General features: G+C 35.2%; 6 protein-coding genes and 1 non-coding gene across 7 annotated transcripts in view; 3 read left to right on the forward strand and 4 right to left on the reverse strand.

Moving 5' to 3' along the window:
* LOC144445089 (MFS-type transporter SLC18B1-like) overlaps positions 1–547 on the reverse strand; it is an 11,338-nt gene extending 10,791 nt beyond the window's left edge. The window contains exon 1 of the mRNA XM_078134640.1: positions 290–547. Coding sequence (XP_077990766.1) covers positions 290–547 — 258 coding nt within the window. The remainder of the gene's footprint in view (positions 1–289) is intronic.
* Positions 548–11,764: 11,217 nt separating this feature from the next.
* LOC144444335 (MFS-type transporter SLC18B1-like) lies at positions 11,765–20,374 on the reverse strand. The gene is made up of 10 exons (XM_078133747.1): positions 20,357–20,374; positions 19,659–19,835; positions 18,297–18,365; positions 17,193–17,283; positions 15,691–15,827; positions 14,625–14,723; positions 14,282–14,373; positions 13,639–13,734; positions 12,578–12,652; positions 11,765–11,912 (listed from the first exon to the last, which is right to left on the reverse strand). The coding sequence occupies exons 1-10, from the start codon at positions 20,372–20,374 to the stop codon at positions 11,765–11,767; spliced, it is 1,002 nt and encodes a 333-aa protein (XP_077989873.1).
* A 3,085-nt stretch (positions 20,375–23,459) lies between these two features.
* On the forward strand, positions 23,460–35,341 carry LOC144444336 (MFS-type transporter SLC18B1-like). Its single transcript, XM_078133748.1, has 13 exons — positions 23,460–23,669; positions 24,902–24,997; positions 25,802–25,875; positions 26,965–27,112; positions 29,414–29,482; positions 29,925–30,015; positions 30,528–30,664; positions 31,148–31,246; positions 31,657–31,751; positions 33,295–33,390; positions 33,687–33,761; positions 34,239–34,382; positions 35,251–35,341. The coding sequence occupies exons 1-13, from the start codon at positions 23,460–23,462 to the stop codon at positions 35,339–35,341; spliced, it is 1,425 nt and encodes a 474-aa protein (XP_077989874.1).
* A 13,338-nt stretch (positions 35,342–48,679) lies between these two features.
* Positions 48,680–58,723, forward strand: LOC144444337 (MFS-type transporter SLC18B1-like; the record flags this gene model as incomplete). Its single annotated transcript, XM_078133750.1, has 13 exons — positions 48,680–48,889; positions 49,968–50,063; positions 51,991–52,064; positions 52,645–52,792; positions 53,390–53,458; positions 54,771–54,861; positions 55,082–55,218; positions 55,800–55,898; positions 56,239–56,333; positions 57,054–57,149; positions 57,440–57,514; positions 57,879–58,022; positions 58,687–58,723. Coding segments are annotated over exons 1-13 (1,371 nt in total), but the record flags the coding sequence as incomplete, so codon positions are not given.
* A 6,212-nt stretch (positions 58,724–64,935) lies between these two features.
* LOC144444338 (MFS-type transporter SLC18B1-like) lies at positions 64,936–73,434 on the forward strand. Its single transcript, XM_078133751.1, has 13 exons — positions 64,936–65,328; positions 66,260–66,355; positions 67,152–67,225; positions 67,782–67,929; positions 68,491–68,559; positions 68,944–69,034; positions 69,558–69,694; positions 70,283–70,381; positions 70,736–70,830; positions 71,861–71,956; positions 72,259–72,333; positions 72,823–72,966; positions 73,356–73,434. The coding sequence occupies exons 1-13, from the start codon at positions 65,119–65,121 to the stop codon at positions 73,432–73,434; spliced, it is 1,413 nt and encodes a 470-aa protein (XP_077989877.1). The 5' UTR covers positions 64,936–65,118.
* Positions 73,435–76,788: 3,354 nt separating this feature from the next.
* On the reverse strand, positions 76,789–89,939 carry LOC144444339 (MFS-type transporter SLC18B1-like). Its single transcript, XM_078133752.1, has 13 exons — positions 89,744–89,939; positions 89,276–89,371; positions 86,712–86,785; positions 85,324–85,471; positions 84,288–84,356; positions 83,564–83,654; positions 82,394–82,530; positions 81,787–81,885; positions 80,965–81,059; positions 79,226–79,321; positions 78,378–78,452; positions 77,985–78,128; positions 76,789–76,882 (listed from the first exon to the last, which is right to left on the reverse strand). The coding sequence occupies exons 1-13, from the start codon at positions 89,918–89,920 to the stop codon at positions 76,789–76,791; spliced, it is 1,395 nt and encodes a 464-aa protein (XP_077989878.1). The 5' UTR covers positions 89,921–89,939.
* Positions 89,940–94,238: 4,299 nt separating this feature from the next.
* Trnan-guu (transfer RNA asparagine (anticodon GUU)) lies at positions 94,239–94,312 on the reverse strand. Its single transcript has one exon. It is a non-coding gene; the product is annotated as a tRNA-Asn (tRNA).
* Positions 94,313–144,179: the final 49,867 nt, after the last annotated feature.

Consider the following 144,179-nt stretch of genomic DNA (forward strand, 5'->3'; position numbering starts at 1 on the left):
GAAGAAGAAGAAGAAGAAGAAGAAGAAGAAGAAGAAGAAGAAGAAGAAGAAGAAGGAGGAGGAGGAGGAGGAGGAGGAGGAGGAGGAGAAGACGAAGGAGAAGACGACGACGACGAAGAAGAAGAAGAAGATGACGATGACGATGAAGATGAAGATGAAGATGATGACGATGATGATGATGATGATGATGATGATGATGATGGTGATGATGATGGTGATGATGATGATGATGATGATGATGATGATGATGATATCAATGACTGATAATAAAGCAATATGTTGAACGCACCTCGGTAGGAAAAAATGGCGCCAGTACACTGTACATTAGAAAGTCCGATAAGTTGGCTAAACACATACTGAGAAGTATTAGATATTCCCTCTTAGTATAGGTGTGTTTTTTAGTACTCTCTTCATCCGGGATACTTTTGGTGATTACACTGGCCGACGATTCTAAACTTCCCCCCTGTGGAGAAAGTCCTGGGTTCTCTATAACATCATAGCTACTGAATGATATCCGGGTGGATGAACGTCGAACTCTGCCTTCCATTTTTAATTACCTAAGTTTGATAAAATCAAAGACAAAACAGCATTTTTAATATGATGTTATAAACTAGATTACTTTCCTGTGTTTTTTTTGAACCATTGTCGTTTTTTTCTGTTCATATTTGCATACTGTATAACCGAAAGCAACGCAGTATTTACAACCACGTAAGGGCCGGGCCACTCATAGACTCTAAGCTACTATTACTTCACCAAAACAAGTTGTGAAATCTCTCCTAGACCTGTAATACAGTAAAACAATGGTGGTGGTGGTGGTGGTGGTGGTGGTAAAATAAAATGTCCATGGACCAAAGATAGTAACAATTTATCTCAGCAGACTAGCAAAATTTCTCACACTGTAACATATTATTTAGACACGATTAGACGTATATTAAAGGTATATTATTCACTTGATACAGTACTTGGAAGTTATGTAGCAGTCACTTTTAAAACAATTTTTATCACAATATATCTTAGATTAAAATGTTACTAGTAATATAGACTTGGTGGGGAAAATGTCAATATTTATTTGTTTATTATACTTATCTATTATCCGTTCTAATTTATTTATTTATTTATTTATTTATTTATTTATTTATTTATTTATTTATTTATCTATTTATTTTGTATTTATTTATTTATTTATTTATTTATTTACGAATATATATACGTAAACAGTTTACACTTGTTTTACAGATTCTCTTTGTCGATCAGTCGTGTGGTTCTAATCATGACTTCGCGGAAAGGGTTGTATTTATGCAGAATTACCGGGTGGTCTATTACGTCATCATATTCCGTCCCTATACAAATGTATATCAAACCACTCGCATGCTGAATTCGTAATTTGTAGTTTGTAATTAATAGTTTGTACAATAATTTATTCGTAATATCGTACACCTTGATTATGATGGAATCTCCATGGGTGAACATAATTTGTTGGGGCTGTATACATGATGAATCAATTCAAATTGATGTTTGGGGGGGGGGGGGGGGGCTGTACCAAAAATAGCGCCCTCAACGGCGTTGTGCAAAGTGCAATGTATAATGTCTTATTAATGGTATTTCAACAGTTAATATGTCATGTCATGTCATGTCATGTTCAGTGACAAGATTGTGGTTGTCTGATCGAAAAGTGATACCACACTGTCTACATTTCCAAACTAGTGCAGATTTAACATGACGACAGATTCAAAACCAAGCTTTCAGTCAAGATTTAAACTAGACTGTAAGATACGTCGTGACGTTTCGCCCTCACCGGCCTCCTCTCACACGATGTTTGAGGGCGCACCGTCACGGCGTACCTTACAGACTAGATTTAAACTTGCCACTACACTATCTACGGATGATCAATATTCACCACTAATTGACAGCTACGGCGTCTTTTTTACGAGTAATCAACTGACCAATTAATAGTGAATATATATATTTGATATATTTGATTATGTGATAAAAAGAAATCCCTAGTTGCAGCTAATGCAGCTGTGAGTTGGACTACGCTTAAATGTTTACACACACCACATATAGTTATTTGCCCTAAGCAAATATGAACGTAGCCTTCAAGGCCATCCTAAAATACCATTGTGTACGAAACTGCACACGGGGCTGTACAGACTATATAGTATGCCTGTACTAATTTGATTTGACATGAGGCAATATATATACAATGGTAGACTTATATAAAGTCAATACACATACAAAGACAATAAAACCCCAGACTTGTGTTAACAGTTGTCTGAGATAAAACACCCGCATACATAAAGACGTCATTACTAGTTGACTCTGTTGTAAACTACTGTATTACATACAATACAAATGGGACAACTACATGCGGGTGACAAAATCTCGACTTTTGAAACACTTACGCCAACTTTATTACGGAGTACACGTGCTTGCCAATTTCAACTTTAGAAGAGGAAAATTCCATAACCTTTCGACAAGTTTATTTTGTTACTTTTGAAAGAGGCTATATAATACGAATACTTGATTGACAGCCAAGTTGTAATATATCATTGTGAAAAGTCAATATGATATCTCGTAGAATTCGAAGGTCACAGAAATTTGAATTTTTGCAAGGTTGTGTAAGCCTATGTCGCAGTAATTGGTCGTCGGTGCTGTGTTCTGTAAGCCTATGTCACAGTGATTGGTCGTCGGTGGTGTGTTCTGTAATCCTATGTCACAGTGATTGGTCGTCGGTGCTGTGTTCTGTAAGCCTATGTCACAGTGATTGGTCGTCGGTGGTGTGTTCTGTAAGCCTATGCCACAGTGATTGGTCGTCGGTGCTGTGTTCTGTAAGCGGCCTATGTCACAGTAATTGGTCGTCGGTGGTGTGTTCTGTAAGCGTATGTCACAGTGATTGGTCGTCGCTGCTGTGTTCTGTAAGTCTATGTCACAGTGATTGGTCGTCGGTGTTGTGTTCTGTAAGCGTATGTCACAGTGATTGGTCGTCGCTGCTGTGTTCTGTAAGCCTATGTCACAGTGATTGGTCGTCGGTGGTGTGTTCTGTAAACCTATGTCACAGTGATTGGTCGTCGGTGTTGTGTTCTGTAAGCCTATGTCACAGTGATTGGTCGTCGGTGCTGTGTTCTGTAAGCCTATGTCACAGTGATTGGTCGTCGGTGGTGTGTTCTGTAAGCCTATGTCACAGCCTTGTTGTCGGTGCTGTGTTCTGTAAGCCTATGTCACAGTGATTGGTCGTCGGTGCTGTGTTCTCTAAGCCTATGTCACAGTGATTGGTCGTCGGTGGTGTGTTCTGTAAGCCTATGTCACAGTGATTGGTCGTCGGTGCTGTGTTCTGTAAGCCTATGTCACAGTGATTGGTCGTCGGTGATGTGTTCTGTAAGCCTATGTCGTAGTAATTGGTCGTCGGTGATGTGTTCTGTAAGCCTATGTCACAGTGATTGGTCGTCGGTGCTGTGTTCTGTAAGCATATGTCGTAGTGTTTGGTCGTCGGTGATATTATTTGTTGTGTAATTATGAAGCATACTTTTAGTGTGAAAGCTGACCGGGCGTTTATCGTCATTTTTGTACTCATCACTGCAGAAAGATTGTTAAAAAACCATGGAGTATTTGGTGTCGAATGGTCTGTTTGAATATATACTATAGTTTGAAGTTAGATTACATAAGACAAGACACTTGCGCCTGTTATTTCTTTTTTAAAGATTACGAATCACAAAATGAGATAAGGTCTACCAGTCACACCGCATTACATTGTATTCAGACTGTCTTGTATGTTCTTTTATGTAATATGTACAAGAACAGGTGGTTGATAGCAAGGCGTGACAGTTATGAAATTAAACCCCTCCTTCCATACTCGAGAAATTAGCAAACCTTTTCTAAACATTTTGACCTATTATTATTGAAGCAGCAAAGTTGTCTGGTTTTTGTAATACATGACTCATCTTGAGATAAAATGATTGAGAAATGTATCATTGGTATTGTCATCAACCCACCAATTAATTAATGCGTTAATAAGGCCCTTGAGTCAAATCGCTATCGCAAGATTCCCAACATGTAAGTGCAGATATTGATAGGGATTAGTAGAAACATCCACGATGTCAATGGAATAGTTAGATAAGTAAGTACTATCAGTACGCCATCTATTAGTTCTTATATAAGTCACATATTTGTGCGTAAAGTTCAAGATGATCTACTTTATTCATTAATCGTTAAATACGGTTTTAATTGACAGATTACGTTAGTCCTAAAACAAAAATTGTGGTTCCGATTACGCTCAATGTTAGAATAGGTGGGGTAGGTAAATTTGAATTTTTGTAAAAAAATCATGTGTGAGTGTCTAGTTCAGGTTTTCCGTTGTTTTCCATATGGTCTCTGTGTTATCGGTTTCTTTTCATCAGATGTACAACCGTTACAAATTTGGAAGAAAAGTTTTATATTGTCTTTTTAAGTTGATCTCAGTTTCTGCATCCACTATTTCTCGCGAGACTTTGCAATTTTCGCGTTTTTCTTGAAAAGTTTAGGGTCAGCTGTTAAAAACTAGGTGAGGTCTGTCGGGTAACCAGAACCAAACAATTGTTTTAGACCTTATGACCCGGCCCGACCTGCAGTACTGATAACACGACTTTAAGTCATACCAAATGCCTGACATTTGAAATATGATCATATAGCACAGTTGACCAGTCAATGCTGCAGGAAAATATAATTGTATTTGCCACGTAATTGACAAAACACCCCGACGGGTACAATCAACAACAAAAAAACATTACATGGCCACTGTTGTGTTCCAGAATTATAAATAACAGCACAGTCAACACGATACTTTAAACTTAATATATACAAACTAGCAGAACATTATTTTTTGGAGGAACGAAAGACCGAGCTTTGAAAAGTGCATCGAAGCATTTAACTTCTGGTGTATGAGGTTATGATTCACAGCGTTGGTTATTCCTAGCTAGATTGTCAGTTGTAGAAAGGATGCCGAGGAAACCTTGTAATCTCGTTTAATACTTCAATCGCATTACTAGCTTGCTGTAGAATGCAGCCATTTGCAAAGAATTACAAACAATATGATAATACTCTCAAGCACAGACATACTTGTGTGTGTCTGGAACGTATTTTTTCCTACTATATATCCAACACGCACTCCCTTCTTCCTGGACTGACATGTAATACTGTTTACTCCCACCCCACCACACACACCACTCCACGTTTGGGATATCACGTCATGATACATGATTACGATATACTGAAGACGTATAACACTCGACACTTGCCTTCTTAATTAGCCCGTATAACCGTAGACTTCTAGAACTATTCAATTCCGTCTCAAGCAAAACAGGAGCCCATATGATGAATGCAATGTACTTTTCGGGATTTGCTTTTGTATGTTCTCTCTTGGTCTGGTTTACTACATTGCATCGTACAGTATGAGGGTTGTCAGTTTAAAACATACACGTACTTGATGGATATATATACATACATACAATGCCCAGATATAGATAACCCCAGCAATCGGGTTCATGGTACAGTTTACAATGCCCTTTGAAGTATGCTAAGCTGGGCAAATGGTTAATTAAAGGCTATGGTCATTAATTCATGCTATCATGAAACTAGCGGGCAAATTGATGGAACAGAAAACGTGATCACATACTTACAGTTGTAGGCAGCACTCACTTATTGGACAGTACGTATAGTATGGTGCATAGTGGAATATGACGGCTTAGGAACGTCACGCAGCGAGGTCGAGGACTGGGGTCGAGTTGTCTAACAAAACCTACCCACATGCTATCTTTGCCAATCAATGTGAATAAGTCATCGACCTTTGAAGAAGCTGGTAGTTTTCCCACCACCCCGTCAGATTTCTATCACGCTAAACACACGCCGGTGTATAGTCGACTTGGTCAATATTTAACCTTCTGTTATTAAAGATGACCTTGTGAACGATTTGGCGTTCTCGAGGCCGAGATGTTATTGGCATTAATTTTTTTTTTTTTTTTTAAGTTTTATTGGCTCCGATATGTAGTCTAGAAAAATTTCTCGAGTAGAAAATCGGTCAGATACAAATGTACACTCCTTTCTTTTTTAAATTTCTTTGCAAGGGAAAAAAACGGTACAAAGGTTACACGCCAGACCACAGATAAATAACACGCTACTTATCTGTGGTCAGACAAAACATTTACAAACCGAAGAGTGAAAAAGATTTACATAAACGGAAACGGAAACAAAAAAGTAGGAGTTCCCAAGGTAATTTGAATTTATATAACAATGGATACTACAGAACCCTATTTTGCACTGAATACTTTGTCGTTAGAAATTGTCCTCTCTAGGTCTGGTTTTACTACAATTGAACGTACAGTACGAGGATTATCAGTTTAAAACATTACGTACTTGATGACTACATATATAGAGTTTCATTCTCAAGTTCTTTCGCCAAGTAGAGTGCTCGATCACCCTGGAGAGCTATCATAGTAATAATGAAAGAAGACGAGTCTGATATTACAGTGTGGATTTACACTACGGACCGTTTCACCAGAAGGTTCGTCGGGTGTAATAGTAGGGTGTAATAGTAGTCGTTGAATTGGCTTTACATTCTGCTTTATGTACATAACTTATAACTACTTGATGACTATATATACATACAATACCCAGATAGATAACCCCCAACAGTCGGGTTCATGATAAAGTTCACACCTTTTTAGGTCACTTGTTTGACTTTCTGTAGAAAATACTTTATCGTCAACTTTGCATTAGTGAAACGAATGACATAAAGTTGATACTTCCAAATTAGAATTAAATGGTCTAGCATAGCAGACTGTGTTCCTGACCCAGAAATCACTGAAGCACAAGATATATTTATCTGTCTATTGTTCACTTCTATATTTAAAAAAAATCATAACATCTTTCCAAATTAACAGCTGTGTGTTTTTACAATGCCGGAAAAGGTGTTCAAGTCCTCTTGGACGCAATGACCGCATTTTACTGTCACCTTTTATATTATTTTATTTTGAAATAAAAAGAGATTTGTTGGTAAAATTCCGATGTAGAATATTATCTTTATGTATCCTCTTGAATATTGTTCCTGTTTTTTTTTGCTTTTCGATAATGTTTTCAATATGATGTTTTAAAAATGTTATTTTATATTTCCAACTTATCAGTACACCATATTACTTTTACCAGACTTTCTTCCGGAGCTTACCTTCAACACGCCCTACTCACGGCATCATACAGCTCCCTCCTCCGCCATAATACAGCGCCACCCTTTATTTAGAGGTACAGGTAATCTTTCAAGCTAGAAAGAAATTGCCAGAAATTTATGTTCTCTGTAGACGTTGGGGGCGCTCTTGTATGGCGTGGATCTGTAACTCGTGTAACTTCCATAGGGACAGGACACGCATTTTCCGTATTGCTTAGATTGTTAATTTCTTAGGGAAATAATCGCCCAAATCCTTGTACTACAAATTTATCAATACACTATATGCTATTAGACAATTAAGGAAATTGTTTTTTTGCAGATATAGGTTTCAGATACAGGTAGGGGAAATATATGAAAAGTTATTATATTTTGAACCTGTACATGTGGGCAAAGAAAACAACAATCTACGAAATACTACGCGTTCCTATGCTTTAGTCTATGCGCTGCCACCCTTGTACATCTGCAGTGTGTGGGGGGGGGGGTGCCATGCAATTGTAAGTCTCTGTGTAGTGGTTTGGTGGGGGGGGAGTGGCTTCAAAATCTGTTTTCGAAACTTGAATATTAAACATTTTTGAGGGCACTTAATGGGGTAGGGGGCAGTGTAAAACTGTGGTTTCTTTAGAGTCATTTCATTACTTCACATCACATAATATATTTTGCACAATTGCAAACACTAAATTAAAACTAATTATTTCACCTTCATTGTTCTTACACTGGCACACCGTTGCCTCATGGGACGTAGCAAATATGCAAAAATTCAATACACACTGAATATTCATGACTCCTAAGTGCTTATTACCTTGTTACACAGTCAGCTAGATCTTGGGATTTTTTTTATCACAATTATCACAAACAGGTGTTACATAGATTATCTTTTTATTAGTTGAAAACATAACATTATGAATATTACATTCTGTATTTATTTTGAATATGTTAATTAGGTCTGCTGTATCCATACTTATCGCTCATATAAGCATACAGAGTTGTCTATCAATAGGGCACTTGCAATCCAGACTGAGCATGCTCAGATGCAAAGGACTGTGGGATTATCAGTGCTTATCGTAATACGTAATCTGGAGCTGCCAATAAAATAAACCTCCCATAAAGGTCAGGGTGACTATGAATTGATCATTTGTGGTTACAAACCATGCAACAATATTGTTTACAATACTAATTTATTAGCATTCATTATCCCATTTCCCATGATGCAATATTCAACATGGCGGGTTTGCAAGTTCCCTATTAGGCCAAAAAAAAATATGTCTGGTTCTGGTCAGCGCGCGCGTGCCCTGAATACCCCCGCGTCGATCCTTTTTTTCCCGATAATTTTTGCTTTCCCGTTCCTTATTTACAATTCCCCGTCGATCAACACTGTATGCAAGGCTAGCGGAAACATTTTACTCGTGTGATGGCGCACTTCTATTTGGTAACGGGTACCCTTTTCTTCTAGTACTGTTGCATACCCATAACCCCCCGTACGATATGTGTACGTAATATGTACGATGAGCGTGGTTGATGGGAATCACGGGAAATAGTGTGTTCATTGTGCTAGGTAGTAAACCGCTCACATGTTTCGAAAATGTCTAAAGTTTGAGTACGTCGCGTGAGTAATCGAAATGTTGATATCAATTCAGCTGACTTTCGAGGTGTTCTTAGTTCTGGTGATCGTTTCGTTCTGCCTTCTGAATACAAAGATTTTCCTGTAGCGTAAGCAGTTAGCTCTGGATGTATGCGCTACGATGTTCGACACGTCTTTCCATCTGCGATGAGATGGAAAGACGTGTCGAACATCGTAGCGTATACAGACTGCGTATCAGACTGATGATGGACGGTGCTCAAAAGAAAACACTGCCTCCTCTACGTCCGTTGGACCATGGATGTATTAGTATCACTAATACATCCATGGTTGGACAGACCTATTTCTCGTTATTTAACGTTACAAGTTGCACAATGACATTATACAGTGGTTGCAAGGCAAGACTCATTATTATCGTGGATGGGATTATAACTGCAAATCACTGGGCGATAAGATAAATTTGTAAATGTGACTAGTGATGCCCTGATGGATGATTGATCCGCATCGTACAAAACTTGCCATACAACAGTGCCAACTTCCAGAGTTGTATGACATCTTCCGAGATCATGTAAAGTGTCAAAAATGTGTATTTACTAATTTGCAAAAAAAAAAAAAAAAAAAAATTATGAAAAAAAAAAACGCGCGTCGTCGCACCACTTTAGAAAGTTTACCCTGACCAGAACCAGATTTTTTTTTGGCCTCTAATAGGTAAATAACCTTCAAGAAATATAAACGACTGCACGACATGTAAATGAAACGTCACTTTACACTGAATCTAAATTTGAGTACATATTTCAAAATGATTACCAATTCTTAGAATATCTAAAGTTATTATTTTGATCTTGGAATTTACTACAAATTATACTTTTATTTTCCAGAATAAAAAAGAATGAGCACAAAAAGCAGTTGCTAGCTAAATAAAAATAAATGTCCACCAGTTTCAAATCTGGGAAGGCCTTCTCTAAAAATGGAAACACGAGAAATGTATTGTATTATTATTATTATTATTATTATTATTATTATTATTATTATTATTATTATTATTATTATTATTATTAGAATACAAGATAAATGCAGAAATGTTAGTCTGGCTGGTCTTTTCATTTAACTTTACTTAGCTTGTGATTTCACCTCACTAATCACTTGTACTGCTTTATACAACAACTAATTAATATGGTTTTAGAAATCATACACTGAAACTGGTTTGAAATGTCACACTCAAATTGATTGGTCGCAATGGGGAGTGATAACACACGTCAGCCTAACTGACTATATTCAAATGAAGTCAATATGTAAATGTACCCTCATTGAGATGAAAACAAATGTGACATAATTTTACATATATGTAAATGATATGTAAATATCAACAAACGGGTATGCTGATAACTGTGCCATTGGGGTATGGATAAATTAATTGATGGCCAGTATTACAAGTGAAACAAAATCACAGAATGTAAACAGGCTACTATAAATCGGGGTTTCCCACTGGAGCTGGCTTTGTTGCTAAGGTTACAACAAGAGGGCGACCCAAAGTGTTGCCTAGCGAGTGTGTAGCAGGGGCGACCCTATGGGTCGCCCTCTAGTGGTGAACATAGCAAACCTGCCAGTTCCTGTGGGGTTTCCCTATCCTTCACCAATTCTCACGTCGTCACATTGATATTTGTTTTTGTTCTGTTCATTATTCTCCCTTGAGATTAACACACTGTGTAGTGTTTATTATACCATGCACAAACCAAGTTATTGTCTTTGAACAGAAAATATGGAACGTATACCCTGGTTGGTTTACGTTACGACAACTCGCATGTACACCATTGGCCACAGGGGACCCAGGAACCGTGTGACAAACAAAACAAAACAAACAAATAAATAAACTATCAAATAAATGACAAATGAACAAGCAAACGAACGACAAGTATAGGGACAAATAAAATAATTAAATAAACCAGCAAATAAACAGATACTCATGGGGGTATACTAGATATGTTTTTTTTCCTATACCCATCACTATATATAAAATGATGAAAGGGGACGAGTGTGGATATGCAAAATATCTTTGTGTATTCGTAAAATATCTGATTTCACAGCAATGCCATAGTTTTCCGTCATTCTACGATATCCTACATGTGGGATTCATTCATTTATTCACTTATTCATCATTACCTAGGCATGGTTTAAGATTGGGACTGTCTCTTCATCATCTTCATATGTATTCCCATTGTTTATATCACTTTTCAATGTCACTATCTTTGTGGACGGTTTCCTTCTCCTGTAAAATAAATGAACCAAATTACGTTTAGGACAGACAACACAAAATGATTTATACATTTGTAAGGTTAGGATCAGTTGTTGGGTAGAAGAAATACAATTGTGGCACACAAACTGGGATTAATAAGCTTCTTTTTTTTTCACTCAGTGATTAATAGTGATGAACTATTTTGGCTTTCCAGTCTCTGTCATAGTGAGTATCAACTGAAGGTATACATTATATATAAATTGTTGACTAGAATCTCAGACCACTAACAAAGCTAGAATGTATCTGGTTTGTGCCTGGTTTCCGACAAGTTTGGGCGTGGATTGTGCCCGCATCAGTTTTCACTGTCTGGTAATTGCCCATTTTGCTATTGACTTACAAATGATATTCTTGTCTGAAACATGCCATGTCAATACTCAACTTCATCTGACAAACGTTCTGATATCTGATTATTGCCCATACAGTACATACTGAACTTAAACTCTGCTTGGCTAGAAATGTCCAGTTTTTGCCTGACATTAATTAACCTATTATCTACAAATATTTCATGTCCAGAAATTGCCTAGTCTGAAGTGACGTTTAATAACCAAACTATGTAATGGCCTGATACAACTCGGCTTCATGTTGGGAAATTGCTTGTGGTATGAAACTGGTGACAATTTAGCAAATCCAGTGATTGAGATGAGTCTAGGTAAGGTAGAAGTCATTTCAAAACCCATACTAAAAGTATGACACTAATTAACATTACTCACCCCTTTCCACATTGATATTCCCACAGACAGGCAATAATAAACATGAATGCCAAGACAAAGTAAAAAAGTGAAAATACTGATGATGCCCAGCTGAAGTTTGTCGCCTCCTCCAATGCTGATCCTACAGTGGGACCAATGAAACTTCTGCAAAGAGGAAAGTTACGTGAAAGATTGTTGAAATAATCCAATGTTTTAAGTGGAAAATGGAGAAGGTAGGTGTTTTTGCTAGCTCTCAGCTGTGATCAACGCTCCGTTATTTGTGCCTTCCCGGATCCCCTCCATATCAACCCTACAAAACAGCCTTAAAGTTGAACCCACTCAAAATGAGTACAATTAACTTACCAAAATGAGCACATACTACATATGACACAACACCATACACTGACATTCCAATCCTCTGAGGAAACAAATTGAATTGATGACGGAGGGGGGGGGGTGAGGTTATGAGTACACTTGCAAACTTTCTTTGTTGTAATAAGTTCTGAGGTGGGTGAACGACATGAGTTTGTATTTGTGTATATCTTAATCCCCCCTCTCTATCAAATATATATATATATATATATGTATATATATAAATGTATGTATATATATATATATATATATATATATATATATATATATATATATATATATATATATATATATATATATATGGGGGTTGGGGCTAGGAAAAGTTTTAGAGAGAACGGGACAGGGTGGGAAGGGACTTTAAAAATATTTTTGACTAATATATTTTCTACTCAACCTCCTCCCACCATATATTCTGCCCGTACCCTAAATATGTGTCCATGTCCAGCACAGTCACTTACCCCAACGAATACACACTACTGTATACCCCAGACACAACACCATATGTTGCAAGATTATCTGGCATTCCATACCACCTGAAACCATAAATGTAACGTGTAATTAGGACGTATTCCATTACAGGTAATACCTTATGGAGAGTGCTTTTGCTGGCATATCAGTTCACATGATATAAGCTATTTGTTTATGTTATATGCTGTATCTAAATATGAAATATGCAAATCCTCATTACTATGCAATCTGCAATATGCAAATTACAGCATTACCATACAACATGCATTTTACCATGCATAAGCCAAGTTGAAAAAAAACTGTGGCATACTCTAGCTGGTCGTTATACGTCACTACAATGCGCGTCTACGTCACTGGTTCTGCTGTGTTCAAAATATGATCAAAATGTTCAAAATTACCTTTACTTTCCCCAATTTTTCTTTGATATTACCAGTGCTGGTATAATTGTTATTCTCCAATATTTTTCTTCATTCAGCCAGAAAATACTTGTGACCTAAGGGTTGTCACTACTCGTGTCGCGAGTCATAGTGACAAAGGCCCTTTTCGGCCAGTCGTATTTTCCTTGGTTGAACGAAGAAAAATATTGGGGAAACACAGTGCCAGTAATCTATTATAATCACCACGTACATTCACTTTTTATATACATGGCTTGTATATCTAGAAAACATTACGAATGACTATGCCATGAAAGAGAGTTTCAATATTGTCTGCTAAAATAATACCTGAAACTTTATATCCTGGGCGTGCACTCTATCTGAAGTACAATAATATTAAATACCTGATAATTTATTCATGCAATCTGTGGTGCAACAAAACAATCGCTATATACTATTAAAGAACGATTATAATTGGTAATCAAATGCTAGACATTATTGTCACTGCCAAGCTCCAATGAGTTTCAAGATCCAAACCAAATTTCCGATTACGTGGAAATAATAGATAACATTTAAGTCTGGTAGATTTCTCTAATGTGCGAAGATTTGAGTTGCAATAATTAATGTATAGCTTTGCAGAGTGAACAGCTAGATTTTAATGTATGTACAAAACTTACGTAGCAGTTGTGAGAAGGTCCTGGTATGTCGGTATTAATGTACATGCACAAGACAGACCAAAGAGAACCAAAGCAAATATTATGACACCAAAGTTACTGTAAAATAAATGACAATACATTAATATATTCATCTGATAATTTTCTAACTTAGGGGTTTACATGTTTTGGTTTAAACAGACTCAGAGTCAGACGCCAGAGTTTTTGCAATTTATTCCAGAGTTACTTAATACAAAGATATACTTGGTCTATATTGAGCACATAATTTTTCAAGTACAGACACATATATTGTCAAGTCGTTTATTGATTAAATGTTCTTTATATTATTGCAATTCCAGAACGGATTCTCTCACCATTATCCATTCATCGATCAATGACAATAAGCAGTTTCAAATCTGCCCTTTCCATGCTTGATATCATCGATCTCATAGATCGTGCTCCCCTAAACACGAGTGAGATCTAAAGGATGCCGCCAGTGTTATGCCTGTGTGATGATAATCCTTTTTGGAAATTTACTCAATGTAGAAATAGAAGTAGAAGTGGAAGTTGCCATCGTAACCTAACGTGGAAGCCAGGATCACTTACTAAAGGATGCTTACATTGTCTATATATAACTATAATGCATCATAATTAAGATTACACCTACTTGTCAATATTAAATAATGGACAAGGTCCTAGGTAAAGAAATGATGCACCACACCCAATGTTACCAATAATCATCAACAGCTTGGAGACATCCTATGGATATACATAAACGCATACATTTTCAACCATTAATCCTGGTGACCATGCGAAGTACTCCTTTAACATTGCTCATTCAAAGTTTTCTACAGAATCAATTTCGTTTTGATAGGTAATAAGTATACCCCTATATCCATCAGCGCCATATATCATAGAGTGAGCACGACTGACAGTTTGCAGTCAAAAGCTATCCAGTTATCAAATTATGTTGTATCTATTGGACACGAGGTATGCACATTTAAACTCACTTTTTTGTCAGACAGCCAACCAAACACAAATGCAGAAAAAGTGTAGGAAGCACATGAGACAAGAAATATGACTCCTACTAGTGCACTGCCAAGATGAAACTGAAAAGTGAGAAGAAAAGTAAAACCCGTTACTGGTTTTCATACAAAAATCCTCTGTATCCTTTTTCAACAGGCTTAAAAGTTGGAAGTACTTTTGTGGATGATGTCGTCCTTGAAGTTATAATCCTGCATCGAGGACTGGTCAGTAGTCAGATGAAATACCAGTTGTTTGTATTTGTCCAATGAGTATGATTGTGATTTCACACCACTCCTCTGATTTAAATACAAAGCAAAAACATTCGTATTTTATTCTTAGACTAATCACTGTTACTACTATATTTGGTTGTTTTTGCAAAGGAAATATCTGAAACACTGTCTTACTTTCAAATTCAATCATGGTGCATGGCGCCGCCGACCATCTACAGACTGTACGCATAATAAATGCGTCTGGAGCAAACATCTGTATGTGTTTCAGATACTTTGGGCCGAATAAAGTATCTGAAACACATACTAATGTTTGCTCCAGACGCATTTCATATTTTAATTTAAAAACACCCATATACTGTATGTCACTCAAAATGTTTTGTCTTAATTTTAACTGAGCACTGGGACAAACCTATAAGTGAGATATAATTAATAATAAAGACTTGAATGACAATGAAATTATATAAAAGCTATGTTGTATTTTTTTAAATATACTTTGCTTTGTCGAAAATACTGACACCTTCGGAAGTGCAGTGGCATCCATAACTTTGTGATAGCAGTGCTCCCCAACACAGCAAAATGAATGTTTAAATCATAGCCTTAGTATCACCTGATTTTTCATATACACATGCTTGTGAGCAAGACAATGTGACAAATATGGACTCCAAGAATATGTTGTTAGATAAGTTGATATCTGTCCAAAAAACTAAGTGGCTGAAAACTGCGGACAGCGAGTTTAGTGCAACTTTAACTTGTTATACAGATTACTGACAAAAGGAAAAGACATTTCCACATGATATTGTATCTTTGACATATGCTGTACCTTGTTTAGATGCTTGGCTAGTACAGGATCCAGAAAGCTGTATGCCATGCCCTGTGTAAGTACACATATCACTGTCAGCCAGGATGCGGGCATCATCAGATATTTTAAAAGGGAACCTGACTCTGTTATTGCATTCCCTGTGAAACACAAACAGATACTATACTAGGACTTTACAAATTGTGTGTAACCGTAATTCGGAATTTGATTTAATATTACACATAAAGGTATCTAGATGACAGAAATAGAGAATCATAGAAATACAACTATGATAGAATAAATAATTTTTATGGAAAGTTTAACATTTAGCATAAAAATATATGAATTTCTGGGTTAATTGAAACACTGACATTTTAAATATTATAATCATACTGGCGCAAACATAATGCATGAAAAAATTGGCAAAATATAAAAACAGTAATTTTGATTTTTTTTAATTGATCCATATTTTGAATACTGTAAAACTCAGAACATCAAATTCAAACAAACAAACAAACAAACAAACAAACAAACAAACAAACAAACAAACAAACAGGAAATATATCCTGTAATTTGTATTTGAACTTGTAAAACTTTGCTTACATGTCATGGTATAATATCAAAAGTGACTTTACCTAATTCTATTACCATCTGATCTTATATATTTCAAACGATCATTAGCTTTCTCCAAACATACTGCCAATGACAACGTGCAAAACTGAAATCCAATATCTGATGTACACATATAGTAAGACAAACATACTTCAAACATGAAAACACCCCTGTAGGATAATGGAACTTTGGCCAAATGATTATGTAACGTTATATAACCATACCTCGTTGATTTGAACTGTATTTTAAATTAAGGACAGACTCACTTTTTGGACGTAACTTGAAAATAACTGATATAATCAACTTTATTTGAACAATCTGGCAGTTTTTTACTTAAAGCAGTTCACATACTCACACATATACACCCCCCCACACACACACACACACATACACACAGCTGTACATACATACATTTCTCGACAGCTACATGTATAGCACTACTGACAAGTGCAGTTCAGTTATGCTAACAATCAATACCTTCTATTTTAGGATTACAAAAAAGAACCTAACATCTCTGATGCTAATATAGAAACTTCACAAATGCCTTTGTTGACAAACATCACTGTTCTTAGCAGAAAATCGAAATCGAAATCACCATAGGTTCTCTCTGATTTTTAATATTTGTTGTCATTTCTAATCTAGATGGTTAAATATACGATTATGAATAGAAAATATCACCAACATATACATATACATTTCATTTTTTATAACATTCCTTAGTCCAAACCAACCAACCGACGCACCCATACTTTTCACGGTGTTATGATGAGATTTTGTACATTTTATATATTTTACTACCTAGGTACGAGGGCACTAATTACTATTACCCCAAGACCCATCAAACAGTATTTATTTTGTGAGGCCGAAAACGGAGGAAAAGTACCTGTAGGGCCAACTTAATAGAAAGTGCTTACCTGATTGGTTTGGGAGGATAAATATATTTAATCCTGCGATTATCAATGTGAAGGTACCTAATGATGCAAATGGTACAGTATAACCACTGACCTGTGAAATAAAGATGAATGACAACAAATATAACATATACATGTACCAGTAATTACTTGCACCAGTGCATGCACACACTTTTAAATGATGTGCACTACTGAAGACATTACTGTGTACCTGTATGCAAATGATATGCAAATTAGCGCAGAACCTTTCATAAAACTTGAGTGATCACAATTGTGAATTTTACAAAATTTGTTTTTCTCAGATAAAAGACTCGTATGTAATTATAACTGAACCCCACGATGACAGTACTAGTGTCAGTGAAGTTACTTACAAATATCTCTACTTGCTTCGTGCTGCCCTTTCACTCACTATGTTTGAAAGTAAGACCACAGAGGCCACCACAGACAATCGTGCAAATACCACGAATATGCAAACACCATAAATATGTAAATACCATAAGTATGCAAATACTGTAAATATGCAAATAAGCAAATACTATAACTATGCAAATACCATAAAAAGGCAAATACCATAACATATGCAAATACCATAAATATGTTTCACTGGCACTGGCAATCATGCACTAATCATGAGGTTCTGTCATAGATTTGCTATAATAGCATTTTCTAATCAGGCATGTTTGGGTAATTATTTTAGAAAGGTTGACTGTAATTGTGATATTGAGCAAAGTGTGTAATAATACCATCATGGAAGTGCTAAGATTCATACACAAGTTCTGTTCTTCCATTTTGACATGTCTATTTCTCATTCAAAAGTGGAAGAAGAGAACTTGTGTAAGAAAGTGTATAAAATGATTTCAAAATTAGACACAAATTTATTTATAATCACTCTTTACTTGTCATATGTTTATAGATCACAACTAACAAGGTTCGGTTTTTCAAGTATTATTGGTTGATGGCATTATTAGGCGCACAAAATGGCACTTTAAAATAAGAAAAATAAGTCACTGAACAAGTTTCCCCTCAGTGTCATATATCTAATGTGAAAAGCTAAACTAATACTGAAGCCACTCAATAAAGCCAAATTGAAATAATTTCATTTCATACCTGGTATAGATATCCTCCTAATGGGGGTCCAATCATGAATCCAAGACCTGTGAATATTTCTGATATGCCCTAATAACACACAAAATATAATCTTTCATCTTTCACCTTGCCCTCCATTTTCAAGGTCATTTGTTAGTTTACACTATTTCAAGGCCACTGGTCCAAATGCAGGTGCACGGAACAAAAACATTATAAAACTACATGAAGTAAATCACTCACTTTTCATTGATGCCATCATGCAATGTCAGCAAGTTTTGAATTTTCAAATAGTAAATATAAGAAATAGACACGAGAGATTTATGAGAAATAATGAATGCTTGCATGGTGTGAAAGATAAAACTGTCTTGAGAAATAAGTGAAAAATATACAAACTCAAAATATGTAACATTTTGTGGCTTAAAAGTGATTGTAGTACTGTTCATCATTATTGTACAATGCACGAGCCATTTAGAACAAACAATATGGAATATATATACTCCATATAGAAAATATATATTCCACGTCACGACAACACGTGTCTACGTCACTCGTTCTGTTGTATTAGAAATATCAATCAAAACATTCAAAATTGTCATTAATTTCCCCGATTTTTTCTGCTATTACTAATATGTATATAATTATATTCTTCAATATTTTTCTTCATTCAGCCGGAAAATACACGTGACTTAAGGGTTGTCACTACTAGTCTGTCAACTCGTAGAGACAAAGACCCCTTAGGTCACTCATATTTTCCTTTGCTGAACAAAGACAAAAATTGGGGAATATAAACATATAATCATACTTAAAGTTCAATTCATTCAAATTCACATCATTTTGACCAGTTTCTGCAAACATACTGATTATACTTTATATATTGCAACTTTTACTTTTTCACAAAAAACTGGACAGTGTTCTGCTATATTGCATTATGCATGTCTGCTGACACCCATGAGGCAATTCATGTCTACAGAAATAAAATACAGTGAACAATGAATGAGGAGCAAGTTTCCACTCAGTTTTTGTCAACAATCTCAGGTAATGTTTTCTTAGTAATGTTATGTAATGTTAATGTCAGTTATATGTGAAATCATGACATAACTCTCCAGAACTCAAACTTGACAAGAAAACATGTTATTTCCTGGAGTTGCTTTCCAATTTCGAGTGAGTCAGTTTGACCCTAGGCAACCCTTGACCAGACTGTAGTTTGACAGAGATTGACATTAAAATGCAGTTGTCATCTCAATAATTCACATCAATTTTATTCCAATGCCATGAACTAAAACAGCACATAATATATCACCACAATACAATATTTCAATGCCATCTAAAAGGTTGTGCTCTATAAGTGCTGTTTTTCATTCATTTATCATTTTTTATACTCACGACAACAGTTGCTAAGTTGTCTGGGAAATCCTTGGCCATGATTGCATACGATGATGTATAGGATGCTGATGCACCCAGTGCTTCAACACCTCTTACTAAGAAACAGTAAGCTACAAATTCAGTGCCTTTCTCCAGCCTATCTAGAAACCTGTAGCAAAGCACACACATAAAAATGTACTTTGAAATACAAGAGGATATGTTAAATTATAATTCATGATTTGCATGTGCTTATCGTTTGTCTGGAATGTCATTCAATTTATAGTTTAGTGTCCTTTGTTTCGCTTCCGTGACACTCATAATTATGCATGTCCTATTGTTATCTTAGGAAGCTCATTTCCTATTCATGACTTGCTGCGCTGTAAAGACAACAGCGCGCGTCGCAGATTCATGACTTGGATTTTGACCGCAGAGGTGTGAGTATATCTGCCTCTCCTCGCTATGGCTTTGGAGCGAGGCCGTGAGGCCTAACTCAGGGCTATGATAAATACAGTCTATGTTCCATTTCCTATGCCGTACATCGTCTCATATGCTGTTAATCCTTTTACTACAATAGTGACTAATCAAAAAGATTTGAACTATTCAAAACGCCTGTCAATCATACTTGTTCAAATACGGGTGGGCACCGTACGTAAATCTACAAAAGTTTGTGTCTAGTAAACAACCATTATCTTGAAGTAAAAATGAATTGCAATCCATACCTCTTCATGCCCAAGCATACCGGTACATGCTTTACTTCAGTATTTTAGATACATTTACAAAGCATCGGCATTATTTCCGATATCTATGCACAAAGTAACAGTGTTGAAAGCTTACATATCATATTCTAAAAGTTGAATCATGTGAATAGCGAACACTAAGTAGGTTTTCATGACGTTCTATGGTGTTGGGTGAAGAAGTCACAACCCATAGGAACCCCAAAAGAAATAGAAAACAATTAAGGGAGCCTTCAGACGTAGTAGCTGAATTCTTCCCTTCGGCAAAATGAACACTACTACATATTCCTTTATTCGTGTGTTTTTCGATTACAACTTCGCGTTGTCGTTTCTCATTAGCTGGAAATAACGCTTCTTCAATGTTTTCTCCTTTGGTATGCGGTAAAAGTGCACAATTTTGGTATTTTTGGAACTATTATAGCAGCGTGGAACACAGCAGTGCTTCAAAGCTGTACATTAGTGTAACATGTGTACAGACCCTATAACCTCAGGGGACGCACAGACGGAAAAACAGCGCCCTCCCGGTTGAAAGGAGAATTAGGGGAGCCTTCAGTAATTACGGGGGGGGGGGCACATTTTACAAATCAGTTCTCGGGGGAGGGCCATATGGGAGGGTCACATTTTACTTAGACTAACTGTATTGTCAAACTTAGCATTATTGTGTGATTTTGGCACACTATCATTATACATTCTATGCAAATTAAATTTAAAATACGGGCACACTCAAAAATTAATATCATTTGTTTGACACTAAACTTTCCAATGTTATTAGTTATGGATATATGATGTGCTACAATATGTCTCACTTTTACTCTATAATCCTTGTAACCCTGGTAATGAATAGCCCAAAGTTGTCTTAAATGGCTCTATGCACATACTGCAAACTCCATAGCCGGTAGATTAGTGACTCCTTGGATCTGGGACATCCATGTCTGACAGCATGTAAACCGTGTTTTTTGAAATATTTTAATAGGGAATGCCAGATTTTAAAGACTTGAAAGGACAATGACATGACAATATTTATGGTCACAGGAGAAGCTTGGGTAATAACGAATAACAGTGAAATAAAAAAATTACAAGTACATGTACTACAATCAAGCAACCAAATGGAGACAACCGAATTGATGACGGCGACAAATAGTGGTCTAATAATGCGAGAGGGTGAACTTTGTCTATCAGGGGACACTGTTGACAAATGGGATTGATGAACCCACATTTTAGACGGTCTGATCAAGGGCATGAGGCAACAATTCTGGTGTCTATAACAATATTGAATAACATGAATATAGAGAACATCAACAAGTTCCGTCATGTTCTTGTTTATAATTATGTCAGTATCTTAAATTGCTAATTAATATCTAATTATAATACACAGAGAAACACATATATTTAAATTGATCGAATCGCGCGAGAATACAAATAGAAGTTTACGGGACGCCGCGCTGTGGAATGTACCGGTTGAATAGCGCCCCCAACGGCCGTAGAATTTAGTCTTGTTGCGCGATCGCGAGATCGAATGATTCGAATCTTGGAATTTGAAAATTCAACCTCCACGAGCTCAGCATTTGCTAAATTTGCTCATTTGCTAAAAAAGAAGGGGTAAGACACTGTGGTGTTCTCTTTCGTCGTATGCGTGAAACCACATCGCCCTCGTTCACGGTCGCATTTATTTAATCAGTCAAATGATGTTGTTACGTTTTCTCCTTCATTCAAAGTATATATTTTGAAGAGATATAGATATGACGACTAATGTTTAATGACTATTTTTACGTAATTTTATGAAAATAATATAGACTGGAATCAACTGTGTGTTCGAGCCTACCGCAACTCTTGGGCACCAGATATTGATTAAAGTAAAATATTATCAATTGCGTTTTTGTTTATTTCCCCCACAAAAGACGCGACGTTTCGGAGCTTCATTTAAAATAGTATGCTGTTTCGGCAAGTACATATATATAATATCAATTTTTAATCATCCCATTTCTGGCCTTATAACCAAAATAACAAATATGTGTAGACGTGTATAATGAGTTTATTAAAAAAGAAGTTTGTATGTAAATGTGACTCATAGCTAACTTGGGCCTATATTACCTGTATCACATCATTATCATTTTCGGGTTTCACCAGAATTGTTGCCTCATGCCCCTGGTCTGAGCAACGCGTTGAGTTTTCCGGAGAGTACATATTACTCTTATCCATGGCATAATCCCAAATTGGCTCCAGTTCCATTTTGTCAAGAAATGTGGAATCCAGATTGTAGGAAGGCTGACAGCGGCAGACTCTTCATCATATCTTTGACGAAACTCTTGGTGTGGAAAATCAGTTTCTCTGGATGCATACTTCAAACAACGGTAGCTTAATAACCAATCTGTACATAACATGTATGCAAAACTTCACCAAACGAACTAGTAACGAAAGTTTCATATTGTCTGTATAGAGATGATACGTTGAAGACCAAAGTTACAATTCTGCACACAAAGCGAGAGTAGAAACAAGAATATTGACCGTTACAATCGAACGTTGACTGTGATGTTCTCGTAGATGTTTTACATATGTATGTATGTATGTATGTATGTATGTATGTATGTATGTATGTATGTATGTATGTGTCTGTCTGTCTGTCTATCTCACATTATCCTATCATCACAATCTTCTCAACGATCATTTATCAATGTTAACCATAATTCCTTCAATTGTGATTACTATGAAAGGGTTTCCCTCCTTATTGTAAAAAGCTTAACATTGTTACGTTTTTTTGTTTTGTTTTTCTATACAGTTTAGAAGTCAATATCAACATAAGAAGTACGACGTGTGCCAACAAGCGATTTTGAAAATTTCCAGAACAAATTGAACTATAGCTGTGACAAAAATTTCAGTAATTAGTAATACTCGTTTTTTATTGATAAAGTACCGTACAACTAAGAGTGAACTACTATATTATGTACTGAGAAAAGACATTCCAGCAAGACAAGAGTTTTGGTCGTTGAAATTGTTTCACAGTATTTTGATTTTATGTGAAGGAGTCTTAGAGACGGAGATATTGTATTAATCATATTTTACCAAAGTCAGTTGGCTACACACGGTAACCATGGAGATTCCGTCCAACGCTAACAAATATGGAAGTGTGCAGACTGAAGAGACTATATCTGGAATTGACGACACACTTGATAATAATTCGGCAGGTGAAAACAAAGGAGGTTTGACAAAGTTACAACGAATAACGTTATTGAGTATGGCAATGGCGAATCTGGGAAATACGGCAAGCTATAGTATCATGGCACCTTTCTTTCCCATAAAGGTAAGATCAATCCGTTAAAGCATTCATTATTTATGTCGCTTTGTGCCGCATTGAGAGAAAAGGATAGTAGCAAATAGCAATATAGCAGTACATGTATTCTGAAAATGGTGAGAGAGAGAGAGAGTGAGAGACAAACAGACAGACAGACAGACAGACAGACAGACAGACAGACAGACAGACAGAGATTTTGTAAAGCCAAAATCTCTCAGACCACCAATGTCTGAGGACGTATGTTACTGTAGTTGTCTTTAGTGCAAGGCTAGGAAGAAGAGATTAAATGACATAGAAAACTAATATATATGTATGTCGACCAGGGTTTGACGATGTAAATATTATTCATAATGAACACTATCTCACAGTTTTTAAAAGTTTAGCAACATTTACATATATTTGTAAAGAAAGGTTTTTGTTTGAATCACTTACAAAGGCAGACGTAGAGTAAATGTTCAGAGAATACAACTGTCAAGCCGAAATGTCTTTACTTTAAATTACTGGAAAATAATCTATGCGCTCATGAAGTATCGATTGCTAGTAACTTAAGTCAGAAGAGTTCCAATTTAAACGCCTACATAATATATCATCAAATCGACAACTTCTGAATCATCATTTTAATCCAACGAAATACCCAACCAAATCTTTGTATCGTGAAAAATCTGAATTATAAGGATAAGAAGGGCTCTCTGGGGAGAAATTACTAATGTAATCGGTACAGATCACTGAATTTATTGTCAAGTCCGGCTAAGATATGCATGATTCTAGGGGACCCAAATGAACAAATTATTATGATTTTTTTCTGTCTTTATTTATTCGTCAATATATCCATTTGGTAAGAACTGAATGAACAGAAACCATCTTTCAGGTCGTTTTAGTTTATTACTGTGTTAAAATTTACAATATTCAATTATTCAATGCTAGAGAGAATTATAAGGTCGATTTTTATCAAATAAATTGGCCGCCCTTGCGTCAATTTGTACACAAATTAAATGAACGTAGGGAAGATAGTTTATTTTAGAACGTCACCATCTTGGGATACAAGTCATTTATTTTTTCCAATTTCTTCCTTCCCTGTTTCTTTTTTTTCTTTGTTTTCGAATGTGTATTTCTTCGGTATTTATAAATTATATAAACCATTTTTAATGAAGAATTTTGAAGTGATGACGCACGAATATAATATTGTCGTTAACATATAACATTTCTATATTGATATTACTACATCCATAATTCTTTTTCAGGCCAGTGAAATGGGAGCTTCTGATTTGATAATTGGTATAATCTTTGGGATTTATGCATTTATTGGATTTGTATCTTCTCCAGTTTTAGGAAAACTTGTAAGTGGTCATGTTTCTTGAGATATAATGTAATTTAAAATTTAAAATAGAGAGATTTTGAAAAAAAAATCTTGAAAATGTTAAAGAAATTGAAAATGTAAGAGAATTGTTAGTGTATGCAATCAGTGTTAACCAGATCTCTTGGGATTGCCCCCCCCCCCCCCTAAATTGTGATATTTCATGAAAGTTTTACCACATGATTATTGTTTTGTCATAGTATGCTACGGTTACTAGCCTGTTTAGAGGCGAGGCCAATAGTTCAATGTAAGATAAAAACACAACCTATCTTCTTTTACTTTAGGGGCGGCGGGGTGGTGGGGGTGGGGTGAACCATGTCTTAGTTCTCATCCTACAAATCAATTCTACTTTTAATGGAATCTATTTTGTACCTTAACTTCAAATATTTCTACAAATGTCATATTGAGAAATGAAGAATTTTCGCTAAAGTAAATGCATGGCACTATAATACAGAAACTCTCAACTAAAGAACAATTTTCCTCCATTACATGTAGATACATGTACTGGCTTCGTATTCATAGCACTACATACTGATTTGAAATTGATTGTGCTGTCTGAAACAATTTTCAATTGTGGTCTATTTAGTTAGAAGGAGGTGGGGTAGGGTCTGAGGCCTTTAGTTGTTTTTTTTTTATCCAATATTGAACTATTGACCTTGCCCCTTACGATACAGAATGACGACTCCGATAACTCCCCCCTTATATACAAGAGAAAATGAAGTACAACTAGAGCGTCGCAATTTTGCTATACTGCTAACGACTAATGACAACTTACTGCATTTTTCAGGTACCAAAAATAGGAGCCAGGTTTATGCTTCTCTCCGGTTCATTCACTTGTGGATGTTGTGGAATCATATTTGGGTAAGTTACTCGTATTTCGTATATAGCAGGAGGAGTTTCCATTTCCAGATTTCAGCCAAACTAAAGATATTAATGTGTACATGGTAGCGTAGATGTCATGAGTTGCATTCCAAAAATTTAAAGTTTAACCAATTGTATGCAACACAGAGTTACACAGTGAAATTTCAACCCGTGTTTTTATATAATCCTCGATTAAAAGAAAGTGAATATGTCTTACATTTACACTAATACCAAGGCGCGGGGGAAGGGGTACTCCCGCCTATTGGGTATACACATATGTACCGCCCTTTTGGGCCCTTTTGTCTAAAAAGGGTACTGTAATTTAAAAAAAAAAAATAAGGTGTCTAATTTCCGAATTTCCCCCAGCTAATTCGCTGGTTTACATTTTCATATAGGCGATTACGTATTTTGGTCTAAAATGGAGTCTTCTAAAAACTTGAATGGTCAAAATGGGTCTAAAATAGGGTCTGGGGTTGGCAGCATTGGACGTACACCCCTTTCAGACGTGGCCAGGGGTACATCCATGGCATTAACATTACTTTGGCTACTTATTTAATTATGAAGGTTAAAGTGCACTCAGTGGTCCTATATTTTCATTGTGTTTATTACCCAAATAACATGAAGAGATGAAATGGTTCCCAGTGATGAGAAAGTAAACAGAAAACAAAGCGGAAGTTTTAACCAGTCTTGGACTTGTCCTTTTATTTGAGCAATTATTTATTATCCGTCTCAGTATAATAATCAAACTGGCACAAACTGGGTTTATAAGCTTTTTATTCATGTGTGTTGTGACATTATTAGAGCTGTTGATTGCATAGTAGGGAGTTTCTTTATACATACATACATACATACATACATACATACATACATACATACATACATACATACATACATACATCCATTCATGCATGCATGCATGCATACATACATACATACATACATACATACATACATACATACATACATACATACATACATAAACGCTTACATACATAGACAGACAGACAGACAGACAGACTATTCATGTTTAAGAATACATCAAATTATCATACACTGACGCAGCAATTGAATTTCCGTAATTTATGCTAGGTTTTCAGATAGATTATCCCCTGGAACTCAGTTTCTTGTGTTTTGTTTTGTGATGAGATCTGTTGAAGCACTCGGAGCAGCTGCTTCTGCTACTGCCATCTCCACTCTGACTGCACAGACGTTTCCTGATAATTTAGCAGTGGCATTTGTAAGTAAATGTAATACGTGTGTGTACATACACACACACTCTCACGCACACATGCACGTACACGTACACACACACACACACACACACACACACACACACACACACACACACACACACACATGTTGTCTGATGAACGCATTGAGCATGAAACTCGGAGTTACAACTTAACACCTCAAGTTCCAACCAACTTACTTTGATTATTCCCGCCCTGCTTACCCAAGCATCGAGCACTCTATTCTACGAGGTTGATACTATTTAATATATATATATATATATATATATATATATATATATATATATATATATATATATATATATATATATATATATATATATATATATATATATATATATATATATATATATATATATATATAACTCGGTGAGTATCAATCTGCTATAAGACAGTGCTCTATACCGCAGTGGCAGAGCGTAATAGTTTTGGTAGTACTGGAACTCTTTCTTGGGTGTAACCCAAGAAAGAGTTCCAGTACTACCAAAACTATATATATATATATATATATATATATATATATATATATATAACTCGGTGAGTATCAATCTACTAAGATGCCATACATGTCATATATATATATATATACATATACATATATATATATATATATATATATATATATATATATATATATATATATATATATATATATATATATATATATATATAATGGAAATAGGTTCTCACTAAATAATATTCAATTAGTCTGACTATTACACAGTGCCATGCATGATAATAGTAGAAATTTCCTGTAGAAAAGATAAAAAAAAGAAATTGGTTTGCAGTGTAATCTGGGATAAGAATTTACGACGGGGATCATGTTGGTCAAAGTAATTCGCGTTCTCATAAAATTTCATGCCCCCCCCCCCCCCCGTGAAATGAACCCAAGAATGTTCGTAGCCCCTACTCCCTTTCTGCACATATTTTAATCTTTAATTATATAGCCCCCCCCCCCGCCCCACTTCAGTGATATACAGTGTGGTACACTACATCACACCCTGTAAACTAACATTGGCAATCACCTTCAGCGTCCATACATAACATGTGAAGAGATTTCTTTGCCTAATATATGTAGGCTTTACGAAAAAGGTCTCAGATTGGGCTGTAGCCTGTCATTTGACATACTTCGCCACTAGAATTTTCTCTTCCACCTCTTGATAGAAACAGCATCCCCATGATAGCTAGTGGGGAAGGTGTGTCCCCCTCCCTCGGTAAGCACAATCTTGAAAATAAGGATATTTAAGAGGCCATTTAGTGGCATAAAATTTCACACCATACACATTATAGAATACATGAAAATTGTCATCAATACCCAAATTTACAATACATTATTATAGAACTGTTTGGCTATATTACCTACAATTTAACTTATGCAGAATCTTTTTGGCAGACACAAACATTTGCTTGGCTATTGATTGCCTCATATCTAAATGTATGGTTGGTAAGGGACACAGACAGACAGACAGACAGACAGACAGACAGACAGACAGACAGACAGACAGACAGACAGACGAAGGAATACACGTACACAAAATGCTTTGGCATGGCTCTCACCCAACTCAATACTAAATATAGGTTGTAGGAGTAATTGCGGTGAACATTTGTTTAATTCATTCGGTAATTATAAGCGACTGCTTCTGAAGTTTAGTTTGATTCAAATCACGGGCAAAATATTTGCCCCCCCCCCCCACAATTTTCAGACCATCAGAATGTTCATGCCCCTCCCCCCTTGACTCTCGAATTTTTCATGTTCCCTAATTTCTCCCCAGCGGCCCCCCACCCTCACCATCAATTCCGATCCCAGGCTAAATGAGATGAGAACACATATTTTGTAGCAGTAATGTCGAATTCATCACAGATTTCTGTACTCATACTGAATGAAAACATGATCTATAATGCCAAATATCTCTTTTAGCGTTGATAATAAGTACCACATTGAAGCAAGTTTACAGGGCCATGTGTAAGGGAGCAGCATGGTAGGAACCTTTACAACTTTCACTCCTGTAGAAGTTATTTAGGGTGACCGAAATAGCAATTGTACTCAACAAAATAGTTTTCCATGCCCGATCCCTAAGCTTCCTTTCCTCATTTTATTCCAGTGACTCCCCCTCCCGTGTCAGTGTATATGGAACTTTCCAATGAACCCCTAGATTTCTCCATCCAATTCAATACTCACTGTTCAGAACAACCAGAAATATGCCTTTAATGGAGATTGAGAATTGTAATTGAAGTCACAGTTTTATTATCTAGAAACTGATATTGTGGTGATATATAAATTTATACAGGGTATACTGGAGATTTCCATTGGTTTAGGGCTTATGATTGGACCGCCATTGGGAGGAATCTTGTACTCGGTAAGACAATATCTCGTCATTCTGCAATACTGTTTTAAACTACACATTTTAAATTATCTCTATCAAACATGCATTTTCAGTGTACAATTGCATATATTTACAATGATTGTTATGACTATGAATTTAGATAAATAAGTTGCTATCCTTTCAAATTCATTTTAAGTATTGCGCGTTTCTTTAAAATACAAATTAGTTACAGTCATTTTCAATATTATAGCGCCACACTCTCAGTATCCTTTGAATTGATTTCATCATAATGAAGTTTTTGAAGCAATTTTTTTATTGACATTTTACAACTCATGTCTGTGTAGTAATTAAAGTGATACACGTGTTGCCATATTTCAGGAAACTTGAATAATATGGCAACGATTTCATTAGCATCCTATAAATAACAAAGGCGCTCCCAGGAGTAATGACTTAAGGTATTTAATATTTTTTTCAGATTGGAGGGTATACTTTACCTTTTGTTGTCCTGGGTACTTTTGTCTTGGTTATTCTGGTTTTCAACTTTTTAGTTTTACCCAGCCAAACAGGTATGGCACAGCAAATTTTGTTCTCGTAAACTTAATTTGAGTTTGTGACTTGCTGTTTTATTTATCTTATTCGCTTTCATAAAGTCAGTAAATGCAATCAACTACATCTCAAATACAAATTAAACACATGAATGTTAACGTCAAGAGAAAACGGTGTTAATTGTTATTGAAGTTTCATGGATCATATGTTAGAATTCAGTACTTGGATATGAAGAATACATCTTTATTTGATGAAAAACGATTAGTTGCTTGATGAAAAACATGTACTATTTGCAGCCAATGCAGGTTAAACTGAGCATAAATACCTTTCCAGTGAGTCACCTCACCTACGGATCAAGGTAAGCTTCTGAGCATACAAAGTCTAGATAACTATTAAGAAGTATACTTCAGCAGCCTTTCTCTTTATGTGACATTTTGTACGTCAACACACATTTTATCCAATTCACACCTTTATATTGTAACGTTTTTGTAATTACTAATTTATCTTTTTTATTCTCTTTAATATTTTCTAGGTGATTCAATACCTGAACTTGGTTCTACGCTGCAATTACTGTCCATACCGTCAATATGGGTAACTAGTGCCTGTGTGGTTGTAGGAGCGATGACCGTAGGTTTTTTGGACGGTACATTGTCTAAACATCTACAAAAGGTAATACACATGTAATAATCTTTTCAAGAGGGACGTTTTGTCACAGGCTGACGTTGTACATACCACAAAAGAAGGTGGAGCGGTAATTGTTTTTCAGCCCTTGTTCTTGAAAGATGATATCCTAATTTCAAACCATGTTCTAATTTAGAGTGATTTAAAGATTTGAATCAAATACCATTCTAAAGATTTGTAGGTTCATGGCATTTATGATTAGATTAACAACTTTTTATCTACATTTTGTTTTTAATTTAGAATTAGTTGGGTCTTTTCACAAACCAGCTAATAAACTGTAAATACGTTTGTGCTTTTTGAATACCTGTACAACGTAGTTACAGATGTATGTTTCCAGTGTAATCATTGATTACACTGAAAGTATTTCAACTTTAACATCAACAGGTTAATCCTCACAATTATGCCATGTGTATACTTGCAAACTCAATTAATAGGAAAAAAAGAGAAAGGTTCATCTTTATTCTTTTTTAGTTTCATTTAGGTACAACAGAAGTGGGGTTAATATTCTTTGGTTTTGCTATATCGTATAGCATTTCTACTTTTTTATTTGGTTGGATTACGGATAAAAAGGTAAACATTTGCTGAAGGTAACAATCAACTGGTTTTATATGTAGTGTTTCTTTTCAATTCAGCTAAAAATTCCTCCAGGTTCAAAGCTAATAAGAATTAGGATTCAAATGTTATGACTTTATGGACTTGAAACTCAATTTCAATTATCCAGTCAGGATAGAGTTCTCAGTTATTGATGATACAGACAAACAGACAGACAGACAGACAGACATACATACATACATACATACATACATACATACATACATACATACATACATACATACATACATACATACATACATACATACATACATACAGACAGACAGGCAGTTAGCATTTCATAAACGTTCTATGGTAGCAAAACAGGACAATAGAGTGAAAGAGAATTGAAAATGATATAAACATGATTTATTTGTGTTTTTTGGCAGAACATACCGAAATTATTGATGATAATTGGTAATATCGGAATTGCGGGAGCTTTTATGTATTTAGGTCCATCACCACTGCTTATGATTGAAACAAGGTAATTTTAAATAACGTAAATGTCAGTGATTAAAAGTCCGTACTATTTCTCTGCTCGATCCCCATACAATACTTAGCTGACCACTATCTGTGGCTACTGAAAATATAACTTTGGTCCCGATTTTTACACGAGTATTATGGCTAGGTATTGAAAACCTCAATAAGGATACTACGACTTTTATAAAGATAGACACACACACACATATATATATATATTATCTATCTATGTGCGTGTGTTTGCATGTATATATACAAACTATATATATATATATATATATATATATATATATATATATATATATATATATATATATATATATATATATATATATATATATATATATATATATATATATATATATATGTTGAGGGTAGAAGAAAATCAAGTCGGGTTTTTCGTCTCTACAAGCCTGTTTCGTGAGTAAATCACTCGTCAGGAGATGTTGATGTACGGAAAAACCCGACTTGATTTTCTTCTACCCTCAACATACACTCCGCTCTGCGTGCAGACGTATCGAGCACTGTACTGCGGACATATCTTACCACTGACTTCCTATATATATATATTAGAATAAACCTTTAGAGAATAGAACTGTCAAGACGAAATCTAAAGAAACCTTTGAGAAATGTTTTAATCTCACTAGTCTGCACTGGGAAAAATTCTGTGCGATATATATATATATATATATATATATATATATATATATATATATATATATATATATATATATATATATATATATATATATATATATATATATATATATATATATATAGTTTTGGTAGTACTGGAACTCTTGGTAGTACTGGAAAGAGTTCCAGTACTACCAAAACTATTACGCTCTGCCACTGCGGTATAGAGCACTGTCTTATAGCAGATTGATACTCACCGAGTTATATATATATATATATATATATATATATACATACATATATATATATACATATATATATACATATATATATATATATATATATATATATATATATATATTCATCAACATCTCCTGACGAGTGATTTACTCACGAAACAGGCTTGTAGAGACGAAAAACCCGACTTGATTTTCTTCTACCCTCAACATATACTCCGCTCTGCGTGCATATGTATCGAGCACTGTACTACGGACAAATCTTACCACTGACTTCCTATATATATATATATATATATATATATATATATATATATATATATATATATATATATATATATATATATATATATATATATATATATATATATATATATATATATATATATATATATATATTGCATTGAAGGATGTGACAAATAAAACTACTTCATAGCTATAAACAAGTCTTTTACCCAGACTGTTACATAGGCATGCACTTTTAGGTGTATGGTAGAGTGAGAATACCTATGTTTTTCATAAATTTCTATGGATTAGAATCTTTCATGGGGCGCCATGATTTACCCATCAAGGCCACATTCACGTAATTCTGTGACCATGAGACTTTCGGTACTTTATAAATTTAACTTCCTATTTTCATAAATTGACTATTTCTGTTATTTATTACTTTTTCAGTGAATTGTGGCTTACAATTGTATCCTTGGTACTTCTAGGTGTAACTGTTGGTTGTGCATTCGTACCAACTTTCCTTGATTTGATAACTACTGCGAGGTAAATTTAATGAAAACTTACACCATTATCTGTCTTTCTTGTGGATACAGAATCTGATAAATTAGATTCGTTGCTTTACTTCTTTGACAATTGCTGTCGTAAATATCTTTACAAAGAAAAATTGATTGAAAGCTTTGTAGTCATACGATTTGGCATAACGTTCATGATGTCCACATGATACCCGCATGGTATCAACATGATGTCTTCATTATATCCGCACGATGTGCACGTGATATCCAAATGATATCCAAATGATGTCCACGTGATGTTGATATTACGATCCATATGTTTTTCAGTTGGCATGGAATGCCTGACAATCTAGGCACTCACGGTGTTATATCTGGGTTATTTAATGCATTATTTAATCTTGGGTAAGTAACACCATTTCCTGACTACTCTTGTAAAACTCAGTGTAAAAATATTAGTCAGCGTACGAGTATCCATGCAAGTTGTGCCCACACTAAGATTGTGTGTACATCAATACTGACCATGTCTGGCATTTATATTTTCATATAATCTCGATTCAAGTATCTGCTAAACATTATGAATGCCTATTAAAAACAACAGTCAACATATTTATTTGTCATTATGACTCATATTTGATAATTCTGCCTGCCATGGATAACTATGGAGAATGAGTTGTTTATGATGTCTCTCCAAGTGATTGTTTTTACCTTGATTGGTTCTATTGTTTGGACTGTGTAGTACATCTTACGTTTCATTCAAAGAATAATGTATTATTAGAACTGTTGTTTTCAGATGCTTCAAACAAAAATATTGATATAAATGAATTTAATCGTCACAATACCTGAACTATACATTTTATTTGTAATACAATTCAATTGCAGAGGTTTTGTTGGTCCAAGTGCAGGTGGCGCATTGGTAGGACACTTTGGCTTCCAGTGGGCAGCATCAATATTTGCAATGATCTACTTACTTCTTGCATTTGTAATGATAGTATTCTGTCTGTGGGAGTACCAGTGTGGAAAAGGGTGTGTGTTCAATATCAAAAATTATATAATTCTCGCAAAGGGAAAAAAACGTTTGCACCTACTTTAATTGAACAGATATCACTAATTACATTCGATCGTATGATCAATTAATGAGATTGAAATTTGGTTAATGAGGTACCACTGTAAAGACTCGGCAAATTGCTTGGATACCAATACACTCGGTAAACATATTTCAATACATAGAAGTAAAGGCAATCTAGTTATGCTGATTACTTTAAAGTAATATTCGTCAGCTCCATGAATGCTATGCACGATTTATAGATGCAAAGGAAAGTTAAATTTTTACTTACATGTTTATCAAATTAGAGAAACCTTTGCAATTGCGCTAGCAAGGTAATAAACAAAACTGAAAATAAAGTGGTACGTCTAAATATGTGAACTATTTACTATATTTCAATCTCCATGAAGATATATAATGTTTCGTTTACATAAATGTGGAATTAACAGCTTTGAAAATATTTGAAATACACTATATCATGAAATATGTAATAACCTTGTAAATGTTACAACAGTCTATAGTACTGGTACTGAAAGTTGAACAGTATTTATTTACTGTTCTGTGAGAAGCCACGTCATTTTAGACTCATTGGCCACATTTGCAGTGTGCATGGTGCGTGTAGTGTGCTGAAGCATGTTCAGTTGTTCTCACCTGGTTCACTTTGAACATAACTTGTGCATCACGTGACTTACTTTCAGATGTGTGGATATCAGGATATACACAAGAAGAGCATAGAAAAGTATGTTTGTTGTCAATTTCAAGAATTATCCATATGTTCTAAAACTACTGAAGACATTCCTAAGGGTTCCTGTTGTTTTTTATACAGTTAATTTTTCTTAATCCCACCAGGCGGAGGATTCCAAAAGCGAAAGTTGGTGAAGAGGAGATGGAACTGATGGGGATACAAGAGAATGGTCATCAAAATTATATTGATGAGTAGAGACAGACAGACAGACAGACAGACAGACAGACAGACAGACAGACAGACAGACAGACAGGCAGATCTAGTCGACATATATTGTAAACAAATTTTGTTTCATATTATGAATCGTGCGTTTATTTGCATATATGCTCTATATATAATGTGATGACAATGTAAATTCTATAAATAGTCATTGTCCAAAAACTCAACATCATAGCAACATCTCAAATATGTAGGCCTGTTGTACTGAACCAGCAATAAAGGATTGGAAATTAGCACTTAACAAGTGACTTAGACAGACAGACAGACAGACAGACAGACAGACAGACATTCAAATAGACAGACAGAGATGCAGAGAAAGAGATAGTGAGAGAGATCGAGGTCAAGAAAGCAATACATACAGAAAATCAAATTTCAACTCCTACAAATGGATATGCTCCAGAGATAACACATATAAAAGGAAAATGAAGACACAATCTGTTTTGGGTTTTGACTCATGCACATTTATTCGCATTTATACTATAATCATTCATCCATAAAGTCTATTAAACATCTCAGATATGTTCATGTAAATCAAGTAAATAGGCTTTTTTACTGAACAAGGGAAATGGATATATAATAACACAACTAAAAATAAACCTCTGTGGCGATAAGTATTATCATACCGGGCACAATCCAAGTTATCATCTTTGACCAGAAAATATGGATTATATACCTTGGTCGTTCGCAGTTACAACAACCCATATCTGTGTCACTAGTTCTATGGAGCTGAAAACATTGAAAATTGATATTATTGTTCCTAATTTTTGCATACATTATGCTTGTGGAGATATACTTATATTATTACACAATATGTTTCTTCATTCAGCTGGAAAATACTTGCGACCTGAAGGTTTTATGACAAGACCCCTTAGGTCATTCATTCTGTCCCTGGCAGTAGATGCAATTAAATCAATATGTGACAGGGTAACAAATATCATAAATATCAAATATCACAGTATACAGTTAAGTTGTGGTCCTATATTTTCACTGTGTTTATTACCCAAATAACATGAAGAGATGAAATGGTTCCCAGTGATGAGAAAGTAAACAGAAAACAAAGCGGAAGGTTTAACCAGACTTGGACTTGTCCTTTTATTTGAGCAATTATTTATTATCCGTCTCAGTATAATAATTAAACTGGCACAAGCTGGGTTTATAAGTTTTTATTGAGACATTATTAGAGCTGTTGATTGTATAGTAGGGAGTTTCTGTATATTTTTAGGTACGTACAATAAATTACGTTATCGGATCATTTATAAGTAATATCCTATACCAGGTTTGAGTCCAGTCAATTATAAGTGATGGTTAAGTATATATTAGTAAGTAGAATAATTTGAGTACTTTTCATAAAAAAAATTACACCCAAAAATTATTTCAACTCTGCTTGTGCCTTTAACAATATAGGAGTAGAAATTTTACATGCAATACAGTCACTTACGATAAGTCAAATCATGATGTCTTGAATGAAAATCTTTCAAACAGGTGGAGGAAAGATGCAAAACAAACACTTCACTAGTGAAATATGAGTACACAGTTGTGATATTTGCACTGAGTTGATTATACTATTTACTCTTATGACATTATAAGAATTGACATGACATTCCATGAGATGCCCACTGATTTGAAAACAAACACAACAGTTACAATACTGTTCTAGTACAATCACTAACTAGCACAGGATGAGTGTATAAGCGGGTTTGTTTACTCAGGTAACTTAAAACAACAATAAATGAGTGAATGTCTTCTATAACATTAAGATTGTCTTCTAGCATTGGTAGTTATATTGCATATTAGGGATTTCCTGAACAATTTATGATGCATATCATAAATTATGTCATCGGATCATTTAAGGGTTGTTTCTTAATATCCACTTTGAGTTCAAACAATTGCAAATGGTGGTCAAGTATACTTTGGTAAGTACAATACTGCGAAGACGTGTAAAAGTTATCTTGTGTCACTTTAGCGATTCAGACAAATGTCACTGATTTCAAATTAAGCAGAGCAAATATTTCAACAGGCATCATGTTTTTACTAGATCAAGTATTACAGTAGCTGTAAGTTATATCATATCTGGCTAAAGACTTTGACAATAGCATAAGGAATTTTTTACTTGGTGCCAAAGAACAATATTGTGCATTTCAAAATACTACAGGAATCCAACGGAGAGGAAGAGAGAGAGAGAAAAAGTGTAGCTATAAATTCAGTTAATGTTAAAGGTGCACAAGATATAGCTGGAGTAATATTATTTTTGATTACACAACCAACAATAATTTTACTTGAAATTGTTAAAATACCAAAGGTTAGACATTGTACATGTTCATTTGTGGTCGATTGTATCCAGAGGTAGTACAGAAGCAGGTTGAAATCATGGAGACAATGACTTTTGGATGTGACAAAAAAATCAATTTGGATTTATTGTACGATATGTATTGAGCTGAACAATTCTGTTTGCCCACAGATGATTCAACAATATGTGCAAACAGGGTGTACAATATTACAAGTAAGCCATTTTATTATAACTAACAATTTCAAACAAGTGTTCTAGTTGCAACTAGTGCAGTAAAATGAAATAGAGTTTCATTTACAGACTTATTATATCTCTCAGCTTTTACAATTTTGTGCACTGTTTAAACAATAATGTACGCCCTCCAAGCCCATAATGGACGAAAGCAAACTTTGAACGACATAATGGGCGAGGCGACAGCCGAGCCCATTATGGAGTGCAAAGTTTGCTTGAGTCCATTATGGACTGGGAGGGCGTACATTATTGTTATTATTTTATAGTTTTGCCAATTCCAGTGCATTTGTAGACCGAGAAACGCAAAACAACGTATAATATACACAGCGCTGAACATCGTCCACCATGTTCGGTCCGGAAGCTGAATACTAATCATAGCGACACACGTACGTACACGTACGCACACATATACACTTCAATGAACTGCTGTGAACACAAATTTGTTTCATGAATGCATTGTATTTTTAAACAGTGGAAATGACAATCATAAGTAACAACATACATTTCGAAAAAATACCTTACGGACGTAAGCTTGTATTGTTATGCTCGTTCCGGGGCCGCGATGCCTAATAACGAAGTACATTATCAGTAATAATGTACAGCGATGACGTCACAAAATTCACTGGAATTGGTAATGCTATAATATAATATTGTTTAGATTATGTTTATATCAGAAGGATTCTGAAGCTGGGAATAAAAGAAAATCGTGCAATGACTCGTATTGAATATTTCTCTGAGACACTCTTGATCTCATCTATATATGGATGTATTGAATTAAACATTTTACCTGAACTTCCCATTTCTTTGTTTGTTTGTTTGTTTGTTTGTTTGTTTGTTTGTGTGTCTGTCTGTCTGTCTGTCTGTCTGTAATAGTCTTGGTTACCAGACTCGTGCTGTTTCCAGACTCATGATGTTTGGCAGTTTGGCAGTGTGCAAGAGTCTGGGTAACTTAGACTAACATATACATTGCATCAAAGGTCAATGAAAGTTGGTGTAATAAATCATGTCACGTGATGGATACATTCTGTGCTTTGTAATTGGGGATTTCCATCATTGGGTGTGCATCTACCATTTATACTCACTTCGTTTGTATGCAATGTAACAGATACTAGGCTAATACACACCCGTATGACACATCTAAATGCACATGCTCCATGTTAAGAGAGATATCGTTTGAGCAGTTCTGAGTATTTATCATAGCTGTTTTCAACAGAATGTGAACAGATTCGAGTACTTACATTGTTGCTAATTTATAAAATAGGTGAAATTTGCAATTAAATCTAATATATATGGCAAATACAAACATGACAGATCTTTGGATCCGAATTTGAATGTTAATCCAAAATAATATTCAGTGTTTACCTGACCTAGCCTGGCCTGTACCTCGCCTGTACCTGTGTTTTGTACCGACCGATACATGCATACATACATACATACATACATACATACATACATACATACATACATACATACATACACATACACACACACATACATACATACACACATACATACATACATACATACATACATACATACATACATACATACATACATACATACATACATGCATGCATACATATACATACATACATACATACATACATACACACACGCACGCACACACATACACATACATACATACATACATACATACATACATACATACATACATACATACATACATACATTGTACATACATACATACATACACACATACACACATACATACATACACACATACATACATACATACATACATACATACATACATACATACATACATACATACATACATGCATAAAATACATGTATTACAAAAATTGCAAGTGATAGACGATATAATGGCAGTGAGAAATTGATGGTTTGCTGTTAGGGACTGGACAGAATTTACGGCAGGGGGGGGCCTGGGGAGAAATTGGGGGGGCCATGAAAAAAATGGGAGGCTTGAAGGGGGGGCCATGAAAATTCTCATGGTTTGAAAGGGGGGGCCACGAAATATTTTGTCATTGAAAAAAAATAATATGTTAGAAAATTTAGCATTGCATGAGATAGCACTTGATATCGCCTTTAATATTGAATGTCAACACTTTCATTTATGTATTAAAATGGAAGTGTGTACGTTTGTATGTACCTATTTAGTGAAGCATAAAAACACTACTCAAGATTAATTTGATACACCCTGAATTACTCTTATATACTCCAAGTTGTTCACACACACACACACACACACACACACACACACACACACACACACACACACACACACACACACACACACATATGTATACATACATACATACATACATACATACATACATACATACATACATACATTTTAGCACTGTGGAAACAGGTTCAGTGTGTAATTACCATCAAGGATATATATATATATATATATATATATATATATATATATATATATATATATATATATATATATATATATATATATATATATATATATATATATATATATATATATGGTAATATACTAGCATAGGACCTGTAATTTATGTGATTAAAAAGTGACCTTTTGGTGCAAAATGTAAATACAAAAACGTCTGGCCAGATTAATTTAGATAGGTGTTTTATTTCTTTCCTTGACGCTATTCTTGAGTTTCACTCTCAGACTCACTAGAGTCTGAAGATGTGAGGCAAGACTTGTCTTTCTTTCTATCTAAAACCAGTGAAATTAAACTATTTCCCTCCTCAGCATCATCAAATGCATCTATCTGTACTAAATATTGTAAAGCATTTAGATGTCTGCGTGGTGTTAAGTGTTTTTTCATCAGTGACTTTGCACTAAAGCAATGGAGAGGTATATGAATACTCTAGTCAATATACATGGTTGGGACCAGAGATGGTAAGAATTCCACAACCTGTACCAGACCCGGACAGTCCAATGCACTATCTTCCAGTTCATAAGTGTCCAACTGTTGACAGTGAAGGAAAGCAGAGAGAGGCAGATGACTGGCAACCCAGGTCAAATATCACAAGGAAATTCAGAAAGGATGAATTGACAACCAATAATAGGTGGAAGAATTTTCAAAATTATTTTATGTTGATTGCAAACATATTGAAGCATATGTTCAACACCTGCAAAACCTAAAGAATGTTCAAGAAATGAGAATGCGTACAAGGTTAAGTCAGAAAAAGGAGAAGAAAATCAAGCCGTACCAGGACTATAATTGGCTTGACTTAGTTGTGCATGGAAAGTTAAGCTCTCTTCAGCTAGGTTGCTGAATTAGACAAGTACTTGAAATATCAGCAACTAATACATACATGGTAGGAAGGATGAGTCTAGCCATCAAAAAGACCAGGATGGCTCCCTTATTGTTCAAACTAGATCAGGTAGACTGGCTGGATCATGGAAACTTGCCTTTATATAAATTCAAGATTATGAATAAAGGGATTGTATTGCAAAGGCTATTCATCATTGACACTGCACTTCAAGCTTAATGTGAATGGTTTAGAAAACTGTGAGTAATACTCATCTGATCACTGTACAGTGTATTGAATACAATTCTGAATTTGCTGTCCCCATCATGAAGACACAAATGCCTGACACTATAGGTTTAAATATGTATGGTTTTGGAACTGAAAGCATATTGATTACATCTAAGTATTCCACAACATTCTGAATTTCTTTGCACTTTCATGAAGTCACAAATGTCTTACATTTACATGTGTATTGGTAATGCATTTGGTGTAGGAAAGTGAAAGCTATATTTGTCAGACCTCAGTGTGCATAAAATCCTTAGTTTGCTAGCACTTCATGACATCACAAATGTCTGACATTAGATAGTTATTGTGTTATGAGTATAAATAGATATTTGAATACACTGTGTAGGTGATGTGATGTCCTTAGATACTCCCCACAAATGTCCCCACTACAGTTTTTCACAAATCACGCATGTGAATGTGTGTTTACTCTGTGTCTGTGTTTCTGTGTATTTAACAGTGAATGACAGTTAAAACCACCACATCAAATGCCTTGGTATTAAGTGATGACTACTTATGGTGTCTAGTTGGGAAATAAACAAGATTATACCACATGTGTATGATTACATGTATAGTCAATATGTTTTTTTGTTTTTTTTCTAAAAAACTTCCTCTACAACTACTAAGTTGTTTGGGCTGAAATAGTAACATAATAGTAGTACCAAAAGAAATATTACAGTTGTGCTACAGTAACAAAAAAAATTGTACTCTTTTTAGTTACTGTAGGGGGCAGGATATTGTGCACTTTTTTTCTCTTTTTTTTTTGGGGGGGGGGCCATGAAATTTTTATACTTTTGAAAGGGGGGGCTGTGAAATTTTGGTCACAGTGGATGGGGGGGCCAGGAAAAAAACCAAGTCAGAGATAATTTCTCCCCAGGCCCACCCCCTGCCGTAAATTCTGTCCGGTCCCTTATAACAGCTGAGGACATAGATCAGAAACTGAATGCGAGTGTACCAAAACATACATAGAAAAAAACACCAGTTGGCACTAAATGACTTATTAAGCGTTATGTCAACTTGATTTACACTCCATATATATTGCTTCGTAAAACACAACATTTGAAAAGTTTGAATGGTGTATTTTATTTGCATGTAATTAATATGCTGTTTCTTTATGTTTGTCTGAAAGTTGTATTTTCTTAAAGTCAGTACTAAATACACTTCCATTGCAATGTAATTGTCATTTTCGTCACTACGTAATGATATGTATGTGTGTGTGTGTGTGTGTGTGACATTGAATGTTGATGTAGTTGTGCATTCAGTTTGTAGACGCGTGCCGGCTTCAATTGGAGGTCACACAGGCGTCATAGACAACGAGTGTATGAATTTCTTCCTTGGGAGAATGTGACACTTTAGGTAGCCATATACACACACAAACACACACACACATACATACATACATACATACATACATACATACATACATACATACACACACACACACACACATACATACATACATACATACATACATACATACATACATACATACATGCATGCATGCATGCATGCATGCATGCATGCATGCAGACATACATACATACATACATACATACATACATACATACATACATACATACATACATACATACATACATGCATGCATGCATGCATACATATACATACATACATACATACATACACACACACGCACGCACACACATACACATACATACATACATACATACATACATACATACATACATTGTACATACATACATACATACACACATACATACATACATACATACATACATGCATACATACATGCATGCATGCATGCATGCATGCATGCATGCATACATACATACATACATACATACATACATACATACATACATACATACATACATACATAGAAATGCATAAGGAACTAATAAACCAGTCCGTATATATAGCTGTTAAATCCGACGTTTCGAATAAATATTCTTTTTCAAAGGAAAAATTGGCGAGACAGAGAAATGCCAGGTGAAAACCCGAACATTTCTAAATATAATGGAACAAAACCGCGCGTGATATAAATAAACGGTTATACGTGGGATAAGTTCTTAAATTCGCACGCACCTAATAGAACCCAATAGAATACGCCTGAAATTTAAAAAAATACCCAATAATCATGATAATTAGATTGGGAAAGACGAGAATAATCTATTAATTCCAAGGGGTTCCAGCGTTCCAAGACGGAAAATGATTTCTTCTTCCTTCAACCTCAAAGCTTTCTCATCACCAGAAACCTTACAAATTCCTGAAATGGACATATCTGATACATTATGATCGTTTGTAATAAAATGCATAGATACGGGATAGTTACGATTCCTTTGTCTGGTCAAACGGAGATGTTCCACGAAACGATCACCAAGACGACGTACAGTTGAACCTATATATAGAAAACCACATTTTTGACATGTAATGCAATACACTACATTAGTACTAATACAAGTAAATCTACTTGTAACAGGCACACTGTTCTTAGGGCCAAAAACATGATTAGTATTAATAATGAAACCACATGTACAACATCGAGTACCAGCATTAACTTCCAATTCACGTTGTTCTGTACGTACCACCATATCTCTAAGACTGGTATCACGACGCCAAACCATTAACAGCTTGGCGTCGTGATACCAGTCTTAGAGATATGGTGGTACGTACAGAACAACGTGAATTGGAAGTTAATGCTGGTACTCGATGTGGTACATGTCGTTTCATTATTAATACTAATCATGTTTTTGGCCCTAAGAACAGTGTGCCTGTTACAAGTAGATTTACTTGTATTAGTACTAATGTAGTGTATTGCATTACATGTCAAAAATGTGGTTTTCTATATATAGGTTCAACTGTACGTCGTCTTGGTGATCGTTTCGTGGAACATCTCCGTTTGACCAGACAAAGGAATCGTAACTATCCCGTATCTATGCATTTTATTACAAACGATCATAATGTATCAGATATGTCCATTTCAGGAATTTGTAAGGTTTCTGGTGATGAGAAAGCTTTGAGGTTGAAGGAAGAAGAAATCATTTTCCGTCTTGGAACGCTGGCACCCCTTGGAATTAATAGATTATTCTCGTCTTTCCCAATCTAATTATCATGATTATTGGGTATTTTTTTAAATTTCAGGCGTATTCTATTGGGTTCTATTAGGTGCGTGCGAATTTAAGAACTTTTCCCACGTATAACCGTTTATTTATATCACGCGCGGTTTTGTTCCATTATATTTAGAAATGTTCGGGTTTTCACCTGGCATTTCTCTGTCTCGCCAATTTTTCCTTTGAAAAAGAATATTTATTCGAAACGTCGGATTTAACAGCTATATATACGGACTGGTTTATTAGTTCCTTATGCATTTCTTTATACTACAGTCCTAGCAGCATTATATATATTACATACATACATACATACATACATACATACATACATACATACATACATACATACATACATACATACGCCGTTTGTTTACATGTGCATTTTTATTTATATATTTATCTAATCAGTTTTCATCTGTGGTTATATTTTTAAATGTTATTCCTTTATATGTAGGTACACCTTGGTTACAACCAGACCTGGTTGGTGAGTTTGAAGTGCACCAGCAACTGCACTGTACAGGGAACAGGTATGTAGTGTCACTATTATATCGGGAATGACCCAACACAATATGATACGCATGCGCATGATAGGTGTTTAAACTCGAAAGTGGCGCTCTTATATCCTACCTTATGCAAAACACACTATGACCTCGTACCCTTAGGCGTTTAAGGACATGTCTGGTGACAAGAGATGAATGAAAGTTGATGAGACAGTCGTTATTCCTAAATCGACAGTTTGGAACACATGCTGTTTTCTGCATTTTACGTCCAGGTACGTGCGGAATAGTCAACCTGCGAAGTTTTAGCGTTGAATTCCTTGCACAAGAGTCGTATTTGGGATATTTAGCCCAGGTTATTCAAACACTGTCAGTACTGCCGAGACCTGACCTCTACACACTTGAATAGTTTCAACAATATTCTTCTTATCTACAAGGGCATCATAATAGCGTAAGCAGTTCGGTGGTACTGTGTGATCTACGGTGTCACCAGCGTCAGGGTCAGAATAGATTTATAGAAATGTTATCGGTGTACCTGTGGTGGGTTTACTCCAAGACAATTAATTTTACTACACGGAGATGTGCAGTTCTTTTGGTATGTTTTTTTTTTCAGTTCGTCCATCTCGAATACATGTACAATATATACGAGAATATGTATTTCATGAGCATATATACTAGTATATATATGTCAGATGAAATAGTCTGAAAGGGGTTTGATAACGTGAACGACAAGTAGACGTGTGCTGCGAGAAACGTTTTTGGTATCGCAGTTCACAGACAAGACGTAGACCAGCACCGGGTTTTGTTCCGACACAGACAAGTGTGTTACTTGTCCGTGGTTCCGAGGAGTTACAGGGGGATTTCGAGCTCGGTCACTGTCTCTGGTAGGCTCCACACTGGTGTCTTTTCTTCCTTATCTGTGCACAGTCACAATGTGATCGCACCGAGCCAAACATTGAGCAGAGCAACCTTTTGATTTTGCGCTCAAAAGACACCGTGGTGACGGTCATGTAGCACCACTTCTTTGTTGCATGTAGAAGTCATTGTACAGACAGCAAAATATATCGTGGCGAGCTAAGTTGTCATTGCTGCGAGCAAAACACATCACAGCAGCCGATTGTACGTTACTAGCCCACGGTACGTTTGGTATTCTTTTCATTAAAATAGTTTACAATATCTCTTTGTGCAAAGGTAAGCATTCCAGTACGTGGCTAGACTTTCATTGACGATTTTAACACCGTGACAGGTGGAAAGGGCAATTTTCTTTAGAAATTCCTACATCTTTTTAGGGAGCCTTCACAATTACAAGGGGGAGGGCCTGGGAAATCAAGTCTGTGTGTTTAAAATATTACCCCTCCCCACCACCACCCCTTTCGCTGGGTTAAAAAGTGACCCTCCCTCAATTATCTTTCTGTGAAATATGACCTCCCGTTCAAATGTTTTGAAGAAAAGATAGTTTTATTGGCGTAGTCGTTAGAGCTCGGTTTTGGGCTGTTTTCGTTCGGGTAGTTGCAGGAAAAATGACAAAAATACCGACAAATACTATAGCTCAGCTGGGGACGTGGATTCGATTCCTACATGTGTCACTTGTCTTTCCTCATTTATAGCAAGTTCATAAAGTCTTATGGTGAGTTTCCTTCACTTATAGCAAATGACAAATACCGACATGTTTAGATATCAAAGTCACGTGTTTGGCCTGCTGGATAGAGGATGTCAACGTGCGCGGGCACATTCCATTGTCTTTCACGTTTGACGTTTTGTTCTGAACGCGTAACTAAACACAACTTTGTACGCCTCATTACGTGTACGCCTGCATGATAACGCTTGAAAGCATATGTACGCGTTCTAACATGTATCTATATATACCTCCTTAATTCTAACTGCTGTGTCAGGGAGTTTTTCTTTTACACCATCATGTTATAGTACATGCGGCACAATAACTCGGTCACCAGAATTTACGGCGGTGGGGGGGGTGGAGTTGGGAATTGTTTTTTCTTTGGGGGGGGGGAGCCCTTGGGGGTTATCATGGTCTGAAAGCCTAGGGGAACCACGAAATGATTTGAACCTTTGAACCATATTACACTTATTGTACGGTTGTTTACAAATTTGGCAATATTTCGCAATAAGTTCTTAACCCCTATTGTTCTCTCTCTCTCTCTCTCTCTCTCTCTCTCTCTCTCTCTCTCTCTCTCTCTCTCTCTCTCTCTCTCTCTCTCTCTCTCTCTCTCTCTCTCTCTCTCTCTCTCTCACTCTCTCTCTAACTCTCTCTCTCTCTCTCTCTCTCTCTCTCTCTCTCTCTCTCTCTCTCTCTCTCTCTCTCTCTCTCTCTCTCTCTCTCTCTCTCTCTCCCCGCAATCACTTTGCATTGACAACTAAATTGCACATGTTATGACCAGGCTGTCAGACTATAGTATCGCCATTTTAACCATTCATTCTCTTTTATGGTAAGTTTGGAAATCAAATAGAAGCCCAAAATTTACAACACTTCTTTAAAAATGACAGACCTTTTGAAAAACTGAAGAAAAGAATCACAGCTAGAAATAAATCAATCGATCAATCTTTATTATACTCAACACACTAGTGTTTAGTAGAAATCAGGCAAAAAACAAATATGTCTCCGACCGACCCTAAATTAACCCTCCGACCCTAAACATTCTTTAAACATTTAAAACAAAAAGATGAGAAATTATTTGTCTTCTCGACGTTCATGTGCACGTCTGTTTTCTTTCTCCAGTGATACCTGTACAAACTATTAAATAAGGGGTATTCTGACCGACATTTTGCTTGGTTTAGGTTGGAGAAATATTTCTCAAAAATAAAAACAATTCAAAAAGACAAAATAAAATAAATCCCAACCTACCTAAGATCTGAGGCCATGTCATCGAAAAAACACAATTATTTTGTTTGATTTTAACAGTAAAAATGCACGAAATTAGAAGAGAAATGCAGGTCATCGCTGCCATTTTGTATTATGCAAGGGTGAACACCATTGAGTGCGGTCGGATGGCGAGTATTTCATTTTGTGACTTTTGTATTATACTAAATTTCTCGTAAAAGGGTCACAAAACCAACTGAATTTTTACCAGACCATTTTGAATTATGTTGAGGAAGGCAAGTGCTGGCAAAATCGTATATTTTGGGATGTGAAGTAAACCTGCCTTACAATAGCTGGCGAACCATATGTTACGCTGAGGTTTGGTTGGTTGGTTGGTTGGTTGGTTGGTTGGTTGGTTGGATGGTGGGGCAATATGGTGGACATTTATGAATTTCACTGATAACATCTACAAAGAACAGCCTGCCGAGGAGAAAGTGTTGACGTTGTCCATAAGGGACTGTTGATCGACAACAATTATTCTAGAATCTTAACATTGTTCTGTTTTATCTTTCTATAGAGTATCAAAATGTATGAACACCAAGATCTAGAAGTGCAATGTGCGACAACAAGCGATTTTGAAAATGTCCAGAAAAATGTGAACTATAGCTGTGACAAATATCTCAATGATGATTAATACTCGTTCTATATTGAAAACATACGGTACAACCGATTACTACTATAACCTTATGTACTGAGAAAAGACACTCCGATAAGACTGAGTTTTGGTCGTTGAAAAGGTTTCACGGTTCGATTGTATGCGAAAAAGGCTTACAGACGGAGATACTATATTAATCCTATTTTACCAAAGTCGGTTCGTTATACACGTTAACCATGGAGATTCCTTCCAAAACAAATGAATATGGAAGTGTGCAGACTGAACGGCCTATTTCTGGAAATGACAATACACTTAATGGCAGTTCCAGAAATGAAAGTAAAAGTGGTTTTACAAAAGTACAACGAATAACGTTATTGAGCATTGCAATGGCGAATCTGGCAGACTTGGCTAGCTTTAGTATCATGGCACCTTTCTTTCCCTTAAAGGTAAGAACAACTTGTTAAAAATTTCACTATTTTTTTTGCTTCGTGCTACATCAGGAGAACAGAATAGCAGCAAATTGCAGTACAGTTATACCGAAAATGGTGTAAAAACTCAGATTAGATCTGATTACGCGTGTGTTTATGAGGGGGGGGGGGGCATTCATTCCATAATTTGATTGAAAAACATTGGCATATATTCATAGGATAAAAATACAAACCACAGAATCATGTTACGGAACAATGAGAGTGTATCATTTTGGAAAGTATTATGGCACTTTACCTCTATATCCAGATATAGAATTATTCTTACGAGGAAACTTGTAAGTATACAATATCTAAAGTACCACATCCTGATAAAAGGTAGTCATTGTGCATACACATTTATCAAATATTAAGAGAGTGTGTTGACTGTATGCTCCCCAGGGAGTTGAGAAAGTGTAAAGAGCCGTTATGCCGATATAGATCCGAGCCAGGGGTAATAGTTGTAAAGCGCTTTGAGCACATTACAGAGTAGGAAAGTGCTATAAAAAATATAATGGGTACAGATCACTAATTGTTACTTCCTTCTAAGCTTTGCATTATTCTGGGTGACTCAATTGGTGAACAAATGATTATAAATTTCACTTCTTTTTTTATTCTTAAATATATCCATGTGGTAAAAACTAAAGGAACATAGACCAGACGGTTTTAGTTTATTACTCTGTAACATTTGCTGAATTATTCAATGCCAGAACAGTATGATAAGATTGATTTTCATCAAATGAAGTGGTCACCCTAGCGTCAAACAAAATGGCTACCCTTGCGGCAAGTCGTACAAACATGACACTGATATTAGTGAAGATGTGTTATTTTAGAACGACACCATCTTGGGATACAATTCATTTATTTTTTCCCATTTCTTCCTTCTTTGTTTCCCATTTCTTTGTTTTTTAATGTGTATTTCTTCGGTATTTAAATGAAATAAAACATTTTTTGAAAAAGAGAACAATTATGAAGTGATGAGGCACAAATATAATATTAACGACAACATGTAACATGAAATGTCTATATTAATATAACTACATCCATAATTCTTTTTCAGGCCAGTGAAATGGGAGCTTCTGATTTAATAATTGGTATGATCTTTGGAATTTTTGCACTTATTGGATTTGTATCTTCTCCAGTTTTAGGAAAATTTGTAAGTGGTCTTGTTTATTGAGATATTTCAAAATTGAACATAGAGAGATGTTGAAAAAAAAATTCTGGAAAATGTTGAAGGAATTGTAAATGTAAGAGAACTGCAATCAGTGTTAACCAGAACCCTTGAGTTTGTTCCACCCCCGTATGTAAATATTTTATAAAAGTTCATCACATACATATTGTTTTGTCAAATGGAATACTACGGTTACTAGCCTGTACAGAGTCGAGATCAATAGTTCAATGTAGGATAAACTTTTACTTTGGGGCGCGGGGGTGAACTATGTTTTAGTTCTCTTCCTACAAATCAATTTTACTCTTAAAAGCATCTGTCTAGTACCCCTAACTACAATATTTCTAAAAATCCATATTGAGAAATGGACGAATTTTCGCTATAGTAAATGGGTGGTACTATAATACATTAAAGTATAAATACAAAAATATTTTGTCCCCACTACATATACATAAATGCACTAGCTTTGTATTCATAGCACTACATACTACTACACATGGCTTTGTATTCATAGCACTACCTACTACTACATACTGGCTTTATATTCATAACACTACATACTACTACATACTGGCTTTGTATTCATAGCCCTGCATACTACTACACATGCCTTTATATTCTTAGCACTACATATACTACTACATACTGGCTTTGTATTCATAACACTACATACTACTACATACTGGCTTTGTATTCATAACACTACATACTACTACATACTGGCTTTGTATTCATAGCACTACATATACTACTACATACTGGCTTTGTATTCATAGCACTACATATACTACTACATACTGGCTTTGTATTCATAGCACTACATATACTACTACATACTGGCTTTGTATTCATAGCCCTGCATATACTACTACACATGCCTTTGTATTCATAGCACTACATATACTACTACATACTGGCTTTGTATTCATAGCCCTGCATACTACTACATACTGGCTTTGTATTCATAGCACTACATACTACTACATACTGGCTTTGTATTCATAGCACTACATACTACTACATTCTGGCTTTGTATTCATAGCACTACATACCACTACATACTGGCTTTGTATTCATAGCACTACATACTACTACATACTGGCTTTGTATTCATAGCACTACATATACTACTACATACTGGCTTTGTATTTACAGCACTACATACTACTACATACTGGCTTTGTATTCATAGCCCTGCATATACTACTACATACTGGCTTTGTATTCATAGCCCTGCATACTACTACACATGCCTTTGTATTCTCAGCACTACATATACTACTACATACTGGCTTTGTATTCATAGCCCTGCATACTACTACATACTGGCTTTGTATTCATAGCACTACATACTACTACATACTGGCTTTGTATTCATAGCACTACATACTACTACATTCTGGCTTTGTATTCATAGCACTACATACCACTACATACTGGCGTTGTATTCATAGCACTACATACTACTACATACTGGCTTTGTATTCATAGCACTACATACTACTACATACTGGCTTTGTATTCATATCACTACATACTACTACATACTGGCTTTGTATTCATAGCACTACATACTACTACATACTGGCTTTGTATTCATAGCACTACATACTACTACATACTGGCTTTGTATTCATAGCACTACATACTACTACATACTGATTTGAAATGGATTGTGCTGTCTGAAACCATTTCAATTTTGGTCAATTTAGTAAGATTGGGTGGGATGGAGTCTGAGGCCTAACTAAAGAATTTAGTTATTTTTTTATCCTATATTGTACTATGAGTGATCGTGTCCCTTACAACACAGAATAACGACTCGGATAACTGTCATCCCTATACGAGAGAAAGTGGAGTACCACTTGAGTGTCGTAAATACTGGTACCGACCAATAAGAACTTACTGTATTTTTCAGTTACCAAAAATAGGAGCCAAGTTTATGTTTCTCTCTGGTTCATTCACTTGTGGATGTTGTGGAATCATATTTGGGTAAGTTATCTCGTATTCCCTATATAGCAGGAATTTCCATATCACACATTTCAGACAAACGGAAATTATGCATGTGTACGTGGTAGCATATCATTATGCCACGAATTGCATCATATATGATCATGTGAAATACAAACCAATTGCATGCAACACAGAGTGTTACACAGTGAAATTTAAAACTGGTTTTAATATAACCCTAAATTAAGTAAGTGAAAGCATCCTAAATTAACGCTAAACTTACTTTGGCTACTTGTTTGATTATGAAAGTTAAAATATACTCATTTTGACAATCTGAGTAACAAATGCATGTATGCAAGGCAAATTGTCAGCCATGTTCACTCTATGACAGATAGCTGGCGTTGACAGACAAATAAAAAGACAGACAGACAGACAGAGAGGCAGGCAGGCAAGCAAACATACACACACACACGCACGCACGCACGCACGCACGCACGCACGCACGCAGACACGTGTAACAAATAATTCCGGTTAGGTTCTTATAACAATTCTGTATTCTGTACTGATTACATCAAATTATCATAAACTAACACATCAAGTGAATTTCCGTGTTTTATGTTAGATTTTTAGATAAATTATCCCCTGGAACTGAGTTTATAGCGTTTTGTTTTGTGGTGAGATCTATTGAAGCACTCGGATCAGCTGCTGCTACTACTGCAGTGTTCACTATCATTGCACAGACGTTTCCTGATAAAATAGCAACGACATTTGTAAGTAGACGTAATGCATGTATATGTATATAATTCAAACTTTTACTGAATAATATTCAATTAGTCAGACTGCTTAACACCGTGGGCTAAGAAAATATAAGTTTCCTGTAGGAACGACAACATACTTTGTTTACATCTAGAGGCTGACTGAATTGTATATGCGATGATAACACAATTTTTATAGTAATGTCGAATTCATCACAGTTTTCTGTACTTATACTGAATGACAACATGATCTTCAATGTTAATTATCTGTTTTAGTGTTGATAATAAGTACCATATTGAAGCAACCTTACAGGGATGGGGCCATGTGTAAGGGTGGTGCGTGCTGGGAACTTTTAGAGTGACTGTTATAGCAAATGTACTCAAAATAGTTTTCCGTGCCCGACCCCTTCCTTTCCTCATTTTTTTTCCAGTGAACCCCCCCCCCCCCCGTGTATATGGAACTTTTCAATGATCCCCTTGATTTCTCCAACCAATAATCACGGTTCAGAACAACCAGAAGTATATCTTTAATAGAGAATGAGAATCATAATTAAAGTCGAAGTTTCATTTTTCTAGAAAACTTATATCGTGGTGATGTATACATTTATACAGGGTATAATGGAGATTTTCACTGGTTTAGGGCTTATGATTGGACCGCCATTGGGAGGAATCTTGTACTCGGTAAGACAACATCTCGTCATTATGCAATACTGTTTTAAACTACACATTTTAAATTATCTCTATCAAACATGCATTTTCAGTGAACAATTGCATATATTTACAATGGTTGTTATTTTTTATTTCTGAATTTGTATAGTTTCATACATAGCAATACATTATTTCAATTACATTAAAAAACCAGTACCTTATAAACTTAATTAAAAAAGACGTTTAGAGACAAAAAAATCAAAGGATTTCAAGTAAAAGTGACATATTTTGTGGATGAGCTCTTTCTAGGAGTTCGTTTCTTGCAACCATTGTTGATGAAGCTTTATTGTAAAGGTTACATGTCCAATACTTGTGAATTGACCATTTACCAACTAGAATAATCAGATTTGCTAGATTCTCAAAGGGTTTTTACATGTGATTATCCCTCCAACAATTACTTTAAATTTTAAAGATATTGTGCAATTCAAAAGTCTTCCCAAAACATTTTCAATATATCGCCAGCCATTTTGAGCAATTATGCAGTCCCAATATCTATGTTTGTAAGTGTCATACTCCCTACATGAATCACACAATGGTGAATCTCTTTTCTTCCATTGGAAAAGTTTCAAAGCATTTGGAAGCCGACAAATCAAAAATTTCCAGTGGAATGCTTGAAGCTTGGTTTCTGGTGTTATTTTCTTCGCTAACATCCAGAGCTTTCTATCATTAAAACTACAACCACACTTTGTTTCCCAAACTAAAATGGCTTTCGTTTGTATCAAAGTATCCGCGATAAGCAGTTTATATACAACTTTAGTTTTTATATCATTTATACAAACAGGTACATTTTGAAGAAGAAATATATCGATCTCTTCTTTAGGAATCGTTGAAACAAATAGTCCATAGAAAGCATTCCAATGCAATTTTTTATGCTTGATTTTCTGTTTCTCTCTTAGTTTGAACCAAACACGTAAACATTCAATGTAAAACTCTGGTAATTGACGAGCAATTTGAATTGGCATATCCTCTGGATTTACAAAACTTCTAAGAATGCCCTCTGCATTGTCGTCCTGCATATACCATGAACAAATATTTTTCCACTTTGCATAGCTATTATCAAACAGCTTTCTATACCAGGTAAATTTTTATGCCCTTGTAAGTGTACTAAAGCTCGGCAACTTTGGTTGTTATTTTACAACTCGTGTCTATGTAGTTATTAAAGTGATACACGTGTTGCCATTTTTTTAGGAAACAGGAATACCATGGCAACAATTTCATCAACGACCTAAAACAACGAAGGTGCTCCCAAGAGTAATGAATTAAGGGGTATACATTTTTTTTTCAGGTTGGAGGGTATACTTTGCCTTTTGTTGCCCTGGGTACTTCTACATTGGTTATTGTGTTTTGCAACATTCTGGTTTTGCCCAGCCAAACAGGTATAGTACATTCTGTAAACATGATTTGAGTTTTTTGACGTCGGTAGATGCCATCAAATACATCTAAAATTCAAATTAAACACTGGAAAGGAAATGTTAACTTCAAGAGAAAATGGTGATAATTGTTATACAAATCACCCGTTTTATCCAATGCTCACCTTTTTTATTATAACTTTTGTAGTTGTTAATTTCTTATGTTTTTCTTTTTAATATTTCCTAGATGATTCAATACTTGAACTTGGTTCTACGATGCAATTACTGTCCATACCGTCAACATGGGTAAGTGGTGCCTGTGTGGTTGCAGCATCCATGGCTATAGGTTTTGTGGATCCTACATTGGCAAAACATTTACAAAAGGTAATACATGTTGTAATAATCTTTTCAATTTGTTATTCAACCGTTGTTCTCGTCGAAAAGTATATTCTAATTTCAAATCATGTTCTAATGTATAGTTCATTAAAAATTTCAATCAAATTATATTCTAGAGATCTGTATTTTCATAGCATTTTTGATTATATTAATCAAGAATCTTTTTATCTACACTTGTAGTTAATTTAGAATTAGTTGTGTTTTCACAAAACAGCTGTTAAACTATATAGACGTTTGTGTTTTTTGCAAATTTTGAAGACCTGTACAACGTATAATAAGTAGTTACAGATGTATGTTTTCTGTGTAGTCATTGATTATCAGCGTAATGCTGTCACAACTAAAAAGAGACTTTTGCATATGTTTAAAATGAAGAATATATCTCCCTTCATAATCTCCCAAAGAAATAACAAAAATCAGCAAAACGTTTAACCATTCCTTCTTTATTTCAACTTCAACATAAACAGGTTAATCCTCACAATAATGTCATGTGTACCCTTGCAAACTAAATTAATAAATTGTGCATTCACTTTGGAATTTCAGACAGAGTTACATCTTTCTTTCTTTTTTAGTTTAATTTAGATACAACAGAAGTGGGGTTAATGTTCTTCGCTATTGCTATGTCATACAGCATTTCTACTTTTTTGTGTGGTTGGATTACAGATAAAAAGGTAAACATTTGCTGGAGTAGCAATCAACTGGTTTAATATCTATTGTTTCTTTTCAATTCAGCTAAAAATTGCTCTAAGTTCAAAACTAATAAGAATTGGGATTCAAATGTTGAAACAGCAGTGCAGTTGAAACTCAATATCAGTTATCCAGTCAGGATGGAGTTCTCAGTTATTGATCACACAGATAGATAGAGAGACAGACAGACAGACAGACAGACAGACAGACAGGCAGCTGGCATTTCATAAACGTTCTATGGTAGCAAAACGGGACAAAAGGACCAATAGAGTGAAATATAATAGAAAGTTAAGTAAACATGATTTATTTGTGATTTTTTGGCAGAACATACCGAAATTATTAATGATAATTGGTAATATCGCAGTTGCAGGAGCTTTTATATATATAGGTCCATCACCACTACTTATGATTGAAACGAGGTAAATTTAAATAACCTAAATGTCAGTGATTAAACTAAATATCTTATATTTATATCACTAATATTTAAGTTCACTTTGAATATTATTTTCATTATGTGAAGAACTAATAAAATAAGGACATTTCTGGTGATGATGGAAATGCCCCATTCATACCTATATTCAAGGAATGATATCGTACATGTATTTCAAAATCACTATTTATTCAAGTTAATTGTGTTGATACCATATTCGGCAATCGGGTAAGGCTATAACGTGAAAACAATACTCGAGTACAGAAAGTATAGGCTTACTCTTCTTACTGGAGGAATATTAAGTCTTGGAGAATAGAATATCTGCAATAGCCAACATGTGACTAATTATATCTAACATTTCGGGACAAAGTCCATAATATTCCTTTTAATTTTAGTCCAAATTTTTACCTGAGTGGTATGGCTAATATATATATATATATATATTAGCCATACCACTCAGGTAAATACGCAAAAGACCAATCGCATAATACCTATATCTTTTATTCGCATGAGCTTATTCCATGGCAGGATGCCACAGATGAAACTTCTTCATCGCAAGTCAGAAACAAGTCTGTTATCCAGAGAATAAGGATACCTAGGTTTTCCATGAATTCCTGTGAATTAGAACCTTTCATGGAGCTACACAGTTATATAAATTGTACTTGATTATTTATTAAATTGGCTATTTCTGTTATTTACAAATTTTCAGTGAATTATGGCTTGAAATTGTAACCATGGTACTTCTTGGCGTGGCTGTTGGTTGTGCACTCGTACCAACTTTCCATGACTTGATAACTACTGCGAGGTAAAGTTAATAAAAACTTACACCATCTTCTGTCTTTCTTGTGGATATACAGAATTTGATAAATTAGACTCGTTGCTCAAAAAAGCTCTTTCGCTATTGTTGCCTTGAATATCTTTATAAAAACTAGATCAAAAGCTATATTTAAAGCTTTTGTAGTCATAATATTGGGCATAGCATTCATGATGTCTACATGATGTCCGCATGGTATCAACATGATGTTTACATGATATCCACGTGATGTGCATGTGATATCCACATGATATTGATATTATGATCTACTTGTTTTTCAGTTGGCATGGAATGCCTGACAATCTAGGCACTTACGGCGTTGTATCTGGATTATTTACTGGATTATTATATCTTGGGTAAGTAACACCATTTCCTGACTACTCTTGTAAAGCTCAGTGTATCAATATTAGTGCATCCATGTAATATGTATCCTCACAATGATCGTGTGTACATCAATACTGATAATATATGGCATTTGTATTTTCATACAATCTCGAGTCATGTATCTGTTACCAATTATGATGTGGATAGGAGTTCGTATCTCGAAGTCATCGTTTTCACCTTTCGACTGAGTTGTACATCTTACGTTTCAATTTTAAAAGAAATCCAATTATTAGAACTATTGTTTTCAAATACTTCAAATAAGAATATTGATATAAATGAAATTAATCGACACAATATACCTCAAAGTATTCTTTTCATTTTTTTAAAAAAATTCAGGAGTTTTATTGGTCCAACTGCAGGTGGAGCATTGGTAGGACGCTTTGACTTCAACTGGGCGTCAACAATATTTGCAACGATCTACTTATTTCTTGCATTTGTAATGATAGTATTCTGTCTGTGGGAGTACCAGTGTGGAAAAGGGTGTGTTTTCATTATCATAAAATAGATAATTCTCTCTCTCAAAAAAGTTTGTGCCTACTTTAATGAACAGATACCACTAATTTCATTCGATCGTATAATCAATTAATGAGATTGAAATGTGGTTATTGAGATACCGTAGTAAATTCTTCAATACATAAAAGTAAAGGCAATCTAGTTATGCTGGTTAATTTAAAGCAATCTTCGTCAGCTTCATGAATGCGATGCACGATTCATAAATGTAAAGGAAAGTTTAGTTTTAATTCATATGTTTAACAAATTAGAGAAACCTATGCAGTTGAGCTAGCAAGGCAATGGACGAGTTTGAAACATGTAATAATCTTCTAATAATAATCTTCTTTCTTTGAACTTATAATAATGAAATAACACTTGTACTGAAAGAAGAACAGTATTCATTTCTTTTTCTGTGATAAGCACCGTCATTTTAGAGTCAATGACAACATCTGCTCTTTATTTAATTTTGCGCATGTTGTGTACATCGCGTGACTTACTTTCAGATGTGGAGGTATCAAGGTATACACAAGAAGAGCATAGACAAGTATGTTTGTTGTGAATTTCAAGAATTATCCATATGTTCTAAAACAACAGAAGACATTCCTAACAATTTGTGGTTTTTTATCGAAATTATTTGTCTTTATCCCGCCAGGCGGAGGAGTCCAAAAGTAAGAGTTAGTGAAGAGGAGATAAAACTGATGAGTGCGATACAACAGAATGATCATTCAAATTAGATTCTAAAATATTATTCATATAAATGTAAGTCAATTTCAGGAATTTAAGTCATTGCACAAACTTTAAGTCAGTCATCATACAACAGCTTTTCTGTTGGTACCATCAGCCGTTAGGAGATTGGAATTTTCACATGTAAATATGTACATTATGTTCTAATAGTGTGTTTTACTGGTTTGATTTACATTTGATTGTTCTTTTTATAGTGAGCAATCATCCTTAATGCTTAATGACTACTATACCGAAGTTGATGTGTATATTGAGGAGAGAGACAGAGAAAGACGTACAGTCAGACATTATAAAACACAGAAAGACACATACCATATATATAGATACTGAGAGAGAGAGAGAGAGAGAGAGAGAGAGAGAGAGAGAGAGAGAGAGAGAGAGAGAGAGAGAGAGAGAGAGAGAGAGAGAGAGAGAGAGAGAGAGAGAGAGAGAGAGCATTACATACTGTTAATCAAAATTCATCTCTTACCAGTGGATGTACTCCAGTGATAAATCATTTTGTAAGGAAATTGAAGACACAATTTGGTTTTATGTTATGGATCATACACATTTATTTGCATATATACTATATACATTCTATATATAAATCAAGAATCTATCATACATCTAAGATAAGTAAGCAGGCATGTTTTACTGAACCTGTGATAAAGGATATACACTAGAAAATAGTATTATTACAACATGAACCAAGATATTGTCTTTGAATCGAAAATATGGATTATAAACCCTGGTCATTCTTTTGTCACAGCAAAGCTCGTTTATATTAGATGTACCTTTGTTCCAAACACAACTTTAATAATTTTATGTGAAATTCCCGACTGTACATCCAGTCTTTGTCAACAGATTGACCCTGACTGACAAGACTCCATTTTTTAAATTCTCAACAAACCTGTCACTGAGTCAACTATTAATGGCAGTTACTGTTCTTTTTATTTAGTACTTTAGAACAAGTGTGTATGTGATCTTCACGGAAGTAGAGAGGGGTTATTTTTGTGTTCCCCTCGGATCTGCAGACTGTATGGGCTGGACAAACACGAAAAAAAGACCAACGCGAGAGTATTTAAGTGATGTGCGCGCTGACCAGAAACAACTCCTTTTTTTTGGCTTTTGTAATTGTTTTATTACACAAACTTTCTCTGTTTTCTGTTTCGATTTCTTTTCATTTATACAGTCAATTGTTCACATCTTTTTTTGATATTTGTACGTTGTTACTGTATGTATCATTTCATTATTAGTGGACTAGATTAGTACCTAGTGGACTCTATCCATGGTCTTCACCAGAAACATACTATCATTTATTGTAAACATTTATTATGGGCACTGTATTATTAGCTATTGCATATCTTTAATTATTTTATGTTATGTGCTCATTTTCCTGTTGAAATAAAGTTCAATTCAATTTTATTCAATTCAATATTAAGGGATAGAAAGGTTCCTAATATATTAACCCACAGATGATTCAATACTGTTAAGGGTGTACAGTATTACAAGTAAGTCATTATAGCTATAAAAATACTATTTCGAAAAACAAATGTTCTAATTGCACCTAGTGCAGCTCTCAGCTATACAGCAAAATAAATTGAGTTTCATTTACAGATCTAGCCATACTGTATATCTCACCTTTTACAACTTTTATATTGCAGATAGATACTTAGATACTTAATTCCATGAAAATATTCTTCAGGTCGACAAAATGTATTAATAACAATATTCTAATGACACAGCGAAAAAGGTATATTACTAACAAGACATGCTTCATGAAGCAAAATGCAATATAAAGGTATATGGACACATTCATTGGATTTCATTTGATATGTTTGATGACAAACAACAAAGACACTATACGCATACATACAATACATACATACAATACATACATACATACATACATACATACATACATACATACATACATACATACATACATACAGGCCTGGTTTGTGAGTTTGGTGTCCATCATCAACTATACTGTACAGATGACAGGTTTTGTCACTGGAGGAATGACCCAGCACAATATGATACGCACGAGAGGTATTTAACAAAGAACTACAAAGTGATGCTCCTACCCTATGCAGAACACTGTCTGACCTCCTACCTGGGCGATCAGACACGTCAGGTAATGGATAAAGGTTGACACGGTCGTTCTTGTGAATTGGTAAAATAGCTATTCCTAAACCGAAGGTTTGGAAGACATGATGTTTTCTGCATGTTATGTCCAGGTATGTGTAGTATAGCAAGCCTGTGAAGTTTTAGCGTTGAATTCCTTGCATGAGAGTCGTATATGGGATATTTAGCATATTGTCATATTGCCAGTACCTCCTCGACCTGACTTGACTAGTTTGAAAAATATACTTCCTATTTACATGGACATCATCATAGTATGAGTTCGTTCGGTGGTACTGCACTGATCTGCGTCACCAGCGTCAGGGACCGAATAGATTTATAGAAATGTTATCAGGGTGGTGGGTTTACTCCAAGACAATTAATTCTTCTACATGTGCAGATGAGCAGTTCTTTTTGTTTTTGATTTTTTTTTCAATTCGCCCATCTAGAGTTATATATACTAATCTGCGAAGTTTTAGCATTGAATTCCTTGCATGAGAGTCGTATATGGGATATTTAGCGTGGGTCATTCATTGTCAGTACCTCCTAGACCTGACCTGTTCACACTTGAATAGTTTCAACAATATACTAGTACTTCTTATCCACATGAACATCGTAATGGTGTAAGTCGGTCAGTGGTTAAGCAATAACCACCGAGTGGTGGCTGTCATTCCACTCGTTTTACATATAGTGCAGAGGGTGTCCTTCAACTAACTGAATGTAGAAAAGGGTGTCATTCCACTGTTTACATACTGGAAATGCTGTCATTCCAGTTTCAAAGCATTGAAAATGCTGTCATTCCACTTAATTTATAGAGTAGCGGCTGTCATTCCACTGGGTTTACAGTGCAGAGGGTGTCATTCAACTAACTGAATGTAGGAAGGGGTGTCATTCCACTGTTTACATACTGGAAATGTTGTCATTCCAGTTCCAAAGCATTGAAAATGCTGTCATTCCACTTACTTTATAGAGTGGCGGCTGTCATTCCACTCGTTTTACAGTGTAGAGGGTGTCCTTCAACTAACTGAATGTAGAAAAGGGTGTCATTCTACTGTGTACATACTGGAAATGCTGTCATTCCAGTTTCAAAGCATTGAAAATGCTGTCATTCCACTTAATTTATAGAGTGGCGACTGTCATTCCACTGGATTTACAGTGCAGAGCGTGTCATTCAACTAACTGAATGTAGAAAGGGGTGTCATTCCACTGTTTACATACTGGAAATGCTGTCATTCCAGTTCCAAAGCATTGAAAATGCTGTCATTCCACTCGTTTTACAGTGCAGAGGGTGTCATTCAACTAACTGAATGTAGAAACGGGTGTCATTTCACTGTTACATCATGGAATTGCTGTCATTCCAGTTTCAAAGCATTGAAAATGCTGTCATTCCACTTAATTTATAGAGTAGCGGCTGTCATTCCACTGGGCTTACAGTGCAGAGGGTGTCATTCAACTAACTGAATGTAGAAAGGGGTGTCATTCCACTGTTTACATACTGGAAATGCTGTCATTCCAGTTCCAAAGCATTGAAAATGCTGTCATTCCACTTATTTTATAGAGTGGCGGCTGTCATTCCACTCGTTTTACAGTGCAGAGGGTATCCTTCAACTAACTGAATGTAGAAAAGGGTGTCATCCCACTGTTTACATACTGGAAATGCTGTCATTCCAGTTTCAAAGCATTGAAAATGCTGTCATTCCACGTAATGTATAGAGTGGCGGATGTCATTGAATTCCACTGGATTTACAGTGCAGAGGGTGTCATTCAACTAATAACTGAATGTAGAAAAGAGTGTCATTCCACTGTTTACATATTGGATCTGCTGTCATTCGTTTTCCGTCATTCCGGTTGCCATTCGTTTTAGGGTTACCCCGTGGCGTATTACGTTGTAATTGTTGCAAACAAAACAGATCGCGATAAGCAAAAATTGTAATCGCGACAAGCAAAATACATCACGCAGCACATTGCACGTTAATAACCCACAGTATATTTGGTATTCTTTCAACATCATTTAAATAGTTTACAATATCTCTCTTTGTAAAGGTGAGCATTCGAATCCGAGGCTAAACTTTCATTGATGATTTTAACACTGTGACAGATGGAAAGGGCAATTTTAAGAGCTTCCTTCACCTTGATAGGGAGCCTTCAGGAATTACAGGGGGGGGGGGAATCAAGACCAGTCTAAAAATGTTACCTCCCCCAGGCCTAGTCCGTTGGGTTAAGAAGAGACCCTCCCTCAATTTACTTTCTCTAAAATATGACCCATTTAATTGTTTCGATGAAAAAAATACGTTTATTGGCATAGTTGTTAGAGCGCAAGATTAGTACATGTAGTCAGGATGTCCTAGGTTAGAATCCCATTAAAAATTGAATTATTCTGTAGTAAGATCTCACCGCATTCATGGTTTTTACGGGCATTTTTTGTTTCCCGTATGATCAGCACATTAAGTTTGTGTTTGTATTAAATCAATGCCTGTGTTTGGATGTAAGTTATCTGAGTTGAAGGCCAGCACTCCCAAAGACTAGATGAGCGCACAACCAGCAATCTAAAGACCGAGGTCAAAGTATCTCCACTCCACCACGTTATCTCTAATATCTTGCCTCGCTGTTTTGCCTTAATATTAGACCCACCTCTCTCCTCACACCAAAATTCACTGCATGTCACTGATACGTTATGATATTACTTTACAAAGGTGGCAGTGATGGCATGTGGTAGCAGTAGGATTTGGAAAAGCTGGCAAAATCACAAAATAATGGAAAGTAAAATGTGACCCTCCCCTAATTTCCAAATATAGCCCTCCCCAGGACTGATTTTTAAAAAAACGACCCTCCCCCTAATACCCCGGCTCCCCCTGTAATTACTGAAGACTCCCTAAAGTAGAGGATTACAGCGTCGCATAGCATGCACGTATTACTAACTGCTGTGTCAGGGAGTTTTCCATAATTTTATACCATCATGTTATATGCGGCACAATAACTCAGTCACGTTGACGATGGTAATCTCCTCCCCTAGAGGACAAGCAGAATTTATGGGGGGCTGAGGAGAAAGTAAGGGGGGATTCGAAGTTTTGATGGTCGGAAAGCCTAGGGGGACCATAAAATGATATGAACTACACTTCTGGATCGGTGGATTACCAAGTACAGTTGGGAAAATTTCTTACAGCTTCACCGCAATAAGTCCTTAACCGCTACAATTAATTATGAGGTGGGTGGTGCGAATCTGTGTGTATGCCTTAATATATATACACACACCGGCATGGGCGTTAAATTTCGACTGACAGTTAGAAATGAGGGTATTGACAATCGGCGAAAAGCATGAAGACTGGTGTATCAGCAGAGCAGCAAATTTATCTAATGACGGTGGCGGGAGTTTATTTTCTGTGTATGAGATGCAATTAACGCCATCCTGGGAAGAGTGTTTAGACATGTACACAAACAATCATAACGAAAAAGTGACCCCTGACTATGACCTGGACAGATAGATAAATAGATAGATAGATAGATAGATAGATAGATAGATAGATAGATAGATAGATAGATAGATAGATAGATAGATAGATAGATAGATAGATAGATAGATAGATAGATAGATAGATAGATAGATAGATAGATAGATAGATAGATAGATAGATAGATAGATAGATAGATGGATGGATGGATGGATGTATATATGTATTTATTTATGGGTGTATGTGTGTGTGTGGATGGATGGATGGATTGTTGTCGTCAGCTTCGTAATCATATTTATCTTTTCATAATGTCTCTCTCTAAATTCTGGTATATTACACAACCACACATTTTTTTCATTGGTCATTTATCAATGTGAAGCGTTTGTTATATCTTAAATTTTGATTATTCTAAAACGTTTTCCTTCTTATTCTAAGAAGCTTAACATTGTTACGTTTTTATTTTTCTATACAGTAAAAAAATCAATATCAACATTTGTGAACACCAAGAAGTACCATACATGTCAACAAACCTTTTTGGAAAATTTCCCCAGTAAGATGTGAACTATAGCTGTGACAAATATCTCAGTGATGAGCAATGCTCGTTTTATCTTGAAAACGTACTGTGCAACTGAGAGTGAAGTATTACTACATTATATACTGAGAAAAGACGCTCCACCAAGACTGAGTTTTGGTCTTTGAACGGAATTCTAAGTACGAGGAGAAGTATCAAAGGAGGGGACACTAGATTTAGCATACTTTATTAAAGTCAGTTGGCTACATACGGGTTAACTATGGTGATTCCTATCAACACAAGTGAATATGGCAGTGTGCAGACTGAACGGACTATCTCTGGAAATGACAATAAACTTAATACTAATTCCGGAGATGAAAGTAAAGGTGGTGTTACAAAAATACAACGAATAACGTTATTGAGCATTGCAATGGCGAATCTGGTAAACATGGCAAGCTATAGTATCATGGCACCTTTCTTTCCCATTAAGGTAAGAACAATCACTTTCATTATTTCTATTGCTTCGTGCTACATTAGGAGACCAGAATAGCAGCAAATTGCAATATAGCAGTATAGTTATACTGAAAATGATGTACAAACTCAGATTAGATCTGATTAAGTGTGTGGGGGAGACATTCAATCCATAATTTGATTGAAAAACATTAGCAGCTATTCATAGGATGAGAGAGAGAGAGAGAGAGAGAGAGAGAGAGAGAGAGAGAGAGAGAGAGAGAGAGAGAGAGAGAGAGAGAGAGAGAGAGAGAGAGAGAGAGAGAGAGAGAGAGAGAGAGAGAGAGAGAGAGACCACCAATGTCCGAGGACGTCTGTTACTCTTATGTTAACAGTAGTTATTTTTAGTGCGAGACGTTACTGTTAACAGTAGTTATTTAATTATTTTGAGAGCAAAACGAGATAAGACGACAGAAAAAGCTAATAAATGCCAGCCAGGGTTTGATGTAAAGAATTGTAATACTCTGTCCCACACTTTTTAAAAACGACATTTACATAATTATTTGTAATGTGAGGTTTTTATGTTTGAGTCACATACAAAGGCAGCCTTAGAATAAACCTTTAGAGAATAGAACTGTCAAGACGAAATCTAAAGAAACCTTTGAGAAATGTTTTAATCTCACTAGTCTGCACTGGGAAAAATTCTGTGCGATATATATATATATATATATATATATATATATATATATATATATATATATATATATATATATATATATATATATATATATATATATATATATTGGTAGTAGGTCAGGGGAGCTCCAATTGAAACTCCTACACATAAATCATGCACAAATGAACAACTTCATTATTTTAATCCAAACAAAACTTTGTATCTCATATTGTCGTTAACATATTAAATTTCTATATCGATATAACTACATTGTACATCCATAATTCTTTTTCAGGCCAGTGAAATGGGAGCGTCTGATTTCATAATTGGTATGATATTTGGGGTTTATGCACTGATTGCATTTGTATTTTGTCCAGTTTTAGGAAAATTTGTAAGTGGTCTTGTTTATAGAGATGTAATGTTTTTTTCAAAATTGAAAATTGAGAGATATTGAGAAAGAAAATGCTGGAAAATGTGGAAGAAATTGTAAATGTAAGAGAATTGTTATTACCTGGATAAGTGTTAACCAGATCTCTTGGGATTGTTCCGCCCTTAAATTTTAATATTTCATAACAATTCTATCACATAAATATTGTTTTGCCAAATAGTATGTTACGGTTACTAGACGGTTTAGAGGCGAGGTCAATAGTTCAATGTAGGATAACAAATAATGTCTTTTACTTTGGGGGTGGGGAATGGGTGAACCATGCCTTACTTGTTATCGTAAAAATCAATTTTACGTTTAATGGAATCTTTTTTGTACCCCTAAATACAACACAAATAGATCTAAAAATGTCAAATTGAGAAAGTGAAGAATTTTCGCTATATGTAAATGTGTGGCACTATAACTATGATACAGTAAAGCGTCAATAAAAGAACAGGTTTTCCCTCACTACATGTGCATACATACACAATGGCTTTGTATCCATGTAGCATTATTACATACTACCACATACTGATTTGAAATTGATTGTGCTGTCTGAAACCATTTTATGGGGGTGGGGTCTGAGATATAAATAAAGAATTTAGTTTTTTTATCCTACACTGAACTACTGATCTTGCCCCTTACGACAAAATAACTGACTCTGATAACTCTCGTCTACACAAGATAGATAACGGAGTACCATTAGAGCATCGTAAACAGGCTATACTGCTACCGACCAATAACAACTTACTGTATTTTTCAGTTACCAAAAATAGGAGCCAAGTTTATGTTTCTCTCTGGTTCATTCACTTCTGGATGTTGTCAAATCATGTTTGGGTATGTTATCTCATAGTTCGTTATAGCAGGAATCTCCATATCACTCATTTCAGACAAACTGAAATTAAGCATGTGTACATTGTAGCATATATGTCATGAATTGCATCATACATGGACATGTTAAATATAAACCAATTGCATGCAACACAGAGTGTTACACAGTGAAATTTAAACCTGGTTTTTATATAACCTTAGATGACAAGTAAATGTCAAAGCATCCTAAATTTACACTAAAATTACTTTGGCTACTTCTTTGATTAGGAATGTTAAAATGCACGCATTTTCAGATTCTGAATCAATATTGTTTATGAAAGGCAAATTGTCAGCCATGTTCACTTTGAGAGATAGATGGCATTGTCAGTCAGTCAGTCAGGCAGGCAGACAGGCAGGCAGACAGACAGACAGACAGACAGACAGACAGACAGACAGACAAACGCGCGCATGCACACGTGTTTATTACGAATCATATTAGATACTTATGACAATGTATTATGCAGTGGTTACATAAAGTTATCATAAACTAACACAGCAAGTGAATTCTCGTAATTTATGCTAGGTTTCTAGATAAATTATCCCTTGGAATTGAGTTTATAGCGTTTTGTTTTGTGGTGAGATCTGTTGAAGCACTCGGGGCAGCTGCTGCTGCTACTGCCGTCAACGCTATCATTGCAGAGACGTTTCCTGATAAAATAGGAACAACATTTGTAAGTAGACGTAAAGAATGTATATGTATATAATTAAAACATTTAGTCATTAAATAATAGTCAATTAGTCAGTTTACATCTAGAGGCTGACTGGATTGTTATATGAGATGATAACATAGTTTTTGTAGTAATGTAGTATTCATCACAGATTTCTGTACTTACACTGAATGACAACATCATCTTTAATCTGTTTTAGTGTTGATAGTAAGTACCATAATTATTGAAGCATCTTCACAGGGACGGGGCCATGGGGGTGCAACGTAGTAGGAACTGTTGCAAATTGCACTACTGTACAAAGTTATTTAGAGTGCCTGAAATGGCAAATGTACTCCAAATAGTTTCACATGCCCAACCCCTTCCTTTCCTCATTTTTTTCCTGTGACCACGCCCCCCCCCCCCCCTTGTGAACTTTCCAGCGATCCCCTAGATTTCTCCAACCAAAGATCACGGTTCAGAACAACTAAAATGTCTTTAATGGAGATTAAGAATCGTAATTGAAGTCACAGTTTCATTTTCCGGAAAACTGATATTGTGGTGATATATATGCATTTTTGTTTACAGGGTATACTTGAGATTTTTAATGGATTAGGGATTATGATAGGACCGCCATTGGGTGGATACTTGTACTCGGTAAGACAATATCTCGTCATTCCGCAATAATGTTTTAAAACTACACATTTTACATTAGTTCAATCAAACATCTATTTTCAATGAACAATTTTAGCACAAATGTATATATTTACAATGGTTGTTATGACTACGAAGTTGACAAAATTCACATAAGTTTCAGTCATTTTCAATATTACAGGGCCACAATCTCAGTATCCTTCGCATTGATTCCATCATAATGACGTTTTTGAAGTAAATGTTTTTAATGTCTGTCTGATATTTAAAGTGATACACATGTTGCCATTTTGGGGGAAACAAAAATACCATGGCAACGATTTTATCTGCATGCTAAAATAACAAAGGTGCTCCCAGGAGTAATGAATTAAGGGATGTAATTTTTTTCAGATTGGAGGGTATGCTTTGCCTTTTGTTGCCCTGGGTATTTTTACATTGGTTATTGTGTTTTGCAACATTCTGGTTTTACCCAGCCAAATAGGTATAGTACATCAAATTTCTTTCTCGTAAGCTGCATTTGAGTTTTTGACATACTGTTTTATTTATCTTATTCACTTTTTTTTAAAAAATCAGTAGATGCCATCAAATACATTTAAATACAAAGTAAACACTGGAAAGGAAATGTTAACTTCTAGAGAAAATGGTGTTCTTTGTTATTGAAAAATCATAATATGTTATAATTAATTAATTGGATGTAAGCATGAATATGAATACATTTTTATTTGATGAAAAACGAGTTGGTTGCTTGATGAAAAACATGCCCTAGTTGCAGCCAATGCTTATTTAACTGAGCGTAAATACCTTTCCAGTGAGTCACCTCACCTACGGATCAAGGTAAACTTCTAAGCATACAAAGTCTAGATAACTATCAAGATATGTTACTTCAGCAGCCTTTCCCTCTATCTTAGAACATTTTGTAGGTCAACATACCTTTTATCTAATTCTCACCTTTTTATTATAACTGTTGTAGTTATTATTTTTCATACTAATTTCTTTCTTCCTAGATGATTCAATACCAGAACTTGGTTCTACACTGCAGTTACTGTCCATACCGTCAATATGGGTAACTGGTGCTTGCGTTATAGCAGCAGCCATGGCCGTAGGATTCGTGGATCCTACATTAGCAAAACATTTACAACAGGTAACACATGTTGTAATAATCCTTTCAATTATTTGTCAACCCTTGTTCTTGTTAAAAAGTATATTCTAATTTGAAATCATGTTTTAATGTATAGTGAATTCAAACATTGAACCAAATTTTATTCTAGAGATCTGTATTTTCATTGCATTTTTTATTATATTAATTAAGAATCTTTTTATCTACATTTTGTAGTTAATTTAGAATTAGTTGTGTGTTTTCACAAAACCAGCTGGTAAGCTATATAGACGTTTGTGTTTTTTGCAAATTTCGAAGACCTATACAGCGTAGTTATAAACGTGTGTTTCCTTTGCAATTATTCATCATCAGCGCAGTGCTGTCAAAACTAAATAGATACGAAGAGACTGTTGCATATGTTTAAAAGGAAGAAATATCTTCCTTCACATTCTCCCAAAGAAATAAGAAAGATCACCACAAAGTTACGCCAATAGTTTTGTATTTAAACGCTAACATAAACAGGTTAATCCTCACAATAATGCTATGTGTAAATTGCAAACTAAATTAATTAATTATGCATTTACTTTGAAATTTCAGACAGAGCTAGATCTTTGGTGTTTTCGTTTTTTTTAGTTTAATTTTGGTACAGCAGAAGTGGGGTTAATGTACTTAGCTATGACTATGTCGTATAGCATTTCTTCACTTTCCTGTGGTTGGATCACAGATAAAAAGGTAAACACTTGCTCAAGCAACAATCAATTGGCTTTATATTTATTGTTTCATTTCAATTCAGATAACAAGTGCTCTTAATTCAAAACTAATATGAATTAAGATTCAAATGTTATGACTTTACGGGCAGCCGTGTAGTTGAAACACACTATCAGTTATTATATCACGTCAGGAGTTCTCAGTTATTGATGAGACAGACATACAGACAGACAGACAGACAGACAGACAGACAGACAGATAGCTGGCATATTAAAAACGTTTTATGGGGCAAAATTTAACAAGAAAGACAAATGGAGAATGAAAGAGAATGGAAAATGATATGATTTATGAAATATAATTATTTGTGTTTATTGGCAGAACATACCGAAATTATTAATGATAATTGGTAATATCGGAATTGCAGGAGCTTTTATGTATATAGGTCCATCTCCTCTACTTATGATTGAAACAAGGTAATTGTAAATAAGTTCAACGTTAAATGTCAGTGATGAAACTAAATATGTTATATTTATATGATTAAGATGTGACATATGTTCAAGATTAGTGAGTATGTTCATAACACGATATTTGATCTTTAATTTCATTGTGTGAATAAATAATAAAATAAAGCCATTTCTGGTGTTGATGGAAAAAGCCCTATTCGTGCCTTTATTTGAGGAATGATATCTCGCATGTATTTCGAAATCATTTATTCAAGTTAATTATTTCGGTACCATATTCAGCAATTTAAAGGCTTTAACGTAAAAAAAATACTCGAGTACAAGAAAGTATAGGCTTGCACATCACACTTGACAAATATTAAGTCTCGGAGAATAGAATATCTGCAGTAGCCAACATGTGACTAATCATGCCTAACATTTCGGGACAAACAAAGTCCATAATATTCCTCTGCTAGTTCCCCATACTAGTCGATCAGTAAGTCTTTGTTTACTGAAAATGTAATTTTGGGATAGATTTTAACCTGAGTGGTATGGCTAATGTTTGGAAACTCCAGGGATACTACATCATTTATTATTATTATTATTATTATTATTATTATTATTATTATTATTATTATTATATATATATATATATATATATATATATATATATATATATATATATATATATATATATATATATATATATATATATATATATAAAATCATTTTTAGCTTAATTGGAGAAATAAATTGTACCTTATTTTAAGCTTAATTGTATTAGAAAATTATACCTATAACTGTTGTTTGTATAAACAAATTCGATGGCAGTATGTGACAGATGAAACTACTCCATAGCTACAAACAAGCCTTTTATCCATGGAGTAAGGATGCCTATGTTGTCCATGAATTTCTGTGAATTAGAACCTTTCAATGAGCTGCACGTTTTCCCCACCAAGGCAAAATTCCATGGAATTTTTTTGTCTTCAGACTTTTCGTATTTTACGAATTGCAATTGATGATTTAATAAATTGACTTTTTCTGTTATTTATAACTTTTTCAGTGAATTATGGCTTGAAATTTTATCCATGGTACTTCTAGGTGTAGCTGTTGGTTGTGCACTCGTACCAACTTTCCATGACTTGATAACTACTGCAAGGTAAAGTTAATGAAAACTTACACAATATCTTCTATCTCTCTTATGAATACAGAATCTGATCAATCAGACTCGTTTCTCTAGCTTTTAGTTCTTTCACGATTGTTGCCGTGAATATCTTTATAAAAACTAGATTTAAAGTTTTCGTAGTCATAAGATTGGGCATTCCATTCATGATGGTGCCCGCATGGTATCAACATGTGTACATGGTATCCGCATGATGTGCATGTGATATCCATATGATATTCACGTGTTATCATAATGATGTCCACGTGATATTAATATTATGATCGACCTTTTTTCAGTTGGCATGGAATACCTGACAATCTAGGCACTTACGGTGTTGTATCTGGGTTATTTAACGGATTATTTTATCTTGGGTAAGTATCACCGTTTCCTGACTACTCATGTAAAACTGAATGTAAAAATATTAGTCAGTCTATCCATGCAAGTTGTGTCCATGCAATGATCGTGTGTACATCAATATTGATCATATCTGGCATTCATATTCTCATACAATCTCGATTCATGTATCTGTCACTAATTATAAATTTCTATTAATAACAAGTCAACATATTTATTTGACATTATGAGTCGGTCTTTTGAACATATTTGTTATTCTGCCTGTCATGGATACTTGTGGAGAACGAGTTGTTTATTATGTAGATAGTAGATATCTCAAAATCACCTTGATTGGTTCTATTGTTTCGACTGAGTTGTGCAACTTACGTTTCAATCAAGAAGATATCCAATTATTAATAGAACTGTTGTTTCAAGATATCCCAAATAAGAATGTTTACATAATAAATGATTTCAACCGATGCAATACCTCAAAGTATTCTTTTAATTTTTATTTAAACAAATTTCAGGAGTTTTGTTGGGCCAACTGCAGGTGGAGCATTGGTAGGACAATTTGGCTTCAAGTGGGCAGCATCAATATTTGCAGCGATCTACTTATTTCTTGCATTTTTAATCATGCTATTCTGTCTGTGGGAGTACCAGTGTGGAAAAGGGTGTGTTTTCAATATCATAAAATAGATAATTCTCGCTCAAAAAAAACGTTTGCATCTACTTTAATTGAACAGGTACCACTTATTCCATTCGATCGTATAATCAATTAATGAGATTGAAATTTTGTTAATGAGGTACCTCATTTGCTGTTACATTGTGCATAGTGTTTTCTCACCTGGTTCAGTTTGAGTATGTCTTTTATATCACATGACTTACACGTGACTTACTTTCAGATGTGGATATATCTGGATATACACAAGAAAGCATAGAAAAGTTTGTTTGTTGTGAATTTAGTGAATTATCCAAATCCATATGTTTTAAAACTACTTTAGACATTCCTAACAATTTGTGTCTTTTTATCATAATTATTTTTTTTTATTTATCCCACCAGGAGGAGGAGTCCAAAAGCGAAAGTTAGTGATGAGATTGAACTGATGAGTGTGATACAAGGGAATAGTCATCGAAATTAAATTTGACAATATTATTCACAGACATGTATATCAATTTGAGGAATATAAGTCATTGCACAAACTTTAAGTCAGTCATCAATGAACAGTTTTTCTATTGGTACCATCAGCCGTTAGGTTTGACATGTAATGTAGAATCGTGTAAACATGTGCATTATGCTCTAAGAATGTGTTTATTGGTTTGATTTACTATTGTTTGTCCTCTTTATAGTGAGCAATAATCATTATTGCTTAATGACCACTATATTAAAGTTGATGAGTATAGTAAGGAGAGATACAGAGACAGAGTCAGAGAGAGACAGAGAAAGATGTACTGACAGACATAAAAAGACACAGAGATATATAGATACTCAGAGAGAGAGAGAGAGAGAGAGAGAGAGAGAGAGAGAGAGAGAGAGAGAGAGAGAGAGAGAGAGAGAGAGAGAGAGAGAGAGAGAGAGAGAGAGGAAGTGAGAGAGATAGAGAGAGGGGGAGAGTGAGTGAGTGAGTGAGAGCGAGAGAGAGCAAGTGAGAGAGCGAGCGAGCGAGAGAGTGAGAGAGAGCGAGAGATAGAGAGAGGAAGTGAGAGAGAGAGTGAGAGGGAGTGAGAAAGCAAGTGAGAGAGAGCGAGAGAGAGAGGGAGAGAGAGAGAGAGAGAGAGAGAGAGAGAGAGAGAGAGAGAGAGAGAGAGAGAGATGCATACAGTGTGAGAGCGATAGATGTCAAGAAAGTATTACCGATGGGCTTGGAGGTATTCTATTACCTAGCGCCAGTATAATAAACTAATCTAATGTACTACTACTATTACATACTGCAAATTAAATTTAAACTCTTACAAATGGATATACTCCGGTGATAACACATATAAAAGGAAATAAAATGACAAGATTTGGTTTCATGTTATAAATCATACAAATATACACATTTATTTGCATTTATACTATAAATTCTATCAAACATCTCAGATATGTAAATCAAGTAAGTAGGCATATTTTACTAAACCAGTGATATAAGATATATAATAGCACAAGTAAAAATAAACACCTGTGGTGGTGCAATAAGTATGATTATACCCTGCCTAAGCCAAGTTATTGTCTTTGAACAGAAAATATGGATTCTATACCCTGGTCATTCTATGTCACAACAACTCTTGTTTGTATTGAATTTATTTATCTTTTGTTCCAAACACAACTTCAAAAATTTTATGTGAAATTTTCGACTGCACACTCGGTCTTTGTCAGCACATTGACCCTTGCCACTGGTTCTGCGGTTTTGAAAACATTTAAAATAACTATTATTTTTCCCATTTTTTTCATAAATTATGATTAGGTCATTCACATTTTCCCTTGGCTGTACAAAGAAAATATTCAGGAGTACTAACTAACTGAAACATATATTATTACATTGTAGTTTGGTAAAGTGTACATTGAATACAATACTGTCTTATCTTTGTGAGAGCAGAGTCGGTAGATGAAAATAACATCAACATATGACAATATAACAAATATTGCAGTATTCACTTGACATAAACATGGAATATTTGCACTCATGATTGCAGTGTTTTCTGCTGCCGGTTCAAATTTATTATTTCCAGTCAAGAAAATGGCACAGAGAACAACACAAGCAATTGTACAAATACGTCAGGTACACCACACTGGGATGCCCTTAGAGCTAGTAACAGTTAAGGCATCTCCTAAAACTAGAAGAACAATTCTTGGTCTACAAATATAAAATGGGATGTAGAGATTCAGTCAACAATTATATATGTATACAATAGAACATTTCCAAAATGTAGATTCCGGTGAACATATACAAAGTGTACATGACTACTGCAGACATCTTAAAGTGAAACTATAATTGCTGTTACAGTAGATTTGTAAATTCTAAGAAACTTCTTAAATGTTTGGAAAAACAGAGTAAAAAATACATTGAAAACCTTGCATTCTTAAAATGACATCAGCTTATCTCATTCATTGTTGATGTATTAGGAATGACAAGAAGGAAAATAAGAGTGGCTGTTTGTGTAATTTGACAAATGCCCAAATAAAGTGAAAGGGGAATCTCATTACAATTTCTCAATGATATAATCAATCCCTGAGGTGCATCATTACTCCTACAGGCAAAGATACTTGAGGCAATTTGGTGAGCAATGCACTAGGCAATTCATCAAATACAACTAATTGCTGTTGTGCATACGCACATATTAAATGGACCTTGCAGCATCACAAGGAAACGGAAATGGTGAAAATTCTTCTTGCGTTGCCTGTTGAGGCCAAAAATAAATTGTTTGGTTTCATTTACCTAACCCCACCTACTGCCAAACCTACACCTTTTTTGACATTCAAGGAAAAATAAAATAAAAATGCAAAAATTATGAAGTCTTGGGAGAGTGGATGCAGAAAATGATATCAACTCAAAATGACAATTTAAACTGTTCTTAAAATCTGGAATGGCTGTACATCTGATGGGAAGAAATCAATAAAACAAAAATCATAAGGAAAAGAATGGAAAACATAACTACCGGAACTAGATGCTCACACATGGGGAAAAAATCAACCTACTCTACCTATTCTAAAATTGAGTGTAATCGGAACCACATCATTTTTCTTAGGCCTGAATTGCCCCAAGTTACCATCTGATTGCATCACAAGTGTGCATGATTGCGTAAAATCACATGCAATGTTTAATTGCTGCATTTTTTATTTTAAACATTCTATTTCAGCAAGTGTTTCTCTGGTGTAAATTTGACTTTACCACAATGGTTACCACTTATCACTAGTATTAAACGATGTTTATGAATGTTTGTTCATTGAATATCATTTTGTCCCAAACATGAAAACACTAAACGCCAGGAAAATTAATATCGGTGTCAACGAATCTCAATTGAATGTAGTTTTATTACTGTTCCTAAGTTGTCCTTAAATTTTCAGTCATTTTATTGACAGCAAGTTTATAACTTTCTTTTAACTTGCTGCGGTAAGACTTGACCTTTACAACCGACCTTTTAAGCTCTATATGTTTACGCATGTGCTAAAATTTAGCATGGCAGCTCAAACAGCAATTAATTGCTCCTTCTACGCACTCACTCATAGATGCTAGCCTCATCACATGCAATGAATTTCTCAACAAATTGCTCTATCTATGTATTGGCCCTTACATATAAACTTCATATTTCTAGTTCACCTGCTGTGATAGGATTCTTTCTACATAATTGGTTTTAAATGTTTCATTTAGTTTAGTTACCAACAGCAACCAGCTCTGACCTCTAGCAATCTGCATAGTATGAAAATCACTTCGTCAGGTGACTCTGAGCGTGCATCATTTACTGGAGTACCTTTTTCTTCAGACTCTGCAGTGTTTTACTTATTGTTAAAAATTTTATACATTTAGTAGAGGTGATCTTTCATCATTTACTTCATCAACATCTGCAGTACTTGTTACAACAATGGCTTTCTCTGTTGGCACCCTCCTCCTACATAGAAACAAAATGAACAAAGTTATTTACAGCACAAACCTGTTAACTTTTTTTATTTCAAATTCGGACAGTTTATGTAAGTTAGTTAGTAAGTAAGTAATTATATTATAGTGACATGAGGTAACACGATACCTCCCAGCCCATCGGGCTTTTAAGTCAACTAAAAAAAGGTGCATTGACAATATAGAGGTTACAGTGAAAAAAAGTAATTGTACATACAGTGTGAGCAAAAATAAAATTAACTCTGACACAAAGTTTCATTCTGTCTTAAAAGCAGCTTCAATGAATTTTGCTATAACAAAGTTATTTACAACGCAAACCTGGCAACTAATTTTTTTCAAATTTGAACAGTTTGTGAAAGCAAGGAAGCGATGGCCACAAGAGTCATGTTCTGCAGGCTTAGAAAACTGCTGTACATAGTATGGTGATCTTTCAAGGCTATTAAGGTCAAAGATATTCTAGTTTCAATAGTTCAGCTTATTTGTTGAAAATGATGTCATTTTTATGAACTCAAAAATTTAGCGTGTTCTTATGCCATGTGATTGGCATCTATGACCATATGTTTCTCTTAGCCATTATTTTCACTGATATGGTGTCCCCTCTTGTGACATTAGTGAGGTCCAGATGGACATATTTACATGTACATGTGTTCTATATGTGTAGCATCATAGTCACATGATTCGAAGCAACCCAGCCATTCTGTATCAAAGGATGCTACGTCAAAATGGTGGTCTACACATAACTGTAAATAAGTTCTAGGTTTTTTTTCATTTTTCTTCTAATAAATGTTGTATTTTTTATATCAAAGTTCGGAAGCATAACTTTAAACTAATTGTTTGGTTTTTGGTTTTGGAAGGTGTAGGTGTAGGAAAAATGGCAAAAATACGGACAAATTTTAAAAACAAGTGTTTGGCATTCTTGACAGAAGATGTGTTCAGAACACATTAAATAAACATAATTTTGTTTGCGTCATTACGTGTACACCTGCACGATAATGCTCCTATAGGCGTACATGTTCTAACGTGTATCTAAACCTCTCTAGTATCTTGTAAATTAGCACCAAAGAAGGTAACCAGAATATGACATATTGAAAACACACCCTTTTCCACACTGGTACTCCCACAGACAGAATAACATAAGACCAAATGCAGCAAATAAGTAGAGTGCAGCAAACACTGTTGATGCCCAATTGAAACCTAAAGCTCCAACCAATGCTCCACCTGCCGTTGGACCAACAAAACTCCTGAAATTTGAAAAAAAGAAAGGCATGTGAGTTCAGTGTAAATGCGAGAGAAACAAGATTACTTGGGGGAAACGTGTGTTGTTTGGTAAAGACAAACTGAACGACACTCTTCTTACTTACAGTTTGGGAAATTAATCAAACTTCGACCAGAACACGATCCCCTTGACCACACTGGTAAAAGTCAAGCAGTGATTTAACTACTTGGCCACCATCAACTCACAGCATAGTCAAGAAAGCATACATACTTACCCAAGAGAAAATAATCCACTAAATACACCGGCAACAACACCGTAAGTTCCTAGATTGTCGGGCATTCCATACCACCTGAAAATAAAGAAATTTGTTAGTCTAAAAAAAATGAACAATGTGAAAGAAATATATATTGATTTCACTGTCAAAACCGAGTAGTATACCATTCCCAGGGGTGGTTTATTGCTATTATATTATACGAGTATATTGTAAATGTCAGAAACAAGATAAGACGCAATATTTTCTGGTTTGATTTGCATCCCCATCCCTGCATGGACTACAATGTTCGTAGACGAAGTCAACATCAAAATTTGGACATGTGCCAACTGTGCATTATCGCTCATTTTAGATGTGCTAGTTTGATGTCTAGACCAATCAGATCTCTCGATTTGCGCCATCAATATACTGGTATAATATAATTATGAATTTGCCATTTAAATTTAATGTTTGATCATAAATAATATCCTTTGGGTATGGATATTTTCATCAAAATTTCTCTGTCTTGGAAGATGTCTCAGTTTGGTAAAGTTATGCGAAGATAAGTTCAACGTTGAAGATCAGCTTTATTTCCTTATCCAATCAGAAAGGTGTTTTCTGTTTACACTTCATTGGAATATCATGACATTTAACATCCCACATCGGAAGCGATATTTCATGTCAAGCATCATGAGTGATTGATCGGGGGCATGAGTGTGAGATATTGTTTAATATGTCAAATCACATCTAAGCATAACAGTGCTGTACTTGAATTGTGCAATTGCCAAAAAATCAAGAAAGTAACATTTAAAATGTCTGATCTACATATAACTATAAAACAAAAGTTGGTCTGGTTTTTTTTGTTACATTACCTTGCAGTAGTTATCAAATCATGAAATGTTGGTACAAGTGAACAACCAATAGATAAACCTAGAAGTACCATGGCTAAAATTATAATCCATAAACCGCTGTAAGAATAATGTAATACACAAATAAATATGATTATTATGAGTTATTTAAAATTAGTTACTGTACACAACAAATAGCATAATTTGTAGCCTGGAATTAATGTGAATGGGTGTTTTGAATTCGTTATTTCCCCATTGGAAATCAAAAATCAAAATTCCCCTTCGCCTAGATTCTACCGAGGCTACATAATTTGAGATGCTGAGAACTTTCCATTGAAAACTGTCAGACTGTTCCCGCTATAGGTTGGGATAGGTCTTGTAGGGTTGGGATAGGTTGGGATAGGTCTTGTAGGGTAAGGATAGGTTGGGAGAATCTTGTAGGGTAGGGATAGGTTGGGAGAATCTTGTAGGGTTGGGACATGTCTTGTAGGGTTGGGATAGGTTGGGATAGGTCTTGTAGGGTAAGGATAGGTTGGGAGAATCTTGTAGGGTAGGGATAGGTTGGGAGAATCGTGTAGGGTTGGGACATGTCTTGTAGGGTTGGGATAGGTTGGGAGAATCATGTAGGCTTGGGACATGTCTTGTACGGTTGGGATAGGTTGGGAGAATCGTGTAGGGTTGGGACATGTCTTATAGGGTTGGGATAGGTATTGTAGGGTAGGGATAGGTTGGATTTGATTGGGTTGGGTTGGGTAGGTTAATGGATAGGTTGGTTGGATTAGATAGGATGAGGTAAGGTGCAATCTGGATGAGAATATGTTGGATAGGGTTTGGTAGGGTGGGCTGGAGTAGGGTTGTGTTGCAGTGCAGTTAGGGGGTCTAGAAGGATTTGGTTGGTTGGATAGTCTGTTTGGTAATGTATTTGTTTGTAATTATTACCATGAAGTTTGTAAATTGCATGTGTGTTTCTTTGTTCATCACGTCTCATGTTACTTCTCTATTTGCTTCATAGAATATAATGTACTGTAGATTGTTGTATTAAACTTGGATGTTGTGTTTTCACAGACAGTAGAATCCATAATGTACTCACCAACATCCTAAATGAGATCCTAACACTGAATTTAGTTGCATAAGAATTATTTGATATTACATTCCAATTAATAATACATTAAAGTGGCAATATGGATTAGAATTGGGTATTTATTTTGGATTTTTACTTAATAAAACAAGTTTACTATGTTTCTCTACTCGAAAAAAAAAAATCTTAAATAAGATATACCAAGACCTTGTTTGTAACTCAATAAACTGCAAACAGATGCAAAAAGTTTTTAAAAGTTTGTTCTTGTATACACAATAACAAATATTTTAAAGTTTTTTTAATGTTTTCCAAATTATTGAATTGCAAATAAGGACTTGGTATTTCATTTCACACTGTTTTTGTTTTCAAGTAGACAAACAGAGTAAAGTTGTTTGATTACTTAAAAATCCAAAATAAATACCCAATGTAGCTGAAATATTATATTTTGTGCCATATATAATATATTTACATACATTTCCTACTAAACATTTTAACGTCACCAACACCTTTGTTTCTCATTCCTCTATATGGCCACTTCATAGACCCTGGAGGGTCTATGCTTTAATTAATGTATCTTCATCACTTCTAGTGAAAGGGAACTTGATCAAAACAGGGCATGTTACCATATCAGATTTTGACTTTTTAATTATCTATTTTCGATTATTCAATGAAATATTTCATTTACCTTGTTTCACTCATAAGCAGAGGTGATGGACCCATATACAGAAATGCTGCAGCTGCTCCAATATTACCAATGATCATTAGTAATTTTGGTACATTCTGAAGAAAAACAAAATTTAATCATAAAACTGATATATAAAATTCTCAAACAACATTACACCCTGATCACTATTCTCTGGTTGAAAGAAAAATATTTATTATGGCAATAGAGCACATAATCTCAAAAAATGGTCAAAATTGTGATTTTTTGTGCATCTCCACCTTAAAGATGCAGCACATTAATTTATCTTCAAATTGAAATTCATCTGTGTTGGTAAACCATAGTATTAAATTTGAACTTTTGTTCCAAACACAACTTTGAAAATTTTACCTGAAATTTTTGACTGCACACTTCAGTCTTTGTCAACAGATTGACCCACTATTCCGTACATGTGACCTTGTGAACCTATGACCCCTTATTAGACCATGTGTCCATAAGGTCACGTGTACTGAATAGTAGGTCTATCTATTGACAAAGACTGAATGTGCAGTCAAAAATTTCAGGTAAATTTTCAAGTTGTGTTTGGAACAAAAGTTCAAATTGAATACATTACTTTATATTATGTGAATCATGGTCTTTTATCCCTTCATATACACTTGCTTTAAGTGTTATATTATCTGTTATTTTAAAAGGTATATAATTGAAATATTATCTTCTGTAGCATATATGGTATGTTTACATACATTTCCTACTAAACATTTTAACATCACCAAAACCTTTGATTCTGATTCGGCTGTGTAGTCACCTACAGCAGTAAAGATACTCATTACTGGAGAAGAGACTTACCTTTTTATCTGTAATATAACCCCAGAAAAAGGCTGAAATGGTATACGTTGCAGAAATAATGAGAAACATTAACCCCACTGATGTTGTATCTAGATTATACTGAAAAGACAATCAAAAAGAATTACAAAAAGATATCAATTGTAGTATTGTACTGATAATTTGTTTTGGCTATATATATATAATAATGATAAATTTGTTTTTGTCAAAGTTCATCTGAATTTGAAATTCAAAAGCACTGATCAGATTGCTTTCATTTGAACAATTTCTCGTCGAGACATGCAAACTCACCAAAGTAATTTCTCCACCAAATCTCAAGGCAATTGGTCAGGTGGCTTTTGATGACTTTAAGTCATTTACACACACACACACACACACACACACACAAACACACACAGAGCACTGCACACACAACACACACACACACACACACACACACACACACACACACACACACACACACACACACACACATTTTATGATGCCTATAGCCCTACTGAACTAATTTAGGGTTCAGTTGTGCTAAAACCTAGGGTTCCTCCAAGATGTGTTTTTGCCATACAATCTTGACATGTAGACTAAAATCTTTGACATGTAATTACAAAATTACCTTTTGTAGATGCTTTGCCAAGGTAGGGTCTAAAAAACTCAATGCCATTGACCCAGCTAGTACACAGGCACCAGTCACTAATGTTGATGGTATAGATAGTAATTGCATCATAGAACCAGATTCTGGTTTGGTGCCATCTACAAAATGGGAGGTAAAATTTGGAGATACAAATATGACAAGTAACAATTGAGCAACAAAACATGTAATAACTGAAAATCAAAAAGGCTATAATCAATCATTTTAAGAGATACTGTTACAACAATAGTAACATCATATACTCAGTATCAGCTTAGCAGTATCAATTCCAATGTAATTCAATGGAGCGCATGCGCATTAATTTTCCATTATCACACCTCGGCACACTTTGCCCAAAAATGGCAAACGGCGCACTCATCATTATCTGTTCACTCAGTGATTTGGCTTTGTTAATTTCTTCACTATATTTATCTCTTTTTGCTAATAAAAGATATTTCAGTGCCAAGTTATCTGATTATTCTATTCAAATGATGTTTCAATACCACTACATAGGGTATATGATTAAAAAAACTTCATGGCCAGAACATGGGTTATGGGCCCTCCTAAAGTCAGGGCTTTCTGCCGTACAACCTCAGTCCACAGAACCCCTATCCAGGCCATAAAGATTAGTACAATAGAAGAACATCAGGCTCTCGTACAAAATGATTATTGATGGATTAGGCCAAGAATATAAATTCAAACGACTAGTGCCTAATTTAATGATTAGATCAGGTAAATGACACATTTGATGCTTAGTAGCAGTAATAAATATTAGATTTGGCAGGCAATTATTTTTGGCACCACTTGTCAAAAAACTTGAATGTTCTTTGAGTTGAATCTAATTCAAAACAACCAAATTGCATTGCGTATATCATGCAGGGATCTGCACAATTATGTTGATCTTCAAAAGTTTAGTGGCAGTGTCAAGATTGAGCATCATTCTCGTCCTGAAGTTAACTTTATATTCTTTTTTAGTACTAAAAAAAACACTATACAGTGACATTTTTTGGTCTTTTTTATTGATTTCAACTGAGAATAGGTTGGCAGCAAAAGTTTAAAAGAGTTTATTTCTGAGGCACATTTCACATTAACATACAAAAGGGGGCAATAGAAGTGCCAAATAACATGCGAAGAAAATAAATCTGGTGTAAATACCTGTTTGGCTGGGTAAAATAAGCATGTTGAAAAATACAATTAGCAATGTAAAACCTCCAAGGACAGCAAATGGCAAGGTGTATCCTCCAAGCTGTGACAGAATATAAGTAATATCAAATCACAATTTGCAATAAGGATTGCCTTACTGAAATCTAGGATTCTCATGACCTGACTTACCCTTATATTTTCTCTAATCTGGTGGGTTTAAAAAAAAATAATAAAACTGATGACCTCTACAGTAGGATTAGATAAAATCGCAACATCTTTGATTGTCAAATGGTAGACCCTGAAAGTGTGTATCTAAGGAAAACTTGTTTATTGCTGAAATTCATGAATTTAATAAAACAAATCAAAGTTTATTCTGACTTAAAATTCTCATTTCTGAGTCCATTCAGACTGTTTAAAAATGATTATGTATGACAGTATATCACCAGCATGTACTCATATACATCTTATATTTTTTTATACATTAAAAAAAATATATTTTTAATCGACTGACCCATCATTCTTAAAGTGTTATGATAACAAAGAGAGTTAAGTATGAGTGTAAGTAAGGTTACTGCTTTCTTATGCTGTAAAAATTTATAAAAATAATGGCACGTCTGCTTTTCTGTTTCTCAGATATTCAAAATTCATGGTTTGCTATTTGACAAACACAAAGTGGTTGTATTTAACAATGAGAACCTTGGATTTCTAGAAGAAAGTATTAAAAAATGTATCTTACCGAGTACAAATATCCACCCAATGGTGGTCCTATCATAAAACCCAGACCACTGAAGATCTCAAGTACACCCTGTAAAAGGACGACAATACAAAGATATACATCAGCACTGACAGTTGTTTCCACTTCTGTAGCCTGAACTCCAAACTAGGGTTGGAATTTGGGTTACATATGCAGAAACAAGACAGGATCTTTTTGTCTACGATATTACGAAAACCTATTACAATATGCTCTAAATACAGCAGTAAGGATCGTCTCTCATACCAAGAAGTTATTTCTCCAGTTCTTAGTGTTGTTGCATTCTTTTTGCCCAAAATAAAGTCTAATAATAAAAATGGTCATTAAAAGATTAACATGGCAAATTACACAAGTGCTCGTTCACAAAACTAAGTGCATACAAGTAAACAAGTGCTGATGGAATTTAGCATTCATGGGAAAAACGAAAGGAGGAAGAGAAACCTCAGAGTAACTCCGAGGGCGCTAATTCATATCAATGCCTGGTGCTATTGAAGCATGATTGAAAATTGATGTTTGAATGCTATAGACAAAGGTCCGACTACAATTTTGATGGTACATCTATAGCTTCAACTCTAGTGTCTTTAACCAAGAATACTTAGATATTATTCCACATATTTTTCTTTGTTCAGCCAAGGAAAATACAAGTAACCTAAGGGGCCCTTGTCACTATGATTCGCTAGACCAGTAGTGACAACTCTTAGGTCACAAGTATTTTCCGGCTGAATGAAGAAAACTATTGTAACATAATATAATTATACCATCGCCAGTAATATCAAAAAAATATCCAGGAAAGTAATGGCATTTTGACTCATATTTCGAAACACAGCAGAAACAGTGATGTAGACGCGTGTTGTCGTGACATAGAACGACCAGAGTATGAATTACATATATTTTGTTGAACCCAGTTCATGCACGGTATAAATGCTAATAATGTCAGCTTGTGCCACTTTTGGTAAAGAAAGATATCAAAATGTTTCAATTTTTTAAAATTAAATCATGTAGCAAGTTTACAGCTACTTACAAATGTCGTTGCTAGATTATCAGGAAATGTCCTTGCTATGATAGCGAAGGCTGCAGTACCCGACGCAGCGGCTCCTAGTGCTTCAACAGATCTTACCACAAAACAGAACACTACAAACTCGGTTCCAGGAGATAATTTGTCAAGAAACCTGGTAAAAATTGACAAAAAGAATAATTCGTGATTTTTGGATCACTTGGGTGTTTAATTTTATGAACCCATGTACAATGTAAAACCTGCTAAAAACCTATAAATATTAATATTTTCCATCGCTTACTTTACAAACGGGTGCCTAAAATATACCATATTAGAGCGGTTTAGATGCACATATCAGGGTCACGTGATTCGAAACAGCCCACGCGTTGTGTATCAGACGATGCTATGTCAAACTGGCAGTCTACACGTAACTGTAAATACACGTTAAGTTTTTGTCATTTTTCTTCTATTAAATGTCATATTTATATTGAAGTTCAGAAGCATAACTGTAAACTAATCATTCAGTTTTTCGTTTAGGTATGTTGTTGTGGGGAAAAATGACAAAAATACCGACATGTACACATTCCATTGTCTTTCGTGTTTGTGTTCTGAATGCGTAACTACACACAACTTGTGTACGTGGCATTGTGTGTATGCCTGCATGATAATGCTCCCCTAGGCGTACACATTCTAGCCTGTATCGAAACCTCTGTATACTTCTACCAACTTGAAAACTATTTCCATAGCATAAGGCAAGGAGATACCAGATTAGGGGTTAAAAATGAGGATTACAATTGTCAACATACATGCCACTTGATCCATTCACCAAATAGTCAATTTTCTGGATCCAAGATGCATTGCATGAGACAATGTTGTATATGTTGTTACATTTACGTGCTCACGTTACATTTGAAATAACATTTTCATTGTGAAAAGGTGGAAAAACATGTTCCCCTCTTTAACTATGATTGATTTTATTGAACAAAGACTAAACACCATCAATGACAGAAAACAATTTTACTTCTAAACCCAGAGTATAGTCAGGTGACAATCATCTCCCCAAGTAGTGTCTCCCCAAGTAGTGTGTGCAAACCCCAAGCGCAATAGAACTACATGGTGTTCTATGGTAAGACATACGATGCATCCTGGAACTGGCAACAGGTCCACATTCCAGATAAAAGAACTACATGAATACCTAAATGTTACATCATCCAAAAAAAATGACAAAATAATTTGGAGTAATAGAGATTGACAGTAACTTTTGTTATAGTACTTAGGATTCAACTACTGTACAGAATGACTCTGTTTAGCACTCCAAGTGGCCAACATATACAATCTTTTGTCTTTATGATACACCAGAATATGCTATCTTGTAGAGATCAATATGAAAGCTATATCATAATGTGAGAACTTACCCAAATATTATTGCACAACATCCACAAGTGAATGAACCAGAGAGAAACATAAACTTGGCTCCTATTTGTGGTAGCTGAAAATATCAAAATTTAGAATTGTTGATTAGAAGCTGTCACAGAGATCACAAGGCAAGGTAAGTTTGTTATTTTTGAGTATCGCTTTTGAATTTCAATTTTGTCATGGAAATTCAAAACTCTGATACGAGAAACACAGTACCATTAAAGCCACCAATAAAATAATGCATAATGTACCATATAAGGAAGAACGTGACTGGAAAACCAACTTCATTTGAAAAATTAAAAATGTCTCAAATCACCCAAAACTTAGTGTTTCAAGTTATTTTCTAACAGGGTTACTGAGTTTATATCAACTTTTTACTCAAGTGAAACTATCTACATAAAACCTCCAATAAACTATATAATGTTAATGTTGATGAATACTTTAAGAGACATTACAATTGTCATCTGGCATTGAACAGTTATATTTCAATAGTCTTTCCACACTTCCAACATGTATCAAGTCAACATTTTCACAAATACAGTGACAGATTTCTTTCCTGTAATATATTCATAATACCTGGGTATATATAGTCCAACATTAGGAGATAAAAAATCTGTAATACTCTCTAAAATGGCAGTTTCATAGACACTCTATGAGCTCTGTGAGTGTGTTACATGATCAATTACGTCATGTAGCACAAATAAGTATCATCGTATTCAGCCCCTCTTTATATGCAGAGTAGGCTTTCAAAGGCTTTTATTTCTGAGGTGCATAGTGTGTTACCATCTACAGTGTCAATGTAGTAAGTAGGGTGGTACTATAAGCTAGACTGTTTTTTTTTGCCAGCTGAGACTGGCAAACTGAGCCTGGTCTCAGATGGCCATTTTTTTTGCCCTCTGACACTGATCTCAGATGGCTATTTTTTGGCAAACTGCGACTCTCAGTTCATGGTCTCAGTTGAATGTTTTAGGTACCCTTACATAACTCAGGTATATGCATAACTTTAGACCCTACATGAAAGGGCCTATGGCATAACTATCTTTTATTCACCTGTTTTTCACATCACAGACAGCACACATTCCTCTTCCCTATGTATACATTGACCTTTTTTCAGGTTATTTTGTGTTTTTTTAATTTTGTACATTGTACTAACATGGTAGAAGAAAGGCAACCAACCAAAGTACATAGCTACAGATAAATAAATGATAGCATACGATGGCCATTGTCAGCACACATAGCCTACTTCTCCATTGTGTTGATCAAAGTCTCACATAGTCAGTCAACTTTTCAGAAAATAATTTAAACAGTGCGGGAAGTTGGAATCTATATGGGTTATCCTATTGCAACATTACATGCCTCCTTGCAGCAATGGTAAAACACACGCAGTTGTAACACACCAAGTCTGTTTACCATGTTCTGACTTGTCAATATACAATCACCTTTTTTCTTTTTTTCTTTAATAATATTTATTTAACTATACAAAGACAAAGCAAAAGGAGGGAGACAACTCAGCAAACATAAAGCACAAAACACGCTGACCATACAGAGCGGAAAAAAAGAAAATGTAATAAAAACTGTTGCAACCCAGTCAAAATACTTTCCTCAAGTTTGTCAGAAGTGATCATCTCTTTTGAAATTTAGTCTGTCTGTTCTTTGTAATGGCACCTTAGTTTTCAATCTTGTACAACTGCTTGATTTGCTCAGTAAAATTTTGGAATGGTGGATGCCTTGCTGATACTCTGAATTTATAAATAAACTACTTAGCTTGAATTACCGAGAATTTCTGAGAAATGTGTCGATTCATACAAAATACACAATCACTTGGTATTTATCATTTTTATTAGGCTATGCAACCTAAAATGACATCACGAGACAACAGTTTCTCAAAGTGACGTCTGTACGGACAATCATCAAAAATGACTAGTGATTCATAATTTCAACTGTCCGTGCATACATGTTTTCACAGCAGACGAATATGGTATACTGCAAAGTCTGGCATAGAAACTCCATAAGTTTTTTAAAATATTCTGAAGACAATGCCACCCTTGTGTCTAAAAAGGACAAATTCATTATTTATTTTGGATAAGATGTTGTTTGAGGGACACCCTTCACTGTTATTGGAAGGTACACCTATGGAGTGTGTTGCGCATGACATGCGATCACGGTATAACAGGAAGGCATAAAAATGAAGGAAATGATGTTGTGTGTTACAGGACACATTCTGATTGAACTTACTAATACAATATTTGCCAGTCTCTCTCAGGCAAGTGGGTCACCCCAAAACTGACACTCCCTCATGGAAACAGACATATCATGTTGCCCTCATGATCAATCACGTCAACACCTACATGTGTCTAATTTTTTACTGTCCCAGCAGAAAAGTAACGCACTGGAATTCAAGAATGTAGGTACATTGTATAGATCTAATTTTAATTCTAAACTCTTTTGTAAAATGTGGTTCTTGTGAAGACTCAAAACACTTTCTTCAATGTTCCCTTGAAACTCTCTCCAGCAACTTTTTTTTTAGTGTACATGATGTTGCGATCAAATTGAGTGTACTTACAAATTTTCCTAAAATTGGAGATGATATAAACATCACTAGTGCAAATCCGCCAAAGATAAGACCAATTATCGTATCAGAAGCACCCATCTTAGTAGCCTGAAAAAAAATAACAATGAAAATAAAGTTACATTTACAGAAATAGTATGTCTGAAATTTGCCTATACTTCAGTGTAAACAATATGTCATGAATATTCAATGTGCAATTTGAATATATAATTTCTGCAGACTCCCACAATGCAACAGCCCATGGTAAAATTACCATATAAATGCACAAGATCAACTTGATGTTTCTCTGAAATTGTACGTAATTGTAGGTGATGTAAAATCATGAAATGACTCTCCAGAACCCAAGTGTATGAAAATCACTTCAATTTCTGGAGTGGTGTTCCCCTGTTAGCAATCGTGTGAAGCATAAACAATAATGAATCCTTCAGTCTAAGAAATAACCTATAAAGTGATTATCCTTACCTCAATAGGAAAGAATGGTGCCATGATACTAAAACTTGTAAAGTCTGCTAAGTTAGCCAGAGCAACACTGACTAACGTCAACTTCTGTATTTTTGTTATCCCAGATTTTTTCTCATCGGGATCTTTATGTTCAGTCTGAATACTTCCATATTCATTTGTGTCGGAATAATTCTCCATGATTGACACGACGCCTGTAAATTATCGGTTCTTGTACTTGCTTTGTCAAATATTTTTTTTTTAAATGTTGATGTAGACTTCTATGTCTTATTAAGTACTTTATACAAATATAAAGTTGAGAAGTTTGAGCTTCGTACGGATAAAGGGGAACAATTTTACACTTTGTGTCACAATATAAGAATAAATTTAGAGTTGAAAACTGGCCACTGAGATGGCTGGTTGGTGGCAGTGTACCACTATACTCCTACAGCAGGCTTTCTAGGGAAATAAAAGAAAGAAAAAAGAACATCAAAGTTTATTAAAAATATGATGATGATCATGGTGGTGGTGGTGGTGAGGAAGGTGATAATGATGATTGTACACATATTGTGATTTCCAAATTGTAACATGTATTTTGGTGTAAATTGACAGATTTTTATTTGACACCACTCTCTCCCCCGCTGGCTGGCTGGCTGGCTGGCTGGCTGGCTGGCTCTCTCTCTCTCTCTGGCTCTCTCTCTCTCTCTCTCTCTCTCTCTGGCTCTCTCTCTCTCTCTGGCTCTCTCTGTCTGTCTCTCTGTCTCTGTCTCTGTCTGTCTGTCTCTCTCTCTCTCTCTCTCCCTCCCTCCCTCCCTCCCTCCCTCCCCCCCCCCTCCCTCCCTCCCTCCCTTCCTCCCTCCCCTGAACAATATCACATAAAATGGTCATCCTATCATTCTAATGTCTATGACCATACATCATACAGGGTCAGTGCACTTCAGACAATCTCAATGAATTGACTTAACATACAGAACTTTAGAGATCCAGGTCATTCCTTATCTGACTGTGAGTGTCATATCTGACTGATAATGATATCACATCAAATCTATCATAATGTACACATAAAACACAGGGTGTCCACCAGTTAGTGTTTGTTGCCAGGACTTCAAAAATACAATATCAATACCCAATAAATCTAATATTATCTTTATCATATATCATACGTTATACTGACCTCAAACTTGTTATACCTGGTATGGTATGAGTCATGTGACAAATTGTCTTGTTTAATTATTACCATATGACTATTCAACAGCTGATGATAATATAGGCACTGTAAAACTTTAACAGTTTAGAATGTATCTAATGTAAACAAATCTGACTGATACCTATCTATATCAATTTGCAAGTCATCCTAGTACCTGATTATACTAATAACACAAATAAAGCAGTTACACATTGCTTGCTTTGTTCCTACCCAGAATGTCGAATTTGAAATTTAATCGAAATTGTTCCTACTGTCGCAACATACACAAACATTGGTTTGAACCAATTTAGTTGAATCAGTTTGATAAACCAATAAATCAATCAACCAACCACTCCAGAAATTATGGCTTTGTCAAGTAATCTGTCCATCAATTAATTGTTCTGTCAATTAATCTGGCCCTCAATTACTAAAGTAATCTGTCAGTCAATCAATTAATTGAATTGGTTTGTCAATCATTCAATAAATAATGGGTTTGTCAATCAATCACTCAATCAATTAATTAACTGTTCTGTCAATCAGTCCCTCAATTACTAAATAAGGGATCTTTCAGTCAATCAATTAATTGGTTTGTCAATCAATTATTGATCAATTAATTAATTAATTGGTCAGTCACTCTATGACCACTAAATTATAGGTTTGTCAATCAATCAATCAATCAATCAATTAATTAATTAATTTGTCACATAAATTATGGTTCTGTCAATTAATCACTCATTCAATCACGTAATTAATTAATGGCTTAGTCAATCAATCAGTCTTTTAATATATTTTATTACACCTCAGAAATTCTTATACAAGCTGTAATTGGTCAGAATTGAATCACATGACCTTTATATAGACTATTCCCCGTGCGGTGATATTGCCTGGAACTATTGCTCGCTGGAGTTATTTAGACTGGTGTAAATTCTGCGCATCACAACAGTGATAATTTCTACTGTTGCATGCTCAACATGACAAGGTTACTACAGTAAGAAGCAGAAGTCGAATAAATATAATTACAAATGAGCTGTAGGGTCACTAAAGCTCCTACAAATAACACCATGTCCTCTGTCAATGGTTATTCATTCACAATTTGTAAATGCACCATGAAAGGGAAACTTTTCTATCGATGATGAATGATTTTGAACAATAAGTGGACATGTGAATGACTGGCTGGTGTAATATGTTATACATGTGCTTGGTAATAATTTAATGCCTGCCCTTGGGATGGCCCTCTTCACCAAAATGTTTTGATAGAGTGTCAACCCTTGAGCAGGCACTAAATTGTGATACTGTCCTTTGTCTGTCGTCAGTCAATCTATCAATCGATGTCTGCATTCAATCATTCATTCGTTCATCCATTCATTCATTCATTCATCCATTCATTCACTCATCCATCCATTCATTCATTTCATTCATTCACTGTCATCATACCATATTTCTGTAAAAAATATAACTCTTCCAACCCTTTAGTCTAAGATTAATGATTTGCTAGTATCTATGTCTGTACAAATTCATAGGGGTATTTACATATTGAAATGCCCATGTGCCCATATGGTTACAGTTGCCCCTCCCCCTAAACAAGAAGAAGTATCCTATGCACTGATTCTCTGTAATCTCTGTGAGTCAACTGATAAGATAACACAGTAGTGTGAGTCAACCTGGGATTGCACCATAGATTTTGATTTGGAAATACGGGTTTATTTTACTTTGTACTGTTCGTACAATCTAGCTGTCACACGTTTTAAATACACCCGACAAACCATGACATAAACCCCAGCATAAACCCTAAAACTCGTCAATTATGTTTTACATATGTAATATTGTCTGTTCCTTTCAGTTCCTAAATGATACACTGTGTTTGTCCTAGCAAAGCTGACGAACAGTTACTCGCCGTTTTGTATGTACCTTCATAACATTTATCGAATAGAACGGTACGGCAATACTAGTAATTACTACAGTAACATTAGGTCAAGGTGTCTTCAATTGATACGTATAAACGCCGGTATATCATTGCATGTTCTGTGACCTACGTCGAATGGAAACCTTCCTGCTTCCATCCTGACAATACACGGTCGTGATATTAATTAACACGTGTACTGATACAGTCGGCCTAAATTGCAAAAAAAAAATGTATAACACCATAACATACTGATCACCAAAGCAACACAGTAAGCCTTCAAATAGCAAAACGATCGCTACAGTGCTAAAATACACATCATGGTTTACGTCACTCACCTTTCACTGTTCAGTGATGCTGATATTTTTCTCAGTCCTTTTTGACTCAGTGTGAATGCCTCCTTGTAACAAAAGCCGTGTGAACTGAATATGTGGGGTGGATAGTTCCACAGAAAATGTGGTGTCAATCGGTTGTGCAACACTGAACTGTTGGACTCATCTTGTGTATGTGTGGGCTGAGAAGGTCATAGAGCCATGTCCTCAAAAGAGTGCAGTGCTATCTAGTGACAACCCGCGATGTGATGACGCCCTCACAGTCTACACACGATGTGGTGATCTATATCTGCATGATCTGAGATCGAGAGAACAGCCGCCGAGGGCGATGTAGCGCCTAAATGGCGCTCAGGCAGGGCTTAGTTCAAGGCTGAGTTAGTTATGTTTCAGACCACTAAGAACTTGTTTGAGGTTGTATTTACGAAAACAAACAAGCAACAGTAAACAAATATATAAACAAATATTACCAACAGCTCAGTGTAAACTTTGACATTGTTGGTACTGTTTTATAATTATTACCATATTTGTTGATGTTTGCCAGTATTTAATTGTTTGTTTGCTTAGCTTTGTTTGTTTATGTATTTGTTTGTTTGTTTGTTTGTTTTCGTAAACATAAACCTGAGCGCCCTGTGGAACGAACTGTAAAAATCCCACATTTTGTACAATTTCATCATTATATTTATTGAAAAAGAATGAATTCGTGCAAAATACCTAATATTGGGTTTTAACTGATAATTCAAATGAGACACTTCCCGAAGACAACATCTCCCAAAGAAGCTATATTATAGTTATAGAAGTTGGGTCTTCGTCAAAGTCTAGAACTGTATTAGGTTAATAATGTACAGCGCCACCTATCATTGAGCATTGACCAAGGGTCGGCTATGACGACACAAATTGACGTTTTAGTAGTCATTAATTATGTACTAGATATGATAATGAGGGTTAGTTTATTATTGCAGCATCATTTCAACCACGAAATGTAGACGATGGTATAAAAAAAATATCATGTATTGTTTTGTGGCAAAAGTGTTCAGTAGTATGTTTTCATGTCACAGTTTGATCAATGTTTTCTTAATTCGGTTGTTGTGACTAAAAATGAAACGTCCCTGGGTGGGCTTGAACCACCAACCTTTCGGTTAACAGCCGAACGCGCTAACCGATTGCGCCACAGAGACGCCCTGGTACGAAAGCTATGTTTTTCTTGTTATATTTCAATACAACCTACAAGCGTAAAAAAAATACTGACAGAGAGTTACCAGCTGTACTCCAAGGCCATGTGACACAACATGTAATACATTTATAACTAAAATCTATAACCTTTCATATTTCACAAGTTAATTAGAGAGCCTTCAATAAATTACATCGTGGAGACTCGGGGGGGGGGGGGGAATTAAGGACTGGATCAGTCCTCGGGAGATGGCCATATATTAGAAGATGGAAATTTAATTAGAGGAGGGACAATGTTTATTTTCAATGTTTATTTTCAATTTGACTCATTTTTTAAAACTAACTTCGCATTATTTATGGCCGTTGTGCTAAATGGTGACCCTTCCTCAATTTCTGATCTCCAAAACATGACACTCCCTGTTCAAATATTTCATATAAAAACACCATCCCCTTTGGCATAGTTGTTAAGAGTTCAAGATTAGTAGTAGTCACGAGGTCCTGGGTTCGAATCGTACCGTAACCATGCAGAGACTGGGAATTTGTCTGTAGTAAGATCCCACCACATTCATAGTTTTTAGACTAGATGATCTCAGTGAGCGCACAACATCCCCAATATACCACACTGTTCCCCTTTTAATACTAGTAAGTGAGACCCGCTCCTCTCCTCTCCTCACACCACAACTAACAGTTAGTTCACTGCATTTCGTATGTTGGTGGGATGTGGTAGCAGTTATACGATTTTGAAACTGGTGGCAGCGGTGGAATCATGCCAAAATCACAAAATAATAACGCGATGTTAGATTTATAGAATGGGTTAAGTAAAATGTGACCATCCCCTAATTTCCATTTTCTAAAATATCGATTTTATACTCGAAATAGCTATTTATAGGTTGAAATTGTGACCACGTTGGGCTGCTGAATTTAGGGTGCTGACACAAAAATGATTTTTTTTTTAATTTATTGTATTATTATGTGAGGTACAAACAAATTATGTCAAAACCGATAGAGTTTATTGAGCTGTGGAAACTAATTTCCGGTTTTGTAGTGTATATTTAATTTATCGTAATTACGGAGTCTATATGACTTCGATAGCTAATTAATTTCCGAAGCGATGATGTATTGCAAGTGAAAGAGACGAGTAACTGAACACAAAAACATTAACAAACTGAGATCATAATCGCAGATATTTACATAATTATGCACATATAGTACCAGTGCATAGACTATAACAACAGAGGCCTGTCAGCATCAACACAGCAGAATATTGTCTTACTCGTTACTAGAATTGCAATATGGTATCGTAGGGCTCAAAAACATTATTACTAATGACACTGCTACATGTAGATTTCATCGACCGTCTTAACAACAGTGCTACATTTTGCTTGCATGAAGTGCCTTTCGTTTATTCACGTCCTTATAATGTAGCAAAAAGTAAAGTTATCATCGAACCAGACAGATGATGTAGAATCTAACAATGTTTTTTATTAAAAGCCGGACTATAAATTTTAGCAACTTACATCATATTAACTACACTAAGTTGTACCTGACACATTTAATTTTTCACCAAATAACTAAAGATATCTTCAGAGAAAATTGATTAATTATTCATTTTATTTTTAAAAAGACATTGTATCTGTTAAATAGTGGCCAACATTATATGTAGTTACTGCAGCACCAAGCTTGAGCGAAAACTCGATTTTGAGTCCATTACCATGTTAAAACTGTAGTAATTGTGACTGGAACACCATTTTTTGATCGGACAACCAAAATTTGTACACTGGTGTGGGTGTTACTTGGCAAGCGACAGTGACTAATCGGGCGATCAGCCAATCAGGTGTCCACAAACTTCCCGCTTCAAAATCCAGGGAGCTGAGAATATGAGAAATACCATCCGGGTAATGAAAAGTCCATACCCGGAGTATACTGTATTAGACAGACATGGTAATGAAATGTCAACATCCGGAGTATATTAGACAGACATTGACTGTGTGCGCAATAGGCTCCAACAGGAAGATGTTTGTAATTAAAAGTATCGAGTTTGTTATCAACCAGAAAGAGCTGTCAAAATGAATGATTGATGATGGCGAAAGCCCAACCAAATAAACGTCAATAGTATAGCTTGGTTAGTGTGTGTGAACCTTTCAGTAGCTAAGCATGTCTTGTCGAAACCGACGTTTCACCCAGTTTACATTTAAGAACATGGAGAGTACAGAGAGTATCCAACTTCGATTGATGTATGTCTTCTAACTCCAATGTAAAAATGCACAGTACAGCAGAAACTGTATTTGAGAACTTGTAGTGTGAAGTGAGTGTCTAATTTTGTTGGTGTATGTGTATTAGCTAGAGTGTATAAATAGCCCGGAAGATATGCAGACATGCACGATGGCGCAGACACTGTTATTATCATTATTGTGGTGGTGGTGGTGGTGGTGGTGGTGGTGGTGGTGGTATGATAGCAGTGTATGAGTTATCTCCGGAGTATATTGGAATTCGAAACTCAATACACAACAAAGGGAATTAGCCGGTGTACAAAACAGATAAAGTCCGACCAATACATGATGCGCCTCGCTACCGCTCGACGCATATTGGTCGGATTGTATCTGTTACATATTCACTGAATATTATTAAAATGCTATTGATTATTAATAACAATAATAATAATAATTAGACCTTGTACCTGTTGATCTGTGGTCGGTTTTATCATTTGTATGAATTAAAATTTAAAGTCTTTACTGTGCATGGCCATGCTCCAAATTACCCAATATTTTTCTTTGCTCAGCTGAGAAAAATTCGAGTGGTTCTTGTTGCTACGAGTCGCCAACATATAGTAAAGATCTGCCATTTGTTTTAATTACCTAACAATATAACTAATTTCAAGGCCATACAGAGTAAAAACTCTACACTTTTATAATGTATGAAAGTATGTATGTATGTATGTATGTATGTATGTATGTCTGTTTGTATGTATGTATGTATGTATGTATGTGTGTGTGCGTGCGTGCGTGCGTATGTATGTATGTATGTATGTATGTATGTATGTATGTATGTATGTATGTATGTGTGTATGTATGTATGCATGTATGTGTGCGTGTGTGTATGTATGTATGTATGTATGTATGCATGCATGCATGCATGCATGCATGCATGTATGTATGTATGTATGTATGTATGTATGTATGTGTATGTACGTATGCATGAATGTATGTGTGTATGTATGTATGTATGTATGTATGTATGTATGTATGTATACATGCATGCATGCATGCATGTATGTATGTATGTATGTATGTATGTATGTATGTATGTATGTGTATGTACGTATGTATGTATGTATGTATGTATGTGTGCGTAAACAGATTGAAATCGTTACAGTTGAAGCTTTAATAAGATATTTAGAGACAGACTGTTCTGTTTCAGGTGAAATGTTTTCAATAGTACACATGTACAATGAGAGTGACTCAGATACTACAATGTATGACAGGAACATTGATACCAATACCTCTGTTATCTGCAAAAGAAAATGACTAACACGATTTTTATATTTCCTAGGGGATATGTTTTATCTAATTATGAAAATGAACTTAAACTTTGAGATTGGTAGCTATTGAAATGTTATCTCTGTTGGCAGATATATAATTGTCAACACTCTACTTAATACCATTATCTAGCATTCGAGTTGAATTGTGTGTCTTTTATGAGGCAATACATCAACTCACCAGGTCTAACTATGTCATATCTGTAGACCTTCAAGACAGACTATACCTACTACACTATTCCACTATTCTGACATTTTGAACTTTTGAATATTCGTTATCGTTCCAAAAACGGAGAGCAATTTCAAAAAATAAAAATGTCAGTTTAATAGGATAGCAGAATATATAATACTGTAAGTAGCGATAGTCTGCAGATAGATTAGTCGAATTATTTCAATTCTGTGTACATGGACATTTCCACTTTTCTCATAATATTGTTTGTATTAAATCACGTAAAAAGCCAAGATATTGTCATAAAATATGGATTATTACTTTGGTCGTTCTACGTCACGACAACCCGTGTCTACGTCACTGGTTCTGCTGTGCTCAAACGTTCTAAATCGTCATTATTGTGTCTGATTTTTTATAATTATACTTGAGTGGGTATAATTATATTCCCCAATATTTCTTTTCATTCATTTAATACTGTACAAAACTCTATCAATTTGAAATATGTCATGAAAAATACACTTGAGACAAAAAGAAGAAAAGTTACTGAATATGAAATTGATACGTTGTGTTCATTGAAGCATGTCATATCACTCATATAATTCAGGGATAATTAAGTGTTATCGCCAGTACACCCTTCTTTGCACTTGAAGGTCTTCTACAAAGGGAAATTATTACGTACGTCGTACTGACAGAATTCATAGCTGAAACACTTCATCATTGATGATACATACTTATCAATCAGATGATTGGCGCATGTGCGCATCAATCGGGGTCCCACGCAACGAAAACCAAGCCAGTAACTAAAGACTCTCACATAAAACTCGGCTCTTGGGATGGAAAAGATCGTGTAGTGATCATGATAGGATACATTATGTTTGTCTACGAACAAATTTAAAGTGCGCTTCATCTGGACATGAATATCGGAAGACTACTGTCGATAAGTACGGCAATTCGTTGGTTAGCTGTATCCATAAAATAGAGTTTAAAATAAAATCTATAAAACAAACAAATAAATAAATATATAAATATATAAATAAATAAATAAATAAATAAGTAAATAAATAAATAAATAAATAAATAAATAAATAAATAAATAAATAAATAAATAGAAACGCTTTAAGAATTACCAATTTAAAATTTTTACTGTGGCCGTGCACTTCGAATTCGCAAATGACAGATCGTTACATACGATATGAAACGATATGATATGATATGATATGATATGATATGATATGATATGATATGATGTGATGTCACTGTGACATGATAAGGATGTGATATGAACGTGATATGGATATGGTGTGATGTGATGTGATGTGATGTGATGTGATGTGGCGTGATGTGATACGATATGATAATGATTTGATATGATAAGGAACGATACGATACGGTATGTATGTATGTATGTATGTATGTATGTATGTATGTGTTTGTGTGTGTGTATGTATGTATGTATGTATGTATGTATGTATGTATGTATGTATGTATGTATGTGTATATGGCAGTTGAATTCTAAAACATTTTTTTATTCGGCATAACAAAGGCTATAGAGATCTTGATAATGTAGTCTAAACTTTTCAATTTTCAACACACACAGTTTTAATATTACTAATACCACAACACAGTTTCACTTATATAGAACTACAAACACCTTGTAGTTCAACATTCAAATTCAAAGACAGGAAAACAAATGTAAATGACAGCATTGGCAACAAATATCTCCATAAGACAAAGTCCATGATCGGATGCAAATCGGACTATACAATCGCATTTGTCATATTCCTCTCCATCTCTTCCCTATAATTGCTTTAACAAATTGCAATACTAGCAATTCCATTTAAAGGAACACTTTGCATTTCATTTAAGGGGTCACCTTTATGAAACTGCCAGCAAACTTAACCATGAATGGAAATGTCAGCAATTTTGTTAACCTTTTCAATGACATTGTCAGCAGTATTGTTGACTGTTACAATGCCACAGTGAGTCAAATTGTAAACACATGTCCTGCCACGCCTAAGACTTTTGATTTGCAAGTGAACTGTGCTTAATTGATTATAAATACCTTACCTTGTTCTCCAACACAGTACATCTAGCTCCATGCTCAGTTTTTATCTCTACACTATGTAGCCATTTGTAGCTGAAAGAGTTTACTTTATTGAATCTGTTCATTAACATGATAACCCGTAAGTTCAGGAGGTTTACGTACCAGTACTACAGGAAAAAAAATGTTTCTAGATTCTCATGTTTGATTTGAATATACCAAAGAAAAAGGTGCAAACAACTCAACAGAAATCTGTACCTCTCCTTTTAATGGTACATTCCGTTCCCTAATGTATTTACGTCAAAGAGATTACAGTTCCAGACGTCATTCCGGGTTATTACACATTTGTGACATCGGGATGCCGATTTACATATATTAGTATTCACGTTAAAAAAGTACGATTATCATTGCAATATTTGCATTACATATGGACTACAGCAAAGTACATCACTTCATAAGCGAAAATGGAAGAAGACACGGTAAAAAAGCGTACAGTGGGTGAATTAGCTCAACGTTTTGCGCTGAGGACCACCTCCCATGGCATATCCCGTATCGCTGATTCAAAGAGTCCACATAGGAAAGTGGCCTGGACGCTGGTCGTGTTATTAGCCTTCATCGGATATGGTGTACATGTTGGGATTCTTGTAGCGCAATACTTGCAGTATAACGTATCGTTGAAATTAGAAGTTACAACTGGTGACTCTGAACCATTTCCAGCAGTGACTTTGTGCAATTCCAATAAGTTACGACTGTCTGCCATCGCAAATAGTACATACCATGATCTTGCTAAAGTTAACGAACCTTTGTTTTCATTTGTTTATCTGGGTGAGTATAGTTTACAATTAAAAGGAGGTGTTGTTGTTGTTGTTGTTGTTGTTGTTGTTGTTGTTGTTGTTGTTTTAAGGAACATCGGTTTGTAATACATTATTCTACAATTGTTGAAAAGTTAATGTTTAATTACAAAATTTTAGACAACTTGAGAACAAACAAAAATATTCTGTGTTGAAGGTTAAGCACATATATATAGTCATGATTGGTGCTATGAGAGAGAGAGAGAGAGACATAGAGAGAGAGAGAGAGAGAGACAGAGAGACAGAGAGAGACAGAGAGAGAGAGACAGAGAGATAGAGACAGAGAGAGAGACAGACAGAGAGAGACAGACAGACAGCAACAGATATATATATATATATATATATATATATATATATATATATATATATATATATATATATATATATATATATATATATATATTAGTATCACTATGCACCTTTTCACTCAGGTGTATAGTGTGTAATCTAAACTGAATTACTCTTACGAACATTTTTTGAGATTTGTTTTACATTTCTCTCTTCGTTGAAATCTTTTTTATCATCTTTAAATCATTGTTATTGTTATTTATCTTTTGAAGTGTTTTACCTTTGTTGACACAATGTTTCTGCACTATATTTATTTTTACCTTAAGTTTTTCAACCATATTTTTAATTTTTTTTATCGTGTAGTACTGTTTGTTTTATTCATTGTTTTTCTTCTTCTGACAAGCGGCTATGAGCACTGTCGTGGATACATGGCGCTACATAAATGTTTTATTATTATTATTATTATTATTATTATTATTATTATTATTATTATTATTATTATTATTATTATTATTATTATTATATATTATTATTATATATTATTTTTCCTTGGCATCGGAATATCAGAGAGTCGATGGAATTTACCCTTTATGAACCCCGAAATTACCTTTCATTTATATATGTAACAGAAAAGTATCTAAAATAATATTTCAGAGCAAGGCAATACAGGTTGCTTTTCGTGGGTATATATTCTGTTGATACCATTCCATTTCTTGAAGATAAAAAAGAAAAAGACATACATGTATTGTCTTGCCCGTACACTGTCGGTATTGTCAACATGTTAAACGTTAAAAACGCACTTTGGTTTAGAGAAATCGCTACTACAGTCAATGACTGTAAAAGGTTAGTCTGTATTAAAATAATTACAACCAATGACATTATCAACCAAGGTTGATTATCACATAGGCATATCTTTATGAGGTGAGGAATTACTAATTCCGTTTCACACTAGACATCATTGTGATGAAGTGTGAAGAAGACTTAGTTACATACGAATTTGAATCGCACATTACAAAGTATTTCATAGAGAGCCAACATTCAAGTAGTTAATGTCCGGATACACAGAAAGTGAATTTAAACGTGAATTAAACCTTAGTTTGACGTAAATATGGTATGTCTTGTCAAACATACATGCTACTTATTGGATAATCGTCATGACATGCCTACTCTAAGAATTATGATTGGATTCTCATATCAAATTATGGAAATCTGCCCTAGAGTGAATATCACTCTCATTTGCCAACTCTTAAGGGAGATGTTAGAGATCGATGATTGTGTTTTCATGTTAAATGTTAGATTTTGGTTGTTGAGTTCATGTCGAATAATAAATCAAGTCTCCTTCCCAGTGAAAAGCTGTTGTGCGAGATTATTTGCAGTATGTATGATGTAAGAATTGCCGTCCCTCCCTGTGTAACTGACTGCTCAATGACGCTTGGTAGTTTAAGATCCGGAGTAGAACATCAACTACATACTCCAACCTCCGTTACAACCATGATATCAAAATTCAAGTTTAGGCTCAAAAAATGTTTCTGGTCAGCGCGCGCATCACTTAAATACCCTCGCGTCGGGTTTTTTTCGTGTTTGTTCAGCTAATGCAGCATCTACTGATCACGGGAAAACACAAAAATAACCCTCCTTACTTCAGTGAAGACAACTGCAGAGCCAATCATGAACAGGCAAATGACATCTGACCCACATACACACTTGCTCTAATAGTACTTAATAAAAACAACAGTAACTGCCATTGAGCATTTAAAAAAATATTTTTTCCAAAGTCCCGTCGTCGAATCACTTTAGACAAAATGTCCTGACCAGAAACAACTTTTTGGTCCTGCTTGTTTACAGGCGCACATCAACTGTTATTTGTTTAAAAGCTAGTTGTTCATGTCTACATCTATAAATTATTAAATGGCAGCATATTATCATAAACACCTATAACAACGACACAAAACCAATTTGATAGATTAAATGTAATAAATACTGGTTATTTATTTTAAGTACTGGTCAACATTATAGCCTTCCAGGCAAAACTAATCACCGAGAAAGCATTACTCATTTAATATTTCATTAAAATTCATATTTAATGGGAACACTACTGAAGAATTGATATATTTCCATACACTTAATTGGTTCTGGAGAGTCAATTCATGATTTCATCATATCACATAAATTTTGCTCGATTGTCAAAAAATATGACATTGAAGCTCCACTTCACCACTAAAATGTTCTGTCATTGTACCACCGTGGCATAATGAAACTTGGCAGACATAGCTATTAGATGCACACTAAATATTCATGACTATTTCTCTAAACGTAATGAGCACTTAGAAGTAATTTCCTGGAGTGGGTTGCCCTTTGTGATATCGATCATTAAGCGGCTATCGTTCATTTAACAAAAAACCTTTGCACAAAAATTAAGATAAAACAGGAACTAGTTAGTAATTTCTTTATAATAGCATTCTCTGAAAATTGTAATATTCCTCACAACGTCCATTAACTGAGTGTTTCTAAAGGCATGATAATGAAAGGTGGAAAAGCTTCAAGATAGAGGTCATTCACCCATTCATATTTGTTTTTCGTATTCCTAGCTTATAAAAGGGCTGTAATGTATTATAACACATTAATTTCTTACGGCCATCAGTGATTGGCTTAAATAGTGTCATGTGGTATGGCCTAGTGACCCATAGTGACGTCAATTTGCATACAGAGAACAATTTTCCCAAGTAATTACTGTAATTCATGAGTCCTACTGGTGATTGGTTTTGACTCTTGAAAGAATGCCTGCCCTATTCAGCACTAAGAACGTCATATTACCTTTATGTAACTATTTCCCTCGGCCTTCATCAGCCTCAGTCCTAGAGTTAATAGCCATCTAATAGCAACCCCATATCCTAGCAATAAGTGCATATATTATAATACGTCAATTTCTTACAGTCGTCAGTGATTGGCTTAGATCACGTCACGTGGTATAGACTAGTTTTCCATAGAGACCTAGATTTGCATACAGCGGGCGCTATTTGTTTTCTAATTTTCCATAGGGCACTACTACTAATGCCATGGTAGCCATGTACTTTATCCTGACAGCTTTTCTAACTCTCAAGTGTTGTCACTGTAGGACCATGTATGCCAGGTGATCATGCCTGTGACGAAGACAACAAGTTATGTATCAAACGGTATATGTGGTGTAACGGCAAAGTAGATTGCCCTAATGCTATTGATGAACTGGACTGTCTGCGAGGTAAGTAAAATAAATTACGTTTTCATTTTCTGATTAATATGATACATTACACCAACTTTATGGTAAATATTAGTCATCAAATTTAGTATATTTCTCATATACAAATATCAAAGATCTATACTTATGGTGAAAATATAGATTGCTAAAGTGTATATCTTTATAAAACATAAATATGATCATAGACCCTCCACCCACGATACAGTTCTTTGGGTGTTTTAATGTATGGGTATTATAGAGTGTTGTACAAGAAAGCTTGGAAGTAGTGGTTGTGGCGGTAGTGGTGGTGGCTATAATGATGTTGATCACGATTTTTGTTGCTGCCGTTGCTGCTGTTGTTGTTGTTGTTGTTGTTTTTTGTCGTGGACTTAAAGTGTAACATATATGTTATTGTGCAACAACAGATGAATGCCTCCCTGACCAATACAAATGCAAGAATGGAAAATGTTTACCAAAAGAGTTGCAGTGTAACTATAGAAACGACTGCGGTGACAACAGTGATGAACTAGAAGGTGGAGACTGTGTCATAAGTAAGTATATGAACCTCACCCCCCCCCGCCCCCATGAAACAGGTATATTTATCACGGTTGTGAATGTCCGACGTCCTTTTCGAAAAACTCGTGTCAGAAAACACACTGCGGCTGTCATATCCAACCAACATTTCCCATTACAATATTATTATTTTATTTTTTTATGCGGCCACTTTGAAAAAGAAACTAGGGATATTTTGGAATGTTGATCATAATTTTTTATTTTTAAAGTGTCAATAATTTTCTTTCAATTCATATTCTGTGTATATGAGCCTCAGGATAATTATGATTGCAACAAAGAATGGAACATAGTATACGCTTAATGTATTGAAAATGTTTCAAATCTGGCCTGAAATTCCAAGAAAAGTGCTATTTTGGCAAAAGTTTGAAACAATCATGACAAAATTGTCTTACTATTTTTGAGGAATTAAAAATGTCTCACCTTTTGAAATATTTAATCATTTTTTCTTCATTTTTGTTTTGTCTTGATTCTTTTGAATGTGTCTTTTAAATTAAACAATTACTACGCCTTTATATCATTGTCTAGAAATAGGTTTGGCCTCCATACTATTAGACAAACTTGTAATATGTTTCCAATATCGCCTGTATGGAAATTTTACGCGCTTGTAAATAATATTTAGGCAAAAAGTATTAACAAAGTCACTTCGAATTGATACTGTGTCCGTTTCTGAGTTATACTTTCTTCTCAAAGTGAATAATCGCCATTGTACTGTTCATGCAGTAAACTAGACAGGTATCATTTAACCATAAGCTTATATCTCTTTTCGGGCATTTCGAATTTCCATATATTTCTTCTCTCCAATGTTCATTTTAGGTATATTGTTCTGAACGTAGTGACGCGAGATTTCCATTACCTATACGCCGAAAATGGTAAACAATTAATGGTGCGTAACTGTATTTCGACAGACGGAGTGACTTATTGATTCATTGATTCATTGATTGATTTTGAAAGGTTTACTGATTTTTCAGGAGCTTGTGTAGAAGGGGAATTAGTATGCGACGAAACAAAGCAATGTATACCTATCCACAAACTGTGTGATGATAAAGTCGATTGTTCTGATGGCACTGATGAACCAGCTAATCGGTGTAACCTATATAAAGGTGAGTCTTTATTGAAACTACAGAACGTTTAGTGAAGCAGAAAGTGTGAGACAGACAGACAGACAGACAGACAGACAGACAGACAGACAGACAGACAGACAGACAGACAGACAGACAGACAGACAGACAGACAGACAGACAGATAAAAATTGTAATTATGTAATTTATTTTTGCATGTATGTGATTCATTTGATTCTATTGAATGATTATGTATTTTATTGCTTGATTAAACTATTGTATGTTTAATCTGTTTCTTTTTTTCCCTGCATAATACATTTTCTCCCTCAACGCACTATAAGCTGGCATGTGTAAATACAGCATAGCTGACAACATGGTCGGACAATGGGGGTGTGTTGGAAGTAAGTTTGAATTCTGTGAAATGTTCCCATGTACAAGCCAATTTCTTGAAAGTCTGCTTTCCATGAACCATTTTAAGAAACTCAAGTTTATTTTCAACTATTAACTAATAATTATATCAAAAGAATGCAACAAGTTCAACCACGTGATTACAGCCATTTTCATTTTCAAACAGTGTCAAATTACGTGTACGCCTAAACGTAACACTTTAAAGTAAAGTAAAGGAAAATTCCAGTCAGACTTATGTTTGCCTTTAGTACACTTGTATTAATTACATGTTTGTCTTGTCATAGGAAATATAGTATCATTAACGTTATTAACATGAATCAATCACCTGTGTAAACACACTTATCGTATTGTCGCTTACCACAGTTATCAAGTTTTGGTTACCCAGACTTTTTTTTAGGATTCCTACTCTTCTGTTGTCCACCGTAATAAATTACCAAATTTTCTCCATACTACCAATATTTTTGGCAGTCAGTTTTCATTGCACATTTATTATTGCCATAAAAATAAAGTACATTACTTGGGATGTAAAACATTCTAACCTCCTGCACATTTATCATGGTCATCTTTTAGGGCCTTTAGCAAGGACCCTATGCCCAGCGGAAAAGACATTCATGGTAACGACATGCCAAGACATAGCCAATGATGCCAGAATTTGCTTACCGGATTTGCATGTATGCGATGCGTCATTCGACTGTATAACAGGCATAGATGAATCCAACTGCCAACATCGTAAGTTTAGTTTTTAGCCCTCGAAGGTGGTGCTACTACAATGTGCTCCGTCCGTCTGTCCTTCTGTCCATCTGTCCGTAATACATCATTTCTCAGACATGTGTTATCCGATTTCTTTCAAACCAGACACAAATGAAAAAGGATCATGTTGGACATATGCACATCAATCTGTTTTAAATATATGCAAATTTGACAGAATGGCGGCCATATTTGTGTTAACATTCAATATTTATTGCATATAACTCAAAAACTGTAATACACAGACGCTCCATTTGAGTGTCTGTCCCCATATTATCAGATGCGAGCTGTCTTTTGAGATCTTGACATTTGACCTTGACCTCCTCAAGGGTCAATTATCAAATTCAAATCAATTCCTGCCTACCACAGACACATTGTAGTGTTTACATATTGCCAAATTCTTTTAAATATGTTTACAAGTAATATTTTTGGCGCTCATTTAATATTTTACTGAATGACAGCCATATTTGTAGTACGCAATCACTATATTTGATACTGCATATCTATAGACTTGGTACTTCAATGATCATATAGACTTTATTCATAGACCATCAATATTAAGTTTTTACTGGCATTTTACAGACACATTTTAGCAATTATGTGTGGGCAGTGTCTTTTAAATCATGCCTATAGATAATGCAGGCCTAGATAAACATACACATGCATTACTGTTGGTGCCCCTATTACTTTTTACTCAATGGCAGCCATATTTGTAGTGACGAATCATGATTTACCAATTAACTAAAGAACGTTAATACATGGAGACTACATTAAATGTCTATTTGAGGGGTATGTCTTCTATGAAGACTTGTTTCTTTTAGCTATGATTGCATCAATACAATTTTATTTATGCTAATATTTGTATTCTGTAAAGGAAGTTGACCAAATGAAAATAACATATAATATATGAATGTTATAATTCTTGAAATTGTTACTGGGGGAGGGGATGGAGGGGATGTTACAGCAAGGTGTCCTGAGTTTGATAATTAAAGAGCGAAATACTAGTCGTTATCCGCGTGTACGAAACAGGGGATGCAGAAATCACTTCAATGGTCATGACACGCTTGAGTTGTCTCATGTGTCAATGATTTGGACTGTATATAATGATGCCTATTATTTCCAGAAGAGTAGATATTGAACACATATTGCCTGGCCATGAGGGCTATAGCATCCGTTTATTACACCCGAGGGACTGTGAGTTACCAGAATCACATGCTATTTCCCGAGGCCAAAGGCCGAGGGAAATAGCATGTGATTCTGGTAACTCACAGTTACGAGGGGGTAATAAACGGGTGCTATAACCCGAATATAGGCCAGGCAATACGTGTTTTTATAATATACCTCATGCTGTGAACTCGCGGTGGCAGACGACATCGTCAGAAGCTGCCATTTTGACCTGCTGTGAACGCGCGGTGGTCACGTGACCATGTAAAAGTTGATGGAACTATTTCCCTAGGGAAATAGTCAATTCTATTTTCCTCTCACGTGACTGATTCTAGCGAATCATGGCACAGCATTATCACTAGGTATATTATAATGTTATTTATGCTATGCACTTGAATATATATATATATTGCCAGCTAACTGTTCGACTATGTTTTTGACAAATCGATGTACTTAGCCTTGTGTTGGCACGTCAAAATGGCTTATATTTGTTTTATTTACGAACATGTAATGCAAGGTTTGTTGAATGTTTTCTGTAGATTACTTCAAATGTCCATTCGGTAGATGGAAGTGCACAACCGGCCAATGTGTTCGGGATGACGCAATATGTGATGGCAAAATAGACTGTAAAGATGGAAGTGACGAAATATCGTGTCCTGGTAAGTGACGTGGATTGTGAGAGGCATTCTCAAAATTTACGACAACAAATGAAAACAAAACACGCGCATACACATATTGGTTTACACACACACACGTACACACACACACACACACACACACACACACACACACACACACACACACACACACATATATATATATATATATATATATATATATATATATATATATATATATATATATATATTACATTTTCCTAATATGTAAATATTATGTGCGGTTACACAAAGATAGCTAGTGAGCGAGTGAGTGGGTGAGTGAGTGAGTGAGTGAGTGAGTGAGTGAGTGAGTGAGTGAGTGAGTGAGTGAGTGAGTGAGTGAGTGAGTGAGTGAGTGAGTGAGTGAGTGAAAGTGTGTGTGAGTGAGTGAGTGAGTGAGTGAGTGAGTGAGTGAGGGAGTGAAAGTGTGTGTCTGTGTGTGTGTGCACGCACGCACGCACGCATACGCGTGATTTGTCAATATAACACAGAAACAATGCAACATTAAAATATATAGAAGAAACAATGCATGTAATTTTAAAAATGAAATATATTCGTGCAATCTAATAATATGAATAAGTGAAATACTTTGCATATTGTTTTGCAATGCTACTTTTGAATAATTTTTTTTATTTTCCCAGACAACATAAACACGATGACCTGGCAGTGCAATGATGATGAAAGCATCCCATTGACACTTCGATGTAATGGTTATGAAAACTGTTTAGATGGACTAGATGAACAAGGATGTGACTCCTGTAAGTGTTAAGGAGCACAAGAGTATTTATAACACTATTAACTTAAACTAATGGGTTTGACGAACATATTACATTAGTATGGTTATTTAAATAAGTATACATGGAAGCATGTATGTATGTATGTATGTATGTATGTATGCATGTATGTATGTATGTATGTATGTATGTATGTATGTATGTATGTATGCATGAAAGCATGCATGCACGCATGTGTGTGTGTGTGTATGTATGTATGTATGTATGTATGTATGTATGTATGTATGTATGTATGTATGTATGCATACATACATACATACATACATACATACATACATACATACATACATACATGCATGCATGCATGCATGCATGCATGTATGTATGTATGTATGCATGTATGTATGTATGTATGTATGTATGTATGTATGTGTGTGTGTGTGTGTTTCCGTCTAATATAATATTTACACACACAGACATATGTCCAGAGGGAATGCTAAAATGTGAGGTATCAAACTTGTGTATTCCTGTCTGGAAAATGTGTGACGGTTCCTACGTGTGTGTGTATGTATGTATGTATGTATGTATGTATGTATGTATGTATGTATGTATGTATGCATACATACATACATACATACATACATACATACATACATACATACATACATGCATGCATGCATGCATGCATGCATGCATGCATGTATGTATGTATGTATGTATGTATGTATGTATGTATGTATGTATGTATGTATGTATGTGTGTGTGTGTTTCCGTCTAATATAATATTTACACACACAGACATATGTCCAGAGGGAATGCTAAAATGTGAGGTATCAAACTTGTGTATTCCTGTCTGGAAAATGTGTGACGGTTCCTACGACTGTTCAATGAACGATATGAAAGACATAACGGACGAGGAAAAGTGTTCTTCTGGTAGGTACTATGCTTGTATATTATTTCTATTATTTTATAGATTCAATATTAATTTTAACTTGGAAATTACATGTGGGTATGATAGGAAAATGTTGAAAATGCTGTTAGAATTTATACTATTTCTCATCGCTGGCTATCTACATTTTGTGTTTGCTATCTTAGCGATAGTATTTACTTACATGCATAATAGAGATATAATATTTGCTCTGAGAACTCTATGTTCAGTTTTATATTGATAGCAATCATTAAGACAAGTGGCATTCTATTGAAAGAAACACATTATGTTCAAACAACTTTTTAAACTCGTTAGAGAATCACAATTGTACACTAGTTAGCGAGGCCAGAGGCCTTATTTCGTAGTGAAATTTTGGATTTTTTAAAACCTCTTGTAATCATAAAACCTCTTGCGTATCATAATTGTGTTGTTGTTTTTTACTATGAAAGCATATCCATTATATTTAAAATATGAATGCCATGGGAATGTTTTCAATCGTTCATTTTTTTTCGGATTAGGTGTGTGTTCCCCTGACAAGTATCGTTGTGATAATGGACAGTGTATTGACCTAGAGAAAAGATGTGACTTTTTCGCTCACTGTCTGGACAGAAGTGACGAACAAAATTGTACGCAGGGTGAGTAATGCAAATGTCGTATCATTGAAGCTCTGAGATAATAGAGAATAGAAACAGGCGGACGGACCTACAGACAGTTTTTACTCGTAAAAAGTGTGTTATTGTACTTACAGGAAGGAATTTGTATATAAACTAGATACACAAATAATCACATGTAATTACAGTAAACACAGGTAATCAATTTATGTATGTATATTGTGACGTTTCAAAACCACTTCGACCCTGTATTACAATTACAAACATTTTACACATCTTTTCGCGATTCACTGAATTACAAACACACCCTTGGTATAGTTCATGAATATCCATTTCTCATCCACCTGGCAACTTTATACTTTCTATTTCGAAACAAAATTGCAAACTAACTTTACAGATTTATTAAAGAAACGTGCCTCAACATCGTGTGTTGTTAGTTGCCATCAAAGTAGGAAATGTTTTGCTATGTTTTATGCCCAAGACACTATGTAGGAGAGCTAGTACCTCTAGATATGTAAACTGGACCATTTTCGCGATTTCTAGATCAGTTCGGAAGAAATACGTCATCTCCGGACATTTTGCCCTGTACGTTGTAGTTTGTTTGAGCAGAAAAATATCCACATTTACAAGGTACTTTGTAGTTTTAGAAAGTCTAGCTTTAACCGTCAAGTGCAAACCAGTGTGTTGTCTGGTCCGGTGTTAGTTGTAGTATGCGGATCAAAGTATATAAGGTCTGGTATTATAAACCTGTGAACTGTACTGTTTTGGTATAGAGGAATAAAGTACGGCAGATCCGTTGCGTTGGAGAAAAAACTTATCATCATTTTATTCTCATCCTGTGAGCGTTAACAACCCCACCCCCACCCCCGCCGAGGACGCACTCCATAATAACTCAACAGTAGGAACCCGGGGTAAATTTGCACATCTGTATATATACGACGGTCTGATTGTCTGGTGAAAAGAACGGGGTTGTGACACCCCCCCCCCCCCGATAGTCGTATGTAGAGTATAGCTGAAGTATTCATTTCATTCGACTATTATCTTTTATTCAGTTGACTGTGGCAATACAAGGAAGGTGTGTAGCAAGGATCCAACGTACGGTCAAACAGAAGCATCGTTTTGTATAGATGAGGTACATTGGTGTAATCGGGAGAAACAATGTTACAGAAATGAAGATGGAAATGGCTGCTTTACCTGTACGTACACAGGAACAATCTTATTATTATATATAACAAATATCTCTGAGACATGACATGTATACAATTCCTTTTATTAAATTCAAACTCTCGTTTGTTAACAAATGATGAGGCTTTACTCCTGGTATTCGTAATATTGATTCTTGATGAATTCTGTGCAATATCATAAACAGCTGTTCTTGTTTAATTATTGCAGACGTCTGCCCAGCCAATACTCTCAGTTGCCCTCCATTCTGTCTTCCTATTGAAAAGCGATGTAATGGCCAAAGGGACTGCATAGGAGGAAGTGATGAAATTGATTGCGAAAATCGTAAGAAATTACAACGGGTTTCAGAATACCGTTCAGCGGTTGTGCTTGATACAGCAACACAGAAATCAATAAGAAACGGCACATGAAAGATCACAAGTTATTGTTTCATTTAATCTTGTGACTCAAATGAAAGTTAAACCAACATACTGCAACAAGACACAGACACAGACACGTTAACACCAATGGTTTGACGTATGCATTTGATGTTTGTACGGTGGCACATCACTTCATTTCATTTTACTAAAAGTTTCAAGAAACTGTATTCATTCAATCTTGATATCTTAAAGTGTAGCATGGGTAGTTTATTTTAGTTTCTGTGTGGTTGTATCAAACAGAACCGCTGAACGGGATTTTCAAATATCCGCTATACAACCCTTGCATAACTGATGTGGAGCTCAGACCACTATAGAGAAATATAGTGGTCTGCGTGTGGAGGAACCTGTAGACAGAACGTAGTTATCTATATAAGACTTTTGTTAAGTAGTAGACAACTAAAACTGACTTTGAAGGTGCCGAAAAGTCTTCTCCTTATCAAACTATCAAACTGACATACATTGGCACAACAAGTATACATGGTGATGGTATGTTAGATTCACCAAGTTGTATAAGTTCTCTGTGAAAGTTAGTCATGTAGTATACGATAAGACTTTCTTGCACAGACATAATGGACGATATAATAATGTCTCACCTGCTTAATATAAACGAACGTTATTCGTTTAGGGGGGGGGGGCGCGGTCTGGCGTCTTCGATTGCTGAACGTTCATTTTCGCACTTCTATCAACATATCGAAAACTTCCAACCCTTCAATGATAACAAGTTCTGTACTTACTACTGTTATGATGATAAGTACATTAAAATTCACTTCAAATGTGATATACAGTGTTGGGTTTCCGTTAATATTTTAATGTGTTTGCCATCATGTGTGTACTGTACATTGCATTGATCATAGTGGTTTGACGCTATAATTTTCATCGTGGTATATATAATGCATATATACATGTGTCGATGTCGCACTTGTGAACGTTCGTTTAAGGGGGAAGGGGGGGTGTCCTAAACGATCGAAGTTCATTTATTGAGCTTGAGTTTCATTGTGCCATCGCCCCTGCAGAGACTAATAATAACATTACGTGGACCTACATCAAAGGCCACCATTGCTGATTTGTATCAATGTATATCAGTTTGATAATTCAGCACGTTCAAAGCCAGTTTTAATTTTCGTCCTTCACTAAAACGATGTTGAGATCAGAGGTATATCTAGACATCTACTGCAAAGGTGGTAATAACTGGTCGATGTCTTGATTCATCGACCAGTTCTTTCTATTATTATATCTTGTTTGGCACAGTGACTACTGTCGAATTCATATACTTTTTAGATACCTTTTCGTTTACTTTGTATGTAGTTCGTTTTCCTAAGCCATTCTGATTGAATGCAAGTCCATATTTCAATATCAGAATATCAAAATATTTTTAAGTATGTATTTTGGGGTATAATACCAAGTTCGGTCTGACAACCGATCAATGTTACCCAGTTTGAGTATATATATATATATGAGAATAGAAAGAAGCTATAGTATTAGTGGGATACACAACTCTCACGCACCTCATTATAAATCCTTTACGTATCTTGCTTTTGGTTCAATTACATTTGCTATGGGCATACATTTCTTTTAAACCCATACATAGATATGTGTCCTGGTGGTTACTTTAGATGTCGTAGCGGTCAGTGTATACGTGAACACCTGTACTGTGATGAACCAACCAGACCAGATTGTAATGACGGTAGCGATGAACTCTATTGCCAAGGTAATATCGTATGCACCTTTCCTTGAACACATTGTGCTCAAACTAATGGCAACTGGCATACTTTAGTTTTTTTTGTTAGATATTATTCTATTTTTGGATACTCTTCTTTAATAAATAACTTCTTAATTAGCTTAACTCAGAGATAATTGGTTGAGAATAAGCTCCCCAATGTTCACTATAATTTTCATTATAGTATTTTGTTGTTATATTTTGTTCTTGTTATTCATACACTACTTTGTCACATTTGGTCGTTAGACTTAATAGTCCATGTGATTGGCTTAGATCGAGTCACGTGTTACGAACCATTTTTAAGATGACCTTAATAAGCATAAGACGAGCAGGGTTCTTGGGTACTACTACTAGCATAGAAACCCTATGTCTATGCATGACTATCACAATTTCCTTTTCAGAAAGGCAAGTCACAATCTACTGAAAGCGGATGTGTCTTGCCAAATAAAATGTTAAGAATGAAAAGAATATCTTAAGTCATATGTTTGACTTTTCTTCAGGAATTTGCAACGCCAGTGAATTCAAGTGTTCGAGTGGTTGGTGCGTGAACTTTGACCTGAGGTGTGATGGCGTTAATGACTGCGGAGACGGAAGTGATGAAATCAACTGTACAAGTACGTCTGTATAAATTTGTTTCGTCAAAACGTCTATTGTTCCACAAGAAAGTCAACCTCATAAAATATATTAGTATTTACATATGTGTTTTTATTTTGTCTTGAAAGAGGTTGTTAGTATTCAAAAATGTTAAAATGGCCATATGGATGGGTAATGGCAATAATTTTGAATTAGTAAACAACTTTATTGAGTTTTTCCAAACGTTTTGTACATTTTGTTCAGTTTCCTTGCATTTGATGGGTTGCAAATTTCAACCACCAGATGTTCAAGTCATTGCTTTGAAGAAAAAATGATTTTACTTTATTTGTTATTCTAGTTTGTAGTGCTAACCAGTACAGGTGTCGAGGTGGACACGTGGACGTGGACGGAACAACAACACGTGTCGTCAGTGAATGCATACCGAGTAACCGTGTTTGTGATCGATTCACCGACTGTCATTTTAAAGATGATGAAATGGGATGCACTTACGGTAAGCATGAACATTGTAAGTTATACAAACTTAAAGGCACGATTGCCTGTGCCTGGGACCCTATTTTGCATATGAATGACTGTATGTTTGGAGGTGGAGAACTTGTGATGACTCACTGGCAAGCAATCACCAAAATATAAACATTCCAGATCTGGGTTGTTCATATGCAAATGCCGCATATTTGAATACTCCTGCGTGACACACAATCTAAACAGCTGCATTTGCATGGATTAGCCATAATCCTCTTTATATAGGGCAGTTCTGTGTTTCAGACAATCCAACTGTAACCCAAATATAAGGCCAAAACACTTGTCTTGTCACAACACTCCTTAATGTCATCCATGTATTTTTATTTACTGCCTATGTTATACTTGAAATGTGTTTATTGTTCATAAAATATCACTTTAGTAGCTAATTACTCTTTCTACATTTGAAACAATAAAGGAATTATTAAATATTATACTCGTACATAAAGCCAATTTAACAATGTGTAATTTTCGACTTAAATTAAAAATAGGTGGTAGAAACTATTTATGCAATATTTGTTACACACCACATTTTGCTCCCTTAGTTGTTAAATTGTTAAATATTCGGTTATAGTCTTGTAGTTGTTGTCCGTTCTATGCAGATTCTGTTTGTTAAATTACAGATTATTACTCGTAAAGGGAGCAAAGGCGATGCTGATTCTGTTCTAGCTGTTTTAGTTGATGTCCAGTGATTTCCCAAAAGTCTCTTTCACCACTCTATTTCGCGACTTCTCTTAAAGTTTCGAGACTCAAAATTACTAGTATTTATCAAAATAAGCCATACAGTTACCTGGTAGGGAATTTTGGGTATGGTGCCCAATTACCTAATGTCACCAGTGTCCCACTCTGTCAGTCTGTGTATTGTTGCTACGCAATCGGTCTATAGTTTCTTGCTAATTGACCTTCAAGTTAGAAACAATGGATTCATACACTAATGCCCTTGGTGACATCAGCGTAGGTAATTGGACACCATACCCAGAATTCCCTACCCCAGTGTACAACAGTCAGTTCATGGCTAATTGTAATAAGTACTTAATAGGATATTTCTCTTATTTTAGAACAGTTGTGTGATTCAGAAGGGGTAAAAGTGATGTTTTCTGTGAATTACTGAATCAGCCTGGTTTTTGGTTCATCTGTAATGTTTTACTTACTGAAACCATAGACAGCTCGAGCTCTGTCTATGCTGAAATATGTTAATCATTAAATTTTGTTAAATTAGTTTATTGATACATGTATCATATTGTCTTATTATATTGATAAATTTTCAATACATGATAACTTGATCTTTGTTATTTCTCCCAGTAAGTTTATTCAAACTTGAATTTCTGTCTGACTTTACTTTGATTCCAATATTATTATCATGCTAATAAGTTCAATATAATCCAGTATTGGCTGCACAAACCAAATGTTCGTTGTGGAACGGTAATTGCTTTGGTAATTGAAATACATTCATATAATAATGATGATGAAATTCAGACAGTGTGAGGCACAATTTAATTTGTTTATATTGCGGCAGATGAAATGCAACAGACTTGTACATAAAACTACATACTACCGACGCATACAAACCATCATGTTCGACATTAAAACGGATGTGACGTTTCCAGTGGTAAAGTACGTCATTGGTGTTTGCCGTTTTGAGCACGTGCAAGCGCTTATGGCTATTACATCTAATGTCATCGGTCTAACTGGTCATTGTATCATTACACTATTACACATATGTCTACTTTGTTTTATTTTGTTGCAGTATTTTGAACGACATTTGTACTATATCATTATGGAGAATGCCAAGATCGAGTCATTGGTTGTTTTGACGCGGGAGATATAATGCATTCAAATAGCCTCGGTTTCAGTTTAAATGTAGCTTCCGTTTTTCATCCGGATGGCGAAACTCATGGTAACTGATAAATTACACTTTACTTGGTAGATGGAACTTCAAAATTACCATACTCAAACCATAAAAAATGGAAAAAAAATATATTGAAAATTCAATTTCTTTCCCTAGATGTGCATGACGTCACTTCAGAGGAAGACTGGAATGTTCGATATCTGAATATTGCAAACGATCCCCTAATCTATGAAGAATTCCGAAAACTCTATTTCTACAACAGGCCTGTTGATTTTATTCCAAAGGAACATCCACCATTGTGGGATCACTTCCTAGTTTCAAGCAAAACTCCAGATTTTTCAGATTTGAGACATATCCTGAAACTGACGAAGCGAGAAGTGGAAACCTTTGGGCATCAAGTGGAGGACTTTATTCTGCAATGTACATATGACCAGCAAGAATGTAGTGTCAGGTAAGATAATAATTCCATCTGTTCTCAGTCAACCAACAAAACCAGGCAGACCGTGTGGGGGCGTACTAGCATTGACAATCCTAAGTTAAGGGGATGCTGACAAAAGATATTGCGTCAGAATTATTTGATTATTCAGGATGTCGGGATGGGAATATGTAAATCTGATATTTACAATTTGTCATATGGTTGCGACATGGCCATTTATTTCAATGTTAAAATGATAAGACAACTTTACGATGTAATTATACGTGAATGAATGAAGTGAAACTACACAGACCAATTCTGTGTTTTTATCTCATCAATCGCAAAACGTAAAAGTTTGTTATTATACATACATAATGTGATTTGTAAACAATTCCCTTTTTGCAATTACGGAGTCACAAACGCAAGCTATATCAAGGTTTGTTGACATTAGCCTAAATATTAAAATAGTAAAACATATTGAAGTTGTTTTATCAGTTGAAACCCAAGATACTAGTAAATGCCAATTTAGTATCCAATTGGCAACTTTAATGATATTTGAATACAATCTTTCTTCTCGCATCATTGCACAGTTTAAAAGAATTCGTAAAATATACCAAATATAACAATTGGACAATCTTAATGATTTTCCCCTTTTCACCAAATGATTATTTTGTGTAATTACTTTTGCGATAACAATTTTTTTGTAGTGATTTCTATCAATTCCAAGATGATGTTTATGGCAATTGTTACACTTTCAACCATGGAAGAGATGGTTCTCCAATCAGAATGGCTTCGAATACTGGATCTGGATTTGGTAATGAGTTGATTCTAACAGACAATATCAAGAAAGGGATCGCAACTCTAGGAGATAAAGGCATTTTCATTATCTACTGGTCCTGCCAAGTCACTTCATGGTTTTACGTCATCTCAGAGAACACCAAGATGAAGATTGTCCCCTCATTTGGGTCTCTCAGCTGTGGGCTTGCCTGATGGGTCAACAAACGTGTTTATGCAATAGCTTTTTAAGTGAATATTCATGAAAGCAAAACCTTAAAATAAAATACAGAACCAAACGATGATGAAAAAGTTTTCATATCCGGAAGTGACAGCAACCTTTAATATGTTTTTAGCAACCGTTACCTAAGTATATATATATATATATATATATATATATATATATATATATATATATATATATATATATATATATATATATATATATATATATATATATATATATATATATAACGGTGAGTATCAATCTGCTAAGACAGTGCTCTATACCGCAGTGGCAGAGCGTAATATATAATAACTTAATATATAATAACTTCTCTACCCCTGATGAGTGAGGAATACGCACCTCACGAAACTGTTCTGTAGGGTCTATAGCATATAATTTGGTTCAAATTTTCAAAACCTGTATATATATATATATATATATATATATATATATATATATATATATATATATATATATATATATATATATATATATATATATATATATATATATATATATATATATATATATACTTAATTCAAAATATTAAATTGCCTCATATCAGATATAATATATTTGCCAACAATTCAATTAAATAATTACAACATTGAAATATACATTCCTATTGAGTTAAAATAGTGGGTTTTTTTTCATATTTCGTCAAGGTCTGAAATTAACTTTGTACACGGAGCAAGACGAATACATCAGTATTTTCGGCCAGGAATCGGGTGTTCGCTTTGTTGTGCATGATCCTGCTAAAGCACCATTTCCAGACGATGAGGGGTTGGACGCAAAGACTGGAACAGCCACATCAGTCATTTTAAAGAAGGTATACATCATGTCATGTCATCATTCGCCATCAGTAATTTATCAACTTTACAATTTACAATTTTTTATCGTATTTATTAGTAATGTTTGAATCGGACAAAACTGTTTACTAAATGAAGGGATAGGTGCCAAAAGGTCACTTATAAATATTTTAATCATGTATGCACAGTATGATTTCTGATCCTTCATAAACGTCCAACATCTATTCTGAAAGATTAAACGGCAAAAACGTGAATTCGTGTTGTTCACTGTCGGAAGGGCCTTGTGAAAAGGGGTTCCTTTTTTCGAAAAATTACACTTTTCTAAAATTCCCCAGACATTTCTTAATAGTTTGATGTTTCTTCTCACGATCCAACCAAAAATTGTCCTGGGTGAAGACTGATAATAAGGAAAATGGTGACTTAAAAATTGACTTGAGGTCATAAGCCCAGTGTGTAAAATACGTATTTGACCCTTTTTCTCAATATAACATTGTTGTCATCAGGCACTTTTTGCACTGCCCTTTTGATTTTATAATATACTAGGCGAAGATTTTCTTGTACGGTACAGGCCTTTTCCACTTGACTAGGGCTTTTAATCAGCTGCTGCTAGGGCCAGGGTCCTTAATGTCTTCGGATTCCGTTCTATCCTATTAACATATCAATTACAAATATTCAAAGTCGAGACATACATGAAAATTATGTGTGTTTACGTGGAATCACGTGATATATTTTTTGTGTGATATTTTGTGTGTGTGTGATTACTCTATTCCAAATGATAGGATAGATAATGAAGATATTTTAAAGAAAGGCAAAACGTCAAAAGGTGTACATTAATGAACATTTCTTGTGATTTTCAAGACTCCACTCTGTCTTATGTCTGCAGCACGACGAGATACGAATGCCAGCCCCTTATGGAAACTGTACAATGCAAGAATTCGTTGACTCTGGAATTTATCCGTACTCTATGTTAGTAAGTAAAGATGCCTACATGTTAAAACAATCAACAATTTTTTATTTATTTTTCGACCATAATACAAAGCATTTTGTTCTCATTCGATATTTCTAAAACCAGTCCAACAATATTTTCTAAATGTGTTTTTTTTCAATAATAATTTGATAGATTGGCAAGTCATATTTCCATGGAATGAGAATGTAACCCCCCCCCCCCCATCCCGACCGACAGACTTGTTGTGAGATACAAATGACAATTACACGTGGACAGTTCAACAAATATTGATACTGAGTACCATGTGTCACGTTATTTGTTCAAAAGTTCAGTCTTGTTCTATTTATCACATTGAGAGGTACCAGTTCTATACATAATGCTACCAGATGAAAAGTCATTACTGCTCTCTCCCTTTAAAAATCAAACTTTTTTACTCTTTTTAGGCTTGTCAAAAGGATTGCCTTCAAAGCAATATGTCAAAGATATGCGGATGTGTAGATACACTCTACTCAGATGTACCAAGATGTGATGAGCTAAATAAGACCCAAGGTAAGCATATACAGAAACAACAATGTATGTATGTATGTATGTATGTATGTATGTATGTATGTATGTATGTATGTATGTATACAAGTAATAAATGCCGTCCGGGTAAATACAGGCCGACGAAGGAGGCGTGTATTGCCCGGATGGCATTTATCTTGTACCCCGGCTAATAATTCAATGGTGTCATATTCTTCCCAGGAAGAACTTCATACACCCATTGTTTATGTTTTGAATTTCGACAAGACACCATGACGCCAACGTGACTTCCAATCGAAGCTGACATGTGTCAACAAACTGGATACACGCCTGTGTCAACATTCAATGTCACATGCGTATATCGCTATGCATGACGAAAATAGCAATTACATCCCAATGTACAGTGTATTTCATACCACTGTGTATTTGCTTGATATTATTATGCAGGACATTCGTACTACATACTACTCAATACAATCACATCCATCATGTGTATGCAACAAGTGATATGAAATTTAATCGCCACTGATAAAACAAAACATGGCTACTGACATAAAAAAAATACAACTTTCAGCGAAATTGTTTATCTGTGTCTAGCATAAAGAAACAGCATATTAATTACATGCAAATGAAATACACCATTCAAACTTTTGAAATGTCGTGTATTACGAAGCAATAGTAGTACTGTCTACCTCTCGCAAGTTGTAGTAAAATACACCATTCAAACTACAATGCAATACCGTCCACAATTATTGTGACTTTTTTGTCCATTCCGTCTTCAGCCCTCTCCTCGGCCCAACTATTCCAAACTTGCATGATGAGCTAGTATTTTTTTCTGTGTATTTCTGTGTATTTTTCGGTACACTTGCCTTCAGTTTCTGATCTATGTCCTCAGCTGTCATAGCAACAAACCGTCGCTTTCTCCCATGCCATTATACCATCTACCTTGCAAGTACAAGTTGTAGTATGTGTATTTTATTTACCTTCTAAATACACTCTGAGGTACAGCTGTAATGTTTATTATTACAAAAATAGTGTTCAACTTGTGAACGGAAGTCTTATCTGTTCAGTCACAGTCAGGGGTCATGTTTTTGTTATGATTGTCTGCCTCTAATCACTCTTCCCTGGATGCCATTAATTGGATCTCATACACAGAAAATACACTCCCGCCACCGACATTTCATAAATTTGCTACTCTGCTGATACACCGGTCTTCACGCTTTTCCCTGATTGGTCAATAGCCTCATTTGTAACTGTCAGTCGAAATTTAACGCCCACGCCGGAGTACAAGCATGTATGTAATGTATGTATGTATGTACGTACGTACGTACATACGTACGTACGTATGTATGTATGTATGTATGTATGTATGTATGTATATATATGTATATGTATGTATGTATGTATGTATGTATGTATGTATGTATGTATGTGGATGGATGGATGGATGGATGGGTGGGTGGGTGGGTGGACGTAATCATATTTATATTTAAAGCAAACCATTGAGGGCGCGATTATAACCATACAATCTGAATAATCAACAGAGATTTTTCCTATAAACCAGGTTAAGATTGCAAACTAAAACTCTAACCATAATCTTAACTTGCTTGTTTCAGATGCATGTGTACAACTTATGTATTTCTTCTACATGAGTGGAAAGCTTGGATGTGACTGTAAGCAACCTTGCAGGTGTGTATTTACTCTCATAGACCACATCATTGTCTATTTCCTCGTGAGCAGGTGAAATCTACGAAGCTGTCCTTGCAAAAAAAACTGGTTTTTCAGTAATTAGCGGGAGGGTAGAAAAAGGAAATTTCAAGTTGAATCCCCGTGGGTGAGGGGAGGGGAGGCAGATATCCTTCATCACCGGTAGGAGGTCACATAAGAACAGGTAAGCACCCGCATTTGGCGGGGACCGGGGCGATACTACTAAAAACCTTTTACAGTCTGATACAATATAATTATTCATGAAAACTAGAAATCTGCCCGTTTGCTACATCTGTGTGTGTAAGTGTGTGTGTCTGTGTGTGTGTGTGTGTGTGTGTGCGTGTGTGTATGTGTTTGTGTGTCCGGTGTGTGTGTGTGTGTGTGTGTGTGTGTGTGTGTGTGTGTAGGTTTTTGTTTTTGACTTGTTCATTTTTAGAATAAAATGCCCTATTCCATCTATCCATTTCAATCATTAAATGTTTGTCGTTTTCTGTGAATCTAGTAATTCTTAAGTATTCATTCCGTAATGTTTATTATTTTACAAATTACAATAGAACTAATAGCTATTCGAAGATGATGTCACAGACGTCCTGGCCTTCCAGTGCTTACTCGGTGAGTTAATAAATCCCACCCTACTTTATAGGTATGAAGACCCAAAGAGACCAATTTGCCTGAAAATAGATATGCTTAAAATCTCTCTCCGAACTTGGTCATATGAAAGCTTGTTCCTGGTCAATTTTAGATAATACACAATATCCACACTCACCATTTGGTTTCCATGGAAATCGACACCCTTTTATTTTCCCAAAAAAAGTTAACACAGTATCCGACAGCATATTTGATTACAAAACGTGATCATTTTACTATCATTTTATTTTTCCTTCAAATCATTGTATGATGACATTGATTTATTTTTTGATTTAAACTGAGAATGTTTTGGGATTGTTTGAACAGTGTAAGAATTAAGGTTGGAAGACCTATACTATATTAATATGCATAAAAACATGTACATTGTTGATGGAAGTGTCTCATCTTAGAATAGACACTCTAGACAAGTAAGAATCATATTAATCAATGTCATAGGCTAGACCAGAGGAAAACGTGAGAGTACGCTACTATAATTTTTTTACCTCATTCATTAAAGTCTTTTAAAAATGTTATGTTTCTCGTATTATGTTGTTGATGGTTGAAATTCTCATAGCTTGGAATGTGGTTTCAATTTTAGACTCGTTTATGGAGCAGTCTAGTGGCAGTCAATCAAAAGATCCGAACCATCAATACTGAGGACGCTTTAAGGTAGGCCATTGAACAATAACATATTTATTCAGAAGAACATAAAATTACATTTTAAGGAAGAATCCACATCTAGGACAACTTGTCTGACAATCAATGTGGCTTAAATCGTTAAAGACTTTGCAATTACATTAAAGTATTTATATTCCAATAAGGTTAACACGGTATTTGGCGGCCATTTTGAATTCTGTAATGGCATGATTCAAGATACCGTTCTTATTCCTATAATTCAAAAGATATTGTATGCTGACCCCTGATTTGTTGCCTTCATTTTTAATTAGAAGGCGCCTACTTTTATTGACCAATGTTGCAGCAACAGTTTGCGATTTATGTATTTGAGGCGCCAACTACGTTGATATTATACAATTGATAGCTACTAGTATGCTAACAATATAATGCTTCCACTATAGGTCAAATGAACAAGGATCTCACAAAAACAGAATTCGTCAAAGAACACTTTGTTTTTAACTAGTCATTGCCACCAGAATTCTACTAGATTTGAATTTAATTTTTTACTCTTCATGTTTCTTTTATCTTACCAAACTCTTCTCATTACATTCTACAGTCGTAACCTGGCTCGCTTGAAAATCTATTTTGAATCGTTGAACAGTGAACGTCTATCAGAAGTTGAGGACTACCCGGTAAACATGATTTAAGTTTTGAGTAAAAAGTGTCAATACATAATGAGAATGTTACATTGAGATGTACTGTAATGGGAAAACGGAATACACCAGAAAAGAATCATCCCAATGACATATTTAAACTGATTAGAAATTCAGTATATTGAGAGATATAGATATATTAGAGCTCGCTCTCTCTCTCTCTCTCTCTCTCTGTCGCTCTCGCTCTCGCTCTCTCTCTCTCTCTCTCTCTCTCTCTCTCTCTCTCTCTCTCTCTCTCTCTCTCTCTCTCTCTCTCTCTCTCTCTCTCTCTCTCTCTCTCCCTTCCACTTTCTACCACATTGTTTTCTCTTTAACTTCAGACCTATCAATCTATTTCTTTTTCTCTCGCTTTAAATTGTCTTTACTGTCCACACCATACGTGTTATGACAATACTTTTGGTAATTCCATTTTCAGCTAAGCGGACTGTGGGCTGACATAGGTGGCGCTCTTGGACTCTGGATTGGCCTATCTATCATAACAGTGGTGGAATTCTTTGAGTTCGTCTTTGAGGTTTGTGCAAGGAACAGGGCTAAACGAAGTGGCAAATATAAGGAACCGAAACAAGTCAAACAACCTTATCCGGACCCTGTAGCCCTTAGAACATATACAAAGGACTAAGTAGGCTAGAAGTTATCTCCAACTCACAGTGTATCGGTGGCTTTACTCCTTTCGATATCATCCCTTGCTCTATCCATATTGTTATTCAAGTCTGGAAAAGCTTCCCGATACTGTTGTTGGGTTGGGGAAATACTTGCTGGTGATGTTCACAATTTATAGACTTATGTGCATTGTTACCTTATGTCCCGATTTGTTTGCATACGGTATGTCTTAAGGCCTGACTGTGAAGAGTAACTAGAGTATACCTGGCTTGTAAATTAACCTAAGCACCAGCTGCTGGGAATGGAAGCCCAAAATGCAGGTGAACAGCATCTGGAGTAATTTCTCTTGTTAGGGTTTAGCTTATATGGCCTTAGCTACCACATATTTAACATGCATTTTAACCCATTAACCTTTTATCATTCAATTTTATTTTTTGATTACACTGCTGAGCTGAAGTGAACAACTTAAATTTTCTGGGCTGTTGGTCTGCCTGGGACAGCTATTGTTCTCATTTGCATTGTATATACCACATTCCTTGACTGTGTATATACGTACATAAACTACCATTAGTTTGTTATTTCACATTTCTGAAAACTAAATATCCGGTAATAAAAATAAAACACAACTTTGAATATTAAGAAAGAACTGAAATACTATTTGAATGTATTTGTACTCATTTCCTGTAGATAATACATAAATTTAATTCCTTTATCACAGTACAGAATTATCACTTATTAAATGTTGTAACTTGTGCATATGTTCTTTGTTGTTAGTATTATGGGTATTCCCACTCGTTCATGGAATAATTTGTTAGTGAAGCGAGTTATTTATCCCCATACATGATACCAATACATCACAAAAAAATAAACAAACAAACAAACAAACAAACAAACAAACAAACAAACAAACAAAAACGTCGCTTAAAGACCAACTTTGCGAGTCTGTACTTCCCTCATACAATGTATTTTGCATTTGATATTTGACACACTTCAATTTGTCTACGCACCTTATTTTATTATTCAATGAGAATTTTCCATTTATCAAATTAGAAGAAACGCCACTATGCAATAGATTTGTCACCTTTTGTGTTTACTCGTAGACTGCAACAGACAGTTGAAGAGTTCAATGGCTCTGTTTGCTTAAAAAAAATTCCAGAACTAAATAAAAAAAACTTCATAATGCAACACTTTAAGATAGCTAGATTGAATGAATACACATTCTTGCAACATTTTGTCTGAAAGAAATGAACTAATGTTCCACCATGCAGACGTCAAATGCGGACATCAAAACATTGGCGCCCACTTGCAGTCCATCTAAATGACAAAATGTAGTAAGAAATTGTCATCTTGCTATTCTCTTAAGGTATAGAATGTGCTGTTTCTTATAATTTTCTGTGTGGTTGCATCAAACAGTGCCAATGAACGCTAACATGAGACGTGCAGGAAGATTTTACAGAAATCGTGCAATGTCATTTTATTATGGAAATGCCAATTTTTTTTAATCATTAGATATAGATAAATATAGATGTCTTATAATGAAATATATACATTTCATTCGGTAATAGATCTTTGTTCTGCCATTTGCATTTCCGTGTCGTGTGTGTAATGACGTGTGTATGTGTTTGTGTGTGCGGCCATAACAGGATAAGACCATCCAGTATATCAGAAAGTCGTGACAGTTTAATGAAAGGTCATGAAAACGTATCAAAGGGTGATGACTGCATAGAGTAGCCATGGTAATGTATAAGAGGGTGATGACAATGCTGTTATTTGTTATGTTGTTGGTGGTGTGTTATTTATTGTAGTCGCTGATAGGGGTATAAATCATGTTCACTTCGGAATATTTATGTAAACTTTATGTAATTTGTTAGACGCTTATTTACTTGAAATCACGTTTCCATTGTTGGTTTGGCAAAATAAAGTAGCGCCAATGGCGTTAAGCACAACTGTGCAGTTTGGGTCATTTTTGTTGAATGCTTATCCACATGCCAATTCATCCCTAATCGTTATTTTTGCAATTTACATCATCTTTTGTTGTTGTTATATGCGTGGCCTTTTTGCTAGGCACATTTGCTCACCTTTAGAATGTTGCTTATCCACTTGCCTATCCATCTCAGTTGTTATCTTTGTCACATACACCATCATTTGTCATCGCTCATGTGTGTGCACTTGTTTCGAGACATACATGTGGTAATGTTTTGAATTTTTATCCACTTTCCTTTCCATCCCTGCTGTAATCCTTGCTATATACTCAATAATTTACCATGGATGTGGTCTCACTGTTGGTGACACGTATCATTCACTACTCATACGAAGCGATTTAACTTAATCTAAGCTGTGGTTTAGACGTAGACAATAACTTCATTTCGTTTCTCATGTCACGGACGTTCGATGGAAAGCAGATTGCAGTTCAGTTGATATCAGAATTTACATATTGGGAATGTGTTGAGTAACTTTTATTTTCAGTTAACATGATCAGACTAATTGACAATCGCACTATGTCACACAAGCTCAATGAACAAGCTTCTTTCGTTTAGGCCAAATCTTCTCCCCGTGGCATAAAATGTGACCCTCCCCTAGTCCAGTGTGCTAAAGAATGACCATTCCTCAATTTCCTTTCTCTAAAATATGACCTCCCTTGTTCAAATATATCCGGGAAAAACAGTTGTAACACCGCCTCCCTGTGGCATAGTTGTTAGAGCTCAAGATTAGTAGTCAGGAGGTCTATGTACCAGCCGTGTGACGTGCCTTACAGTCCCGTTACAATATATATTTTGTCACAGCCCTGGTACATGGTTGTGAAAAATATGCATGTTGCATGGATGTGGAATAAGGCCTCGTACCACGATTCTTTTGCACACCCCAGTACCATAGCTGTGTACCGCACACCTTGCACACAGACGTGCACATCCATGTAACAGTTATGGTGGAAAAATACCCTGTAGCAACCCTTTTGTTCATATCTGACAATAGCATTGCCCACACAGCTGGTACATGGCTGTGGCAAATACTGCTGTTACAGCAATGTTGTCATAGCAGGTGCTGCATGGCTATGGGAAATACCTATGTTACAGCTATGCTCCTATAGCTGGTACATGGCTGCGGGAAAAACCATGAGTACGTGGATGTTATTAAAAAAACACCTATGCTGCATTGCTATTTTTAACATACATGTTGCATTGATGTTGGCATACCAGTTACACAGCTGTCAAATCTAGGTATGTTACATCTAGTGTATTGTTACACGGATATTTTTCACATGGCTGGTAAAGCCCCCCCCCCCCCCCCCCCCCCGTTACTTCACTGAGCTGGTGCAGATATGTGCTCAATCCTGTCCTAGGTATGCAACTATCACATGGGTGTATGTCCAACGTTCTCTATGTAAGTATTCTGAGTGATACCAGCATCAGGTCAAGCATGAATTGCAATAGGAACCGACAAGGGTGAATGATATAATACAATTACAGAATAAGGAACTTTACAATGGTGGCAGTCATGGGATGTGGTAAGAGTAGGATTTGAAATTGTAGTCAACGGTGAGATCATGCCAAAATCACAAAATAATGCTAGATGCTTAGTATTATATATGGCATAAGGCACAACCACAACTGGCTGAAGATAACTGCAGGGATGGATAGGGAAGTGGATCAATATTCAAAACGTTAACACACGTATGCCTAGACACAGCACCACACACAACTAGCAACTAAAATGAATAACACATGCAAATAACAACACACAAAACACACGAAAGAAATAAAAACATGACCTTTTGATAGTCATAACTTTTTGATACATTGCCATGACCTCTTGATAATTTGTCATGACCTTCCATATCACTATCTCGACATTTTGATAGATGTAAAGGTCTTATATCTTTATGGCCGCGCACACAAACACATACACAGTCACGTTCATTAACACATGACACGGGAATAAGAATGGCAGAACCATCATCTATTCCCGAAGGAAATTTATATGTAACAGTATAAGACATCTATATTTATTGATATCTAATTTAAAAAATGGACAATTCTATAGTAAAATGACATTGCACGATTTCTGTAAAATCTTACAGCACGTTTCAAGTCAGTGTTCATTGGTACTGTTTGATACAACCACACAGAAAACAATAACAAACTCTTCACATTCTACATTTTAAGACATATATAGCAAGATCAGAATATCTGGCTACATTTTGTCTAAATAAATACTTAAACCATTCAAACATACTGCAACTACGCAGACACATGGGCGCCAGTGTATTGATGTCTGCATTTGATGCCCGTATGGAGGTATACATTGCTTTAGTTCATTTAGACAAAACGTTGAAAGAAAGTGTATTCCTTCAATCTTGCTATTTTAATGTTTTGCCTTATGACGTTTCTTATTGATTTCTTGGAGGTTTTAGCAAACATACCCATTGAACTCTTCAACTGTCTGTTGCATTCCATGAGTAAACACAAAAGGTGCCTAATCTATTGCATAGTGGTGTTTCTTCTAATTTAATAAATGGAAACTTCTCATTCAATAATACAACATGAAATAAGGTGCGTAGACAAATTGAAATGTGTCATTATCAAATATAAAATACATTTTATGAGGGTAGTACAGACTCGCAAAGCTAGGCTTTTAGCGACGTTTTTGTTTGTTTGTTTGTGTGTTTGTTTGTTTTGTTTACATTTTGTGATGTATTGTTATCATTTATGGAGATAAATAACTGAAATCTCGCTTCACTAACAAATAATTCCATGAAAGAGTGTGAATACCCACATACTAACAACAACGAACCTGTGAACACGTTACAACATTTAATAAGTGGTAATTCTGTACTGTGAGAAAGGAATATAAATAGCACATTAAAAACATGTATTATCTACAGGAAATGAGTACAAAAACACTCCAACATTATTTCAATATTTTCTTTCTTAAAACTCATAGTTGTGTGTTTTATTTTTTTCAAGGGATATTTAGTTTTAAGAAAGGTGTCAGAACAAACAATTGTTAGTTTTTTGTACGTATATAGTTTTTGGTTACTGCAAGGTTTTAGCAAACATAGTCAATGAATGCTCTGTTGCAGTCCACGAGTAAACACACACAAGAGTTGACGTATATGTTGCATAGTGGTATTTCTTCTAAGTGGAACATCCTCATTGAATTATTAAATACAACATGAAATAAGGTGCGTAGACAAATTGAAGTGTGTCATTATCAAATGCAAAATACATCAATTTGTATGAGGATAGTATCGGCGCGCAAAGTTGGGTGACGTTTTCTGTTTGTTTGTTTGTTTGTTTGTTTGTTTGTTTGTTTGTTGTTTGTTTGTTTTTGTTTATATTTTGGTGATGTATCTTTATCAAATATTTTGCAAGTAAATAAGTGAAATCTCGAGTTACTAACCACATATTCCGTGAAAGAGTGTGAGTACCCACATACAAACAACAAAGAACCTATGAACACGTTACAACATTTAGTATGTGACAATTCTGTACAAGTGTGAGAAAGGAATTACATATATGTATTATCTGCAGTAAATGAGTACAAAAACATTCCAACAGTATATTGTATTTCATTCTTATTATTCAAAGTTGTGTGTTTATTTTTCTAAGATTATTCAGTTTTCAGGAAGGTGAAAGAACAAAAGAATGTTAGGGTTTTTTCTGTACGTATATATAATGCAAATGTAAACAGTAGCTGTGCCAGGCAGACTAACAACAAAGCCCAGCTTATTAATCAAAATGGTTCGCTGAAGCTCAGCAGAGTAATTAAAGACTTGGTAAATAACGACGAAAAGGCTATAATTGAATGATAAAAGGTGAATAGGTTAAAATGCAAGTTAGATATGTGGTAGTCAAGCCCGGTCCTATCAGCTGAATCGTACCAACAGAAATTACACCTGGTTGGATATGCCATTTACCTACATTTTGGGGCTTCCATACCCAGCAGGTGCATAAGTTAATTACAAGCCGGGTATACCCTAGTCTTGCTGCTAGACCCCTTGGGCTATTCTGCCCACTGTGAAGGCGACTAAAGTCGCTACTGAGTTCGCCCTCGATTGCACCTTTCAGGTGTAAAGCTACCTTCGGTCACTTGTGGTAACGGAAGAAAGCCCTAGGTCTATCAGCTAGGCTAGGTATACCAAAGCTACTCTCAACCACCAGGCCAGAAGATGTGTGCAAAAAAATCTGGAAATAAGATAACAATGCACACAAGCAGCAAGTAATTCCCCCCACAAAAGTATCGGTAAGCTTTTCAAAACTTGATTAGCAGTATGGATAAGACTTCTCTTAGGGATTGTGTTCTGGGTCAGGTATGAACAGAGCATGAGATGATATTTAAAGTGGTAACGCCACCGATACACGGGATAACTTCTAGGGTACTCATCCATTTTATATGTTCAAAGGTCTACCGGGTCTGGATAACGTTGTTTGGCTTGTCCCTTATTTTTGCCACGTCGTTTTGCCCTGTTCCTTGCACAAACCTCAAAGACGAACTCAAAGAATTCCACCACTGTTATGATAGATAGGCCAATCCAGAGTCCAAGAGCGCCACCTATGTCAGCCCACAGTCCACTTAGCTGAAAATGGAATTACCAAAAGTATTGTCATAACACGTATGGTGTGGACAGTAAAGCCAATTTAAAACGAGAGAAAAAGAAATAGATTGATAGGTCTGAAGTTAAAGAGAAAACAATGTGGTTGAAAGTGGAAGAGAGAGAGAGAGAGAGAGAGAGAGAGAGAGAGAGAGAGAGAGAGAGAGAGAGAGAGAGAGAGAGAGAGAGAGAGAGAGAGAGAGAGCGAGCTCTAATATATCTATATCTCTCAATATACTGAATTTCTAATCAGTTTAAATCTGTCCTTGGGATGATAGTTTTCTGGTGTATTCCGTTTTCCCATTACAGTACATTTCAATGTAACATTCTCATTATGTATTGACACTTTTTACTCAAAACTTAAATCATGTTTACCGGGTAGTCCTCAACTTCTGATAGACGTTCACTGTTCAACGATTCAAAATAGATTTTCAAGCGAGCCAGGTTACGACTGTAGAATGTAATGAGAAGAGTTTGGTAAGATAAAAGAAACATGAAGAGTAACAAATTGAAGTCAAATCTAGTAGAATTCTGGTGGCATTGACTAGTTAAAAACAAAGTGTTCTTTGATGAATTCTGTTTTTGTGAGATCCTTGTCCATTTGACCTATAGTGGAAGCATTACATTGTTAGCATACCAGGAGCTATCAATTATATAATATCAACGTAGTTGGCGCCTCAAATACATAAATCGTAAACTTTTGCTGCAACATTGGTCAATAAAAACTAGGCTCCTTCTAATTAAAAATGAAGGCAACAAATCAGGGGTCACCATACAATATCTTTTGAATTATAGGAATAAGAACGGTATCTTGAATCATGCCATTATAGAATTCAAAACGGCTGCTGAATACTGTGTTAATGTTATGGGAATGTAAATATTTTAATGTAACTGCAATGTTTAATGATTCAAGCCACATTGAGTGTCAGACAAGTTGTCATTGATGTGGATTCTTCTTTAAAATATAATTTTATGTTCTTCTGAATGTGCATAAATATGTTATTGTTTAATGGCCTACCTTAAAGCTTCCTCGGTATTGATGGTTCGGATCTTTTGATTGACTGCCACTAGACTGCTCCATAAACGAGTCTAAAATTGAAACCACATTCCAAATTATAAGTATTTCAATCATCAACGATATAATATGGCAAACATTACATTTTCTAAAACTTTATAAATGAGGTAATAAAAGAATAATAATAGCACTACTCGCACGTTTTCCTCTATTACATTGTTTAGTATGTGCGTTATTAGTCTAGATGAAGTGTGTTTTCTAAGACAATCTAGACATTTCAATCAATAAGGAATATCTTTTAAATTTCATGCATATTAATGTAGTATGGATCTTCCACTTTGCTCTTACCTGGTTCAAGAAATCTGAAGCACATTCTCAGATTAAATCAAGAAATCTAACATCAAGGTCATATCGTACACATTTATGAAGTAGAGTTTAAACTAGTTTGAAAATGAGCATGTTTGTAATCAAATATGGCCACCGAAGTGTCAATTTTCATGAAAACAAAATGATGCACGTGGAATTTTTTTATTATCTAAAACTGACCAGCAGCAAGCTCTCATATGGCCAAGAGAGATACTTTAAGGATATTTATTATTTCAGGGATTTGGTCTCAGAGGCTCTTTATACCTAAAGCAAAGTAGGACTGAATTATTAACTCACCCAGTAAGCACTGGAAGGCCAAGACGTCTGTGACATCATCTTCGAATAGCTAGTAGTTCTATTGTAATTTGTAAAATATTAAACATTACGGAATGCATACTTAAGAATTACTGGATTCATTGGAAACGTCAAAAATATAATGATTGAAATGAATAGAGACGATAGGGTATGTTATAGTCAAAAAATATAAAGTAGACAACAAACAAACAAACACACACACACACACACACACACACACACACACACACACACACACACACACACAGATAATTAGCCAATGTCGAATCTTGGTCTATGAAAATACACACCTGCAAGGTTGCTTACAGTCACACCCAAGCTTTCCACTCATGTAGAAGAAGTACATAAGTTGTACACATGCATCTGAAACAAGAAAAGAGTTTACAGTTTGAAATCTGAACCTATTGTAGTGAAATATCTCTGTTGGTTGTCAGATTTCACATGGTGACCGTACCCTCGACGACTTGCTTACAATAATAATATGATTACAAACATCCATCCATCCATCCATCCATCCATCGATTCATCCATCTGCCCACCCAGCCATCTATCCTCATGGTCATCCATCCAATCAACCATCCATTCATCCATCTGCCCGCCCATCCATCTATCCATGGCCATCCATCCATCCATCCATCCATCCATCCATCCATTCATTCATTCATTCATTCATTCATCCATTCATTCATTCATTCATCTGCCCACCCATCCACCCATCCATCCATGGCCATCCATCCACCCAACCATTCATTCACCCATCTGCCCACCCAGCAACGGCCATCCATCCATCCATCCATCCATCCATCCATCCATTGAGAGAGAGAGACAGACAGACAGACAGACAGACAGACAGACAGACAGACAGGCAGGCAGGCAGGCAGGCAGGCATACATACATACATACATACATACATACATACATACATACATACATACATACATTGTAAGGGGCTTTGTTGTTTCTATATATGCTTACCTTGGGTCTTATTTAGTACGTCACATCTTGGTACATCTGAGTAGAGTGTATCTACACATCCACACATCTTTGACATATTGCTTTGAAGGCAATCCTTTTGACAAGCCTAAAAAGAGTTTTAAAAAATTTGATTTTAAAGAGGGAGAGAGCAGTAATGACTTTCAATGATATAAATAGAACAGGACTGACATTTTTAACAAATAACGTGACAATGTGCAATAGCCATGTGCAATAGTCATGTGTATCTCAACAGTCTGTCGGTTTGTGGCGCAGAGAATGTGTACATTCTCTGTATTACAACACCTGTCAGTGGACGTTGGTGGCAGTGTGACATGTGTTTGGACTTCATAAATCAGTGGTACTGGACGCTGGGGTGTCTTGTCGTCAATTGTTACTTCAAACCAAGCTAGTATTGATTCGAGAAACGCTGAATCTAAATTAACATATTATTATTTCATGGTTTACAACTCTAACTTAGGTGGAGTGGTTTTAGAAATATTGAATGACAACAAAATGTTTTATATAAATGGTCAAAAAATAGATAAATAATTGTTGATTGTTTCAACATGTCTACAAATGTAAGAAATACATTACTTACCAACATAGAGTACGGATAAATTCCAGAGTCAACGAATTCTTGCATTGTACAGTTTCCATAAGGGACTGGCATTCGTATCTCATCATACTACAGAAACAATACAAAGTGGGGTTTTAGAAATTAAAAAAATAAACTATTAAATAAATAAACTAATAAATTATTTTAATGTATACATATTGGCCTTTTGACTTTCTTTGAAATATCTTCAGTATTTATCCTGGAGTAGTCACAGAAAAAGTAAAATCACAAATGATTTCACGTAAACATACATAATTTTCATGTACGTCTAATATTTGAATATTTAATTAATACGTTAATATGAAAGAACGGGGGGAAAAGATTGTAAATTACTGACGGCGAACGATGACATGACATAATGTATACCTTCTTCAGAATGACTGATGTGGCTGTTCCAGTCTTTGCGTCCATCCCCTCATCGTCTGGAAATGGTGCTTTAGCAGGATCATGCACAACGAAGCGAACACCCGATTCCTGGCCGAAAATACTGATGTATTCGTCTTGCTCCGTGTACAAAGTTAATTTCAGACCTTGACAAAATATAAGGGAAAATCAAAAATAACGCATGTTTAACTTAATAAGTATGTCTTTTCAATATTGTAATTGTTTAATTGAATTGTTGGCAAATAAAATATACAATTGTTAACGTTCCTAGAAGCAAGGTGTTTTTGCTATTGAAATGCTGGAACACGTACTCAATGATTATACTTCAGCTGGTTTGTAACCTTATAATTCACAAACCAAATTACTCTCAATATATTATTTCTGATTTTCAGCAAACATGATGCAAACCGACATCCGATCCCATTACCAAGAAATTTCTTCACACAGTGAGCAATCTTTCTGCGTCTAACATAATCAAGTTCTGACGCCATGATACTATCCTATAACCTTAATTGAGACTTTATGCGATGTAAAACCAGGAAATTAATCTCCATATATATATATATATATATATATATATATATATATATATATATATATATATATATATATATATATATATATATATATATATATATATATATATATATATATATATATATATATTGTTTATTCTATATGTTCAAATCAAACTGCTTAGTGTATATGTATATGTATATGTATATGTATATGAGACTTTTCTATACTTAGGTAACGGTTGCTAAAATATATTAAAGGTAGCTACCACTTCCTGATATTGAAGCATTTTCATTAACCTTGGATTCTGTAGCGTTATTTCAAGGTGTTGAAGGTAATATACACCTAAGAGTCATGAATATTCACTCAAGCACTTCTGTTGACTCCCATCAGACAAACCCACAGCGAAGAGCCCCAAATAAATGAGAGACAACCGTCAACTTGATGTTCTCTGAGATCGTGATGTGATTTTAGGTGATGTAAAACCATGAAGTTATTCTTCAGAACCCAATGTCAATTATGAAAATGTTTTTATCTGCTGGAGTGGCGTTCCTATTTGATATTTTATACAGAATCAACTCATTACCAAATCCAGATCCAGTATTCGAAGCCATTCTGATTGGAGAACCATCTCTTCCATGGTTGAAAGTGTAACAGTTACCATAAACATCATCTTGGAATTGATAGAAATCACTACAAAAAAATTCATGAGAATCGTTATCGCAAAAGCAATTACACAAAAATTATAATATGATGACACATGGAAAAGTATTAAAGGTTAGATTGCCTAATTACAATATGTTTTTGGTATTTTACGAATTCTTTCGAATAGTGAAATGATGCAAGAGAAGATTGATTGTATTCAAATTTCATTAAAGTCACGAAATGGGTGCTAAATTGGCATTAACTATAGCTAGTATTTTGGGTTTTCATCTGATAAAAAAACTTCAATATGTTTTACTATTTGGATCGCTTCACTATTTCATTCTCAATCAAAAATTGAATTTCCAGTTTTTCTGCACCTCCCTTCAGCTTCCGAGTCAAATCATCTGCTTTCTCCCAAAAATCCTTCAATACTCAAAGAACTTGCCAATTCTTTTCTCTATGGTAATTTCTAACATATAATAATTCATATTTTAGTGCAACTTGTCAACTTTCTGGTAAGTATCAAGGAAACTATGAGCGAAAAACTGCGCCACAATTTCTGTGGATTAGGTTCATCAAATCGCCGTAAAATTACAAATAATTCATAAATCGATTTTACTGGTACGAAAGAAGAGATGTAAGTTGAGGTTTACACTACTTTACAGTATCTGAGATGGTGGACTCAAGTGAGAGTTACGGCTACTTGAAAATACACCTAACTCAACTTGTGCAGAGGCGGTTGTGTACGGTGTGTTCACTGGAGTTAAAAAACTACGTTTTATTGTAGTATTTGTCTAGTAGCGCAGATTTTTTCTTTTCGACAAACCGTGAAGTACAACAATTCGAAGTTTGTCCTTACGGAAGGCATTCAGTTTACATCTGAAAAGTTTTGCGATTGATGAGATGAAAACACAGATTTGGTCTATGTTGTGTCACTTTGATTTTTTCACATTTATATAACATCGTGAAGTTGTCTTATTATTTCAACATCAAAATAAATGGCCATATCGCAACCATTTATGGCAAATTTAAATATCAACTTTACATAGTTTCATTGCCGACATCTTGAATAATCAAGTACTGACGCAATATCTTTTGTCACCATCCCTTGAACTGAATGTTAATACAGCAACCTGGTTGTGTTGGTTGACTGAGAACAGATGGTAATATTATCTTACCTGACACTGCATTCTTGCTGGTCATATGTACATTGCAGAATAAAGTCCTCAACTTGATGCCCAAAGGTTTCCACTTCTCGCTTCGTCAGTTTCAGGATATGTCTCAAATCTGAAAAATCTGGAGTTTTGCTTGAAACTAGGAAGTGATCCCACAATGGTGGATCTTCCTTTGGAATAAAATCAACAGGCCTGTTGTAGAAATAGAGTTTTCGGAATTCTTCATAGATTAGAGGATCATTTACGATATTCAGATATCGGACATTCCAGTCTTCCTCTGCAGTTACGTCACGCACATCTAGAGAAAGAAATTGAATTTTCAATCTTTTTTCATTTTGTTATGTTATGTTTTGAGAATTGTAATTTTGAAATTCCATCCGCAAAGTAAATTGGAATTAATCAGGTACCATGGGTTGTACTCGCCATCCGGATGCAGACCGGAAGTTACATTGAATTTGAGACCGAGGCTATTTGAATGCATTATATCTCCCACGTCAAAACAACCAATGTCTCGATCTTGACATTCTATCTCCACAATGCTATAGTACAAATGTCGTTCAAAATACTCCCACAACAGAAACAAAGGAGGATTATGTGTAATAGTGTAATGATACAATGACAAACTGATGACATTAGACGTACTTAGCCGTAATAGCTTGCACGTGCGCAAAACGGCAATGACGTAATTTAGCACTTGCGCACTGGAAACGTCACATCCGTTATAATGTCGAACATGATGGTTTGTATGTGTATGGTAGTATGTAGTTTTACGCGCAAGTCTGTTGTATTTCATCTGCGGCAATATAAATGCTTATGCTTACCGTAAGTGCATCCCATTTCATCGTCTTTAAAATGACAGTCAGTGAATCGATCACAAACACGGTTACTCGGTATGCATTCACTAACGACACGAGTTGTTGTTCCTTCCATATCCACGTGTCCACCTCGACATCTGTACTGGTTAGCACTACACACTAGAATAGCAAATCAAATAAAATCATTGTATTTCTTTAAACCAACGACTTAAACATGAGATGCTTGAAATTTGCAACCCATCAAATGCAAGAAACTAAAACGTACAAAAGCAGAAAAACAATAAGTAAATGTGTTTAACACATTTTTGAATACTAACAACCTATTTCAAGACAAAATAAAAACACACATATGTAATGAGATTGACTTTGTTGTAGAACCACAGACGTTTATGACGAAAAAAATGTATACAGACGTACTTGTACAGTTGATTTCATCACTTCCATCTCCGCAGTCATTAACGCCATCACACCTCAGGTCAAAGTTTATGCACCAACCACTCGAACACTGGAATTCACTGACTTTGCAAATTTCTGAAGAAAAGTAAAACATATGACTTAAGATATTCATTTGATTCACACCATTTTATTTAGCAAGACAGAACTGTTTTCATCAGATTATAACTTGCCATTCTGAAAGGAAATTTTGATAATCATGCATACGCAAACCCCCCCCCCCCCCACACACACACACACACACGCACACACCAGGGCCAAACGAAATAGATACTACCCGCTTTATGAAAATTAATGTCACCTAAAAATAGTTCATGCCACATGACCTGATCTAAGTCAATCACGTTCACTATTAAGTCTAATGGCATATATATATATATATATATATATATATATATATATATATATATATATATATATATATATATATATATATATATATATATATATATATATATATATATATATATATATATATATATATATAATACAATAGCAAGAAACAAAAAGTCAATTTTCCCAATTTTTTCATTTTGCCGTCTATAATGTGTTCAAGGAAAGGTGCATACGATATTACCTTGGCAATAGAGTTCATCACTATGATCATTACAATCTGGTCTGGTTGGTTCATCACAGTACAGGTGTTCACGTATACACTGACCGCTACGACATCTAAAGTAACCATCAGGACACATATCTATGTATGGGTTTTAAAAGAAATATACGTTTAGAGACAATGTTTTTGTCAATAACATTTGCTTTACCAATAGAACATCGATATATAATGAACTCACAAATAGGATAAGTATAACATGATGTACCATGAGCCGCGTGGGGACTAAGTCGTGTGTTCTACTAATACCACGGCTCCATTGGTAGTGATGGCTTGATGATATTCATTATACGACTGCACCTCTATCTCTTATTCTCACATATATGCACTTGCATTTATACTCAAACTGGGTATCATTGATCGGTTGTCAGGACGAACGTGGTATTATACCCACATACTTTAAAATATTTTGATATTGAAATATGGGTGTACATTCAATAAGAATGGCTTAGGAAAACAAACTATACACAAAGTAGGCGAAAGTGTATCTAATAAGTATATTAACTCGACAATAGTCAATATGCCGAACAAAGATATACTCGTATAAATTGTATAAATCAAGACAGACCATCTACATGTATACAGTAGTTGTCTAGATATACTTCTAATCTCAACATTGTTTTAGTTAGGGACAAATAAAACAGGTTTTGACGGTTCTGAACTATCAAACAGACATACATCGATACAAAACAACAGTGGGTGCTTCTGTCTGATGTAGGTCCACATCATGTTCTTATCAGTTTATTAAACGCTTCTACATAAAGGGACGATTGCACAATGTCGCACAAGCTAAATAAACAAACTTCGTTCGTTTAGGACAAAACCCTCTCCCCCTAAACGAATGTTCACAAGTACGACATTGACACATTTTTTATATATGATGCAAACCATGATGGAAACTGTAGCTTCACACTACTACGATCGATGCAATGTAAACACATGATGATAAACACATTAAAATACTACCGAAACCGAGGACTGTATCTCACATTAGAAATAATGTGAGATAAATAAAGTTTAATCAAGCTATGAACACGTCAGTAAAAAATACAAAACCTGTTATCATTGAAGGCACTTCGAGTTTTCGAAATTTGGTTAGAAGTGCGAAAATGAAAGTTCAGCATTGACGCCCCCCCCCCCTTTAAATGAACAAAATTTGTTTATATTAAGCTTGTGTGACATTGCGCTATTGTCCATTATGTTTATAAAAGATAGTGTTATCATTCTATACTACATGACTAACTTTCACAGAGAAAACTGATACAACACTTGGTGAATATAATATACCATCACCCGCTATAGTTTTTTTGTTGAAGGTATGTCAGTTTAATATATGTTAAGAAGAAGTCTTTTCGGCACCTTCAAAACCAATTTTAGTTATCTAGAAAACTAAGTTTTGACTGCAAGTTCCTCCATATCAGTTATGCAAGGGTTGTACAGCGGATTTCAAAATACCGTTCGGCTTCTATGTTTAATACAACCGCTCAAAAACTTAATCAACGACACATGCTACACTTTAAGATAGCAAGTAATGAATATAGTTTCTTGCTGCATTTTTGTAAAATAAAATGAAGCAGTGTGCCACCATGCAGACATCAAATGCAGACGTCAAACCACTGGCGCCGGCGTGTCTGTGACTTTTTGCAGTATGTTGATTTAACTTTCCTTTCATTCACGAGATTAAATGAACCAATAAAGTGTTATCTTTCATGTGCCGTTTCTTATTGATTTCTGTGTTGTTGTATCAAACACAGCCGCTGAACGGTATTCTGAAACCCGCTGTAATTTCTTACGATTTTCGCAATCAATTTCATCCCTTCCTCCTGCACAGTTTTTATCGCCATCACATCGAATTTCAATAGGATCACAGAACGGAGGGCAAAAGACAGTATTGGCTGGGCAGACGTCTGTAAGAATTAAACAAGAACAGCTATTCATACTGCACATAATTCATCAAAATCAATATTACGAATATCAGTAAAACCTAAACATTTGTTAACTGACGAGAGTTTGAATTTAAAAATGTATTGTACATATGTTAGCATTTGTGTTTGTTTGTTTGTTTGTTTGTTTGTTTGTTTGTTTGTTTATTTATTTGTTCGTTTTGTTTTGTTTTAGTGGATATCTAAAGTTGTTACTGTGTACGTACAGGTAAGGCAGTCTTTTCCATCTTCCCCGCTGTAACAGTGATCCACCCGATCACACCAATATACCTCATCTATACAAAACGATGTTTCTGTTAGGCCGTACTTTGGATTCTTGCTACACACCTTTCTTGTACTGCCACAGTCAACTAAATAAAAGATAAATGTCGAATGAAATGAATACTTAGCTATGCACTACATATGACTGTTGGGGTGTCAAAATTCCACTCTAATTCTATTCACTAGCCAATCAGACCATCGGCTATATACATAATTATTTATACATGTGCAAATTAACTTTGGGTTCCGCATGCTAGTGAGTTATTTTGGAGTGCGTCCTCTCCATGGGGTTTAGTTTCCACAAGATGCGAATAAAATTATTGCAATTTGTCTCCAACACAACGGATCTGCCGTACTTTATTCTCAGTTACCAAAAGCAATACAGTTCACAGGTTTGTAATACCAGACCACACATACTGTGGTCTACATACTACAACTAACTCCGGACAGACAACACACCGGTCCGCACTGCTCGACGCCCGGCGACGGTTGATGTTAGACGCTCTAAACTACAAAACACCTGTAAACGTTGGTATTTCCTGTTCAAACAAACTGCAACAGAGCAACTGTCCAGAGATGTCGTATTTCTTCCAAACTTATCCAGAAATCGTCCAGTTTACTGATCTAAAGGAACTAGCTGTTTAACTATGTCTGTCTGTCTGTCTGTCTGTCTGTCCATCTGTGTCTCTGTTCCTTACTATAACTTAAATGATAAGACATTATTATTACTTACCCTGCGTACAATGTTGTTCATCACTTCTATCAAGACAGTGAGCGAAATAGTCACACCTCTTCTCAATGTCAATACACTGTCCATTATCACAACGATACTTGTCAGGGGGACACACACCTAAATAGAAAGAATGAAAACTTTCCCATCACTATCATATTTTAAATATAATGGACATACGTTCTTAGCGAAAAGAAACAGTTAAAAAAATATTCCAATGACGAATTCAATACACTACTGCATGGCAGTGATTCTCTAACGATTTTAAAAAGCGGTTTCAACATATGAGTTTCTTATTAAATAGATAGACCCAAACAAAGTATATCTCTATATTGTTATATAACTGATAATTAACATTTTTCTCTCATACCTACATATTAGTTTCGAAGATTAAATTAACATTAAATCACATAATTTATAAATAATATAAATAGGGGTATATTATACAGGTATAATAAACTCACTCGTAGAGCACTTCTCCTCGTCAGTTATGTCTTTCTTAGAGTTCATTGAACTCAGGCCTCGGAGAGACGAACAGTCGTAGGAACCGTCGCACTTTTTCCAGACAGGAATACACAGGTGTGATACTTCACATTTTAACATTCCCTCTGGACATATGTCTGTGTGGTGTGGAAATTTGATATTCGGGAATTATAAACGAAAACACATATGTACTATACTTGCATTCACATTAATGGTAATACCAACACAATGATCTGATCTCATAAACTCTTAAGCACACACACATACATACGCACCTACCTACATACATACATACATACATACACACACACACACACACACACACACACACACACACACACACACACATACATACATACATACATACATACATACATACATACATACATACATATGTTGTTATTGGTATGGTATTTCTTTCAGATAGTGATCTGTACGTTTTCTATGTGAAGGGCTTGTACATGCAAAACACGCATAGCAAAACACACGACAGAAGTGATTTATGAATTGAATAGCACACAAGTATATAATTATACCATATTAATGTAATCTATTTGCCAGAACCACTGACTGTAGTTTGATAGTGTTATAAATAAACATGTAGTACTTAACACTTACAGGAGTCACATCCTTGTTCATCTAGTCCATCTAAACAGTTTTCATAACCATTACATCGAAGTGTCAATGGGATGCTTTCATCATCATTGCACTGCCAGGTCATCGTGTTTATGTTGTCTGGGAAAATTAAAAAAAGAATCAAATTATTC

The sequence above is a fragment of the Glandiceps talaboti genome, chromosome 13, assembly GCF_964340395.1.
Source record: "Glandiceps talaboti chromosome 13, keGlaTala1.1, whole genome shotgun sequence".
Classification (NCBI taxonomy): domain Eukaryota; kingdom Metazoa; phylum Hemichordata; class Enteropneusta; family Spengelidae; genus Glandiceps; species Glandiceps talaboti.

Excerpts from the sequence above, each read along its gene's own strand:
- LOC144444335 (XM_078133747.1), bottom strand. Across the intron at positions 15,828-17,192 it reads TATCCTCCCAAACCAATCAG|GGAATGCAATAACAGAGTCA; the intron begins GTAAGCACTTTC and ends TGTGTTTCACAG. Across the intron at positions 13,735-14,281 it reads CCATTATTTAATATTGACAA|TAACTTTGGTGTCATAATAT; the intron begins GTAGGTGTAATC and ends TTTATTTTACAG.
- LOC144444336 (XM_078133748.1), top strand. The coding sequence starts at position 23,460 with ATGGAGATTCCGTCCAACGCTAACAAATATGGAAGTGTGCAGACTGAA. Across the intron at positions 27,113-29,413 it reads ATAATTTAGCAGTGGCATTT|GGTATACTGGAGATTTCCAT; the intron begins GTAAGTAAATGT and ends AAATTTATACAG. Across the intron at positions 29,483-29,924 it reads TGGGAGGAATCTTGTACTCG|ATTGGAGGGTATACTTTACC; the intron begins GTAAGACAATAT and ends TATTTTTTTCAG.
- LOC144444338 (XM_078133751.1), top strand. The coding sequence starts at position 65,119 with ATGGTGATTCCTATCAACACAAGTGAATATGGCAGTGTGCAGACTGAA. Across the intron at positions 68,560-68,943 it reads TGGGTGGATACTTGTACTCG|ATTGGAGGGTATGCTTTGCC; the intron begins GTAAGACAATAT and ends AATTTTTTTCAG. Across the intron at positions 69,695-70,282 it reads TAGCAAAACATTTACAACAG|TTTAATTTTGGTACAGCAGA; the intron begins GTAACACATGTT and ends CGTTTTTTTTAG.
- LOC144444339 (XM_078133752.1), bottom strand. The coding sequence starts at position 89,920 with ATGGAGAATTATTCCGACACAAATGAATATGGAAGTATTCAGACTGAA. Across the intron at positions 78,129-78,377 it reads AGTGGATTATTTTCTCTTGG|GAGTTTTGTTGGTCCAACGG; the intron begins GTAAGTATGTAT and ends TTCAAATTTCAG. Across the intron at positions 76,883-77,984 it reads GAGTACCAGTGTGGAAAAGG|GAGGAGGGTGCCAACAGAGA; the intron begins GTGTGTTTTCAA and ends GTTTCTATGTAG.